The sequence below is a fragment of the Dasypus novemcinctus genome, chromosome 18 (assembly GCF_030445035.2).
Source record: "Dasypus novemcinctus isolate mDasNov1 chromosome 18, mDasNov1.1.hap2, whole genome shotgun sequence".
NCBI lineage: Eukaryota > Metazoa > Chordata > Mammalia > Cingulata > Dasypodidae > Dasypus > Dasypus novemcinctus.
Window position 1 is genome coordinate 4,459,910 of NC_080690.1, and position 130,182 is coordinate 4,590,091.

At 43.4% G+C, this 130,182-nt stretch overlaps 1 protein-coding gene across 2 annotated transcripts; it reads right to left on the reverse strand.

The window, feature by feature from the left end:
* Window positions 1-14,566: 14,566 nt before the first annotated feature.
* USP10 (ubiquitin specific peptidase 10) lies at window positions 14,567-106,665 on the reverse strand. 2 transcript variants are annotated; one of them, XM_004466986.5, is made up of 14 exons: window positions 106,513-106,665; window positions 69,215-69,283; window positions 57,433-57,493; window positions 51,013-52,056; window positions 34,896-34,987; window positions 34,280-34,389; window positions 33,796-33,851; window positions 33,468-33,571; window positions 30,753-30,852; window positions 29,187-29,361; window positions 26,341-26,506; window positions 23,206-23,350; window positions 22,316-22,381; window positions 14,567-15,613 (listed from the first exon to the last, which is right to left on the reverse strand). In XM_004466986.5, exons 1-14 carry the CDS (start codon window positions 106,627-106,629, stop codon window positions 15,426-15,428), a joined length of 2,493 nt encoding a protein of 830 aa, XP_004467043.1. In that variant the 5' UTR covers window positions 106,630-106,665; the 3' UTR covers window positions 14,567-15,425. The 2 variants fall into 2 exon arrangements, with proteins under 2 accessions (XP_004467043.1, XP_058135621.1); XM_058279638.1 differs by lacking the exon at window positions 69,215-69,283 and having other exon boundaries at window positions 106,513-106,648.
* Between the last annotated feature and the right edge of the window lie 23,517 nt (window positions 106,666-130,182).

Below are 130,182 nucleotides of genomic sequence, written 5' to 3' on the forward strand. Positions count from 1 at the left end.
GGGCTGCGTCTTCCTTGTGCCCAGGAGCCCGGGGGGCCGGCTGCTTCCCCGTCCCTGCAGCAGGAATTGAGGTGTTAGTTACCTAAATCTACACTATATGTCGAAACTCACACACACGTCAATTTTATTGTAGGTAAATTTTTAAAATAATTTTAAAATAGCAAGAAATTAAAAACCAAATTTAAATCTGAATTGGGAAGAGCTTACATGTTCACCACTAGGGGAATAGCCAAATAAACGCTAACAGATCTAAAAGTAAACAGAGTACCGTTAGCAGTTGAAAAGAATAAGGATTATTATGGAAATCTGAGCCATCACATGTTCTGAGTCGTCACACAGTAGGTGCTTAATAAGTGTCACCCATGAGAAAAGAGAACAGGGCAAACACCCTGTGCTGACGTGCCCGCACACTGGGCACAATGCTAGGTCTTGGGAGGCAGTCACTGTCAGGGCAGGGTCTTGCCCTCGGGGGTGACAGTGTGGTGAATCGGGGGGAAAGAAGAGACCCCGAACGTCCGAGGGGGAGGCCAGGAGGGGCAGCAGGTGGGCCACGAGGCTGGGGGTGCCTCGGGAGCCCCCACCGAGGCATCTGCAATGCAGCAGGGTGTGCTGGGAGGATTTAAGGGCTCGTCGGGGATCGCTCCGGCTCCTGCAGGGCAGGGAGACCCGGGGGGGCTGTGGCCAGCCCAGGGGGTGGCCAGGCAGGTGGAGGGAAGGGGACGGATCTGAGAGACGTCCAAGAGGCAAAGTCGGAAAGCAGATGTGGCTCAACAGATAGGGCATCCGCCTACCGCGCGGGAGGTCCAGGGTTCACACCCAGGGCCCCCTGACCTGTGTAGAGCTGGCCCATGCGCAGGGCTGCACCCATGCCACGCAGGGGTGTTCCCCATGTAGGGGGTGCGCCCCGCAAGGAGAGCCGCCCTGCATGAAAAAAAGCGCAGCCTTCCCAGGAGTGGCGCCGCACACACGGAGAGCTGACGCAGCAAGATGATGTAACAAAAAGAGACACGGATTCCCGGTGCTGCTGTCAAGAATAAAAGCAGACACAGAAGAACGCACGGTGAGTGGACACAGAGAGCAGACAATGGGGAAGGCGGGAAAGGGAGAGAAACAAATAAAATAAATCTTAAAAAAAAAAAAAAGAGGCCAAGTCGACAGAACTGGGCAATGGTTGGGTTGAAGCAGGTGAGGGAGAGGCGGGCGGGAGACGCTGTGTGACACCGTGTGTCAGTCCCTGAGGCGGGGGTGGGAGAGAAGGACGGGGCGCGGGGGCCAGGAGCTGCCCTCATTTCCCTGGACCAGCGCCCGCTCGTCCGTTCTCTCGTGCCCGGCGCCGGGAACACCGCCCAGGAAGCACGAGGTCCCAGCCCCATGGGCCCCGTTCTCACGGGAAGACCCAGGAGACCACAAAACGCACGCGGGCGCCAGGACGCGAGCTGTGCTGGGAGGAAGGGGTGGCCGCCCGGGCTGGGGAAGGGCGTGTGGCGAGGCCTTCCGGGGACCCTGCAGCAGAGGCGGGAGCCAGCGAGGCCGCAGGAGGCAGGGGGAAGCGTCTCCGCCAAGGGCAGGCAGCCGTGCAAGCGCCCCGCGTGGGCCGTGCCTGGGCACGTCCAGGTGCCTGGGGAGGCCAGGGCGGTGGGGTGAGGCCCGGGAGGCAGCGGGGGCCTTGGTGGGGCTGGGGTGGGGGCTTTGGTTTTCATTAGAGGTTGAGCTCTTGAGGGGGTGGAAGCATCACTCTGGCCGTGGGGGGAGGCATGGCCTGCAGTGGGGGGAGTGTCGGGACGGGAGGGTGCTCCGGAGGGAGGGGGGGGGCACCGCGGAGGTTTGGATGTTCTTGGGGTTTTTTTTAGGATTATTTTTTATTTATTTCTCTCCCCTTCCCCCCACCCCCCAGTTGTCTGCTCTCTGTGTCCCTTCTTGTATGTTCTCCTGTGTCTGCTTGCATTCTCAGCGGCACAGGAATCTGTGTTTCTTTTTGTTGCGTCATCTTGCTGCGTCAGCTCTCCGTGTGTGCAGCGCCATTCCTGGGCAGGCTGCACTTTCCTTCGCACTGGGCAGCTCTCCTTATGGGGCGCACTCCTTGCCCATGGGGCTCCCCTACGCGGGGGACACCCCTGCAAGGCAGGGCACTCCTTGCGCGCATCAGCACTGCACGTGGGCCAGCTCCATGCAGGTCAAGGAGGCCCGGGGTTTGAAGGCGGACCCCCGTGTGGTAGGCGGACGCCCTATCAGGTGAGCCACATCCGCTTCCCCCTCCGGGGCTTTTGCCCGCGCCTCTCTGGCCTCACCTGAGCGCCCTCAGGCCTGGCAGCATCCAGCCCCTGGCAGCGTCTTCCTGCCCAGTTAGGGCCCACCAGGGTGGGAGGACATTCGCCGCTGGCTGAATTTCCGCTGAAAGCAGCGTGACCGTCCGGGCACCCGCGGCCCTGCCCGCTCCCGCCTGCGCGGCGCCTCCTGCGGGCGCTCCTCACGGGGCCTCTCGGCCTCGCGGCTGCCGTCCACACCGCGGGCGCGCAGGCTCTAGCCGCCGTCCACGCCGCGGGCGCGCAGGCCCTAGCTGCGCAGGCGCGCCTTGCGTTCTTTCCGATTCTACTTCTTTACGGCTACGATGGGATTTTTAAAAAAACTTTAGAGAGTCGCTAGAGCACAGGAAAAGTGAGCCGGTCAAGGCTGTATCCAAGTCCAGAGCCACCTAAGACTTATTTTCAAAGAAGAAGCGGGGGTTCAGCGCTCCCCCAGCCGAGGAGGCCGGCGCCGCCTCGCGACAGAGCAGCCCGCTCCCACCTGTGTCACCTCCACGCGGGCGGGCCCGGCTAGGGGAGAGGACAGGCCGCGGCTCTGGGGAGGTAAAAGATGGAGAAGGTCAGAAGAAAGTGGGAGAGAGGCGGCTGGCGGGGCAAAAAAGATGGCAAACGGTGTCCCTGGGGCGCTCCCCCTGCTCATCCGTGGGGACGGCAGGACAGTGGCCGTGCTAGGCCGCTCTTGGTCGTCACCGACCCCTGAAGTCGGATTTGGTTCCAGGAACTGGGGGGCCTTAAGCTTTCTCCACCGGGAAACAGCTCATCACCATTTCTCTTCCGGAAGTTTCTGTGTGAACCAAAGTTAACCTGGAAGGCCGAAATTCTCTACTGTGCAGGGTGTGGTTTGTGCTTTAGAATCTCATCTTGGGGACTTGGAGGTGTCGGCCTAGTGGACCTGCAATCCCACTGGATGGCCGTGAGCTGTAGGGGTCCCTCGTTTCTCTTCCTGGGGGACTGTGGTAGGTTGAGTTCTGGACCCCCCCAAAACTCATGTTCTTGGTCTTGATCCGCAGGCTTGTGGTGAGAGCCCGCTGTCAAGGGGACCCCCTGAAGGTGCTTTAGGGGGTGACCCGCTGCAGGGGGGGGCTTGGTCAGATCCCTGGAGGCCTCTCAGCAGAGGACGAGGGCCCGGGGAGAAGCCAGAGGCGGGAAGTCTGCGGACCCGGTGGAGAAGAGCTGGCCTGCGGCCCCGGGAAGGGAGGCCAGGGCTGCGGGGAGCCTGCCCGCGCCCAGCTCCAGCGCCGGGAGCCAGCGTGCCCGCTGTCGGCACCAGCCTGCCGCTGGCATCCTGCCCGCAGCCCCGCGGCGGGGGAGTTAAATCCCGGGCCCTGAGGAGGCCGCTGTAGCACCCATGTTTATTTTGATTTCTGCGTCTTTTTCTCCCGAAACCACTTTTCTTTTGGCATTTTGGTCTTTTTAGTCCTAAGGGCGACAGACTAGAGCAGGACCAAAGGGAAAATAAAATTCACTGGAGAAAAACGGAAAATGAACGGACGGTTCTGAAGGAGGCAGACGCCGGAGTCTCTGCTCTTTATGGAGGAGGAACCACGGCGCAGAGTCCTCCACCGTGTCCGCCAGAGCATTGCTCTAATTCACTTTCGCCCCGGACTAGATTAAGTTGTGGCGTAGAATTTTGAACGCACACCAGAAACCCCAGCTCTCCAGAGCTGACCTACTGGCCCACTGAGCCGACGCCCCGGGGGGCCTTTGACCGCTGGCCAGCACCCCTGAGACAGTTTGTGTCTGACTGGGCAAGCGGGGACAGCCAGGCTCATCACCTTTTCATGGAAACGATGATCGCTCCGAGGCCGTCAGCCGTGCCAGAGCCGCCCAGGCTCAGGGAGCCCGTAAAGCCTGGGTGCCTGTGTGTTCTCGCTCGCTGCGATGGTGGCGGTTTGGAAAATATTGTGAAAGAGGACGGGGAGGCTACCGTGAGTCTGCGAGTTCATATGGTTTGTGTTTGACTTGGAATCCCCCGAAACCAAACCGTTTAATTGCATGTTCGTAAAAGTGATGCATTTACTGAAACGTTCTGTCCTACTTAGCGTGGCGGCGAGGACGAGGAGGTAACACAAACCCGTGAGCCGCTGCTCTGCTGCAGTGGGGGGGGGGGTGCTGCATAATTTACAAACGGTAAAGTGGACAGACGGTAAATGTGCGTGTCAGGGGTTTCGCCTCAGCCCACACCCACAGAAATGTGTAGAGCATTTCCAACCAGCCCTGAGGGGCACTGTTACCCTGATGTCCATCATCTTCAGAGTTGGGGCCAAATAATGCTTTGGGGTTGGGGGTCTGTGCACTGCAGGATGTTGAGCAGGGTCCCTGGCTTCTGCCCGCTAAGTGTCAGTAGACCCTCCCCAGTTGGACCAACCAACAATGTCTCCAGGCATTGCCAGCTGTCCCCCTACTGGACAAAATCGCCCTGGCTGAGAGCCATGGACCACAACGAGAACTTCTGCCGTCGGTCAGTTCTGCCCATTTGAACTCTGTGGACATGGCATCTCGCGCTCTGTACTCTTCACACACCATTATTTTGGTGAAAGTCACCCAGGTCATGGAATGTACCAGTAGGTGGTCCTTTATCATTGCCAAGTAATATTCCACTTTATGAGCATACCACAGTGTATTTATCCCTTCTGCTGTTGATGGACCTTTGGGGCTCTTTCAGTTTGGGCATGGTGACTAAAGCAGCCATGAGTGTCCTTACATCTTTTTTTTTTTTTTAAGATTTTTTTATTTTTTTTTTTAAGATTTATTTTTAAGATTTATTTCCCCCCTCCCCCCCACCCCCCCCAGTATCTACTCTCTGTACCCATTCGCTCACTGTGTGTTCTCCTGTGTCCATTTGTATTCTCGGGGGCACTGGGAATCTGTGTCTCTTTTGGGTTGCATCATCTTGCTGCATCAGCTCTGTGTGTGTGCTGCGCCACTCCTGGGCACGCTGCGCTTCTCTCGTGCGGGGCGGCTCGGTGCAGGGTGCACTCCTTGTGCGTGGGGCTCCCTTACTCAGGGGACCCCTGCGTGGCACAGCACTCCTTGCGCACGGCAGCACTGCGCTTGGGCCAGCTCCACACGGGTCAGGAGGCCCTGGGGTTGAACCCTGGACCTTCCACGTGGTAGGCAGACGCTTTATCCACTGAGCCACGTCTGCCTCCCCTTGCACCTGTCTTGGTGGGCGTGTGCCCTGCATTCTCTTGGGGCCTCCTCAAGTGGGCTTGCAGGCCCGGGAGGGGGGGCACAAGCGTGATCTCCGCTCACAGCAGCCATGTCAGGGGATGTCCGCCCCAGCGCACTGAACGCGATTAAAACACTGCGGCGCTCGTGCCCTCCTTTCGATGTGCTAAAAGTTGCTTTATGCTGAAAGTCATGATGGGGAATTTAAGCCACTACCTGCTCCCAGAAACGTCTAGAGTTTGCCTATAACAGCATGGCACTGATACATTGCTCTCAAAATTATAAGCCCTCATCGTTCTGAACTCAGACACTCACTGAGTTACCTGTCAAGGGCCAGGCTGACCAGAGCATGTTACGTCTTAGCTCGGTACCTTCCTAAGCCTCAGAAAAACCTGACCCATGGCCCGAAATTAGGCCCGCTCTATCCCCAAGCACACTGAAGCTTGGGTAGCGGTTGTTTCCACATTCCCGTGCTTTACTCCTGGCACACCTCCTCGCCCCCTAACTGCCCCACTCGGTGTCCACGGCCTCCTGGGTGGGGGGCAGGCACCAGTGTCTGGACTTTGTAGACGGTCATGGCAGGGGCGGCTGGGTGGCCTGGTCCCGGGGCCCTGCCCCCTGCCCCCCCTTGCCCTCTCTCCTGACCCCGGGAGAGTGGCCCACCACGCCCGCTGAGGGTGCCTTCTGCCTTGCCAGCTCAAACACGGCTGATTCTTCACGCAATTCCCCCCCTCGTTTCCGCCACGAGTCGGCCACCTTGAAGCCGGTTCCCAGCGGCCAGGGGAGAAGGGCCCGAGCTGCCCTGGTCCCAAACGTTGCGGGCAGTGGTCTCTGTAGGCTCTTTTTTCTTTTCAGTCTTTTTACTCATCTGCATATTCCAAATTTTCTACACGTATGTTAATTTAAATTTAAATTTTTGGTTCTCTCCGTCTCTGTCTCCGTTCCTGAAGTCCGCAAAGGCCCGGGCGACGGTGGTGGCTCTGAATGCCGCGGTCCCCGTGTCCCCCAGGCCCGCGCTGCAGCCTGGTTACAACCAGCCTCACTTATCTTGATTCCAGTCAGCAGGGAACACATTTCCCAAATTTATACCCTCTTGAAATTCAAGAACTGGTTTGAGTATAATGCTGGACTCAGTTGCACGCACCCCAAGTCCAAGTATCAAATTCCCAATTTACTGCAGGGAGGAGCACAAGCCTCTCGGGCACCCCTGCCCTTGTGCCACTCCATCTGCGCGAGGGAAGCACAAATCCTAAACCTAAGGATTAAAGTCTCCTTTAAATACTTACGGGTTTCCAACTTTGGGAGAAAATATGCCTGGGAAAAATGTCTTTGAGGTTTCATCAAACATTTGGAAAACAATCTGAAACCATTTTTCCAAACCCTCAGCTCCTTGGGATGAGTCCACCCCGAATCCTAATTGACACTTAATAACTATGTCTGTAGGTGGGGATGGAGACATCTGTCCTGAGAACTTCCAGTGGTGCCCCTCGGTGCCAGCTGGGCGTGGGAGCCAGGGACACCGGCCGGGCCCAGCTCTGCCCCCATCACAACACGGGACTTCTTTTCCAGAAATACTTGCCCTCCGTCCACTGTCGACCACTACCAGCTCGAAACTTTCAGCCCGTTTGGCGATGGACCCCGTCATTCATTCAACACTTAGAGAGCACCACCCCTGTGCCAGAGAGAAACAAAAACGCAAGGAGACCGGAATTTTGACAACTCCCGACTGGCGTGAGATGACAGGACAGGGCGGGTGAGGGGTGGGGGAGGAAGGCGTGCAGTGCTCAGGCTCACGGGAGACGGGGGGCTGGGAGGAACGGGGGGCTTACCACACACAGGACACCTCCTGGCTCCCCGGGCCAGCGTGCTGAGTGTCGAGTCCATGTACTGGCGGATGTTAAGGGCTTCAGAAACTAGCCAAGCATGAGGCAGAAAGGCCCGAGAGCAATGCTGGAGGCCACTGCCATATGAGCTAAATCCTTACTCTTTAGGTTAAAAGTCTGGCCCATGAACAATATTTGTAAAAGGCAGAAATTCTTTTAAAATCATTAAAACAATGGTAGGTGGAAGGGATGTTGCTGGTGAGCATTTCTCTCTGGATTCTGCTTTGATGGGCTCAACTGATTTTTAAAGGAAAAAATGTGTTAATCGAGGTCTTCCCTTTACCATAGATTTATGGTTGATGTCTGATGAGGCTTGGTTTAGTCTTAGAATGATAGTCAAGTGAAGTTAGTAGCTTTACAGTATTGATCTTTTGAGACACTCCAAATGCCAAAAAATATCCTTTATAGATATTCCACTTCTAATTTTCAGCTCTCACAAAAATAGTGGAGATTCAGCTTCTCTACATTACCAACCATCAGCCTGTTTTGATCTGGATGGAAAGTTCACTGAGTGAACTTACAGTTCATACTAAGAGTTGACTGGAGTTATGCATGAAAAACACATCACTGCACAAAATCCAAATTTTCCAAATAAAATATTCAGACTTGAAAGTGACAGGCTTGAAAGTGGATAGTGCTGTATAGTTTGGGAAATTTTACTTTGCCGGTAAAATTGGAGTGGCATATCTTGAATAAATTTTTGTCCTCAAACAGAAGGTTCAGAGCAAACCTTTTTTTGCCAAGTTGGAGCAACAACAATTTGTAAACTAAAAAGAACTGCCTTTCAACCCAGTGATTTGTCACCGTTTTGATCATTGCCATTTGATCAAAACAGACCACTCCTTAGATATAAACACCGGAGGAGAGTAAACTAGGGAGTATAAACTATGTGCACGAGGGGAATATCACTGTTTTGTTAATTGTATTACTTACTAGTTTAACTAAACTTGGCTTGGTAAAAGAAATGGGAGCACATTGCTGCCAATGGAAGACATTAGCTTTCCATCCTAAGATCTAAAGAGGTAGATTTTCCTTGTATTTTTTCTTTGAATGCAAAATTCATCCATTTAGTAAATACTTATTATGTACCAGCTCTGTTCCAGTCATTGAGCTCTTGGGAGACAACAGTAAACAGGATACTATCTCTATCCTGTCTGAGATGAAGAAATTGCACAGCTGTCAAAGCACAATTATGGTTTTTTTTTTTAAAGATTTATTTCTCTCCCCTTCCCCCCCCCAACTTTTGTCTGTTCTCTGTGTCTATTTGCTGTGTCTTCTTTGTCCGCTTCTGTTGTTGTCAGCGGCATGGGAATCTGTGTTTCTTGTTGTTGCATCATCTTGCTGTGTCAGCTCTCCGTGTGTGCGGCGCCATTCCTGGGCAGGCTGCACTTTCTTTCGCGCTGGGCGCCTCTCCTTATGGGACACACTCCTGGCGCATGGGGTTCCCCTACGCGGGGGACACCCCCACGTGGCAGGGCACTCCTTGCGCGCGTCAGCACTGTGCGTGAGCCAGCTCCACACGGATCAAGGAGGCCCGGGGTTTGAACCGCGGATCTCCCATGTGGTAGACAGACGCCCTAACCACTGGGCCAAGTCCACCGCCACAATTATGTTTAAATGTGCCTTGTCCCCTTTGCCTCACTGGCTAAATCTCCCTCACCTATAAAATGAGATAGTGTCACCCACCTCAGTTACTGTGAAAATTAAATACCATTCTTAAAGCACCTGGCACACTGCCTGACCCACTGATGTTAAAAAAATATTGGTGCCAATCATTTACAAGCTACACATAAAATAAGCTCTAAGGACATTTTTCTTCATGTCTGCTGCTTTAGAAGGTTATCATCACGTAAACATGACTTTTTTCTGGTATAAAGGAGTTTAAAATGACATCTACAGAACTTTCACTAGACAGCAACAATTAGATATATTATGGTGAGATTAGAGGGTGGTGATTATGTGCTAGATATTGTTTGAATAACAAGATGTTACTGGTACACAATTTTGTTTTCTTGTTAAAACTAAAGTTTTTGGGGGGCATTGGTGTTGCATGTTATCAGAAGTATGGAAATTTACTGGCTAGAGGAAATTACGCACCCGAAGTTCAGTAACACACTATTTTCTTTTCCTAATTTAAAAAAAAAAAAAAGGCATTGAGAACCCATCTGGGTTTTTTTCCTTTTTTCCGCTGCAACATCCAGTGGCCTACACCTGCCAGCAGGTTTAGATTCACATCTACGTGTCAGTGCCTGGGAGTTCAAGAAGCAGGCAGGCCCTGGGCACCTCGACCCGACTACACGAGCGGTCACCAGGGTGAAACACCCACAGGGTCGGGGACGAGCTCCACGCGCAGAAAGCACTTTCTCACCTAATATTTACATCTGAAGAACAAAACAGGCCCAATTTTGAGCCAGAGAAGCAATGCCCTGGAAGGTGCCGGCAAGGTGGGCTCACAGGGTGGTGCAGATGGGGCGTGCCCCAAGCCCACAGCATCCAGGCCTTGGTCCCGGCGGAGGGCCCACTAGCCCGTGCTCCTCGCACTGGGAGCCTCAGGAGAAGGGGGTATGCCTTTGGAGAAAATGTTTCATTCAATGCAGGTCATTTCCACCTTTCTTAAAATATGCAGTTTCATGTCACTGCATAACCACCTGCAGGGCCCGCTAGCTTGTCTCGGATGCTCGGGGTGGGAGGCACCGCCTGGCTCTCTGCACGTGGGGGCAAGGCTTGAAGATACATGCGATACCACGCAGGCGCCTGGAATGTCCAAGCCTCTCAGGCAGAAAAGCCAATCCAGCCATCCGAGCATCAGAACCTTTTTTTTTTTTTAAAGTCTGAGTATCTATACTTATATCAGATGAAATACTCTATTTTTCCTTAAAGATTTTTTAAAAATTTATCTCTCCCCTTCCCCGCCCCCCCCCCCATTGTCTGCTGTGTTCATTTGCTGTGAGTTCTTCTGTGTCCACTTGTATTCTTGTCAGCCGCATGGGAAATCTGTGTCTCTTTTTGTTGCATCATCTTACTGTTCGCCACTCCTTACAAGGCGCACTCCTTGCGCGTGGGGCTCCCCTATGCAGGGGACACCCCTGCGTGGCACGGCACTCCTTGCGCGCATCAGCACTGCGCATGGGCCAGCTCCACACGGGTCAAGGTGGCCCGGGGTTTGAACCCTGGACTTCCCATGTGGTAGGCGGACACATTATCCATTGAGCCAAATCCGCTTCCCAGAACCTACTTTAAAGCAGCAATAAATGGTTTCCTGTGCAAAAAAGACAGCTAGATCACAGTGTGGGGATGAGAGTCCAGAGAGGGCCCCCCACGATGGAAACAAGGGGTGCATGAGGAGCTCGGGCTCAGATCAAGGAGGAAACGCACGTCCTACACAAGGTTGTTCTTTTAAAGGAGAGGAATCATTTTTTCTTAAATTGTATTGGGAATCCTAACACAGAAAATCTGAAAACCAACTTTGCTCTCTAAAGGAGGGTCCAAGGTTCAGGGTGAGAAAACCCAGGGCTACACCGACCCCCCAAAACCCCAGAGCCATGGTCCTACACCATCACCCCAGGTGCTTGGCTAAAGAAAACCTTACAACCATTGAAAGCAAACAGAAAAAAACTTAAAGAGTACATCAGTGCAGGATTAAGATTAATGCAGTTCCCAGAAACGCCGACAGTAACAGAAGCCTTCTGTACCTGGGAACTCTGCAATGAACACACTCGTTAGCACTGTGTGGGCTTAATGGTCAGGGAGACTACATGAATCTACACCAATATTTTACTTGCTAGGAAACCAAATGAAAACTACTTTCCCCCAAAATAAAAAGACAAAGAATGGCACTTAAGTGGGGGTCTGAAAGTTTTTAAGTTTTCAAATGAAAATATCTTAAATCATATCAGTGTGAAATCCTAATGTTTTGTGGCTTAAAGTCAAAACAAAATATTTCATAAATTAAATACCACAGCAGCCAGGTTTGGGGAAATTTCCTTTAATGCAAATACAATGATTTAAACGGCTCCTTGCCAATTGTTTCAAAGGAAAGACCACTTGACAAAATATTATTGTGCCCAGCAAGTTACCCCCAATTATCATCAAAGTGTACAATGGGAGACAGGACCAAGTCTGTGAAACAAAATGCATGTACTACAACCAAAAAATAAATTTACAATTTAAATCCCATTTAAAAAAAGCACTCACTAACTACAAAGCCACCTTTCTTGGTAAGGAGAGAGAGTAAGATGAGAAGGGGACGAGGCACGAGGCCAGCTTGTTCTTAAAAGAACAGCGCCACGTGGTGAAGCTAGCACAGGCTAGGGAGTCAATTTTCTTTGTCAAGGAAATTAATTTCTCCCCAAAAGGTATTAACACAATGGGAAATGGAAATGGTCCGCCTAAAAGATGAATAACAATGCTAAAAATAAAGCAAAAAAACTAGGAAGCAAGAGAAAATGATGAAGAAAGAAGCATGTTTGGCATTTTGCTGGCATTGATTTTAACGGAAAAATATCGTTAGATGTAGAATTGGCTATTTTATTTGCCCAACTAGACATGGATTATTTTATTTTAGAAAACACTAACATTGTTTAATGTTTCCTAGGGCCACCGACTCCCAGGACATGAATGCACTGGATCGGGTCTTGGCTTGGGACAAGTTACCAAGGTATTTATTTCTCTTCCTTGATTCAGAGACGTGACAGAAGTGTTAGCTTTTCTCCTTTCTCTACTGTTTTTAGTTCTGTGGATGGACTAAACTCTTTCAAAGAGATGCTACCTAGGCCATTCGACTGACAGATCAAAGCAAGCACAAAGTACTCTCATGGGCTCATGCGAGATGGCTGACAGCAGTACAGTACTCAACAGGCTGGTTTATTTAGTTACTTCAATGCTCAAACCACAGAACTGTGACTACACTTATCTTTCAGCCAACTGGCCTGGTCCAGTACAATCAGCCTAGGAGAGCTGGGACCAGAAATCCCCCTAGGAAATGACACGAAGGGTGCCTTTGCTGACTGGAGTCCTGCTCACACAGCCACCACATTAGAGCACAGCGTGTGACTAATTACACAGAGGAAGGAGGGGCGAACGCTGTTATGGGCCCCTCGGGTGGCTAAGCCACAGACAAACATGACAATTCAATGATGGCCAGTTGTGGTTTTTTTTTTTTCTGAATTGATCCTACAGTGAGTGGCTCATGAACTTTCGTGGCTTTTGGGCAAACAATTTACCAATCAGGTAAACTTCAGTCATCTCCTTCCCTGCAAGAGAATTTCCAAATCTTGTTAGTAAAAGTTTGCACATTAAAGGAAAATCTCCCTGTAAGAAACCTCTAATAATTCCTAAGCATTCACGTTGAACCTATAAACATGTCAAGTTCTAATGAAGGAAAACCCCTCATTCTGGAGCTGCCAGCCCCAAGAGGACAAAGATTTGAGTGGTACTGACCTATAGCCAGGAAATGGTCCTATGAAACTTACCAGAACACTAGCAACACAAAAGACTAGATACTGAGTGCAAAAATCACAAGCCCAGATAACACGGATAAGTCCACGATTTACCTGGGACCCTAGGAAATGTTTGGATTTGCTACAATAACCTGAGTCTCCATCCACGACCAATTAGTTACTTCAGGGACCAAATGCTGATGAGTCTTCATTCCAGGCTGGCAAGTCCTTGCTACACAGTCCGCCCCTTTCTGAGTTTTGGTCTACTGTCTGCAACTGGTGTGTGCCGATCCTGCTTAAGCAAAACTTTTCTGTTATAAACACAAACCCACGAGCTGGTCTGGTGTGGGATTACCCACACCTTCTATATAGTGCTGGCTTTTATCTTTCAAACAAAAAACAGGCCCATAGGAGCGGTAAAGAGACCGGAATCCTTTGCTGGCAACCATCTGGCTGAATTTCGAAAGTCCAGCACCACTCACAGGACGGTAACCCTCTTAAGAATAAATGCAGCATCGCCAGCACTTTGTAAATTGACCGAGACACCTAAATTTTCCATTGGGTATCTACTCTGCAGAGAGACTTGAGATCGAGAAGAGAGAGTTTCTTAGGTATATCTGAATCATTCCCAACATTTTTTGTGTGTGACCAAATATTTACCTTAGCAATTTAAAGATTATGTAGAAACCACTGAATGATACTTAAGGGAAATTTTCCTCATCAAAATACACATAACGTTTCTTAGAATTTGGAAGCAGGTTGATGTACCCAACAAGAGCACTCTTTGTCTGGCCTCTCATTCCAGATCACTGTGGAAGAGCAAGGGGCCTTCTGGATCTGACTCCCAGGTAACACTTTAATAACAAAAACACGTTACAGTGCTGAAGAACGACAGGCCTCAGTCACAGTAGCTGGGCAGGCGCTCAGCCAAGGTTCATCACACATACAAGGGACAGGATTTGGCTCGCAGCAGCATGACCCAGAACTCAACGCAGTGCTTAACATACGGTTTTGCTTCATTTTGGGCTGAGTTATTACTGGTCTCGGTTGCTTTCCCCAAAATCAATTTGGTTTCCAGACTCCACATGTTCCATAGGAATTGTAGATTACTTTAACAAGCCAAATGCAATATGATTCATAAATTAGCCAAGCAAATCAGAACAGGGTTACAACAGGTTAAGTGGGCTAAGCGGATGGTGTCAGAACCAAGTGTTAAAAAGCAAGCTCAGAACCCGAGAGCAGCACAAGGCTCCCACTCGTCAGGAACCCCAGATGGCGAGAGGCAGGACATGAGAAAAAGGCTGGACCATGTGGTTGCAGGAGAGGACCACCAACGGCCTGCAGCAGGCCAGATGCTGGGCTACCAGGGCCCACTGCTGCTCACCTCGTCCGCCAGCACTCCTCTGGCTCCCCCAAACCTCCATCACTGAGGAAGGCTTCCTTTCCACAACGTGAGAACCCAGCCACACTGAATTCAAAGAACATTCGGCTTCGCTCCAAACCAACCACTTTGGTGAAACTGGGGTATAGAAACAAGTGGGGGAGATCAGTTTTTCCTCCTCTTTCCTGCTAGTTCAAGATTTTAAAAATTCATTTACCCACATCACTACAGTAATTTTGGAAATAATACGTATAAGCCAAATCTTAGTTCAGCTTTCACAAACACATCAAGCTGACCAACGGCTGCTTATTCCAATTCTGGGGTGCATTCATGTCCAGATGAATTCCAGTTACTGCAAAAGGCATTCATATCCAAAGAAACACGCGCAGCTTTAAACCAACTTTGTGATTTTTATTGATGGGCGACAACTTGATACTCCTAGATATCACTGAACTGTGTACAATTAGAGATGCAGCATTAGAGAACAGCAGAGAGCAGAATCAAACAGAGTAGACTTAAGGAAATATCAGTCTTCATTATTTCACCCATTTTTCATTATGTGTACACAGAAGCATGAGGGCAATTTGATATCTTTGAATGGCAATAAAGTCACAATCACCCATCTATGGAGACTAACATCTTAACTCCAAGTATTTGATCTGCAATGTGTACAGAAGCAGTTTCTCATCGCACAATTATTAAAATGTATTTTTCTTGCTAGGAACCAGCAACTTATTTTTTGTGTTAATTAATTAATTTACTTTGAAGAACTATTTCTCCTCTGATAACTGGCTCATCTTAATCATTTATCAAAAACTAAAGGGTAGGGGAGGAGGAAAGTGTGATGGATTAAAAAATTTTATTTTTTAAGGAAAGATAAAATTCATTTTCACAAATTTACAAGTGTTGTTGCTGGTGCAGGGTTATACGCTACTAAGCAATTAGACTGGGAATCAAATGCAAATTCCCTTTCTCATCTTAGGAATTGGCATTATTTCAAATATGGGTTTTTGTGTATTTTCTTAAATCAAGCGACAGTCTGTTTCAACCAAACGATTCTGATTTGGACGTTAAAAGTCAACATAAACTACGTTGCACAGAAAGCCCAAGGAGCCTCTCCTTTCCAATCTAGCCCACTTTTCCAAAAGGGAGAAAAAGATTCTCTCTAAAGAGCCACTAAAGAGAGGAAGAAAGTTAGTGAGCGTCAGCATTGTACAAGCAGGCATCTGGCACACACGCCCAGGGCAGGCTACAGCAGGTCCACGCGGCGGTAGTACAGGAGGTAGGCTGTGCGCTCGGCGGCTGGCTTCACCACCTGGTACTGGCTGATCACCTTGACGGTCTGGTCATCGATGCGCAGCCAGCCGTTCAGGCCAATCTGGAAGACGTCTGTGGTGTAATGACCGCCCGTTGCACTGTTGCCGTGGTGATAGACCACTGCAAGAGAGGGCAAGGCAGGGGACCAAATGAGACCTGTGCTCACACAAGCATTTTAAAGGTGACTGCCTGACTTCCTCCAAAATCAGTCTTTCTTATGAGAACAGAGAGAAGACCTTACCAAAGTAGGTGGGATAGAAACACACAATGAAACAAAGCAATGTCAAATCCCGAAATCTTGGACAATATACCAAAAAAAAAAAAAAAGTGATTTTTAAATATCTTAACATATTTAAAATGTCCAACCTCACAAACAATAGAAGAAATGCCAATTAAATGGAGTTGTCCCATCATTTCAGCCCTTGAGCTGAGGATTCCGAACCACTGTAACACTTAATACTAAAGAGAATAGGAGAAAGATACTCACCTCCACAGTTGTAACACAAACTAATCAGCCTTTCTGGAAAATAATGCTCGTCCCTTTGATCTAGCCAATCCAGATTTAGAATCAGAGATATCCGAATAACGAGCAAAGATCTTGGTACCATTTATGACAGTGGAAAGAAGGGAAACACCCCAATGTCCACTAGAAGGAATGATGAGTGAAGTCTATTACAGTAAGATGGAATTACTCAGTGAATAGGTTATGAAGTTTGGACGATGCAGAAATTTGCTTATATGACATGAAAACCCAAGGACCCTGCGTTTTCTGGGCACTCGCCCACAACTGTGACACCACTTGCATGCAGGTGCACTCAGGATGGGGTGTCCCATGACTGGGAGCCTTGGCGGGAGGGTGGGGTGTGGGGTCCCTGCAGAGATGGAACCAGGATTACTTTTCTTTTAAAAAAAATTCCCAATTTTTCTACAATATTTTAATAGAAAACATATCACTTGTTACTTAATTAAAACAACAACAACAATCCCATAATTCAATCAAGGAACCTTAGCCAAAGGCCTAAAAATATATGTAACTGTTAAAAAGTGCAATGGAAGATTTTAGAAGATGGCCAAAAAATGCACCCTTACTCTCTAAAGAGGAAGGGGAAGGGGTGGGTATGGGCCTGGCTGGAAGCAGTAACCCTGGGGGAATGGCAATGCCACTTACAATGAGCTACACTGGACTCACAGTGGCACCAAGAGTCAGGCCCTTAGCACAATACTCAGCTGTGGGACATTTCAGCAAAAAATAAGTCCAATGCACCAGATTCTAGCAGCCGCTGGCACTCCTGGCAAGCAAAACAAGCACAGGAGTCCCCAACACTCCCTCCCCCCCGAGCCCGTGAGCTTGGCTGATGGGAGGATGGCAAGGTGAGGCCAAGGCTATGGCTCCAGCTGCTGTGCAAACTCACGAGCTTCACACGAAGAAACACTCGAGACGGGACCTCGGGAGATGGGCCCCAGTCCTGGCCACCCACTTGACAAACACAGGGAAAGCAATGCCACAAGGATGACCTTGCGGAAAAGCAGTGACAGGACCAGTACAAACTGCACAGCGACCACATGACTGCCCCAGGGCCTGAGAGCAGACTCAACCACACCTCTCTGATCCCACCTTCATTTGGGGAGTTCTTTCCTGGATTCTCACACTTGAAGGCCTATCTCATTTGGGTAAGAGTTTTGGTTTAAAATTACCAAGCTTATAGAATCTGAAGGACCTGAGTGGCTTTTCCAAGAAAGGAAGCACCTCCACTCTGAAAATTGAAAATAGACTCTAATTCTACATTCAAGTTTCTTAAGCAACAGTGCAGGTAACCATTTAATGAGGTAATATGTCACTTATGCCTGACCACCCCACCTGATAGGAACAGAACTGAGAGAGCATTTTTAAAAAAAAAAAAAAGGAAAGAAAAACTCATGTATTTTATTTAATAAGTCTTCTTTAAGTTCACAACCAGAGCGAATTTTAAAAAGTACTTCTTTGAAAGTGAACTGTGGGACGATGATGGAGTTAGAAGCTCCAGGAACAAACAAGTATTAATACAAAACAAGTATTAAACTGGTAACAACTGTTTGAATCAATCTGGAATCTAGTGGAACACTGGGCAACAAGCACCCAGGGAAGAGCTAGAGGAAGAAGCTGGGAAATTGCAGTCAAGATCGGTAAATTTCACCTTCCTTGCAGGGGTAACTATCCACCATCACCCAGCAGCAAGGCAGGCAGTGCTAGGGGACATTACTACCAACCTCACAGAAAACAAGTATATGCCAGTGAATTAGAGAACCTGGATGAAAAGGACAAATTCCTTGAAACATACAATTACCTAATCTGATGTAAGGAAGAAAAAAAAAAAAAGAAAATCTCAACAGGCCTCTATCTAACAGGTAAAGTGATTGAATCAGTAATCAAAAAAACTTCCCAACAAAGAAAAGTTCAAGAACTGATGGTTTCAATGCTGAATTCTACCAGTTAAAGAAGATATGACCAAGCCTTCTCAAGTTCTTCCCAAAAACAGAATGGATTACTTCCTAACTCATCCTTCCAGGCCTGCATTACCCTGATAACAAAGCCTGATAAAGACAGCACAAGAAAACTGTAGACCAATATCCAACATCCCTTACAAATATAGAGGCAAAAATGCTTAACAAAATAATGGCAAACCAAATCCAACAGTGTACTGAAAGGATTATACACCATGACCAAGTGGGATTTATTTCTGGAAACTAAAAAACATAAGAAAATCAATCAATGTAATAATAGCACATTAACAGAATAAGGGGCGGGGTGGGGGGAACATCTCAATTGACGCACAAAAGGTATTTCACAAAATCCAATGTCTTTGCATGATAAAAACTCATAAAATTAGGATTAGAAGGGAAATTTCTCAACACAATCAAGAACATTTCTGAAAATCCCACCACTCAAAGGTGAAAGACTAAAAGCTTTCCCCCTAAGATTGGGGAACAAGCTAAGGATGCCCGCTATTACCACTTATTCAACACTGTATTGGAAGTTCTAGGCAAGAGAAAGAAATAAAAAGTATCCTTGAAAAAGAGGTCAAATTATCCCTGTTTGTAGATTACATGATACTGCTACATACAGAAAATTCCAAAGAATTTACAAGAACTACTAGAACTAAGAAATGAATTCAGGTGGCGGACTTGGCCCAGTGGTTAGGGCGTCCGTCTACCACATGGGAAGTCCGCGGTTCAAACCCCGGGCCTCCTTGACCCGTGTGGAGCTGGCCCATGCGCAGCGCTGATGTGTGCAAGGAGTGCCATGCCACGCAGGGGTGTCCCCCACGTAGGGGAGCCCCAAGCGCAAGGAGCGCACCCCGTAAGGAGAGCCGCCCAGCGCGAAAGAAAATGCAGCTTGCCCAGGAATGGTGCTGCACACACGGAGAGCTGGCACAACAAGATGTGCCACTGACAACAACAGAAGCAGACAAAGAAAACGACGCAGCAAACAGACACAGAGAACAGACAACCAGGGTCGGGGGGGAAGGGAGAGAAATAAATAAAAATACATAAATCTTAAAAAAAAAAAAAAAAAGAAATGAATTCAGCAAAACCACAGGACACAAGATGACCATGCACAAGTCAGCTAGGTTTCTATACACATGTAATGAACAACCTGAAAAGGAAACCAAGAAAACAAGACCATTTACAACAGCATCTAAAAGAATAAAATGGCTATGAAGAAATTTAATCAAGGAGGTGAAAGACATACAGGGAAAACTACAAAACACTGCTGAAAGAAATTAAAGACCTTTATATACAACTGAGAAGACACCCTTTGTTCATGGGTTGGAAGACTTCATCAAGATGTCAACACTTACTACAGAGATCTACAAATAAAATGCAATCCCTATCAAAACTCCAACAGCCTTTTTTTTTTTTAATGGAAAAGCTGATCCTCAAACTCATTCTTGCACAGGGCCTCAAACAGCAAAAGAACAAAGTTGGAGGACTTCCTGATTTCAAAACTTACTACAAAGCTACAGTAATTAAAACAGTATGCTACTGGCGCAAGGATAGGCATAAACCAATGGAATACGAGTCCAGAGATAAATTCATACATCTATGGCCAGTTCGTTTTGGACATGTGTGCCCATAAGAAAAGAATACTCTCTTCAAATAGTTCCAGAACGATTGGAAATCTACATGCAAAAGAATGAATGTGGACCTCCACCTCTCACCAAATACAAAATTAATTCAAAATAGATCACACACCTAAATTTAAGAGTTAATACTATAAAACTCTCCTAAGAAAACAGAGAGGGAAGCAGATATGGCTCAAGCAATTGGGTTCCCGTCTACCACATGGGAGGTCCAGGATTTGATACCCAGGGCCTCCTGGTGAAGGAAGGCTGGCCCGTGTGGTGAGCTGGCCCATGTTCAGTGCTGCCCCACAGGAGTTTTGCCCGGTGCAGGAGTGCTGGCCCACGCGGAGAGCTGGCACAGCAAAGATGACACAAGATGACACAACAAAAAGACACACAGAGGAGAAACAATAAGAGATGAAGCAGAACAGGGAGCTGAGGTGATGCAAGAGAACGATCACCTTTCTCATGCTCTGGAAGGTCCCAGGATCGGCTTCCAGAGCCACCTAATGAGAATACAAGCAGACACAGAAGAGCAAACAGCGAATGGACACAGAGAGCAGACAATGGAGGGAGGGGGAATAAATTTAAAAAATAAAACAAAATAAAATCTTAAAAGAAAAAACAAACACACACACACCTGTAGGACCTTGCAGTAGACAATAGTAGACAACGGATTTTTAGATTTTACACCAAAAGTATGAGTGACAAAAGAAAAAAATAGATAAAATGGACTCCATCAAAATTTAAAAACTTGCATATCAAAGGATATTATCAGGAAAGTAAAAAGAAAAGCAAGAGAATGGGAGAAAATAATTGAAAGCCATATACCATAAGGGCTTAATATCCAGAATATGTAAAGAACTCCTTCAACTCAACAAAAACACAAATAACCTGATTTTTAAAAATGGGCCAAGGGGAAGAGGATGTGGCTCAAGCGACAGAGCTCCTACCTACCACACAGGAGGTCACAGGTTCAGTTCCCAGTGCCTCCTGGAGAAGACAAGCCAGACAGCAAGCTAGCGCAATGAGCACACGGTGAGCTAGTGCAACAAGATGATACAACAAGGAGACACAAAGAGGAAAGACAATGAGAGCCACAACAAAGGAGGGAGCTGTGGTGGCTCTAGCGATTGAGCACCTCTCTCCCACATGAGAGGTTCCAGGTGCGGTTCCTGGTGCCTCCTAAAGAGAAGACAAGCAGACAGAGAGAGCAGACAGCGAGCGCAATGAATAAATGAAAAGATGTTCAATGTCATTAGCCATGAAAGTAACACAAACGAAGACTACAATGAGACACCATTTCATACCCACTAAGACGGCTATTACTAAAATATCTGAAAATAATAAGTGTTGGCCAAGGATGTGGAGAAACAGGAACACTAGTCTGTTATTGGTAGGAATGTACAATGGTGCAGGCACTGTGGAAAAGTTTGGCAGTGCCTCAGAAAGTTAAACACAGAATAACCATATGACTCAGCAATTCCACACCTAGTATTATACCTAAAAGAACTGAAAGCAGGCACTCAGACAGATATTTGCATACCAGAGTTCACCCTACATCATTATTCACTATAGCCAAAAGGTGGGAGCAACAAGTATCCACCAATAGATGAATGAAAAAACAAATTGTATATCCATACAATGGAATATTATATAACCTATAAAAAGGAGTGAAGGGCTAGTATACCCTGAAGACATCGTGTTGAGTGAAATAAGCCAGGCACAAAAGGACAAATATTATATGATTTCTCTCATATGAAGTACTTAGAATAGGCAAATTCACAGAGAAAGAAAGCAGAACAGTGGCCACCAGGGGTTGAGGGAGGGGGCAATGGGGAGTTATTGCTAAATGGGTATGAGTTTTGATTTGGGATAATGAAAAAAGTCTAGAAATAGTGGTGAAAGTTATACAGTATTGTCAATGTACTTAATGTCAAAGAAATGTCCCCTCAAAACTGTTAAAATGATTTTTATGTCATGTATATTTTACAATTAAAAATAAATACAGTAAAACAAAACAAACCAAAAAAAGGACTTTACTCACATTTTACAGAAAATCCTAACCAATGCAGTGACTTTCTTTCCAAAGTTAGACTGGGCTAGAAGACGCGAGGAGTGAGATGTGGGTTCTAGAGTGCAGGTGTGTGTGACCAGGTACGAGTCCCGGGGCTGTGGGGGAGAGGAATCATGCCCTCCTGCTGGGGCTGAGCTGGCAGGACAATGGCACTTGACCAGGAGATGGATTTCCTAAAGCCTTCCCCTTCAGGGCCCCGGGGACAGAGATGCAGGGAGAAGGCCCGGAAACACTGCCCCTGCCACTGGGACCCCAGTGCCACGCTCCAAGGAGCCAGGTAGAGCCCTGGGCGTCCTCTGGCAACAGCAACTCCATGGCAACTGTCATCCCACAGGGGCCACAAGTGCAGGAGGGAAAGGTTATATTCTCAATTGTCCACCTGGCAAACATAAAACTCCGCCTATTAAGACTCAAAGACAGGAACCTTCATCTTGAGCTGGGTCTTATGGGCTCAGCTCAAGGCCAAGATGACATTCTGTCAAATTCCGAATACCAAATTTCAGGTAAAACATACATTCTCAAATGATTTCCTCAGCTACAAATTTCTGAACAGATAAAGACCATAGAAATACTGTAAAAATATCTATTCTCTATGTTAAGAAAATGTACCTGGACATAAATCATAAAGATTAAATTACTCACCTGCAAACAGCCTATAGGTTCTGTGGCATTTAAAATTCTTATTTTTAACCCCTGGAGAAAGCAGTTCTGAAAAACAAAATATCAACAGCTCCAATTTATAAAAGCACATGCAGAAAGGATCAGAGTCACAGAAGCAAAGGGGTACAACAGTCTCCATGCAAATAAACTGCCCAGCTGACCAGGGAAACAATATAAAGCTCCATCCTTGTATTTGCATAAAAACTGAGCCACGAGGGAAATCAGCTCTGCAATGGAGAATCCCACATAACCGGCAACCAACCTTTTACAGAAATAGGAGCAGTATACTGCAGGTGTTAAGGTCATGCTGGAAACCCCTTCAAGACAGAGGCTCTACAAAAAGGAAACAGTTGTCCACTTCAAAAAACAAAATAAACAAAACAAACAAAATCAGCCCAGGACACCCTCAGAACGACAATTTTACATGTAGAAGAGATCATAAAACTTCAGTAAGAGTGGGGTGAGGGGGGTGGGGGTGTACGTGGGAACCTCATATTTTTTTAATGTAACATTAAAAAATAAAGACAAAAAATTTTTTAAAAATACAACTTTAGTTAAGAGGAAGAGGATTTCTCCACAGACCACGCCTACGAGCTGTTACGGGCTGGGAGCCTCCTGCTCACACCTGGGCGCAGTTCCCTCCTCTGGAGGACTGCCATTTCAATGCCAGGGAGCTGCTCACCCAAGGACGTGCCGTCCTTGGCAGCCATTGTCGGACCCTTCTCCGCACCCCACCCCCATGACCAAGCTAGATCCTCTGGCTCCCGTTTATGTCATTTCTTTTCTATAAATTACAGAGTGAATACTAAAGTGTTACACTTACTGATCAGTGGCAATGCTATCCCCAAAATGGTTTTTGCCTTATATATTACCTTTACTAATTTCCAAGTCCACAGGATATTCAATATTTTTGATAAGCTTCTGACACCCACCAGTCTTCTCATAAACGAATCGTTTAAGGTGTAACACAAGAACAGGGGGTAGTTTTTCCAGAGTCACTCTTCGGCTTATCTCAACCTATGACACAAAAGCACACAAGGACACACCATCCCTGTCTTACTGAAAGCGGCAGGCACCAGCTCCATCTTCCACCCAAAGACTGCCCTTAGGGAGCTGACTCTAAACTCCCTGGCAGTGGTTCTTAACCTTTTCTGCAGCAGAAAATCTTTTCAGACTCTAAAAAAGCTACTGATACTCCTTAGAAAAATGCCCAAAGCCCATAAACGCAATTTCAGAGGAGCCCTTAGCTCCCTGAAGCCCATCCAGGAAATCCAAGCTAAGAGTCTTTATGCTGTGACGTAAATGACAAAGAGGCATTAAAATTTAAAAAAGCTAACTTAGTGGCATCTTGAACTAATGTATATATTAATCTGATTTTTTAATAACACAGAATTTATAAAATTGATGTCAAGGGTTTCTAAAATTAGATACTTCAAATAACCTTAAAACCATTTGTTCTAACCATTAGTTTAATAACTATTTCAGTTTTATCAATTTAACATGCCCCCAAAGTACTTTTATAGGTCTAAAGAAGAGGATTTTAAATAAAGCTAGGTTTTCTTTCCTCCACTATTATTACTAAAATACATCTTCACAAACATTTAATCCCTTCATTTATAGTTCTCTGTACTTAAAAACTGATGCTTCCTGCATTTATTTGGAGAATACATTTCCAGAAATATTTTTTAAAGCAACAATTCAAAAGACAGCTACATATATAAAGTAAAAAACTTCCGGAGGATGGCATTCGTATCTGATTGAAGGTATCTGAAGAGAATTAAGCTTTCTGAGAGCAAGCAGTGAGAAGTTCTCCCTGTTTGGACTTACTGGCATTAGAGAGGCAGGCCTTTCTCCCACCTCAGCTGAGACCCTTGGGGCTGCACCCTTAGGTTTCTTTACACTCCCCATCATGCTCTGCATTCTAGTGCATTCAACAGGGATTTGTGAACTAACCAGAAGAGTGAGCACAATTCAATCGTTAAAGCCAGCAATGGTGACTAGGTTTCTTGCTAACAAATCAAGAGCTGGATTAAATTACCTATCTGTAGGAGGCTTTTCCATGCAAATGATCTCTGATTCTGGACTTTAAAACTTTCTGTCAATTCATTAAGGGGCTAATCTGAAATTCTTAAATGTGTTTGGGGTTCCCACACTGAGGCACACTTTCTAATCAACCCAATAAAACCAAACTTTCCCTAGATAGCAAATATTTTGTATAATCATATTTTCCCAAGGACCTTCATGTTCCCACAAAGAAAAGACTTTTGACCTAAAAATATAATCATCGTTTCTCAAACATCTGTTTTTACAAGTGCTCTCACTCTTACCTAATAACACTCTCACCACAATCAAAGAGCTAAAACAGCATTGTTTTTCCTAGTTCAAGGCTCCACCAAAGCCTTTCCTGAAGCTTATTTGAATGCTGTTATTTAGAATAAATCACCCCTTCCTTACCACTCTCTAACCACAGGTAGTCCAACAACTAACTCCATCTCATCCCTCTTCCCCATTGCAAATTGAAATTTAATTGCAGGAGGAGCACAAGAGATACATCATAAAGGATCTTTCCTGTAGCAGCCCAGGGCAAGGCTGAAAAGGTGTGTGTCCCCCGCCCTCCTCCACAGCAGGCTGGGTGAAAGATCAAGAACAGGGGTAGCAGCTGCCAGGGACAGTAATCCCATCTCTGGAGAGTCACAGCTACCAGACACCAGCCAAGCTGATAGCAACCCACAGCCAAATACATAAGTAACCACAACAACAAGCTCTCCACATGAAGACACCCCGTCTACCTCTCCCATTGAGTTCTACCATCATACTCTTAAGCTTACTCACTTCAGCCAACTGCCAAGCTTTTCTCTCTGACTCTTACCACTTTTTTCTTTTCAAACAAGACTGCCATGACAAGCAAGTCTGAAAATATGGCAAAACTTGTGCTGACACCCCCACCCCCACCCCCAGGTGTCTCTGTCTTGACCAATTCAAAGCAGGAGACACCCAGGTGTAGAAAAGTTCTCCGTGTTCTGCTTGTACTCTCCTTCTGTAGAGCACCAGCCACAAGACAACGATAGGGCCATCTCAGTCAGGCAACGTGGCCATATGTTTTCTACACTGGGACAGCTTACATCACCTGAAAATAAGAGCTTGTAGGCATCATACACTGCCCTAGCATTTAAATAAACGTTCACAAGAATATTGTTGTTATATTATTGTTATATTATATGTTATATGTTATATTGTTGTTATATTATTGTTCAATAAATATGGTCCATAACCAGCCTACACTCATCTTCCCAACCCATTTTTATGAACTCGCTGTCATGATCTAAGATATCTAATAGAGAAGACATTTTGGGCTGTAGAGAAGATAACTGTTATAAACTGGCACATCTGATCGCCAAAACCACTCAGCTCTCACTGCAGTTGAAAACCACTGCCTATCCCTCCTGACTCGGGTGTCTGGGCCCAAAGTACACTACTAGAATATAATCTGTTACTCTCTGAACCATGAAGATGGAAAGATTTTTTTCTCATATGAAACCAAAGAGTAATAGGCATCAGAACAATTACTTTATGCTTCTATGTCCCTGAAGATCTACAATCAAATGTAAAGCAAATATATGGAAAATCTCTTTTATATCCTACTAACTAAACTAATAAAAATAGTGGTCTATGATACCACGAATGTAAACTGGCTATTCGGCTTCTGTTAGAGGTGGTATTAACTTTGTGTTATCGTGAATAAATTCCCAGAAAATTTTATGTAGCTCAGGATAAATAATCCAAAAGGAGATCATCACCTTACCTTACAAAGATTTAGAGCTAAAAGAAGCTGTTGGGATCATCTTTTTCAACCATTTCATTCTAAAAATGGGGAAACATTCAGTCCAAAAAAGTAACTGAGTTAAGAGGCAGAACTTAAATCCATTTTTCCTCATATGTGATTCTGTGTTCTTTCCACCTCACCAGATTGCCTCAGTATAAAGGTTCAAGATCAACTGTGAATATACCTCTTGTTTGGTTTTTGTGGTATAACCTTGGACAGATTCTCTTGCCACTAAGCTTTCCAGTGCATCCTGGACTGTACGTATCTTGTCGGACTGGATATCCAACTGCAATGTGAAAAATGGCTGCAAAGTGGCAGATTCTTTTGAACTCTGCTGGTAAACCACAGACCTAAGAATTGAAAACAAAAACAAAAAGTTTAAGAGACTGCTCCTACCCACTTTTTCTTAAGATTAAACAAAAGAGAAATAAACACTGAAAATAAGATTATTCATTATCACATTCAGAAGACCAGATAGAACAGAAAATCTAAATATATATATATATATATATTAGTATATATATACTAAATATAAAAATAATTCTGCTGAATACCACCTCCTACAGGTTTCTAGGAAATAAATCCAGCAGCTGATGAATTTTGCCAACTCAAGCGCTTTGGAAGAAAGCACATTTCATCTTCCAAATTATCTGCCTCTACTCTAGAGTATTACTCAACACCCCAGCTAATAAATATGACTATTTTGCCACAGTCTCAAAATGCTCAGACTTTTTGCATTTTTAAAATATCATAGCCTGTTCTCATAAAACAGGACAGACCAAGTTGAACAGAATATTTTTTAAGATATTTTCCCCTTACAAAAAAGAAAAAAAGGGGAAAAGGATAGGTATAATAAACAAAAAACAAGTTAATATTCCAGAGGAAAAGGCTATCACCCTTCCAAGAAGAAAGGTGCCAATTCGACCTTGTTTTCTTAGCTGGCTTTTCACTTCATTTTTCTTTCTCTAAGTTTTTCTGAGTGCTCGGACCATCTTCCATTTAGCTTGAGCAAGCAAACATTCCAGTAGTTCAACAAGGGATTCTATTTCTGCAGTCTGAGTGACCTAGTTTAAGCAGAATAAAGTGGGTGTGGCGAGGTATTCAGGCTTTATAGAACTGAGGCAGTGAAGAGCAAGTTAAAAGCTTTTCAGCCCAGTGTTTAATTTACATGTCTTATTTTCCCAGCACAAGCTACTGCAAATTATCTCCACGTTCCTTTTGAGTATAAATACTTAAGTGATGGTCATTCCCTTGGATCTAAAGAGAAATAGTGGGAAAAATCTGTAATTAAAGTTAATGAAGAAATCAAGAAGTGGCCCTCTTGACTCAAAGGACCTATATTTTAGCAAAAAGGGGGGAAGTTGCTGGTTTTCCAAGGGAAATGGGAAAAAAAACACTGGAAAAGAATGAAGTCTAGAAGAAAAATCTTCCAACTGATCTCAATAAAGAAGAATCAAGCTTAGTGATAAAGGCTATAAACAGATAAGAAGTTCCCAAATTAAACAGGGAATTCCTTATCTTTACTTTGCTGCTTTCTATAAAATTAAAACAAAAAAAATATATTTATATACATACACAACCAATTTCAATACAAAGATCCCCACAGAGGCCAAGGCTAACAGCTCTGACAGAACCATTAAGTAAAGCTAGCAAGTTCCCCAGCGTGGGTTCTGTTTATTTCCAGTGGTTATTCTTCGACGAATCTGGGATCTTTGGGTAATGTTGGCCATCTGTGGCCTTGCAATTTTGAAAATTCTACCTATACAGGCAAAAAACTGTGCTCTCATTATACACATCTGAGTTTCTCCTTTATTGCCTCTCTCCCACTTCTGCGGGAGTGCCCCTAAACTCCTGCCATCAAAGCTGCTGGTTTGGTGGACAGCTAAGGGCACTGCTGTTAGCCAGCCTGCGTCCCTGTTCTGCTTTCTTTGCTCTGCCAACAGGCCAGCCCAAGAAAGCCTAGCTGGCAAAAACAAGTTCTAGCAGGGGGCCGCAGCAGCAGTCAGTGTCTGCCTGCTCTCCAGACCATACCTAACCACAAAGCTGACAAGGGTACCTCCAGAACAGAAAGGTACCTGTGGAGTCTAGTTTACAGAAAGGTACAGAGAAATGACTTGTCCGAGGTCACATGACTATCTGATAGGCTCAATCCAGTCCTACAAAGGATTATTAGTAACTAGCTTCTAAGTGGTGAGTCAGCACAAATTTTCTGAGTTTTTATTAGCCTGTCAAAAGCTGCTCCAGTGAAGTTGTTTTAGAGCAGAGATGGAGACTGGCATTACTCCTGATGCCTTCAAAAGGACATTAGTTATTTTGATTTCACAGCATCTGGAACAAACAATATGCTAAGAGTCTCACTAAAATACCACCCTGGTAGGATACGCTGAGAGGCCTTCAGAGAGAGGAAATCACGTTATAATGAGAAACTTTCAGAATTTTGATAAGTAAACCTTAGAGATAGTACAAGTTTTACTGAATTCCACATCACAGTGGTACTGAAAAGCTCTTATGTAAATAAATTTAAAATTTTAGAAGTTCATGACTCAGCAAAAGGCAGCTGTTTAAGGGAATGGCCCTAAGTGTGGTCCCCAAGTACAAGGCCTTGTAATGTTTTCTCCTTTATTTAAAAGTGTCTCCCTCCATGCTCATTTTTAGCTTCATGTGTTATGGTGTCTGAAATCCCTCTGAGACCCACCTGGGTTCATGAATTTCTTCCCTTATCATCAATTTCAATGAGTCTGCATTTCTCTTACCACCCAGCTGTGATCAGCTGGACAGAGGGAATGTAAGTGTTGGTGGGGTAAGGTGCAAGGAGCTCGCTGTGGCATGCAGGCCTGCAGAAATGCGATCATGGGGAGGGTGAGAGCAGTGGGGGTAAGCAAGAGAAGCATTAGAAGTGCAAGAAAAGAACAGGCAGGGAAGTGCCAAGGCAAACCCCTACTCCAAATTTCTTAAAACAAGTCTTACACCTTCCTCCCTTAGCAAATTATGAAAGAGGCAAATGCTAAATTATTCCAGAAAATCATAAACCTGATGTGTCCACCAAAAATGCCAGTGATCGGGGTCTGAACAAAATCCGCCTGGCGAGTGACTGAAGTCTTGTTCCTGGGGCCTACTTGCTCCCATTCGTCCTCGCTTCCTTCGCCTTGTTCTTCTTGCTCTTCTTCGTCCAAGTGGCTTTTGGGTCCGTTGGAAACAGTAAGCTCTGAAAAGTAGAGGATCTGATTAGCCTACTACTAACATGAACAGGAAAAAAGAAAAGAGGGGAAAACTTCATTTGTCAATTTACAGTTTAAAAAAATGAAATCAACAAATGAGTGGATAAACAAAATGTGGTCTATTCATACAACCGAGTATTATTCAGCCACAAAAAGTTCTGATACAAGCTACTATATGGTTGAACCTTGAAGATGTCATGCTGAGTGAAATAAACCAGACACAAAAAAACAGATATTGTATGGTCTCACTTATATGAAATAACTAGAATATACAAATTCATAGAGAAAGAAAATAGATTGCAGGTTACCACAAGACAGGAGTAGGGGACAACAAGGAAGGGGGATGGGGAGTCAAGTACTTACTGGGTACAGAGTTTGTATACAGGGTGAAAGAAAAATTTTTGTGTGTTTGCTTTTGAGATACCAGGAGCCAGAAATCGAACCCAGGACCTGGTCTGTGGGAAGGAGGTGCTCAACCACTGAGCCATATCGGCTTCTCTGATTGGTTTTTTAATTTGTTTTGTTTGTTACTTTTGTTTTTTTCAGGAGGCACTGGGAACTGAACCCTGTGGAAGGTGGGTACTCAAATGCTTGAGTGACATCTGCTCCCTAGAAAAGTTCTGATAATGGATGGAGGTGATTGTAACAACATTATGAATGCGGTTAATGCCACTGAGTAGTATACTTGAAAGTTACTACAGACACACACAAAAATTAGTATCAGGATGCTGTCTAGAATAAAAGAGAGTAATCAAATACAGAACATACAACTTGATTCTTGTTTGAATAAACTGCTATAAGGCATTTTTGGGACAACTGGAGAAATGCAATAGATGGGCTGGAAAATAGATATTATTAAATTTAATTGCTGTGTAATTACAGTAAAATTTTCTTAGTTTGATGAGGGACTTGTGATTATGGAGGAGCGTATCCCTGTCCTTAGGAAACACATGCTTTCGCATTTAGGGATGAATTATGCTGCTTAGTTCAATTTAATTTCCCATCACTCAGGGAGCAAATGTTTACATACATTGTGTGTGAAGGAGATAAACCTAACAAGTTAACAGCTACAGAATCTCAAGTTATACATTAATTCATCCAACGATTCTATTGATTTTTCTGTATATGTTTGATCATTTTCCTAATTAAAAGTTGAAGAAAGAAAAGAGATTCTGGATAAGCTTCAATTTACCCAAATATAACATACTCAATGGCATATAAGCAGCAGTGTAAAAAGAACGAGTTATCTTAATGAATAAAGAAGGGATTTCTGAATGGCAAATGACTGTTGGGGAAACAATGCAACTTAATATATGAGCAAAGAACATTTGCTGGAAATTGTTCTCACACTATTTTGTAGCAAAGAGCCACAACCTACTTTCATTATTTGGTGAGAGAAGTTTCTTCAGGTTCAACATCTCTTCATGAAGTCCATTTAGAATAAAACCTAAGTATTCCTCAGCATCTTCTTGTCGGCCCTAATAAGGTCAAAATGAACACATTAACTTTAAGAGATTACTGCCTCTAAGTCTGCAGAGTATATAAGACCTACACATTTAAACTATGCCGCCTCTCAAATTTTCAAGAAATTGACTGTGAAGTGGTTCCCCCCAGAAATCATATCTTCTTCTTGATATAGTTGAAACTCCAGGAAAGAAATGAACAAACCCATTAAACAGTTTATCTTGAGGTGGTAGAACTAAAGAGAATTCTTAATTTTCTTATGTAGACTTTTTTGTATTTATAATTTTTTCAACAATAAAGAGACGTTACCTTTATAATTTTAAAAAATTATTCAAAAATTGCTTATTTTGCTTAAATGAAGTAACAGAGCTAGCTGTCCAGGGCGGCCTCGCTGCACAGCCCAGGCTGGGGTTATCATCACACTGCGAGCTGTGAAACCAGCAGCCCTTGGACTGGTGATGGCAGGCCTCCATAAGGGGAAAGAATTCTTACTTGAAAGCTACCAATTTACAGATTTAGCTGATGTTTTCATCAACACACACACACCGGCCAGATTCCTCCTAGGTAAGTCACAAAACATAGGTGCATATTCCATTTTATAATCCCACATTGGTCTTATTTGATTATGTAATTCATATTTCATTTTTTGGAGCATAATCACCTATCCCAAGAATCTACAAAATTTTCCGCTTGAAATACATGGGTAAGGGGGATTGTATGCAGGTTCTCTCTCAAAACAGAATTGTGGCTATGGACAGCAGTTGTTTGGGGTGAGATTACTCTACATTACCAATTTTAGATAGAGATGGGTGGAAAAGGGCAGAAACTGAGCAAACTGGGTAGGCCTGAGACTGCTCTCCTTCAGAAATCCTGCTTGTGAGGTTTCTCCTTGCTGGATTCTGGGAACTTGAATTTGGGAAATGTTTCCATCATTCCCTAACTGGTAAGTAGGTTCACTATGTCTAGACAATTTATGCATAAAATATGGCTTATGCTGAGCACTTCTTTTCCTTCCGGGAGACTAGAATTTGGGTACGTGTGAGACAGAGAGTGCCTAAGTGACTGGTACCTAGTAAAAACCCTGGGCACCGAGTCTCTAATAAGTAAGTGTCCTGGCTGGCAACATTTCACAAGTGTTCTCACAACTTGCTGCTGGAGGCAATAAGCAGGTTCCCTGTGAATGCACTGGGAGAAGACTCTTGCAAGCTTGCTCCTGTTTTCCCCCAGACTCTGTGCCTTGTCCCTTTTCAGTGTAATAAACCATAACTATGAGTATAAGAGCTTCTGTACCCTGAGTCCTTCAGATGAGACACTGAACCCAGCGGTGGTCTTGGGGACTCCTGACACATCCAAAAGGATTTTAACTTTGAAGTAATACTTTTGCCTTTCTGAGCAACCCTTCCACCTCTACATCTAAGCATCTGTGTATCTTAGCACTTCTCTAGGTGTCTGTTTACTTGGATCCCATACCTAATTTGCCCACTGGACAGTGAGCTCTTTGAGGGCAGTGAGACTTGACTCTGCATTCCTAACACTCTGTACATTTCCCTTTATCTGGGAAGTCAAAAGTCTGAGCTAACACCAAAAGGTGTGTTATAGCGCTTAAAAAGTTAAAATTCTATACTGTCCCTGGTGGTAACCTGCTCACCGCCCTGGACAACATTCACTCTTCCTCAAAGCAATGGAGCTTTAATATGCTTTACTCAGTTTTAGCGGAATTTCCTCAGCTATTTTCTTCTAAATAGTGTTCCTAAGCATCATTTCAAAAGCTTGTACTGGATCATCAAAGAGTCCATCAGAGAGGAAAGAAATGCCCCAGTCAGCCATGCTAAGGGTACCCCAGATTCACTCTCAACAGCAATCAGGTCTCGTACAAGTCCCCCTGGGCTCCTGGCCCCATGTCTTAAGTAGCCAAATATATGGTAAGATATCTAGTTCAAAGCAGGGAGGAGAAAGGGGGAGTTACTGCTTAATGGGTATATAATTTCTGCTTTGGGTGATGGAAAAGTTTTGGTAATGGTGTTGATGGTTTATAAACGTGATGCCACTGAACTGTGCACATAAAAGTGGTTAAAATGCAACTCATATATATATACAGGCTATAATTTTTTAAATCGCAGGGGGAAAAAAGTCTAGGCAAAATATTTGATGACATTGAGTAGCTAAGAAAGCCTATAAATATAACGAAGGCAGAATCTCTTCTGAATACCACCAAGATAGCAGACCCAATATGCTCCACTTCACTCTACCTGAAAGGCAGTGCCATGCAGTGGTTAAGAGAGCTGAGCTGACCCTAAAGCCGGGCTCTGCCATCTATTATCTATGTGGTCTTGGATGACTTCACTTTTCAACTGTAAAAGGAGACATTGATCGTATTTATTTATAGGGTTAAGTTAATATACGTAAAGGATCCAGAACAGTACTTGTTACACAGTATATGGTATAGGAGTTAGCTCAGATTATGATGATCAGCCTACACTCTTTACATTCATGCAAGCAGCTGACTCCGGAAGAAGCCTAGGTCTACCCTTGAAAACCCAACCAACTATCGCACTTAAATCAATAGCTAACTGGCAGACTGCAGCCAAAGGCACCACTTTACACAGCCTACATTAGAGTAGTCCCAAACCTTTTCAGACAGGCTCGACTTGATAACTGTCAGGAGTCTATAAATATATGTGGGTTCAAAGGCAGCTCCAGGGCGGATGTCCCTCATGATTTTATCCCCAAGAACTGCAATGGAAACAGGACACAGATTGTCATCAAAATGCATTCTTAAATGATGAAAACCAAGAATCATCAAAACTTTTGCCCTAGAATTGAGAACAGCATAGGTAGAGTAACCTGTACTTAAGAAGGCCTTTTTTCTTTCCAACAAGACTGAATTTAGCAAATTCAGTCATCTGACTCCATAACTCTTGATATGCAATGGCATCAGGAACCTCACCTTCACTCACCTTGTCTGGGTTTTGGAGGTACTGGCATATTAGTAAACTCATTCATTAGCCGAACACTAAATATGAAAAGGAAACAAAACAAAACAACAACTAAATAGCCCATTTTTTTAAAAGGTATATTTTTACTGAAGATGCTTGATGGTTAAACAGAATATTAATTAGTATTAATATAGCAGACTTTAAGTAATCCATACTATAATACTCGTGTGCTCTTAAATCTTTTCTATAAAAATAGTGGGTATATTTTAAGTAATATAACCTGGTAAACAACAAGACATTTTCTACCAGATACAAAAAATACAGATATGCCATGGTCCAATTCCATTTCTGGTTAACTACCATATAAAATCATGAATGATCTGGTTTTTTAAAAATAGAATTACAGGATCCATTTGTGAAAAACCAAGAATTTTTCTAAACTATTTAAATTCTAATTATCAGTGGGAAAAACCACCCTGAACAAATTTTTAAGCACCCTACTTACAAGCTATCTATCATGGGGGTTGACGTACAAGGCCGTTGCACTTTTGAATACAGAGGAATGAACTTCATCAGGTGATACATCGGCGGGCAAGCAACCAATGCCTGCAGAGTCTAAATATCAGCAGTAAGGAAGTGTAAAGGAAATGAAACTAACACACCAAACTTAATGGCACATTAAACACAAAAGCATATATAAAATGAAACAAACCAAGGAAAATGAACTACTTAGATAAGTAAAAACACAAAAAGGAATAAATCGAATAATCACACAAATAACCTTAGAAGCCACAGAAAGATTCACTGTGTAGTCATTAGTTTATATACAAAAACTTGGTTCAACCAACATAATCAAATAAATGAAAACAAAATCTCCAGTTATAATGGTCACCATTTTGCACTATTATTCAAGAACCTTCTAATGAGAATACAACTTGCCTGATTCTGTCATTTTTTTCTTTTTGGTCAGGACCCTCTTCTAAGATAGGCAGACCAGACAGTGAACCAAGTTTTTGGATTCAACATTCAGGTTGAATGCCCCACGGAAGCGAAACTGAGTCAAATGCCCCGAGGAAGAGAAGACCTCAAGCAAGTCAGCTCGGCGCATCCAAGAAGGATACGGCATTGATGTAGCACCAGTTGCCTTTATTGATCAGCCCACGGGGTTGTAATGACACTGGTTTATGTATAAGGGTCACGTTCTCCAGTAATTCTGAAAAATTGAAGAGGCAAAATTCAGAAATTAATGACATCTAGTGAATAGTAATTAAATCAATTCTTATTTTCTATTTTGGGGAGAGTGTTAAAAATCCCTTCAATAAAGCAAAAGTATACTGTTAAATCTTCATTTAGTTCAACATCACATGCATTACTGAATGATTAAAACCTTTCTTTCAAATTAGTATTTTTCTTCCAAAACCTGTGTTTTATCTTCCTGTGGGAATAGAACTAGGAAGCACAAGAATGATCTGTTTTAATGAGAAACAAAAATACCAAAAAAAAAAAAAATTACTTATCAGTGTTAGCAAACAGGTAGAACTGTGCTAGGAACTTTGTATTATTCATCATCGTCTTGACAAGCTACGAAACAGGTACTAGCATCCTCCCCATCTCACAGGTGAGCATGCTAACATTCTGATGAGCTAGGTAATAACTGGCATAAGGACAAGCAGCTGAGCTGAGGGGTGAACTGGCCTACCTGACTCCAGAGGTCGGGCTCTTCCCTCTCAATACCTAATGGGCTCCGTCTTAATCTCTTCTACAGCAAAGCTCCAGGCATTTACTCCTACCCCGTCACAGTCTTAATAATCTTCTACTGACAAAGGACTTTTACATTTATAAATGTAAACATTGGTCCTTGAACCATGCTATCATAGTCCATAATTTCCAGTGTCAGTATTATTAAACATAATTGCAAAAAAATCTACCTATCTTCAAATAAGCATCAATACACTGAGTCTGTGCCATACACATGCATACATACTCACACACACATATATACCCCTTTTTTTTTTTTTGAGGTACCGGGGTCCAGGGATTGAACCTGAGACGTGATATGTGGGAAGCCGGCATTCAACCACTGAGCCACATCGGCTCCCCCGAGTTATTTTTTTCTTTTGTTTTGCTTGTTGTTTGTCTTTTAGGAGGCCCCAAAACCAGACCCAGGACCTCCCATGTGGGAAGGAGGTGCTCAACCACTTGAGCTATATCTGCTCCCTGCCATGTGTGTATATTTTATTGGTACATATTAATAAAGCATACAATTCAAAGTGTACAATCAATGGTATGTGGTATAATCACACAGTTATGCATTTATCACTTCAATCATTATTAGAGCATTTTATTTCAGTAATAATAATAAAAAACAAGAAAATTCCTCACCTCTCAATCTCTGTATGCTCTCTCCACTGTACATAGCTGGTGTCTCTGGCTATTCGATCCCAAGTGTATAATCAATGGCTTTTAGTATAATCACAATGTTATACAGAACAATTACATTACTCCAAAAAGGACTCCAAACCCTTTAGCATTCCTTCCTCAGATCTACATTATCTACTAATCTTACTTCATCTTTATGAATTGATTTATATTTATATTTCATACAAATGAAATTATACAATACGTTGTACTGTGTCTGGTCTCCCTCAATTTTTCTTTTGTCTGATATTAACTTACATTTGTTCAGCTTCAAAGAAAAATGGTCTTATATATACTATTCTATCCATATTCATATTTCACACAATATATTTATATTTCAATTAATATATTTAGTTTATAATAGGGCAATCATACAGTATTTGTCCCTTTGCACCTGGCTTGCTTCATTCAACATAATATCCTCCAGATTTATCCATGATGTCATTATGTTTCACAACTTCATTTCTTCTTACCACTGCTTAATATTCCATTGTGTATATACTCCACAATTTGTTCATCCATTCATCGGTTCATGGACACCTGGATTGTTTCCAACTTTTGATTATTATAAATAACACTGCTATGAACATCAGATATCTATTTGTGTCACTGCTCTCAGTTCTCTAGGGTATATACCTAGCAACGGTATTGCCAGGTCCTACAGCAAGTCTGTATTCAACTTCCTTAGGAATTGCCAAACCATCCTCCATAGTGGCTGTACCACTCTACATTCCCACCAACAGTGAATAAGCATTCCTATCTCTCCACATCCTCTCCACATTTACAGTTTTCTGACTTTTTAATAACCTGCCATATATTTTTCAATCTAAAACCATGGGAAATGGATGTGGCTCAACCAATTAGGCTCCCACCTTCGATACAGGAGGTCCAGGGTTCGATGCCCAGGGCCTCCGGGTGAGGGCAAGCTGGCCCAAGCAGCAAGCTGGCCCACATGAAGTACCGGACCATGCTGAAATGCCACCCCATGTGGGAGTGCCCCCCTGCATGGGACAGCCCCCTGCGTGGGAATGACGCCTGGTGTGGGAATGCTGCCCAGCACGGGAAGGCTGCCCCACGCAGAAGTTCTGGCCAACGCTGAGAGCTGGCACAGCAAGATGATGCAACAAGAGATAAAGAGGAGAGAGAATAAGAAGACGTAGCAGAACAGACAGATGAGGTGGTGTAAGAGAGTAATTGCCTCTTTTCCACTCTGGAAGATCCCAGGATCGGTTCCCAGAGCCACCTAGTGAGAATTCAAGCTGACACAGAAGAACACACAGTGAATGGACATAGAGAGCAGACAACAGGAGGAGCAATAAAAATAAATCTTTAAAAAAATAAAAATAAATAAGAACATTAAAAAAAAACTAAATTTTTTTCATAAATGTGAGATTAAAAATCAACTGTCTTTGGGACACAGATGTGGCTCAAGGGATTGGGCTCCCACATACCACATGGAAGGTCCCTTGTTCAGTTCCTGGTGCTTCCTAAAGAAGACAGGTGCTTCCTAAAGAAGAACACACAGGCGGATACAAGAGACACAAGAAGAAAAACATAATGAGACACACAACAAAGCAGGGAACGGAGGTGGCTCAAGCAATTAGGTGCCTCCCTCCCACATCAGAGGTCCTGGGTTGGGTTCCTAGTGCCTCTAAAGAAACAAGGAAGGGAAACGGACTTTGGCCCAGTGGTTAGGGCGTCCGTCTACCATATGGGAGGTCCGCGGTTCAAACCCCGGGCCTCCTTGATCCGTGTGGAGCTGGCCACGCGCAGCGCTCATGCGCGCAAGGAGTGCTGTGCCACGCAAGGGTGTCCCCCGCGTGGGGAAGCCCCATGCGCAAGGAGTGCGCCCGTGAGGAAAGCCGCCCAGCGTGAAAAGAAAGAGCAGCCTGCCCAGGAATGGCGCCGCCCACACTTCCCGTGCCGCTGACGACAACAGAAGCGGACAAAGAAACAAGACACAGCAAACAGACACCAAGAACAGACAACCAGGGGAGGGGGGGAAATTAAATAAATAAATAATAAATCTTTTTTAAAAAATAAATAAATAAATAAATAAATAAACAAGGAAGATGAACAGACACAGCAAGTGCAAACAAGGAGAAAGTGCGGGGAAAAAACCCCCAGCATGGTATTGGGAGTGGATGTGGCTCAAGTGCTTGAGCTACCAGCTTCCCTTTAAAAAAAAAAAAAAGCAAGAAGCAAAACAAATGGGAAAAAAAAAACACCTCAGGGAGAAATGTTGCTCAGTGGTTGAGCGCTGGCTTCCCACATACAAGGTCCTGGATTCAATCCCCTGTCCCCGGTACTTCCTCAAAAACAAACAAACAAAAAATGAACTGTCTTCCAGGAAGCAGATGTGGCTCAAGTGACTGAGCTCCCACCTACCACATGGGATGAGCAAGACAGAGAGCTGATGTGATGAGCTGATGCAATGAATTGGCACAGCAAGCTGAAGCAACAAGATAATGCAATAAGAGATACAAGGAGGAAACATAATAGGAGACACAAAAAAGCAGAGAGCAGAGGTGACTCAAGTCATTAGGTACCTCCCTCCCACACGGGCGGTCCCAGGTTTGGTTTCCGGTGCCTCCTAAAAAGAAGACCAGAACATAACAAACACAGCAAATCCAAACAAGCAGGGGATGTGGAGAAATAAATAAAATAAATCTTAAAAAAAAAAAATCCATTATATTCAAGCCTTTGCCAAGTAGCATGATGCCATCTGCTGCCACCTGAACAATCACTTGCTAAGCCACCTAGGCACCAGGCACTGGAGGCACAAAGACACCTAAGGACAGCCCTTGCCCTTGGAGAGCTCGTGGACCAATGAAGGAAAGGGACACTGCCATCGCTGACTGCAAACACGCCATGCAGGTTAAGCTGAAGGGGGTACTAGGAAGGATGCACAGCCCAATCCAAGGCCTGAAGACATGCTGAGGAGGCTAGGGGCTGATTAGAGCAAACGGAAGCTGAGGAAGAATAATTGAGACAATGGAAGAACATTCTCTGGCTTCAGTGAGATCCTTCCACGAGAAACACAGCAAGATGAGCAGGTTATTTTTTGTGTGGTGTAATGAGATAATGAGCTCAGTTCTAGACATGCTGCTACTGGGTACCCAGACACCTCCAATAAAGGGCATATCTATACTCAAGGCCAGCAAGTAACACGGATACTCACACAAACACAAGCCCCTGCAGTTCAGGGCTGGACCCGTACAATCCGACAGGGCACACAGCAAAAGGAACAATGGGTAAGAAGTGGAGCCCTCAGAGCACCACCCACATTCATGTGTAAGTGGCAGGCAGAGATGAGCCCAGCAGGGAGCTCCAGAAGGAGGAAGGACACTGCAGCTTCCCTTCCTCAGGGCGGGGGGAGGAGCCTGGTTTTAGCGCACCACGGAAGGAATGTGCGAGAGCAGAGGTAGCAAGCACCGAATGTTCCTGCCAGAAGGCTGGCTGAGGAGAGAGACGCAGGTGTGGGCTCACAGTGGGGTCCAGGACTACAGGGAGGGGAAGGGGGAGACAGGGGGAAAGGGCAGGCACATCGAACTTTACAGGGAAAAGAAATGAAACAGCAGCCTCAACTTTCTTGATGCTCTGGGAGGCAAACTTTTACAGGGTGTGGGAAGAAGTGAAAGTAGATGGAGAAGGGAAGAGGGAACCAAAGGGATTAATTTTCAAGTTCAGCACAGATGCTTATGGAAAACAAAAAGAAACTAACCAGAGGAAAGCATATAAGATCTATCTGAAACTTTGCTTCTACGTCAATTATTTTAAATGGCTCAAAAACATGTCTGTTCAGAGGCGGTCCAAAAATGGAGAAGATGGCAATCAAGATGACAGAGTAAGAAGCTCCAGAGCTCTGTCTCCACAAAGAAGCTCTGAACAACTGGCAAGAGCTGGCAGAAATTTTTTCTCAAAGCTCCTTTTCTCAAAGGACTGCAGTAATAGGTCAAGTGCTGAATCAAGAAAAAGGCTACTTGAAAGAAGTAGGATCTTGCAGAGCAGGTATAGCTCAGTGGCTGAGCACCTGCTTTGCACGTACAAGTTCTCGGTTCAATCCCCCATACCTCCTAAAAAAAAAAAAAAGTAGGAACTCAGGGCATCCTGGCTGACCCCCCACTGTTTCAACACCAACAAGCCTGTGCCTGTGCTCTCAGTGCAGATCCCTGGTCTTGGTTTCAGAGGGAGCAGAGTAACCCTTGTGCAAATACTGACACCTATGTCAGGCCCAATCACTCTGGTGGTGGCCTGAGGGACTGAACCAAGGCACTTGCAGGCCCGCCATCCCAGAACTTGTCATGCACGTAAAAGCAGCTCACTAGGCACTCCTAGAGAACACAGTGGGCTAGCAGTCAAGTCACACTGCCCGGGGCGAGGGAGGGCTAGTACGACGTACAGTACAGTAACTGGGACCATGAAAAATTGTTTCTTGGGGAAAGGGGACATTCGCAACTGTCTAAACAGGGGAATTCCTAGAGTCACACACACATGCCCAAGACAACAAGAATGCAGGGATGGGAGAGTCCTACGCTTTGGCCTGGAGCTATCCTCTAAACTCAATGTGTGAGATAAGCCCTGAAGCACAGCATTTCCAACAGATCAACCTGCAAAGACTGGGGAAAGTGTCTTCTTTTTTTACATTTGTGTGTGTGTGTGTGTGTTAGCTCCTGGCATTCAAGGAAAGTTCTGTCAAAACACTAGCGAGATACGAGCTTAAGGAACCTCAGAGTTTAAGTTCCAACAATAATGCAGAAAAATAACAAAATGTCCAGGTTTCAATAAAATATTGCAAAACATACAAAAAGGAAACAGGAAGTGATGGCCCAGACAAAGGAAAAGATTAAAGCATCAGAAAACATTAACAAGGAGGACCGGAACTGGCACATATCAGATAGACTTTTTTAAATGGCCCTAAGTATGCTCTTAGAGCTCAAGGAAAACAGGAACAAAGAACTAGAAGAAATCAGGAAAACAAGAGATGAACATAAAGACAATATTAATACAAAGATGGAAGTTATGAAAAGGAACCAAACACAGCTGAAGACCACAGTAAGAAAAATTTAAAATTCCCTGGGGGAGGGGGGGGTTCAATAGCAGACTGGAGCTGGCAGAAGAAAGAATCAATGACCCTGAAGACAGGACCATTGAAATCATCCAATCTGAGGATCAGAAAAAGTAAACAGAGCCTGAGAAACCTGTGGGACACCATCAATTGTACCAATATATACAACGTGAGAGCCCAAGGAGAAGAGAGTAAGGAGAAGAGAGAATATATTCAAAGAAATAAAGGGTGAAAGCTTCCCAAATTTAAGCAAAGACATGGGCATACACATCTGTGGCAGTCTGAAGTTCTTTTAAGAATCCCAAAAGGGAAAGGATTATGTTTTTTGAATTAATCCATTCCTGTGCATGTGGGAACCTTTTGACTGAATGACATCAGTGATCTGTGACTGAGGCTGAGTCTCCATCCTCTTGTTGGGTCTGATATAAAGGGAGACACAGAGGAAAAGGAAACCACCGTGTTTGATCCTGCCATGTGAGACAAAGGACTCCAGGTCTGCGTACAGCTGAGCTCAAGGAAAGAAACTCCAAGAGGCTCAAAGAGCTGAGGCCAAGGGAAGGATGAGCTCACAGCTGAACTGAGGAGGTAAGTGCAGCAGCCAAGACTGAGAGAGAAGGTAACAGAGGAGACCGGGTAAGAGACAAGCCCTATGTCTGGTGGCCCATAACTGAACTCCAGGAGACAGTAGATTCTGGAAGGAAGGCAGAGACCTCAACAGAGATGGGTGGCCACACTGCTTCACCATGTGGCCAGACAGAAGGATCAACAGTAGCTGACTTATGGAGAAAGCACCTCTGATGGTGCCTTGATTTGGACATTTCACGGCCTCGAAACTGTTAGCTTTTACCCCAAATAAATCTCCTTTATATAAAAGCCAACACATTTCTGGTACTTTGCATCAGCAACCCTCTGGCAAACTGAAACAACCACTAAGACGTTCAACGAACTCCAACCAGAATAAACCCGAACAGACCCGCTCTCTAACACAGTATGGCAAAACTATCAAGTATGAAAGTTAAAAAAAGGACCCTGAAAGCTGCAAGAAAGAAGCAACGTGGCACATACAAGGAAGTTTCAATAAGATTAAGGGCAAATTTCCCATCAGAAACCATGGAGGCAAGAAAGGCAGTGGGATGACATATTTAAAGGGATGAAAGCAAAAAAGCTGCCAATCAAGAATTCTACTGCCAGCAAAACTGTCTTTCATAAATGAGGGAGAGATTAAGACATTCAAAGATAAACAGAAGCTGAAGTGCATCAGCCCTATAAGAGATTCTAAAGAGTTGTACAGGTTGAAAAGAAAGATAATAGGCAATAGATTGTAGCCACATGAAGAAACAAAAGATCACCGATGAGGACGATAAGGGTAAATATAAATGCCAGTACTACTGCACTTCCGATTTTTAACTCCACTTTTTACTTCCTATAATATCTAAAAAGCAAATGCATAAAATGTCATGAAAAGTCCATTGGTTTTGGTTTCAACATGTACAAACATGTAATTTGTGACAAGAACTACATAAAGGTGGGGAGACAAAAGGAGTAGTCTGTGTATACTACTTAAGTTACACTGGCATCAAAGCAAACAAGACTGTTAACAGATGTAGGATGTTAAATTTAAGCCCCATAGTAACTATCTACAGAACAGTATCAGACAACATGTAAACTCAGAGACAGAAAGTAGAGTATAGGTTGCCAGAGGCTGGGGACAGGGGAAATGCAGAGTTAATGTGTAAAGGGTGTCTGTTTGGGGAGATGGAAAGTTTTAGTAAATGGAAGGTGGTGAGGGCACCGCAACATTGTCAATGTGGTGAATCCCACTGAATGGCCTATTTGGGAGCGGCTGAGAAGGGAAAGTTTATGCTGTATATATGTTCCCACAATTAAAAAAGAAAGAGGGCAACTAACTAGACAATGACAATTAAATGTAACATATGATCCTGAAAGGGATTTACCAGAGGAGAGAAGGCTCAAAAGGACATTATTGGGACATATGAAAAAACTGGAATATAGAATGTAAGCTTTCTACATAACATAAAATTCCTTCACCTTGCTAACTGAATTTATGGTGGTAACTATCCTTGTTCACATGAAATGTACATGGCAATATTAAGTGTACGATGCACACAACCTACACTCAGAAAATAGACTGATTTAAATTGAGAGATAGGGAAGCGGACATGGCTCAACTGATAAGAGTGTCTGCATACCATATGGAAGGTCCAGGTTTCAATCCCCAGGGCCTCCTGACCCATGTGGTGAACTGGCCCATGCGCAGTGCTGCTGTGTGCAACGAGTGCTGTGCTATGCAGAGGCGCCCCGCAGAGTGCGCCCCACAAGGAGAGCTGCCCCACAGGAAAAAAGCGCAGCCCACCCAGAAGTGGCGCCACACACATGGAGAGCTGACACAGCAAGATGACGCAACAAAAAAGAGATGCAGTTTCCCAGTGCAGCCAGATAATGCAAGCAGATGCAGAACACACAGCGAATGGACACAGAGAACAGAAAACAGGGGGAAAGGGGAGAGAGATAAATAAAATAAACCTTTTAAAAATAAATAGAGACAGATGGACAGATAGAATGATAAGGGCAAATGTGGCAAAATATTAAAATTGGTGGATTTGAAGATCTGGGAGGATGAAGGTATGTTGTAGTTCTCTTATTATTTTTGTACGGATTTCTCTATTATTTTTGTAGCTGTCCAATAAGTTAGAAATAATTTCAAAATAAAAAGTTTTTAAAAATTGAGAATGCATGACCTGGATGTTTAAGCACTCAAGCCTTATGGAATCAGGGCATAGAGCTAAATAAAACTAACATAAGCTGACTTCTTTCAAACACTTATTTGAGAAGTAGTGGGTATCAGTGGAACAGAAACTCTTAATTCTACATCAACCCTTCCCTCAAATCAATGCCACGTTCTGACCATTACTGGTGGTTTGCTTATTTTGAGGAGCAGGAAGGTAAAAAAAAGTTTCACTGGTCAGTTTCCACAATATTACGTTCGAGTCTTTTAGCATCACCTAGTGGTGAGTTTAATAGCTGCAAGAAACAGGATATCCCAGGTAGACATGTACTTTTGTACAAAAGCAAACCAAAAAGGCAAAAACTCTGAAACATTATCTAAAACATAAAGAAGACATTTGGTATATTTATTAGAGAATATACTGAACTTCTTTTCAAGCATTTAAAGAAAGAGCTCACTGGTACAACAGTTTTAAATGTAGACTTCACAGACAAATATGGACGGGAGACATTGAACAAATTAGATTTTTCTAAATGAGTATTTATTCCAGACAAGTTTTCTCTACAGGAGCATATCTGCCAGAAAGGAATATATATTGTCATTCTATTGTTAGGATCTTCCAAAACCCCTAAATCCTACTCTGAAAAGACTGACTGAAGTCTCTGCCCTGAAGGCACCTAAGAGTCTCAACAGTGGGTCTCCATGGCAGCAGGCACCACCTGTTTCCCTTGTACTAGGGGTGTTTGTCTTCCTCCCTAGACAGGAAGCTCCTTAGAGACTATACTCTTTTGCTGCCAACTACTCAAGGGAGTCCTCTTGTCCAGGAACAGTATTTAATCGCCTTGTCACCAGCCTGATACTGGCACCCCTACTACCTGTGTCAGGTCTCCTCCTAGCCTCCTTTCCCCACATCCTTCTGCAAATGATTATTTATTTCTGCTAATATGAGTCGCCTGTTCCTTTCTTATTCCTTAGCCTAGGAGGGAATGTATGTGGCACTCATTCACCTAGACAGTGTGTGGCATACAGTAAGTCCTCATTCTACACAAATGTGGGATGGATCAGACACGCAGTCATTCAAGTTGCTGGCAATGGCAAATGACTGCATCCAAGTTTTTTAGATATGACTCGGTGGGCTTAAAGGTCTTAAAGGTTCAGTTTTATAGCCCCAGTTCAGAAAGCCTACTGGAGAGGACCTATGGAGAAGCACAGTAAGGACAAGAGCCGAGACGCACAAACCAGAGGGACCTGGGTTCAAATCCAGACTCTGCACCTTAGTTCATTTTGCAACTTGGAGCAGAGCCCACTGAGGCCTCACCTGCAACACAGAGCACTGGGCAGTGGGTGGGAAACACCTGGCATGATGGGTGGCTCGTCACAGACACCATAACCTTTATTACACAAGAGTTTAAGAGAGCCAACAACGTTCACAATACCAAGAAGAAATAAGTTAGCTTAAATTTCTTAAAGTTTTGAACATTTTGTAAATACATATGAATAAAGTTCCATTTCAAAAGAAATAAGACTGGAAAGGAAATTTTTAAAATTAAGATTCGATACCTAATTAAGATTTCTCCTTAAAACCCAAACTTCCAAAACATTTAAAGGTGCAATTGTGTAACATGTACTGTGAGACTTTTTTTCTTAAATTTCAATAACCATAAACTGAAGCATACAGTGACACCGTTAAGTTCATCAGTAAGTTCCTCCTCTTCTACTTCTAGGAATAAAAGAGCACTGTGCAAGGATGTCTGATTCCTTGTAAAAAGTCAACACTCACTGTTACTCAATTGAACTTGGGTAAAAGGAATGAATCCTGTGCCTACAATTCAAAGTCAATTCTTCATGATTTATAGACAAACAGTATTAATGCTGCATTCAATTTTCTAGTATGACTCCTTCCTCTATTTAGGTTCCTTTTATAACCTTATCATCATTCCCATTTACTATTTTATTTCTAACCGAAAGTACAATAAGCATTAAAATTACGATGGTCAAAAACAAAAGCAAAAAAAACCAACAGAGAATGGGGGGCTATTAAGGAACAGAAGGCAAAAAAGGCAGAGTATTTCTGAGTTTGAAACTTTAGATCTGACCTGAATCCAAAGTCATCATTGTTGGTTTATCTATTTCACCTTCTTCTAGGGCAAATAATCAGAAATTGACTGTCATAATTCCAACTTCTTCCCTTCTTTTGCTTTAATTGTTGGAGTGATTTTTCACTTAGATCCATTTAGAGAGCAACTTTAGGAAGATGGTCTAACCAATCAGAGGAGCTGGTGAGGCTGACCAGAATGATGCTTTTAGAAGGGGGTGAGAATACCAGAATTACTCAACACCACACAAAATATACAAAATTGAAACAATGTCTTCACTTTTGTAGTAGCTCAAATATTAAGTGGCTGAATTAAACTTTCTTTTGAAATCTGCTGATATACAAAGAAAAGCGAGCTGCTTAATACCTTTTAATATCAAGACACAAAGCTAGCTGACATATGTTGCCATAAACCATTCAAATGAAACAGTACTTACAAACTCAATGGCCAACAGTAGCATTATAAATATCAAGGTCAATGTAAGCTAATTACTCTTATATACATATTTTATGCATCAAATTTTGTTTTCCTAAAATTACAAAAATTAGGATTTTGAAGTCATATTACTATTTAAAATCCACGAAAATGCATGGTACGGAAATTTCAATGATTTTTGAGGCTCAATAATTGGTCCGTAATTGACATTCTGATCCTGTTGACCTGCTTTTCTGTCACCTTTCTAACTTCCACAACATTCTCCATGTGTTCCAACACTGTGGAAGAACACACACTACCTTGGTTACCTAAACAAGTGAAGGACAGCAAAGCAACCAAAATGTACCACTACCATTGACTAAAGACCAAATTAAGTTTCCTAAAAGTCTCAAATTTTAATTCCTATTGATGGTCGCATCACACAGATCAACAAAGGAATATACATATCAAATCATACTGGACGGAACTCTCAATCCACAAGTGCAGATTCCCGGAAATGGGTGCTGTACCTTTTTAACATTTTCACTGTCTTTGCTCTTTTGAGTGTTTGAAAATAAAATATTTGAGAAGTTGTTTCCCAAGGTGGGAAGTATACATATGATTTATAAACCACCAAAACAAGATCAGTATTATGACACATTTACATTTACACTTAAAATGGATATGGGAATTCATTTTTCTAGATACACCTAGGTTGCAATGACTATGTTGCTCTCTCCATCAACAATTTTAAGGCATAACACCACTGTGCAGACCATCTACTAAACAGGTATGAGCTAACAATTTTTTTTTCCAACCACTGAGCCATATCAGCTTCCCTGAGTTGGTCTTTTTGACTGTTTTGTTTTGCTTATTGTTTTCGTTTTTTCAGGATGCACCAGGAACCAAACCCAGGACCTCCCATGTGGGAGATGGGCACTCAACAGGTTGAGCCACATCCGCACCCAGCAATTTTTAATAAATGACATTACTAGAAAGATACTTCAATTTCCTCATAGAACAGAATTTTTTTTAGAATGCTAAAGGCTTCAGCTTATCAAATTTCCTTTCATTGGAATTTTTATTTGGATATTTGGTGTAGTCCCTCTCCTTACCCAGGGCCATTTACTCCCTTTTAAATCAAAATACATGGACACACATTTTTAAGGGCAAACCATAAATTAAAAATAGCTCTATTTGTGATCTGAAAGCATTTGATACCATTTAGGATTATAATATAACAAATGCCCCTTAGTAAAGACCCAGGGAAAGTTTAATGTTCCTTACAAGTATACATTTAATCTCTAACGTAACATGTACCATCCACTCTTGATCACCTATGAAGGGCAGAAACAGCAGAGATAACCCCTGCACTCCTTGTATCTGTCATCCTTTGCCTTGAATATGGGCTTGTCCGATGCTTTGCAACCATTTTCAAACACAAGCTATTAAGATTTTTCTAGTTTCCTTTTCTTGTCCCCTGGCTCAGGAGAAAAATGGCAAATATCCCCTCTTAACTAATGTGAACCATTCACTGGAAGACATATCCCTTTCCAACTCTCAAGGCCTTCTCTGCTTTAGTTCATGCTTCTTGAGGGTTCGGAAAAAACATTTAGTGTTTCAGGTCACGTCTTCCTATCAATCTCCTTCATAAATCAGAGTTTACACTTAGGAAGAAACAGGAAATCAAGTAAAATGTTGACCAATAATCGATAAAGAGAAGAGGGGAGGGTGACCATGCCACTGAGAAGGTGAAAGCAGAATCCACTAGAACAAACTGCCTACAAGTAATTAAGTGTTGGCTGCCTTTCACTTCAAAATGCTGTATGATTATCACTCTTCTTTTATAGTTGATTTACCCCCACTATTTGTATTTCATCTTTAGTTAGCATTTATTTAAGCACAGACTTAATGACAGGGGAAATGGTTTAGAAATGTGACATCAGAAATAAATAGTGCTGCAGGGACAGAAGCTGGACATTGTGTGCCCTGCCATGGCCCAATGGGTGGAATGGGGGAGAGCATAGACTACAATGTAGACCACTGTCCATGAGGTGCAGCAGTGCTCCAGAATGTAGTCACCAAGTGCAGTGAATGTGCCACAATGATGGAAGAGGTTGTTGATGTGGGAGGGGTGGGGTAGAGGGGATGCAGGGTATATGGGGACCTCATATTTTTTTAATGTAACATTTAAAAGAAAATAAAGAAGAAAAAAATTAATTAATTAAAAATTTTTAAAAACAAATAAATGGATTTCAGGTCCAGCTGGGGATCTTATTCGAAGAATTCAGGAAAGAACAGAGTTTGATGCAGCAGTTCCTCCCTTCTCCCTTTTTCCCAAAGTTAATAAATACACCTTTAAACATAGCAATCACTCTCTCAGTAAAACCAGCTAGCTGGCTAATGCAAGTCTAAGTGTACTACCACAGCAACAGATCTTTTAACAGATCAGCCCGTTAAATGATACAAGAAAGCACATTCATTAAAAGGTTTTTATGTGTATGTGTGGTAGTGGATTTAATGTATAACAAACTGAATATATTTTATCTTTATAAAGTAGATCTCTAAATAGGAGAAAATGACAAAAGGGGAAAATTCTAAACAATACTTTAAGCTCTAATGATCCCAGGAGTTATTTAGGGTGACAGGTAGAGTCACATTATTTCTATCTATGGTTCAACGAACAGGCTTAAAAGAATAAAATATTTTAAAAGGATTAAACTTTTACTCAGATAATTAAAACATCTGATAACTGGCCTAATCAAAACAGGATTAAGAAATAGGATTAAATCTGTTTAGGGGAAGTGGGGTACACCAACTCAAACACTGTTTCTTGGACTTTTATAGCAATGCTCTCCCCTCGGCTAACTCAAATGGCTAAGAGTCTTCTACTTTCACAGTATTTTATATCACAGATTAAAAATTAAACTTCAGCATATGTAGAATATCACAAATTATGTATCAAACCACATTTAAAGTATCATATAACTATGGCTAGAATGTTTTCAAAACACTCAAAATAAGCTTTTCTTTCTTATTTTAAGGAGGGACTGCAAAATTCCCCAGAATGAGAGATTTTCCTTTTTGACGTAATTTTTAGCAACAAAAGTATAATTACAATGCTTTCGTGACTCAGAAATACACATTTAATTTTGAATACACTTTTTAAAAGGCACTCTACCAGCATTTCTTACTGCAGGTTAAAAATAAACTGTTAACTTAATCTATACAAAGGTTAACATTCTCTTATTTTGACTTTTACATTGTTCCCTTGCAATGAATATATTCTGGAAGTTACAACACAGAAATCACATGGCTTTTAAAAAACTTAAGAAGCCCAAAGTGATACTGGTTGGCCTATCAAATATTTTCTCACTTAAAAAGAACTCCAGAACACCAAGATTATTCAAAGTAATATTTTTAGTGGAAGGAATAAACCGCTCCCTGTTTTTCTTAGCATTGCTTCCTTCCACCCAACTGCCATCAAAAGAATGTATCTAGTTTTTATGGAATTCTGAAGGTCACAAAAGAGTAGACATTGTGCTGTTTGCTGTCACATTCATCTTGAACCTGATATGAATGCTGTCAGGGTTTCTGAAATGTTAAATCAGTAACTATTACACAAAGCCCAAAGATTGAATGACACAATTTATTTTAACTCAGCTAATGGGGCAAGAATCTGAAGAGTCAGTCACTGACCTTCTCATTAGAATCAAACCTAGAAAAACAGCTTATATGTCTTACGTGTGTGTACATATATGCTCTCCTTTTTTTTACTTTCTCCTTTAAGCTCAACTTGAAAAAGAGCCCACAAGTTATGCAACATTACATTTTTATTGTTGAATTGGTCCTAGTTTAGAGCTTTAGCACTTTGAAATAAAATGTTAACTTTTTGCAAACTATTTGATAATCTTTCTTTTCCTGTCAAGAGCTGATCTTGGTGTGCTAAAACTGTAAATAAAGTCCATCTACTCAATCCAAAGCAGGCATTACAAAGTAAAAACCTGTGTTATTCATAAGATTCTTTTCTCTGTCTTAAAAAAAGAAAAAAAAAAAAAAAACAGTACAAAGTGAGTACAAATCTGTAGCACAGAGAGGACAGGTTCATTCATTACACATTTGCAGGATGGAGCAGATCTACTTGACCAAAAGCAAGAAAAGGAATTGCAAGCTGTCCATTGAAAAGGACTAGTGAGAGACATGGCCTTTTCACTTAATATCGAAGGGATACCCCCCAACACACACACATACTTTTTACTTATTTTTATTGTTCTATTATTATTATCTATCTATTATTATTTTTACTTATTTATATTGTTCTACTTTTAGGTAACATTTAAGACAAAGGCGTTCTTCAGAAATTCCTATTAAGAGGTGGCCTAGTAATATGGGTAACAATATATAAATATAATCAAAGACCATGGTGAAATTCCCATTCAGCAGCAGATGGCATTTGTGCCCATCTTCACTTTGGATTTGTATCTTTATAACTATACCTGCAATCTTTATGGCTACAGGATCCTCTGAAACCGGAACAAGCCCTTCTTTGACTTCAACCTGCTTTTCAGAGACCAGGGGAGATGTGGCAGGAGGGGAATACTTAGCTTCCACATAAGCCACAGGCGAGGAAGAAGAGGGCTTAGAATCATGAAAAAGACTAGCCCAGGACTTAGCAGGCTGGCTGAGAGGAAGGGAGCCTGCCGCTGAGGCCGTGGGGTCAGCAGGCAGCGAAGCGCTCTCGGGTTTAGCTGGGTCTGAGTCCATGCTCTCCAGCAGGTGCAACTCGACCCCGTTGGCAGCTGAGCCCTCACCCAAGGATTCAAGTATTTGTCCATTAGCAACGCCAAGGTTTTCAGTAGTATCAGTACCAACATAAGGCTGAGCCACAGCTGTCCTTACCAGGCTGTCTCTGCCAGCCTCTGCAGGGAGGCATGACTGTTCAAAGTCGGGCAGGTGGCAAGCCTCAGGCTGCCCCGCAGTCCTGGCATTACTGTCGAGTGCTCTGAGGAAAGAGCCATCAGGCACAGTGTCACCGATGAAGTCCATGGCACTCTGAGGGCTGTTACAAGTCCTGGGTGTGGCTGATAGCGGTATATCACCCATAAATTCGGCATCCTCTGGGCTCGCACTGTTCGGGACTGCTGAACCAGCATGCCCATTGACCAGGGTTTCCGTGAGGAGACTCCCATCATTGCCATCCTTCAAGTAACTGTAATAGCCAGGAGGCCGTTTTTTCTTCTTTTTACGCTCCCTTTGTCCAAGGCCACCTGAGACGCCATCGTTTTCCAAAACTTCAGCTTCCACATGAGAAGTGCCGTCCAAGTCAAGGGGAGAGTCTGGGTACTGGCATTCAACAGAGCTGCAATTTGCTTCTTTATCTAGGTCATCAGAGGTCTTCTGGGAAGGTGTGCAACCAAGAATAAATTCAGGGGCCTGAGGATTCAACGTGCTTGAAATACTGTAGTTGGGGGTTCTTGACAAAGTAGCATTGGGTTCTATTACTTCATTAACACCAAACTCAATTCTCTGATATTCTTGTCCTGTGTAGGAAGAAAACAGTCAGTCAATACACCACTGCAGAAGTCAACAGCTACACAAAATATAAAAGTATTAGTAAGTATTCATTTCCTTTCTGAAAACTGAGACCTTAAATCCTTTTCCTAATTAACAAAGCTAAGGTATATTTTCTTTCTGTGCTGAAGAAATGATTTGCTAAAAATATAAAATAACTGTAAAATTATATTTAATTTGGGGATATGAAAAACAGAAGCCTACGTTTATCTTCCACTTTCCAGGTAGCTTAGGGAAACTCACAAGATATAAATTTAAATGAATGTATAAGAAAAAGCAAATAATATTTTGCCTGTTTAAAAGCCTCCTATAACAGAATTTGACTTTATTAGCTTATTTGCTTACTTTGGGCCTAAAGAACTCCTTCCCCATATTTCATCTTAAAATATGTTAAATAGAAACAGTTTCATTACCATGTTCACCCTGTGTCTTGAATTTATGACAGAAGTGAATTCATACATTAACTGTGAAATCTAATATGTTTTCGAAGAAAGTTACACACATATGTTTTCCAACTAGCGTCAATAATTCTTTACCAAGTTTATAAAATTTAACTTCAAACCTGCATAACTAAGGAAACTTTTCAAGGTGCCAAATTTCACCTACTTAATAATGCTTTAAGCATGGTCCCAGAGATAACATAAAAATCATTTCTTTAAAGTATATATGTATATACATATCTTATCCCCGTGAATTCCTCCAAAGAGGGAAAAAGAGAGGTGAGGCCATAAGAAATTAATCCTCTACACATAACTTCTTTTGGCTGAGAACCTAAGCTACTTGTTTTATTGTTCATCTGTGAAAAAGGAAAGGGGTTAGGGGGCAGGAGATATAATAGTCAAATCTCTGGGATTATCTTCCTTGCAAACTGAGGACTGCTTTTAAATCTTTACTAATGGAATTAAACTTTAATCAACAGCTTCAAAGCTCAACACAATTCACAGTAGCCCGTGTCACTCAACTTTTCCACAAGCTTTAAAAAGGAACAGGAGAAGCAGATGTGACTCAAGCAGTTGAGCACCTGCTTCCCACATGGGAGGTCCCGGGTTCGGTTCCCGGTGCCTCCTAGAAAAAACAAAATCAAACAGTAAGCAAAACGAACAAAAAGAACCACAAAAAAACATGGGAGCTGATGTGGCTCAGTGGCTGAGAGCCAACTTCCCACACACAAGGTTCCTAGTTCATTCCCCAGCCCTGGGACCTCACAAAAAGGATTCCGTTGCCATAGCAGAGGAGACGAGTCCTATACACTCTCAGCACGCAGGAGGCAGGGCTGGGTAGCAGAGCCACTGAAGGGTGCCTCTAAAATCAGATCTTTACAATCCAGCTTCTTCAATTTTTACCTTAATTCAATTAATGACTGGGGGTGGGGTGGGGAGAGGAACTACCCAAAGAATTGATTCTCTCTTAAAGGGGTATGCCAGAGGCATTATCCACCTCTCAGTCTCCTCTACTAACAACCAAATGAAGTCTAAATTGCCCCACCCCCATGAATGCTAAATCAATTCATACTGGATTAACTAAATCAATTCATATTGGATTAACTCCATGAGTGGTAAAACATACTTCTACAAGAACAAAAGATAAGGTCAGGGCTGCAAACTTCTAAATATCTTTTTCTTTTTTAGGAGATTGAACCCAGGATCTCGTACATAGGAAGCAGGTACACAACCACTGAGCTACATCTGCTCCCCCTAAATATCTTTTTGATTTCCTCTTTCCCAGTTAAGCACAATCTATATATTATAACCATTCTAAGATACATGTTTTTTTACATATCTGAAGTTAGGTTGCATCTTAGAATCATTGGTGTCTTTCAACACTGAGCATCAATGTTATCGGATGTTTGATGAAATAGTTATAAAATTTTGATGATGATGAACAAAAGGATACATGCCTTTCAATTCATTTTAGTTTTGTTGCTTTGGGGTTTTTTTTTTGGGGGGAGGGGATAAGGTAGGACTGGGAATTGAACCCAGAACCTTTTACATGGGAAGCAAGTGCTCAATCACTGAGCTACACATCAACCCATCAATTCACTTTTAATGTCATTTTCTCAAAGTCTAGCCATAAGGTCAATTTTTTTCTTCGAGGTGCATAGTTAAAGAAGAAAAAAGATAATATCATAAGACCCAAAGAACTGTGTGTTCTACCACAAAGAATTAAATCTATTTTATTTGAAAGGACCCTAAGAAAGAAAAAGAACAGCTCCAGACAGGAGTCAGTCACATGCGAGTTGGAGGCCAGGCGGGCCTACACGCAGGCCTAATTCTTGCTTTCTGTTCAGTATCACACCTCCCCTCTGGGAGGGAGCATGCTCCTCCCCAACAACAACAAGTTCCTGAAAAAAAGAACGCTGCTGATTATACCTATGATGATAACATATTTTGATTCCTTTGTCCACAGAGCACTGATTTTGTATTTCCTTTTTTCTCCCTTTTTTTGGAAACTACCAAAGAAAAATGAATTTATTTTTATACCTAGAGGTTGACTGTCCATTATTTCATGTTTTGAGGTTGCAATGTTACATGCATTGAAATGGATGTATCTGACACAAGTGAAGAAGGCTGTATACCAGAAGGCTAAGCTTTGGAGAGTAAATGCAATGGTATAGGTTGTGAAATCACATGAAAAATGAGTAGGTATTATGGCATGCAACTTGTGCAAGATTCTGATTATTTCCAATAGACGCAGTGCCTTCTGCCCCTCAATTCTTAATCTTATCATATCATAAAACATTTTAGAATGTGATGTGACCTGAATGGAACCATTTCAATATCTTAAGGCTTTGTTAAAACATGTACCAAGTACAGCACTTGCTTACTTCAATGGAAAGCAGATTCCTGCCCAGAACAGTTCATTTTTTTTTTTAATCATATAACAATCAGTAGGAACACAAGTTTGCACTGCACTGCAAGTCTAGGAGGTCCTGAAAAAGCACAGTTTGTCAAGCTGTGGGGGTAAGGGAAGGCCTGTGAAACTTGTGTTTTAAATCCAATCAATATATCAGATCACTGATAACTCAACACTCAAGTCATGCAGGCAGTGGGTTTGCTGGGGGAAGGAGAATCAGCTCAAGCAAAACAAACACATCTTAAGGCAAGACTTCTCAAGGTCTCTCACTGCATTCATGTAATGCGATGACCAGGATGGGGAACCCGAGTCTGCAGGGCTCAGAGACATCCACGCGATTCCATACCCACTACCACAGACTGAAAATTATGGCTTTAGTGGCTTTACAATTTCTCCACTTAACTCTTAGCAAGTCAGTGCAATCATCACAGAGCACCTACTGTATGCACATGGACTGTATCAGTCACTAGAGGGTACAGAGCGAACGAGGCAAGGCCTCTACCCTCAGGTTTACATTTACAAGGAAGACAAACACACATTCAACTAAAGATGACAATTAAGAGCAAGAGGATGACAATTCAGAGCAAAGATGAGATAGGGACCTCATCAGTTTTACAAAGAGAATGTTGTGGGACACAGAAAAAAGTGATGATTTTAAATAGAAGCTACAAGAGAGGTCCACAGAACTTGAAGGATGACTGTAATTTTTATGGGGCAAGGGGAAATAGGATAGTTCAACCTTTAGGAACCGACTGAAAAAGGCACAGGTAGAAAAGTGCATGCTGTATTGTGGGAGGAGGTAGTAGGACAATTCATTCTAAATCTAAATCATTCATCCAACAAACATGCTGAGGGCTTAAAACATTCCAGCTACTCTACAGTATAACTCCTAGGAGTGAATATACTGGCATCAAGAGCTGAATTCAGTCTAAAAGGGAAGACAGATTCATGAATGTCCAGTGGCATATGAACTGTGAAAGAAATAAAAAGCAATGGAAATGCAAGAGTATAGAGAAAAGGCCTCAGAGAATGAGGAACCTTTAAACTGGCCTGTCACCGATAGTGCAAGCAGATGGCTGGATTCCAGTTGTATTTTCAGAAGAATAAAAGTTAGAGTTGAAGGAAGAAAGCAGAGATGGGGAAGCGCACCAAGAAGTAACGACCAAAAAGTTAAGATGGCCTGGAACTAGTTAAGTGGCCACGAGAAAGGAAGGGAGGAATGGATTGGAAAGATGGTAACAGAACGCTGAGGGCTTGGATGTTGGGGAGGAGGACTTGAGAGCCTCCTGGGTGGAGGGTAAGGCCATTAACTGAACTAGACAGAAAGGAGTAATTTGAAATTAAAAGTAATGAGCCATTTTTTAAACATTCAACAAACCTATGTGGCACACTTAACTGTGCACAAAGCCATGGCTAAGCAATATGGAGACAAGGAGATTCTCACTGACAAAGAGACATGGAGGCTAAGCAGGTGGCAGATAAAAAAGCCGCTCAGAAGGCTCGGGTTCCTCATGGCTTCACTTTCTTTATTTTATTACTCATGCTAATCCATTAAGACTGCACTTTCCCTATTTTACTGTTTCTTATAAAATTGCTAAAATAATTTTAGATATAATCATTTTCTGATTCTACTACAGAGAAAAAGTTTAGTTCGTATTTTCACAGTTTATATTTAAACCTAAATTATAATTAAAACCCTCTCCACAGGTCTGACCAGGCTCATTAACCAGGAAATCCACATCCTTGGCTCTGAAAGAGACATCTGGCTTTCACCTTCTCAAAGGCCTATAGGGCCTTTATAAAGGGCCTTTAAAATACAGTGATCCAGACTGAAAAATGGCTGATAGAATGAAATGGTATGTGAGCCTGCAATAATTAAATGATCTGGCTATTATTTAAACACTGGATTCTTAAACAATGCAATCCTCTCAGTAAACACAATCTCCAGTAATCAGCTCAGTGACTGTAATAGAGACCAAGAGGAACAAACCAGGAGGGGAGGAGGTTAGCTGCATTCCCAAGAGTTAGTGATACACCGAGACGTGATTGTGAACTTCAAGGACAGAGCCAAGCTGCCACTTAGCAGGACACAGAACACAAGCTCAGAGACTAGCATGCTTCGGGACCCAGCAGCCTCAGCAGTAAGACAAGGAAGCACACTTCAGAACATACACAAGCACGAGGCTATGAAGAATAACATACCTGTGGTACTGAGAACTGCTAAGGAAAAAAAAGAATTTAACAACTACTTCCTGAACTAAACCTTAAACGTTTGTCATGCTGAAGCACAGAATAAATGTTAAAACTAATTTATTAGCCAAAGTGACTAAATAATCAAATCTGCAATAGTTTACAGCAAGAACATCACTCTAAGTACATGATTATTCAAAAGGTATGAATGAACAGGAAAGCAATGTTTCCAGGGTAGCCTGCCCACCCAGCACACAGGGCCACATCACACTCAAGGGAGATAAAGTAGAGAACCAGCTTACCCTCAGGTAGTTCATCTGTAGCCTGTGCACCACACAACACTGTTCCACTGTATGGAGGAAGCTGCACATGGAAGTGGAAAACAAATTTTAATTCAACAAAATGTTAAAAATCAACATATCCTACTGCATTAACACAACACTTCATTAAACCTATTCATCCACGCAACTTTTCTCATTGCATTTACCAAAATAACACACATGGAGTAAATAAAACTGAAATCGGTTTCATTTGACTAGGAAAAAACACTATAGAGATACCTTCAAATATTTAATGTTATTACACAGAGGCGAAAACTGCGGTAAAAAAATTCTATTGAAATGGACTTCAGTGGACTTGTAAATAAGCAACAACGAAATGCTCATCACTGTCATTTAATTATTACAGCCTGCACTTCTTTGTCATGAACCCTAAGGTGCAGCACAGCTAACCATGGCTGGGACCTGGTCTATGGCCAGAGAGTGGAGAAAAGGCCACTGGGGAAAAAAGTCTGGGAAGGTAGCTTTCTTTCTAACAATGCCTTAAATAACTGATTTTACGGCTGGAAATCACATTCTTTGTTTGCGAGAGAGAAAAAAGCTAAATGGCAAGTTTCTGACTTCTTGCCTAAAGCATGAAACTATGAGTATTTCAAATTCTTCTTTTCCTACTTACACCATAATTTTTATTTATAAGTTGGGAATGTTCAGAATGGACATGCTTGGGGTGAGAAAGTTTAGGATGAAGGGGTAAGGATAAATGAAGAGATAATTGCTTCCGGAAGACAGAACAAAAGAAGCATTAAAAGCTTCTCTCTCCGAGTTCTCTCCCCAGAGATTTAATGACAAATGGGAAGCTAAGAATAAATAGGTGATTCAAAAAGAAATGAACACTTTCAGGACTTGAGAGGGCTAGACATACTTCTGCTGCCCAGGCACCTCTGTATTCACTGCGTTGGCATGAGAGGTGAAAGCAACCCCCGCAGCCCTCACAGCCCACACACACACACAGAAGCTGAGACGGTGTGTCTGTAAAGGGTGACAGTCTGTGGAAGCTGTGAATCAGATTGTGTCCCTCTACAGGCACAAGACAGTTCAGCTAACTCACACACAGAATGCGGTCTTTTTTGGTCAATGTAACATGAGGGTGCCCCCTAGGGACAGAAATCTATACAATTTTAAGGCACTACAAGTGTTTCGTTTTTAATCATTCTGAATTGTCACCAAAAAAACTGTGAATACTACATATCAGAACGTTTTGCAAAAAAAGCAATCCCCAATATCAAACTAAGGTTATGTCTTAAAGTTATATGTTAAAAAAAGGAAAATAAAACCAATCTCTTTACATTTATTCTTTTCTGTTCTGCTTGGGGAAGAGAACTTTGAAGAAAATCTTCAGATCTGAAAGAGTGGGGCATGCTGGGAAGACTCACAATTTGGAGGCAGGACCCCAGCACTCACCATTTCAAGCCCCAATCCAAAGCAGAAAGCTGTCGAATCACAAATAATCATCCTTCAGTCACCTTCCTCTGCAACCACCCCACCACAGGAACTAGAAAACCTCACCTAAACTCCCAAACCACCCGCCAAGCAACATGCACAAGGAAAGAACCCAAACTGGAGATGATCAACTAGAAATAACAAACATCAAGTGACTGGCTGTGGGATGCACTGAGTGAATGAATCGCTCGCTCCTCTCATTGCCTAGGGATATAGGAGGGCAGCTGACAGATGAAAAGGGTAAGGCTGGTTTGTTCTCGACACATGGCTAGTTAAGTGGTACAGGTAGGATCCAATAACACAAACTCCAAAGTGAGAGTGTCATTTCCTGTTACTGTGTTTAAAACACTTATTGTGATTTGCCAAACTGAAAAGGCAGCATAACTGCAGGAATTATTGAATGTTTGAACAAGTAAAAATCAGAATATGTGTGTGTGTTATGTGTTCACTGTCTAACTCAACAAACCACCACTCAAAATGTCCTTAGGAGTCTGTGGTAAATGGATAGAATAATATACAGCAGAACGAAATTCTAAGACTTGTCCAAAGTTCCTTCTTGAACTATACAGTTATAGTTAAAAGAACACATGAAAAAAAGAAAATCAACACAAAAACACACATCCCACAGATATGAAAACTGAGTAATATAAAAAATAGAAATCAAGTTATACAAAGAAATCAAAATCAACTTAGTCTGAAAATAGTGTTCCAGGCTTGTGAAGACACTCCTCAGGACCTCCCACAGGAGGATCATGCTTTAAAGTCTCTTGGCACTGCCACTGCTTGTTCCCCTCTATCTCTAAGAACACCCTGAATCCTGCCTTTGAGATCCCATTAAGACACCAGAACGCTGAGAACTGTCTGACCCGTGCATCACTGCACGCACACACACATACACACTTGCTTGCTCTCTCACACACACTGACCGCCTGGGTGCTCAACTGTGACTACACTATGGTGTAGGCTTGTTTTTATTTATTCAGTAACTGGCTGAGGTATGCATGTCTCCTCCAGTGTTAAGATTCTGGAAATTTTCAAGAACAATGAGCATTCTTACCCTGTTTTTGAACACCAGTACCATGATTATGATGGGAGGAAAAAAATGCTTTATCAAGTTCCTAATAGCCAAAGAAGTATATGAAGAAAAGAACTGAGATTCTAATTTATATCATGGCCACACAGTAGGAAAAGTATGTGTAGAGAGGAGCAGATGTAGCTCAGTGGTTGAGTACCTGCTTCCCATGTACAAGGTCCTGGGTTCAATCTCCAGCACCTCCTTTAAAAAAAATTGTGTGTATGAGGTGCAATTTTTTTTTTACCTGAAGGAGAAAAGGCCAAATAAATGATTACACAGTGGAAGCGGGGTATCACTTGCTCCACGTTCACTTTCTCAATCTCTTGCCCTTTCCCTCCCCCCGAAACTCTCTGCCTCTCTTTTTCTTTCTCATACTCTTACTCACCCACCAATCCAACCATATACCAGCTCACAAAACATTCAGAGTGTAATATATAATTAAATTATAATCATTGTAATACTGAGAAAGGTAACTCAGTCGAGTCATGTTAATTGACCTGTACTTCCCTTCTGCGGGAGCGTCGCTGGACTTCACGTGGTTTGGAAAGACAGCACTGGTCAGACCCACGGAACTAACTCCAATGCAGGCTCAAGACCCAGACATTATGATTTCTGAGGCTCATTTGGTGCAACAGAGTCACTATTTCTGAACGAAAAAGTCCAGTCTAACTTTACCATTCTATATCCTTCATATCTATTACCATTTACTAGACATTAGGTATCAGCCCACACATTAGCTTATTTCTCAATATTTCAGCAAGGTAAAGAGGCCCCAACATTTTTCAAATTAAAAGGAAAAACACACCCATAAAAACAAAGGCATGGGGAGATTAAAGACACTGCCCAGATGAGTTAAAATGACAACTGTTGGGAAGCGGGCTTGGCCCAGTGGATAGGGTATCCACCTACCACATGGGAGGTCCGCAGTTCAAACCCCAGGCCTCCTTGACCTGTGTGGAACTGGCCCATGCGCAGTGCTGATGCACACAAGGAGTGCCGTGCCACGCAGGGGTGTCCCCCATGTAGGGGAGCCCCACGTGCAAGGAGTGTGCCCCATAAGGAGAGCCGCCCAGTGCGAAAGAAAGTGCAGCCTGCCCAAGAATGGCACCGCACACGTGGAGAGCTGACACAACAAGATGACACAACAACAACAACAAAAAAGAAAACACAGATTCCCGGTGCCACTGATAAGGACAGAAGTGGTCACAGAAGAACACACAGCAAATGGACACAGAGAGGAGACAACTGGGGGGGGGGGGGAGAAGGGGTGAGGAAAAAAATAATAAAATTTTTTAAAATCTTAAAAAAAAAAACAAACCCCACAACTGTTACCATCAGTGGACATAAGACAATAGATGAAGACAAGACCAAATTGAATATTCGCTGTCCACAATGAAATCAGATATAAGCTTATTTTCTCTGATTTCCTTTTATCCCCTAAAGTGGAAGAGAAGAAATCAAATATAAATCTTTCTTACACCTGCATAGCCTAAATGCTTTCAATAGGTTCTCATCTAATCCAATCTTCACAACTCTGAAAAATGTTAGAACTCAAGAAGCTGAGGTGAAGGGGGGTAAAGGGCTTTCCAAAGCTACATCTAAGCGGCCAGGCAGAACTCAACTCTGGTCTCCTAACACCTACTCTGAGAAGTTGGCTCCCCTGCCCTATTTTACCAAATAAAAGAACCTATGTGTATGTATTATTTATACATGCTTATATACACTTGTGTGAATTTATCAAATACTGGATCTAATGGACTACTTAGCTTTTATTAAAAGTTTTTATAAAAAGTTAATCAAGATTTTATTTGCTATATAATTATTTCTCTTTTTTCCCTTATCAGGGCAATCTCAACAGTTTTTATATTTAAAAATTTCTCAGATAAGCTTTTCAAAACTAAAACAGAAACAATCACATAGAGTGGATAGAAAAGAAGCCTGAATAAATGGATAAATATACCACAATCATGTTTTGGAAAACTCACTATCATAAAGATGTTCATTTTCCTACAAATTGATCCAGATTTTTATGCAATTTCATCAAAATTTCAATAGTTTTTCATGGAACTTGACATGCTGATCATAAAATTCATAAGAATGAATTTAAAAAACAAGGATAACCCAAACAGTCAGAACTATGAAGAGGATGTGTGCCTGTGACAGTCTGAAGTCCTTTCATGAATCTCAAAAAAGAAAAGCATGTTTTCGAACAAATCCATTCCTGTGCATGTGAGACCCTTTCGAATGGACGTCAGTGACTCAGGGTGAGTCTCTGCCCTCTTGCTGGATCTGATATAAACAGAGACACAGAGAGAGACACACACACAGAAGAAAAGGAAGCTGTCATACCTGATCTGGCCATGTGAGAGAAAGGACTCCAGGTTTGCTCATAGTTGAACTGCAAGGACAGAAGTCCCCTAGAGACTCAAAGAGCTGAGGCCCAGGGAGAGATGAGCCATAGAAGTGTCCATCAACCAATGAATGGATAAACAAAATGTGGCTTATACATATAATGGAATACTATGTGGTTGTAAGAAGAAATGAAATTGGGAACATGATAACATGAATGAATCTTGAGGACATTACACTAAGTGAAATAAGCCAGACACAAAAGAACAAATACGGTCTCACTAAAATGAACTAAAAATGAAAAATCAACACATCAAGTTAAAACCTAAGCCATAGGTTACTAGGAGATAGAATGAGGGCTGAAAAGGGGTAATGATGCTTAATGTATGTCAAATTTTAAATCAGCTTGATTGTATAAGTATGGAAATGGATAGTTTATGGTAATACATTACAGTTAGTATAACTAATATGGCTGGTTTATAAATGGGAGTGTGGCTGAAAGGGGTAGCCTAGGGACGTTAATGTCAACTGAAAGAAAGCTAGAGGATAATCTAGGACTGAATGACACAGTGAACTCTGAAGTGGATGGGAACTGTGGTTAATAGTACAAATACAAGAATGTTCTTCTATGAACTAAAGCAAATGTACACCACTATTACGAGGTGGTAAGAATATAGTGATGCATGGGAAAAATACAATTAATGTAACGGATGGACTACAGTTAACAGCAATAGTCCAACATTTTTGTATCAATGTTAAAGAAGGCACTCTATCAATACTAAGGGACAATAATAGGAGAGTATGGGATTTTTTCTTTTGGACTAAGGAAAACGTTTAAAGGTTCACTGGGGTGATAGCTGCAGAACTCTATGATGAACATGAAAGCTACTGAGTATACACTTTGGATAGAATGTACAAGGCATGAGACTGTATAATACAGTGAACCATGTTGTGGAAGATGGACTGTGGTTAACAGTACAAATATGAGAGTATTATCTCATGAACTATAAGAAATATACAGTACTAATACATAGTGCTAGTAATAGGGGTGTATGGAAAAATACATGAAGTGTATGCTATTGACCACAATTAGTGGTCACAGTCTGATCATGTTCCTTCATAATTTGTAACAAATGTTCCACAACAGCGTAAGATTTTGGTGGTGGGGTGATGTATGGGAATTCTGTACATTATGTATGACTGTTTTGTAAGCTCACAACTTCTCTTTTAAAAAAGAAGAAAGAGAACTACAAGTGCTATAGAGGATGTGGAGAAATAGGAACACTCCTTCACTTCCGGTGGTTGAGTAAAATGGTGCAGCTTCAATGGAAGATGGTTTGGTGGTTACTCAGGAAGCTAGATATAGAATTGCTGTATGATCTGGCAATATTGCTACTAGGAATATTTTTCAGAATAACTGAAAGCAGGGACACGCAGATATTTGTATACTGATGTACATAGTGGTATTGTTCACAACTGCTAAGTGCCCATTCAGAAGACTGAATGTCGTTAAGATATCAATTCTAAGGAAGCGGACATGGTTCAACTGACAGAGCATCCGTCTACCATATGGAGGGTCCAGGGTTCGATCCCCAGGGCCTCCTGACACGTGTGGTGAGCTGGCCCGAACGCAAGGAGTACTGTGCCATGCAAGGGCACCCCCGCTCAAGGTGTGCGTCCCACAAAGGGAGCCACCTTGTGTGAAAAAAGCACAGCCTGCCCAGGAGTGGCATTGCACACACAGAGAGCTGATGCAGTAAGATGACTCAACAAAAGAGAGACACAGTTTCCCAGTGCTGCCAGATAATGCAAGCAGACGCAGAACACAAAGCAAATGGACAGAGACAGTAGACAACGGTGGAGGAAATAAATAAAATAAATCTTTAAAAAAAAAAAAAATGTCAATTCTACCCAAATTGATTTACAAATTCAACACAATCCCAATAAAATTTCCAACAGTTTTTTTTTTTTTTCAGAAATGGAAAAGCCAATTATCAAATTTATTTGGACGGGTAAGGGGTTCCAAATAGTCATCATTATCTTTAAAAAGAAAAACAAAATTGGACGAGTCACACTTGCTGTCTTTAAAGCAATTTACTTAGCTACAGTGGTTTTAAAAAACAAAACATTGAGTCTAGTAATATAAGAAACTGTATCATTGAACATGGAGAAAGTGGCCACAGTAGTTGCTTAGGGCAGGGAGAGAGGGAAGAAGAGATGTGATGAGGGGGCATTTTGGGACTTGGAGTTGTCCTAAACGATAGTGCGGGGTCAGATGCTGGACATTATATATCCTGCCATAATCCACTGAATGGACTGGGAGAGAGTGTGAACTACAAGGTAAAGTATTATCCACGTAGTGCAGCAGTGCTCCAAAATGTGTTTGCTGAGTGTGCTAAGTGTGCCACAACAATGGGGGAGGTTGTTGGTGTGGGAGGAGTAGGGGTGGGGATGGGGGGTATACGGGAACCTCCTATGTTTTTTATAATGTAACATTTTGTGATGTATGCATCTTCAAAAAAATACAATTTACAAAAATGATGGGGTGGGGAGGTAGGGAGTGGGTTATATGGGAACCTCTCATTTTTTTTTAATGTAACATTCTATGTGATCTATTGACTTTAATTTTTAAAATGTGTTAATAAAAAATAAAATAAAAAACAAAAACAAAAAAACCCAGCATGGTACATGTTTAATGATAGACATATTAACCAATGAGCTCAGAAACAGACCCTCATACTTATGGTCACGTAATGTAACAAGAGTGTCAAACCCACCCAGCTGGGTTAGAATAGTCTCTTCAATACATGTGTGCTGGGAGAACTGGATAACCACAGCAAAAGAAAGAGGGACAAAAAGGAAGCCACCATTTTGACCCCACCATGTGAGAAAAAGGACTCCAGAATCACCTGCAGTTGCAAAGACAGAGACGCCCCGAGAGGCTGAGAGAGAGAGGCTGGAGGCTGGAATCAGTGAAGAAACTGAAGAAATGTGGCAAGAGGCCCATGGAGGAGCTCAAAGCTGAAAGAGAACATGAACGTGGAGGAGAAGGCAGAAAGGAGACTGGCACACCTGCCATCCTGCCTTGCCACATGGCAGGAGTCCAGGATATGCCGGCAGCTGACCTTTGAATTTAGCCTCAAGACGGTGTCTCTTCTGGACCTCCTTCCTTTGCCAGCCAATTTGCAGATTTTGAAAAGTTTGCCACATATGTTCGTAAGGAATGGAAAGAAATTGCCTGGGTTCCCAATTATATATGATAGTTTTTATTTTTTAACTGGATAAAATGTGCTTAAGATTTACATGGATCAACAGATCCAGAAGAGAAAAAAATACATGAAAAAGAGTAACAGTGTGAGGGGAAGCGGATGTGACTCAAGTCGTTAGGTGCCTGCCTACCACACAGAAAGTACTGGGTTTGGTTCCCGGTGCCTCCTAAAGAAGATGAGCAAGACAGCGAGCTGGTGCAATGGGATGGCATGGCTGATACAACATGATGATGCAATGAAAGAGACACAACAAGGAAACAAAATGAGAAACACAACAAGCAGGGAACAGAGATGGCCCAAGCCAGTGGGCACCTCCCTCCCACATGGGAGGTCCTGGGTCTGGTTCCCAGCGCCTCCTAAAAAAGATGAGCAACAACAAACAGACACAGAGAGCAGACAGCGAGTGCAAACAATAGAAAACTACGGTGCTGGGAGACGAATGGAGAAATAGGAATTCACCTCCACTACGGATGGGAATGCAGAAAGCTACAGCCTCTGTGGAAGCAGTTTATTGGTTCCTCAGGAAGCTAAATATAGATCAGCAGTATGATTTGGCAATCCTGCTACTAGGAATATATTCAGAAAAACTGAAAGTGGGGACACGAACAGACATATGCACATCCATATTCATCATAGTGGCATTATTCACAATTGCTAAAAGTTGGAAATAACCTAAGTGTCCTCCAACCGATGAAAACAAAACATGGTATATACATACAATGGAATACTATTCAGCTGTAAGAATATAATAAAGTCAGGATGTGTATGACAACATGGAAGAACCTTAAGGACATTATGTGAAACACGTTGAGTGAAATAAGCCAGACACAAAAGGAAAGATACTATATGATCTTCTTAATATGAACTAAACACAATGAGTAAACTCATGGAGGTGAACTTTTAGAATATAGGTTACTAGGAGATAGAATGTGGGTAAAGGGGGAGCTGATGCTGAATATATGTATAATTCTTAATAAAGTTGACAGTAAATGTGTAGAACTGGATAAAGTTGATAATTACATTAGTATAACACTGTTGATTTATAAATGTGCTTGTGGCTGAAAGAGGTAGTCTAGGAATATAATGTCAATTAAAAGGAAGCTAGAGGATAATCTAAGGACTGTATAAATAGTGATTTCAGTGATGGACGAGGATTGTGGTTAATAGTATCAACACAAAAATGTTATTTTATTACAGTGTGTTAAGAATTTCGTGATACATGGAAAAGTACAATCAATGTAACTTATGAACTATAGTTAACAGTAATATTATAATATTTTTGCCACAAAGGCAAAGTACAGACTGTATTAATTCTAAGGGACAAGAAGAGGGAAGTATAAGGAGGTATGGGATTTTTCCTTTTGGAGAAATGAAAATGTTTTAAAATTTACTGAGGTGATGTCAGCACAACTTTGTGATGACATCGAGAGCACTGAGCATATACTTTGGATGGACTGTAAAAGGCATGGGACAGTGTAACACAGTAAACCTTGTGGTGGATGATGGACTGTGGTTAACAGTACAAATACGAGAACATTCTCTCAGGAAGCAGACTTGGCCCAGTGGATAGGGCGTCCGTCTACCCCATGGGAGGTCTGCGGTTCAAACCCCGGGCCTCCTTGACCCGTGTGGAGCTGGCCCATGCGCAGAGCTGATGTGCACGAGGAGTGCCCTGCCACGCAGGGGTGTCCCCCATGTAGGGGAGCCCCACACGCAAGAAGTGCACCCCGTAAGGAGAGCCGCCCAGCATGAAAGAAAGTGCAGCCTGCCCAGGAGTGGCGCCGCACACACAGAGAGCTGACACAGCAAGATGACACAACAAAAAGAGACACAGATTCCTGGTGCCGCTGACAACAAAAGAAGCAGACGAAGAACACGCAGCAAATGGACACAGAAAACAGACAAGGGGGGGGGGGAGAGAAATAAATTTTTTTTTTTTTTAAAGACAATGCTATTTTATTCAAAATGCATTTCTGAATACTTGGTATAAACATAGCTCTGTTTTGGGTGTTACCAGAGAATGTAAAAGTAGCAGACATTATCTTTCTCCACAGAGATAGAGAAATAAATTTTTTAAAAGAGAACATTCTCTCATGAACCATAAAAAATATACAATACTAATAACATGGTGTTAATAATAGGGTGGTTTGTGGGAAAAATACATAAAATGTAAGATATGGACTATAGTTAGCAGTAAATTTTGACGATGTTCTGTCATCATTTTTGACAAATGTTCCACAACAATGCAAAGTGTTGGTGCTGGGGCCATGTATAGGAATCCTGTATGCTATGCAAGATTGTTTCATAAATGCAAAACTTCTCTAATATGAATGAATGAGCGAGTGAACAAATGAATAAATGAGTAAGTAAATAAGTAAGTGAGAAAACCCATATACTGCTGGTGGGAACTCAGACCTACAAAACTACAAATTGAAGGGCTGAGTAAAGCTAAAGATACCATCTCTGCAGAATTCAGCTATTCCACTTTTGAATAACATATCCTGGAGAAATCCAGTGAAACTAAACATTTTTGTAGCAGTGAAACTGAAGACCTACATGGCCCTCAAGGCAGGTAACTAAATTGTGGTGTGTTTAAACAATGGTATTCAACAATGAAAATTAAAGAACAAGGTCAAAATTATCACTGCAGCCAAATCTAAAAAGCATAAGGCTAGCTTAAAATAAATTACAAATGATACTATTATATGACATTTTTAACAACACAAAACAATACAATGTACTATCTGTTGATACACGTTACACAGTAAAAGATTACAGTAAAACCAGTCAAGAAACAACACTTAACAACTTCAACAGAATTGTTATTTCTAAAGAAGATGGGGAATGAGATAAGGGAGAGGTACAATGGAGGATTCAACTATATCTAATGTTAAACCTTTATTTTTAAAAAATACAAGCAAAATATTAATATTGGTCACATCTGGAAAATGGGTTCACAGGTATTTATTCTTTTTATTCTATTAGTCTCTGTCCATTTCTTTACCTTGAAATTCTTTATTAAAAAATATAAATTGGGGAATGGATAGGGCATCCGTCTACCACGTGGGAGGTCCACAGTTCAAACCCCAGATCTCCTTGACCTGTGTGCAGCTGGCCCACACGCAGTGCTGATGTGCACAAGGAGTGCCACGCAGGGGTGTCCCCCGCACAGGGGAGCCCCACGTGCAAAGAAGTGCGCCCCGTAACGAGAGCCACCCAGCGCAAAAGAAAGTGCAGCCTGCCCAGGAATGGCGCCGCACGCATGGAGAGCTGACACAACAAGATGATGCAACAGAAAGAAACACAGATTGCCATGCCGCTGACGACAACAGAAGCGGACGAAGAAGACGACAACACAGCAAAATGGACAAGAGAACAGACAACTGGGGTCAGGGTGAGGAAGAGGAGAGAAATAAATAAAATAAATCTTTAAAATATATATATATAAATTGGGGGGGTGGAGCAGCTCAGTGGTTGAGTGCCTGCTTTCCATGTAAGAGGTCTTGGGTTCAATCCCCAGGACCTCATTTTAAAAAATAATAATTGATTTAAAAAATTAAAACAAACTTAACTATTAATAACACATGTACTCACTAAAGCAAAATTGTCTTACCTCAACTGAAGAGCGAGGAGTCACAAAGAACTGATTGAACTCATCAGGGCTAAAATCTCCAAAAATATACTGTGAAAAATAAGAGAGTACTGATCACATAAAACATACAAATTATATACTTTGAAAAAATGCTATTACAAAATGCTATATAACAATCTTATGAAATATTTGTGTCAGAATCTCCAAGACCCTTTCTGAATGAAACAAATCGAGGGTCTGCAAATTGAGATTTCCAAGTATATTATTTTCCAATTACAAAAGAGAAAACACTACTTAACCTTTTCTACAAATTGCCAAAGCACACTCTGAAATTGGGAATGCTTATCTGAAACAAGTCAATTTTGTTCACCAAACTGCAGGACAATTTTTTTGGTTCACAAAAATTTCCAGTTGCTCCGTTTACCTTTCTGCTAACTCATGCCACTACCTCTGTTTCTGTTTTCTCTGCCACACATACTCAAGAAAAGCAGAAAATGTGGTTCAAATAGGAAAACAGGGAAACTCAAAAAGGAAAAAGTTAATGATCTGATGATCATTAAATGCATATAATTCTTTTAATTTAAAATAGGATTTGAACATCATACACGGATACACATATTATTAAACACAGACCAACCTGTGGCCCTCATTCATAGAATTCTGGGTGTGACTTCCTGGAAAAACTGGTTAAACTGCATGCATGTAAGTGACTGTGGTAAGTGTCTACCAGTTCATATTCTCCCTGGAGCTTTGAGAAATAAGGAGTGACAAGAATTGATAAATCTAGATTTCTACAAAGAGATTCAGTCATTAATCATTCATCCATTTAATCAATAACTTCTTGAATCAATTTGACTGTCAAACACTTTGGCAGTGGGGATAAAAAGGAGCTGAGCTGGTTCCTTTGCTCCAAAGGAGCTTACTTTCTAGTAATTTACAGGGAAATTTTTCAGCATGTGAGTGAAAAATAACAAGCAGCCAAACATTATGTAAATGGATAACACCCATCAGTTTTTATTTTTTATTTTTTGTGGTACCGGGACTGGGGATTGGACCTGGGACCTCATATGTGGGAAGCCAGCACTCAACTAGTGAGCCACATCAGCTCCCAACATCCATTATTTTTGAAGCAACTAATTCTCACACCCTATTGGTGAGAATGCACAGAAGAAAGCATTTCTGGATGGCTTTTTGGCAATATCGATCAAAACAGTAAATATACATTATGGAAAACACTTTCATGTAGCATTTACATATACTTGCAAAAGTTCACAAAGAAACTGTGCACTGATGGACAGCATTAGTGAAAATAAGCAGATTTCCAAAATTACACTCTGAAATACTTTCACATAAGCTGAGACTTTCTTATATCTCCAATACTGACGAAAGGCTTATAATAATTTTACTCAGGCACAAGTAATGGAAGTAAAAGGTATCTTTAGGTGAAAAGAAAGCAGAAGAAAGGAGGGGTTGAAAAATGACACTGCTGATTGTATTCCTTTGAAGAGAGGCCTGTTAGTCTGGAATAACCACAAAGCTCACTTAGGAGGAAATGAAGACAAGCCATGGACTAGAAGGAAACACAGTATCTGTCCCCTTGTGTCCATTTACTCCACTAAGCATGATGTCTTCAGGGCTCATTCACATAGCAGCATGTATCAGAACTTCATTCCTTTTCAGGGCTGAATAATATACCTGCATGTATGTGTGCATATGTGTGTACATACCACATTTTGTTCATTCACCTTTTGATGGACATTTGGCTCTTGTGAATATGCTGCTGCTATGAACGCTACCAAAGTCCCTGCTTTTGTTATATTCCTAGAAGTGGATTATTTGGTAGTTCTACATTTAACTTTTTGAGGAATGACCCAACTGTTTTCCACAATCTCTAAACCAGTCTTTAAACCACACCAAGTGACAAAAGGAAAGTTACATACACTTGCCTAGTTCTAATTAAATTCTTGAACTCTAATACGTAGTAAAGAATTAACTTTTCCCAAAGAAAAGAGGTTTTGGACACCACACAGTCTAACTAGTCTAAATGTGAAAGGTGCTTTGGGCCACGTTATTGGTTTTGCCTCCAGAAAGGGACTAGAGACTAAAAGCATCAGCCCGATCTCCGAGAGGGGTTGGAGACTACAGTCCACCACACAGGCAGTGCGTGATTGAGCTCCAATAAAAACTCAGGACACCCAAAGCTCAGGTGAGATTTCCCGGTCGGCAATACTTCACACATATTATACTGTCACAGGACACTGGGAGAGGAACACACTATGACTCCACCGGGGAGAGTAGGTGCCTTCCCTGGACTCCACCCCATGCTGATTTTAATCTGCATCCCTTCTCTAAAATAAACCATAACTTTGAGTGTAAGAGATTTTAATGAGTTCTGTGGGTTCTTCTAGCACATTATCAAGCTTGAGGGTGGTTTTAGGAACCCCTCCAAACTTGCAGTTGGAGCTGGAAATGAGGGTGGTCTAGTGTAGACTGTGTTCTCTCTGGCTGATTTAAATTTTTGCATCCATGAATAAAGAGACAGTCCTATTAGCCTTTGCTAGGGTGGAAGGAAAAGACCATCCCCTTTGCAACATTAAAGCACTAAAGCAATAAAGCAATGTTTTAAAACTTCTAAGAAATACAAGTATTTTGTTCCTAGAAATCTAAAATAGTTTGCTGCCATAGAATTCTATTCTATAGTTAGATGATCACTCAAGTGCAAAAGAAAAATAACGTTCTCTGACACCCATATATTCTTTATTTTATTGGGGGGTGGGGGAAGGAATATTTAAGAATTCCATAAAATGAATTCAAGTAAAGGAAGAGTGAAAATGAAGTAAAATACAAGAAACTGTTGATATTGTAATTGTACATTTAATGCAAATATTAAAAGCAAACTGCTAAACTAGAATCATGTCGTTCTTATGAATGATAAAAAGGACCATTTTAATTCAAAATACAGAGAAGATATATAAAAATGAGAAATGAAACTGGAAAGTTCTACCAGATTGTTACATATATTCTTGAGGCAGAATTTCTTCCTGATGGGGAAGTGAAAATTAACCAAAAGAAATGTTCATTTAAATAACACTTCCAAGCATACTTTGAGTCCATATATAAGCCTAAAGCCTTTTAAAAAGACAGAGCTAGTTAATCCAGTAAGAGAAGTAAAGTTCAAAATGACTTAATAAAATCTTGGCAGTAATGAGGGAGGAGAAGGGAATATGATCCAAGCTATTAGCCCACACAGCCCTTTCTGTTTGAATCCAGATGCCAAACCACTTCGCCACCAGCCATCTGTGAACAACCTCATGCTCAGCCGCATGCTCAATAGCTGGAATGCCTAAATTCCAGTGAAATATTTTTTTTCCATTATTTAGGTTTTACTAATTTCACTTTATGATGATTGCCCAATCAGAGGATTATTCTTTTATTTTAAAAGTATTATTTGAAAAAGTTTGAGACAGTTGTAATAAATGTACATTTATTACAACTTTACGTCAATAATTTCTCCACAGACATGCATCTTCAATCTGATTACAAAATTCACAAGGAAAAAATAAGCAAGAGCTTTGTGTACAGATAGGAAGAGCGTTCCAAGATATACTATTAAATAAGAGTAAATGACAGGAGTGGAAGAAAGCTTTCTTAGTGTGAACTTTTTCAGAGTGTTTATTTCTGACCCATATAAATATCTACCCAAAATATTAACCCATAAAAATTCTTCAATATGCCCACTTTGCCAAGAAGTTATCATTTTGCACATGTTAGTTTCAAGATTTCTAACAGATGAGGAATTGATGAAAACATTTAATACAATTAAGATACCACAAGTAACTCTATCAACTGTGTAACACCAAAGTATCACTTAACACCTTACAAATGGCTAGACAGAGGTCTTTAACTCCAACCTAAATTCTTAAACAGTGGCTTACATGTATCAGTAAACAACTCCATCAAAGTACACATTAAATCACATCCTCATGCCATAATTAGACTTATTTTCAACCCTTAAAAATGCAAGAGTTTTTGAAAGTAAGCAGTCACACTTCACCAATACTAAAAAGCAGTCTTTAATTTTGTGAGTGCGTTATAACAAAGGGGTTCAGAAGAAGCTGGAACCACTGATTTGGAGCATCTCTGCAAGGTGCTCACAGTTCCAAGGAATAAGGGGGTTTCTATTTCCTACAAAGTGCTCCCAATGTATTCACGACAGATAAACTACATATACCTATTTTCTTTATCAGTGCATGTATTATTTATACTCAAACAGGAATTCAAATATGATGTAGGAAAGGCATATAAAAGGACACCTGGTATTTAGGGAGTTTACAACTCAAATGTCAGGAAAAATCAAGTCACTGAGATCTCAGATAAGAGAAATCCTAAAAATAAAGAAATTCCTACAAATGTAGTACACAAGTTATATAAAAATATGACAAATTCCCTCCAGGCAAAGTAACTAATGCCTCTCGGTAACCATGCAAACATTTGGAATGATACAATAGAACAGCCAACATAAACCTGGAGGTTATGACATCATCTCAATGTTAACATCACAGGAAGCATTCAAAAATGATTATAAGCAGCAGGACTAACGAAGAAGCATTCCTCATCAACACTGTTCTAAGAAGGCAAATGGGATGTTGCTTACAAAATAAAATAACGTGAGTAAGTTTATTGGGAAGAAAAAAGTAATTTTTTGATATCCTTATAAAACTACAAAGGCAAAGAAAAAGTCAAAGATTTACAAATAATCCAATAGCAAATCCTGGTAAGTGGACAGAAATTATACTCCCTGCCATTTTATTTATTTATTTTTAAAAAGAGTTATTTATTTATTTCTCTCCCTTCCCCCTGCCCCAAGTTGTCTGCTCTTTGTGTCCATCTGCTGTGTGTTCTTCTGCGACCGCTTCTATCCTTACAGTGGCACCGGGAACCTGTGTTTCTTTTTGTTGCATCATCTTGTTGTGTCAGCTCTCCGTGTGTGTGGCGTCACTCTTGGGCAGGCTGCACTTTCTTTTGCGCTGGGTGGCTCTCCTTATGGGGCGCACTCCTTGCCTGGGGGGTTCCCCTACACAGGGGACATCCCTGCGTGGCACGGCACTCCTTGCACGCATCAGCACTGCGCATGGGCCAGTTCCACACGGGTCAAGGAGGCCCAGGATTTGAACTATGGGCCTCCCATGTGGTAGACGGACGCCCTATCCACTAGGCCAAGTCTGCTTCCCTCCCTGCCATTTTAGTGAAAACTATTTAACCTAAATTATATCTGACTAAGGGCTGATGCAAGGCATGGTTAGTAACATTAAAGAGTTTATCACAGAAATTCAGTATAACCAATTGCTGATAAAATTTTCAGGTTTCACCATCTCATCTCCTTCTCCATAAAGCCTTCCCCAATCCCCAGTCAAAAATTTTAGGTGTTTGGCAAAATGGGGAATGTTCCCAAAATGTATGTTGGGAATGGGGGGGTGGGCAGAGGGATTCTCTGAAAAAAAGGTCAACGTTATAAAAGACAAAGACTGTGGAAAGGTTTCAGGTTACAGGAGGTGAAAGGGACATACACAACTAAGGCACAACAATACCTGATCTGGATTGGATCCTGGACTGGAAGAAAAAATGTTCTGAAGGACATTATAAGATCATCTGACAGAATTAAAATATGGATAATAGACTAGAAAAAAGTATTGTATCAGTGTAAATTTTTTTTTTTCAATTTATTCCCCTCCACTTCATTGTTTCTGCACACATTGTCTGCTTTCTGTGTCCATTTGCTGTGTGCTCTCTGTGCCTGCTCGTCTTCTCTTTAGGAGGCACGGGGGACTGAACCTGGGACCTCCCATGTGAGAGAGAGGTACTCAATCCCCTGAGCTACCTCAGTTCACTGCTTTGTTGTGTCTCTCATTGTCTTTCCTCTTCTGTGTCTCCTTGTTTGTGTCATCTTGTTACATCAGCTCACCACACACCCGTCACACCAGCTCACTGTCTTGCTCATCTTCTCCAGGAGGCACCAAGAACCAACAGACCTCCCGTGTGATAGGCAGGAGCTCAATCGCTTGAGCCACATCCACATCTCCTATCAATGTAAATACATGAAACTGATAACTGTATACTGTTGGTTATGTGAAAGAATATCCCTATTCTTAGGAAATGCACATTCAAGTGTGTCGGGTAAAGGGCCCTGGTGTACGTAATTTAGCCTCAAGTTTCAAGGGTTCAGAGAAAAGCACTATCTGTAGATCTACATGCATGCATGCACATGTGTCTGTGTGTCTCTGTTTTGTGGGTCTCTCCATGTGTCTGTACATTTGTGTTGTATAATCTATGTGTGTCTGCACAGAGAGCACTCAAGTACACACTAATGATAAAGTAAATGGAGTTAAATCTTATCAATAGATGAATGTAGATAAATGAGTACCTGGGCATTCTTTGTACTGTTTTTATTTTTACAACTTCTATAAGTTTGAAATTATTTCTAAATAAGAAAAGTTTAAAAACTGAAGCTGAAAACTCTCAATTGGGGAAGCAGATGTGGGTCAAGTGATAGAGCTTCCGCCTATCATATGGGAGGACTTGGGTTCGATCCCTGGGGTCTCCTGGCGAAAAAGAAGAAGAGAAAGCGTGCCCACGAGGCAAGCCAGTGCCCGCGCAGTGAGCCAGTGCCAGCACAAGTACCTGCATGGTTAGCCAGTGCCCCACGCAAGTGAGTTATGCAGCAAGATGATGACGTGTCAAAAGAAAGACAAGGGGAGAGTCAAGGTGAACCACAGCAGAAACCAAGAACTGAAGTGGTCCAATTGACAGGGAACCTCTCTCCCCATCAGAGTCGCCAGGATCGGATCCCAGTGAATCCTAGAGGAGAAAAAATAGAAGACAACACAGACAACAAAAGCAGCAGGGTGGGAGGAGGGGAAGGGGGTAAATAAATAAATCTTCTTTAAAAAAAGGAAAGAATACTCTCAATTGTGAGAAAAACCTTTACTCTCCTTATGAGAGTGTGAAATATTTTACTATCTTTGGATGATTAATAAATGTATTTTAAAGTTTGTTAAATTACATAAAAATATTTTAGGTATCTGGATAAAATAAAAATGAAAATGATTATTTTATGACTTCACAGGATTTAAAATCCAGTGGGAAAAATGCCCCTGGACACATGATTCAATCGGCAGAAGTGACTAAAAGGTGGGAACAAGTTCATTCTTCCTTGCATTTCCAAAGTCCAGTGAAGCTTAAGACATAAAGATGTTGAATAGGGGAAGCGGACTTGGCCCAGCGGTTAGGGCATCTGCCTACCACATGGGAGGTCCACAGTTCAAACCCCGGGCCTCCTTGACCCGTGTGGAGCTGGCCCACGTGCAGTGCTGATGCGCCCAAGGAGTGCCGTGCCACGCAGGGGTGTCCCCCGTGGGGGGGGGGGGCCACGCACAAGGAGTGCACCCCGGAGGGGGAGCCACCCAGTGCAAAAGAAAGGCTTTTCCCAGGCTTGCCCAGGAATGGCGCCGCACACACGGAGAGCTGACACAACAAGATGACGCAACAAGATGATGCCACAGACAACAACAGAAGCGGACGAAGAATACACAGCAAATAGACACAGAAAACAGACAACTGGGGTGGGGGGAGGGTGGGAAGGGGTGAGAAATAAATAAATAAATCTTAAAAAAAAAAGATGTTAAATAATGGTTGCAAGAGTAAAAGAGTTGCTTAACTAAAAGTGTACCTGGAAGGCCCTCTGTAAGCCACATTGCATTACAGAAATGTTTACATTGTTAATAACTTTATCCTTCAAGGAGGGCTGCAAATCAGGGCCATCTGTTATACCAAGAGCTATATCAAACATGATAAGGCAAATCCTGGAAATTCCTCTAAGTCAGGAGTTTTTTTTTTTTTCTTCCTACAAATCCTTTATTTTTTTTTTAAATCTTACATTTTAAAAACGTAAGAGGTTCCCATATGCCCGACACCTTCATCCCACTCCTCCCATATCAACAACACTGTGGCACATTCACTGCATTTGGTAACTACATTTTGGAGCACTGCTGCACCACACGGATAATAGCTTATGTTGTAGTTTACATGCTCCCAGTCCATTCGGTAGGTTATGGCAGGATATATAATGTTAGCATCGGTCCCTGCAATATCATTTAGGACAACTCCAAGTTCTGAAAATACCCCCACATCACATCTCTTCTTCCCTTTCCCTGCCCTCAGCAACTCCTGTGGCCACTTTCTCCACATCAATGCTACAATTCCTTCCATTACTAGTCACAATAGTTCCATAGTAGAATTATCAATAAGTCCACTCTAATCCATATTTTATTCCTCCATCCTGTGGCCCCTGGGATGGTGATGTCCACTCCACCTCTAGATCAAGAGGGGCTTAGATGCCTCTTGGATGATGGGTGGGATTCTCCTGCTTGCAGTTGTAGGCCCTCTTGGTTCCCTGGGTGGTGGTCGACAATCTTCACCTCCCTATTAGCTGGCCTGGGTAAGTCCAATGAACCAGAGGGTAGGTGTTGCAAGTCTGCTGAGACTCAGGGTCCAGCTGGCACATGGACAGTCCAGAGATTCAGGTCTCCTGAGTATACACCAACCCCAGCACCAACCACAGGTTCAGTAAAAGTGACAGAAGAGGCATGTGTAGAAAGGTCCAACTCCATCACACTTAGTCAGGGGTTCTTAACCTTTTTTTGTTCCAAGGAACCTTTTGCCACTCAGGTGAAAACCATAAACCCCTTACTAAGTCCACATTATATTGTATATTATTTAATAAATACATCACACCCGCACCACCATGTCTCAAAAATGTTGTTGTTGTTGTTGATTTAAATTCAAGATTTCTGGAAAGATGGCAGACTAGAAAGACACAGGACTCTCTTCTCCTCCAGAAAAATAGCTAAAGGACAGGCTGACACAGCCTGGAAAAAGATCTTCTAGACTTTAGGACACCATGTGAAGGCTGGATACCACCTAGAGGAGACAGAGACAAAGGAGGGGAATTGCGACAATTGAAATGTGAGTTAAATTCAAGCTCATGGACCCCTTGTTAAGAACCCCTGCTCTAGGTTTTAAGCGATTCCCCATCAGAGTGAAGTAAATAACAGGGTCAAGAAGAAGCACTTAAGAAACCACCCTCAAGTGCTCCTTTTCCACCTTCTACAATGCCTATGAGAAATGCCTGCTGTCGTGGGAACACGGTACATAAATGCCACTGTCAAAAGGAAAAGCAGACGTACAACCAGAGCTTCAGGCATTTGCAGTCCCCTCTCAGGGGAAGCTGGGCTGTGAGCTGGAGCAGCTGTTCTCTACTACAAAGCTGAGCTCCCCCTCATTTCCTACTCTTTCCCAATCCCAGGCTTTTAAAACTCCCACTGCTTACATGCTTGGCTATTCTCTGTCCTTTCCAGAATAAAAGCCCACCACAACTTAGATGAAAACAGAAGACCCTTTACTGAAGCCCAGTTCCTTAGCTTGGCAGCTACTGGCTTCATACTGGGAGCAGATTGGAGGGCTACTGCAGCCACTAGGGCTTTACTGCTCAAGCACAGAACCTGAGGCGAACCAGGACCTTCAGCAACATGCAGAGAAGAGGCTGGGGGTGGTGCATGGGGAGATACAGCCTAGCCAAGAATGGAAACGAACAGGAGGGGAAAAATTGGAAGGGGGCACAGGGGTGGTCACCATGACATCAAAAGACATCATCAATCACACCATCTGGAGTAAGGAAGGAACGAGAGAAAGAATGGGCGCAGCAGTGCTTTCCCAAGCCCCGAGCACCCACGTGGAGGCACGAGTTTGTAAAGAGATCGGGAGAAGGGAAGGATGAGGAGACAGCTGCCAGGGAGGGGGTCTTCCTCCACCCCGGCCTCACGTCAGACCCCATCCCTTCCACTCACCTCCTTCTACCACTTGAAAAATGGACCTAGCAAACAGAGGACACAAAGATAACATGGGAAATGGACTTGGCCCAACAGATAGGGCATCTGTCTACCACATGGGAGGTCCAGGGTTCAAACCCCAGGCCTCTTTGACCGTGTGGAGCTGGCCCATGCACAGTGCTAATGCGTGCAAGGAGTGCCCTGTGTTCCTGCATAGGGGGGCCCCACGCGCAAGGATTGCACCCCGTAAGGAGAGCCGCCCAGCGCAAAACAAAGTGCAGCCTGCCCAGGAATGGTGCCACACACACAGAGAGCTGATGCAGCAAGATGACGCAACAAAAAGAAACACAGATTCCTGGTGCCGCTGACAACAATACAACAATAGAAGTGGACACAGAAGAACACACAGCGAATGCACACAGAGAACAGATGGGGGCAGGGGGCGGAATAAATAAAATAAATCTTAAAAAAAAGATAAGTTAACATTCTGGTGAGAACGTGTGGGTGGACATATGTGTATATGTAATGGGGGAAGGAAGGTGTGAAGGGGGGTACACCACCTGAAAATTATGCCCCACTCCCATCTCCCCAGCCTACTCCTTTCTTCCTTCCCCCCAGAGCCATCATCTAACCAGACAGAAAAATAAAGATCCAATTTACTAAAAACTCTTCAGTTTTTATAAAACTAACAGGGTGGAAGAGGGCAGGGTACTGGGAAAGCAGCTAGATGTACAAACGCTGGGGAAGGATATGGGCAAAACTGGAAAGATCTGTGGTTACACTAAGGTAAAAGCAAAAAGGCTGACCTCCAAAGTAAAGATAAATTCTTCAATCTCAAAAGAATGATTCTACAGTTCCTCCTAACACAGCTAACGAAGCCACAGGAAATGCCACTTTCGGCAAGAGGTAGAGAAATCAAGGCCTGTGCTACAGCATGGCACTAGAGGGCACTGGAACTTCAGACTTCCACATCCTCCCACTCTCCAGAAATGCAAAGAAGCAAGCAGACTGCCACCAAATTAATGTTTCCTGCCTTCAAAAAGACTGATGGAAAAAAGAGTGGCTCATTCTCTGAGTTAAATGATTAAGACAGGAAGGCAATGATCAATAAATACTGTGCTGTATTTGCATCACTTTGAAAGGCAGCTGGGCAACTATCAGCCCAGCTCTCAGTACAATCTCCCACTTACAGATACAAAGCTAAGCTTCAAAGCTTCACGGAGATAAGGGACGTAATGACAGTTACAATTAATAAAGAAGAAAGAAAGAAGTACAAAGTCTTCTCCCTCATTTCCTGGCCCAAATAAGGTGAGTTTGACAGATGTGAGGAAACATTAAGGAGTAATGTTCTCACTGTTTGGAGTGAGAAGCCTTAGTTTCTTCATCGATAAAATCGGTGTATGCCAGTCCAGACCACTGGTCCAAGACCCACCTCCTGGACCTAACAAGGACCAAGAAACACGGGTTTAAAAACAAGACTAACATATGAGGTGCAGAGGTGCCCAAAGATGTACTTACCAAATCCGATGGATATGTCATGACGATGGGAACGAGTGTTGTTGGGAGGGGAGAGGGGGGTGGGGGGGTGGGGTTGAATGGGACCTCACATATATATTTTTAATGTAATATTATTACAAAGTCAATAAAAAAATATAAAAAATAAAAAAAATAAAAAAATAAAAAAATAAAAAGACTAACAAATGCTACAACATAGAAGATCCTTGAAAATATTAAAGTTAGGCACAAAAGACTACAAATTGTATGATTCCATTCATATGAAATGTCTAGAACAGGCAAACCTAGGAAAGGAAGAAGTAGATTTGTGGTTGCCAAGGGCTGAGTAAAGAAGAGAAAGGGAGTGACTCCTAATGGGTAGAGGGTTTTCTTTTGGGATAAGTGAAAATGTCCTAAAACTTATTGTGATGTTTGCACTATTCTGTGAATATATTAAAAACACTTTAAGTTGATAAACTGTACGGTATGTGAAGTATATCTCAAGGTTAAAAAAAAAAATCAGGTCAGTACTTGCATCAAATAAAAAACTTTAATTTCTTTTCTGAACTGTATTTGGTCATGGCCCAGTACTTGATGGGTGTTAACGAACATTTCCTGAAGAGACAAACTATGCTTCAACTTTGGAAAGTGTGTGTTGGGGGGAGGGGGGAGAGGGTGGCAGGAGGGCATCTGAAATTGACACTGTCCAATTAGTCAAAGCATAGCAAGAATTTCACTGATGTAACAAATTTACTGAGCACCAACTATCCACACTGAACTCCCTCGGATTCTGAGAATTTTAAACTTTGAATAAGACAGTCATGAGGTTCAGGACATCATGACATTCAGTTTTGTCACAGGGCAAGTTATCTAGAAGTGGCAATGACGTTATAAATGGCTAAAGCAGGCATAAGGAGACAGAAAAGTCTTGATCCTCAACTGCAATGGGCTGTAGCAAAATTTTGCTTTTCTTGGGGAAGAGCGTTCCTGAGACAAAACTATGTTCCAAAGTCCCACTTCACCTCCACCACACAGGTGGCTGGATGAGACTCAAATGTCCCAAGTATTGCAATTTAGTGTCTAGTTTCGTGTGTTGTTTGTGTATTCTGACTGTTAAAGTCCTGTCAAAAAGTAATACTATCCCATTTAAAAGTGTGGTTTTAATAGATTGTGTAGGGAAGCGGCTGTGGCTCAATTGATTGGGCTCCCATTTACCACACGGGAGGTCCTGGGTTCGTGTCCCGGGTTCGTGTCCCAGGGCCTCCTTGTGAAGGCAAGCTGGCCCGCACCCCGCAGAGAGCTGATGGCCCATGCCCTGAAGAGAGTTAGTGCAGCACGATGACACAACAAAGGGAGACAAGCAGACGCAAAAGAACACGTAGCGAATGGACACAGAGAGCAGACAGGAAACAAGCCACAAGGGGGGGGGGGGAATAAACAAAAATAAAATAAAAATAAAATAAATCTTAAAGAAAAAAAAATAGATTATGTGTTCTTCAGGTGCTTACATGTAGACCCTGAGCTATAATTTTTCCCACAGACTGTACCTCTGAGTTAGAAAACATGATTCACTACAAAGAAACCCACTTCTGATTTGTTCAAACAAGTTCTAAAGACAGCAAGATAAGAGAGAATGCTCACTGTTCAATAACTTGCCACATAGAATTTTTATCACCTGGAAGAGAACTGAGAAACTAGGAAGTGGATTCAGTCAGCCCTAGTATAATTTCAAGATTCTACCTATTTTCATATCTATTACAATTATCTTGGTGCTAGTTTTATGACCCCAAAATATGAAGAAAAAATGGAAAGCCAATAAAAACAAAACTACCAAGAGCAGTTCTGAGGTTGCCAGGGCCAGGGGTACACGAGAGGGGGAACTGCAACCGAGCAAGGGAACTTCGGGGCACAACATGAATGTTCTGCATCTTGGTTATGGAGGAAATTACATGAACACTCACATTTGTCAAAATCCAGCAAACTATAAACATACATTATACCTGAATAAAGTTGGTTAAAAACAAAACAAAACAAGACAAGGACCAAGTTAAATGCATCTCTGGATCACTGTGTAGCCAGCACACAGTAAGTGCTCTGCATATCTTTGCAGAATAAATGAATTCGGGAAGAAAAGAAAAGCCACATAACAAATGAAAAGTTCCAGGGATAAGGAATGATGACCTCTCCACATTCCAACAATAGTTCTAACGTCACAGATGGCAGTAGACCGCCACATTTTAAGTCGACCGTTCTGATTGGCTTTTATTCTCCCATTTTCACTACCAACCAGAGATGTTTCAACCAGGAACACATTTTTCATTTAGAATAATTTTTAAATATAATCAAGATATAATATCAAATTTTCAAATGAAGTATTTAAATATAACCCAACATCTTAATTAAGTTCTATAGAAACCTTTAAGAAAATACCTATTTTGACCTTAAGGAAAACCATTCACAATCACCACTTGGTGTCCCAAGCCAAAGAAATCTAAACTTTGAAAATCTTAACTTTAAAAGGAAAAAAGGGCAAAATCAGCTATAGATGTTATCAGAAAGTATCAGGAAAGCCAAATCCTTTAAAAATTCATTTTTAAGGAAGCAGCTGTGGCTCAATCAGTTGGGCTCCCGTCTTCCATACGGGAGGCCCTGAGTTCGCGACACGGGGCCTCCTTGTGAAGGCAGGCTCGCCCTCACGCGGAGCGCCGCCCAGCCGTAAGCACCATGGAGAGCCGACTCAGCAAGGTGACTCAACAACAAAAAAAAGGGAGACAAGCAAAAACACAGAAGAGCACACAGCAAATGGACACAGAGAGCAGACAGCAAGCAAGCCGCGGGGGGGGGGAGGGGAAATTAAATAAATACAGACACAGAAGAACGCACAGTGAATGGATACAGAGAGCAGACGGTATGCAAAAAAGCCACAAGGGGGGATATTTTTTAAAAATTCATTTTATACTCCAAATAAAGTGGCAAGAATATAAGGTTTCCTGTGTCCAGCATAAAGAGGAGGACACTTGCCTATTCTTTCTTGCCTCTCACTTTTTCTCTCCTTTGTTTAAACTGCCTTTTGGGACTTATTTCACTAAGAACACACCTATTTGCAGTTAGATTCACTTTCTTGTCATGGACAGGGATTCACAACACTGGGCAAAAAAATCCTTTCTTTTTAAACTGAAACACAAGAGGAGCTGAAGTTACTCAGGTGATTAAGTGCCTCTCACCCACATGGGATGTCCCAGACCTCCTAGAGAAGACAAGCAGACAGTGAATGCAGACAGGGGTTGTAAATAAATAAAATAAAATGAAATGAATTGACACACAGGGAGCAGGTGTAGCTCAAGCGGTTGAGTTCCTGTTTCCCATATAAAAGGTCTAGGGTTTGATCCCTGGTACCTCCTAAAAACAAACAAATGAAAACATCAACTCTCACTGAGGAGCAGATGTAGCTCAGTGGCTGAGCGCTTGCTTCCCATGGACAAGGTCCTGGGACAGGGCGGGGACACACAATAAAACTAAAAAGACTGACAATACCAACCACTGGTGAGGATGCAGAACAAGTGGAATTCTCATACACTGTCAAAATATGAATGGAAAATGGAACAACCATTTAGAAAAGCACAGCAGTTTCTTTTAAAATAAAGCATACACTTACCATACAACCCAGCAATTCCACTTGTAGGTATTTTACTCAAGAGAAATGAAAACATGTCTACACAAAAACCCGTATCTGAATGTAACCAGCAGCTTTATTCATAATAGTCAACCACTGGAAACAACACAAATGTCCATCAAGAGGTGAAGGGATCACCAGATTGTGGTAAATCCATACAATGGGATACTACTACTCAGCACTAAAAATAAGGAACACTCTGACAGACAACATGGAAGAATCTCAAAAATGATGTGCCAAGTGAAAGAAGCCAGATGGAAGAGTACACTATAAATAATTCCATGTAAATGAAATTTGAGGAAAGGTACACTTACTCTACAGTGACAGAGAGCAGATCAGTCTCTAGGCTGAGGCAAACGGGTAAGAGGGCACTTTTGGGGCAGTGAAATAGACTTTATCTTGTCTGAGCAGGTGGTTACCTGCTGTATACATTTGCTAAAATATATGAGAGCAGATATGGCTCAAGCAGCTGAGTGCCTGCCTCCCACATGGGAGGTTCCAGGTTCAGTTCCCAGTGCCTTCTGAAAATAAGCAAACAAATTATAAAACCAAAGCAGGGAAACCGATGTGGCTCAGTGGCTGAGTGCTGGCTTCTCACATACAAGGTCCTGGGTTCAACCTCCTGCTCCCAGTACCTCGGAAAAAAAAAAAGGCAAACCATATACACTTACGATAGGTATGTTATTCTTCAATAAAGTTGATTTTTTTTTTAAAATTGATGCACTATCTATAAAAGGTGGATAAGGAAGCTGTTGGTCTTACAAAAACAGCTCTGAAAGACCAAGGACCACAGTATTAGCATTACAATTGCATAGGTGGAATTCTTAAGTATTATTTTTATAAACATCTACACATTGGGGTTCCTAAAAAGGTGTTAAAAAGATGTCATGTTCCTTGGCCAAACACTCTTATTAGGGGTACACAATGACCGCTAAGAGCAATGCCCTGCATTTTAATTTGCTGTCTGCTGTCACTGCAGCTGTGCCCATCCTTCCTTAAGCCTTGCCCCGCCACAGCTCACGCGCCATCTCCCCATTACCTGGGCCTGGCTCAGCCTTTCTCACTGCCTGGATCCCCTGACCATCTACTCAAACTCCACACTACACAAAGACAATCACCACCCCAAAATAAGAAATCCCACCTACAGTGTTTCGCCAAACAGAGTACCACAAGGCAGAAACTTGTAAGTGCATCTGTTCTATAGGCTTTTTCACTTAATGGAACATGCTGGAATCAAACCAACTAAATTTTGCACGGCTACTAAAGGCCAACTGCCGGAAAGAAAGGGTGTCACAAAAGCAGAGCTTCATTTTAAAATGACATTCAAGAAAAAATATATCAGACTACCAAAATGATTTTCTTCTAATTTGCTAGCCATTATCAACAGTCTCTTCAAATATCTTGGAAAATCAAATTGCCTAAATGAAGCAGTATTTATATTAGCTAGGACATACACTTTCTCTTCCAATTTTAAGAAGGAATACAAAGTTTTCCCGTTAATGAATTGCTCTGGTTATTAATAGAAATCAGCATTACTCAGAAAGACTCAAGTTAAAAACTGTAAAATTACTATCTACTGAAAAAAAAAAGAATGCAAACAGAGTAATAATATGTAAGAATTCTGACCACATGCACTAACAAGTCCAGCTTTCTTTAACCTTCACCAGAGATGACCAGATATCTTCTAAAATTTAATTATGCTATAGTTTATCTCACCAGCCCAAATTATAACAGACTGCAGTCTGATTTTAAAGTATTTAATAAGTTCGCTGTTGTTGTTGTTTTTAACTTTTTTTAATCCCCACCCCCACCCCCATCGCTGTTTTGTACTCGGTGCCTGCATTTGCTGTATGTGCTTCTGTGTCTGCTGGTCTTCTCCTCAGGTGGCACGAGGAACCAATCCTAGGACCTTCTGGAGTGGGAGAGAGGCACTCAGTGTCTTCTGCTATCTCAGCTCCCTGGTCTGCTGCTTCTCTTTTTGTCTCTCCTCTGTGTCTCTTTTTGTTGCATCATCTTACCACATCAGAGCTCTCCTCCAGCCAGTTCTCCCCCGCGGACCAGCTTGCCTTCACCAGGAGACCCCGGGAATCGAACCCTGGACCTCCAAGATGGCAGACAGGAGCCCAATTGCTTGAGCTACATCCGCTTCCCAATAAATTCACTGTTACAATTAAAATACTTTATTAGAAAAATGCAACTCAAGACTTTAGTAAGTCCCTGTTATAGTTAACATGTGACTCTCAGGACTTGAGCATCCTGGAAGAGATGTTTTCACTCCATCAGCTCACAATCAGCTGTTTCCCTACATAAGGGGAAAACCTAAGGGGTGGGCAGCTGGGCAGGACAAGGGCTAAGGCAGGGTTCTGGGCCCTGGCTCCACCTTAGAACCTGACTTGCTTTTTACAACTCGGGCTGCAAGCCACATCTGCAGTGGTCTAGGGATAGGGCCCAGGCTTCATTCAGCGTTTTTACATGCTTCCTGCGTGACTCTAATGTGCAGTCAGGGTTTAGAATCACTCTGTAGGGGTGTTCCCACTGCCCAAGAAAAAGCCCTATCATGAGACAATTAAGGGAATGAAAAACTGAAAAATTGAACTCCGAACTTTCCAGAAATGTCTTTTACACAAAAAACAACTGCTTTTGTAACTGAACTCATTTTTTCATTTGCTTTTAACTCACTGAAACATTTTACCTCCAATCCTCTGCTTTCTCAAAAATAACCTTAACCAATCCAAGATCATTTTCATTTCTCAAGCTGGTCAATCTCCAAAGCATTTGGTTAACAAGAGCACATCTGCACACACACCTCCTGTTTTCTCCTGTGGCTTCCTACAAGACCTGACTCCACCTCTTTGGGGCTGGCACCCGGCAATTCATCTGCTCAGCAACTCATCTGTCCTCACAGCTTCAACTTCATTAATGAACTCCAAATTCATGTCTTAAATTTTGCTCCATTATACTCCATCCATTTTTTCAGGCCACCAACCCCATGGCACTGCCAATTTTTATGTTCTAGTTTAACCTTAAATTACAAACACAAACCCTAAAACCAGCCCCTGCACTTTTGCCAATGGCACACTTTATTGTTCTTCTAATCTCGTGAGAAACTTTGAAGATATCTTGAATTGTAGCCTTTCCATCTCAAATACTCTAAGATTACAAATTCCAATTTTCTCAATCTCAAAACATCAAAATGCCCAGAAAATTGGGAAGCAGATGTGGCTCAAGCAATCAGGCTCCCGTCTACCATACAGGAGGTCCAGGGTTCAATACCCAGGGCCTCCTGGTGAAGGCAAGTTGGCACGTGTAGTGAGCTGGCCCACACAAAGTGCTATCCTGTGCAGGAGTGCTGGGTGCAGCAAGATGAGGTGACGAAAAGAGACACAGAGGAGAGATAACAAAAGACAAAGCAGATCAGGGAGCTGAGATGGTGCGAGAGAATGATCACTTCTCTCCCAGTCCGGAAGGTTCCAGGATCAGGTCCCAGAGTCCCCCAATGAGAATACAAGCCCCCCAATGAGAAGAAAAGCAGACAAAGAACACACAGTGAATGGACACAGAGAGCAGACAATGGAGAGGGGAATAAATAAATAAATCTTAAGAAAGAAAAGAAAATGTCGTCAGAAGGCCTGTACGCTATCAAGAGATCAGGAATCCAGTCCAGCGTTCCTTCAAAAAATCTGATTCATTAGAAAGACTCCAGCAATAGATGTCCAACAACAGTAGAAGAAATAAACTGTGGTATACTCACTACTGGAAAACAGTAATGAGAATAATTAAGCCAAACCTACACAACATTATGAATGCATCTCACAAATAATGCTAAGCAAAAACAAGCCAGACATAAGGGCACACCCCCATGTGACTCTAGCTACAGAAAGTTAAAAAACAAGCAAAATAACATGATATTAGAGTTCAGGAAAGTAGTGTGACCTTGGGGGGATGGGTAGTGACTAAAGGGAACAGGAGGGGATTTCTGGATTCTAGTAATGGTCTTGTTTCTTGATCTAGGTGCTGGATGCACATGTGTTCATTTTAAGAGAAAACCTATTAAGCTGTGAACTTATGATAGGTGTACCTTTCTGAACATAAACCTTAAGAAGAGTATCCAAAAAAAGTTGCTTCATCTCCTCCTCAATCCTACTGTACTATCTTATCCAAGTCCAAGCTGTCCCACCACACAAGGATGTCTGCAACAACCAAGATCAGACTAAACCTGAGCACATAAGAAACCTCAAACAGGGAAACGGACTTTGGCCCAGTGGTTAGGGCGTCCGTCTACCACATGGGAGGTCCGCGGTTCAAACCCTGGGCCGCCTCGACCCGTGTGGAGCTGGCCATGCGCAGTGCTGATGCGCGCAAGGAGTGCCGCGCCACGCAGGGGTGTCCCCCGCGTGGGGGAGCCCCCACGTGCAAGGAGTGCGCCCGTGAGGAAAGCCGCCCAGCGTGAAAAGAAAGTGCAGCCTGCCCAGGAATGGCGCCACCCACACTTCCTGTGCCGCTGACGACAACAGAAGCGGACAAAGAAACAAAAGCAGACAAAGAAACAAGACGCAACAAATAGACACCAAGAACAGACAACCGGGGGGGGGGGGGAATTAAATAAATAAATACATCTTTTTAAAAAATAAAATAAATTAAAAAAAAGAAACCTCAAACAGTCCTATAACAGTTTATCACCAAACTAAACATATTTAAGTACTAATGGTACACTCAGTATTACATATTTATTAGGGGAAAAAAATGTTTAAGCAATGTTTCCTGTCTCTAAAGAACTTGGAGGCAGGAGGAAGAGAACAGATATCTAGCATATACTGAATATCTAGTAGAGGCCAGACTCTGAGCTAAAAACATTTAATATACTATACCTCATTTAACTGACACATCATTTCTAAAAAGCAGTGATTCCTAACCTTTGTTTGGATGGTCACAAACCTGAAAATGAGATATAAGCAAATTAGGCCCGCTACCCCCAAGGAATAAGCATACATATAATTTTTTTGCACATGATTTCAGGGACTTTACAGATCCCCCAATGCTCCAGGTCCAACACTGCTAAACAAAGTGTGATCTCCAAGCCAGCAGCATCGGCATCTTATACAGACTCTCAGACCCCATCCCAGACCTACTGAATCCAAATCTGCATATTAAAAAGACATCAGGTGATTCTTAATGTACTCTATGTCAACATTTCGTGTAATATCAGAGTCCCAATATAAGGCATGCATCCTCTACACTGCCAGAGATATTTGTCCCAACGTTTCTGAAGTTCTATTATAAGTTGGGTAACCGTTTATTATCCCGATTGAAGGTACATTTAAGAGTGAAAGGACCACTCTTATCAATTACGCTGGAACAAGAGGTATAAACCAGGACAGCTGGTCACTAACTTTAAGTACTCTTCTGTGGTATAAGGGGCCATCCCACCTACCCTGCTTCCACCTACCCTGCTCCCACCCATCTTTCTTCATCTCCCATGGTACACCTTACACTTCAGTTCTCCAAATTTACTCTGCCTGAAATGCCCTACCCCCCTCCTCTGATTGACTCCTACTTACCCTTCAAGATTCACCACAGGCATCGCCTCCTCAGGGCAGTGTCCCTGAGCCCTATCTCCATGAAAACACTGTTCACATCTCATGATGGTTTTTGTTTGCATATATTTCTGCAATTAAATGTGAACACCTTGTTTCTTTCCATTCTGGATCACCTCACTTAAGCATAATTCTTAGCATCTAATACATATCTGTTGATTGAACAATGAAGATGAATAAAACAAACTGAGGTTCAGAGAAATCAACTTTGCCTGAGGTCCCACAGACAGGAAATGGGAAGGCAAGGACTGGAAGGTGGGGCTGACTCTAAGACACAGGTACTGGAACAGTTAAGCAACACTAATATTTAAGTAAGACTACAAGATACAAAAGATGCCGTCAGACAGCACAAGATGAGCTGCCAAAGGAGGATAGTCTTCAAATGAGAAGTCCAGAAGAAGAAACCAACAAAACTAGGAAAGGAGAGGAGGGAAGGAAGAGGAGGTACTTGGAGGTGGACTTGTAATAGACTCTGCAGCATCCTCAACATTCATTCTATTGTTCCTCACACCCCCACCCCACCCCACACTAGTTCAGAAGCTTGGCAGCAAGCACTCCCTAGCTCCAGAGTAAGCCCCCCTGACCTGCCACCTCCACAGCACTTGGCTCAGGGCTGGCCCAAACAGTAGGATGCTCAGAACACTGTTGAGAATTCTGAGATGTACACACAACTCACATCTTGCTCTGGATGGTGTGGTATAGGCTGTGCACAACGTGAACCCTGCAATGGCTATGGCCACTGTGCCACCCCGGGGGAGACTAGCCTTAGGATAACACCGCCACAAAAAAGGGCAGAGTGAGAAGATGAAAAGAAACCAGGACCTCAAAGACATCATTGAACTGCTGAATCAAACCAACCGTGCAGCCTGTCATATCTCTGGAATTTCTAGCTACATAAGCCAGTACATCTCCAGTCTATGGAACCAGCCAGTTAGAACTGGGCTTTCCTTTTACTTGTTATTAAAAGCATCCTAATACAGGCAGGGATTGAACAAAAAAGGAGATAAAAGCCTTGTTTCAAGTTCAGTGGAAGTGACCAGAGGATTCGTATAAAATAAGATCACCCAAAAAGCAAAAAACCAGGCTAATCTAAAATGTAAGCCCTATCCATTCTGTGTGCCTACCAAAGTGCCCTCCTTCCTCCTCTCATTTGCCCAAATCCTAGTCATTCTCAAGGCTAGCTCATTACCCATCTCCTTCATTTTCTAAATTACAGCTGTAGAATTTACCTGTGCACTACACAATTCAGCACTTAATCACACAGTCCAACTGTTTCTTGTATCTTGATACCTAAGTGTAATCTGCCCAAGAGTAAGAATGTTTTGTTATCTTTCTGAGTATCTACAGCAGTAGCTAAAACTGTTGGCCTTCACCAAACATGAGCCAGCTTCCTGACAAATATTTAATAAAAAAGATCGTTCTCAATCTTTTTCAAACATTTCATATATGTAAATAAAACAGCTCGGTTTTTTTTATTAAATTAGTATAGTTTTAAAATTCAAAAATAAGCAAAAGGGGAGTGGATGTGGCTCAAGCAGCTGGGGACTGGCTTCCCATGTATGAGGTCCCAAGCTCATTCCCCAGGCCGGGTACCATTGGGGAAAAAAAAAAAAAGCAAAAACTTCGTATTTTAAATATATCCACTAGCTGTTTTCTAAATATTACTTAGAAAATATATCTCCCCTCACTACATGCCCCAAAATCAACGAATTAAGGACATTCACCCTTCAGTTTACAATGGTGTGCTCTAATCAGCTCTGGGAAATATGGCAATCAATTCACAGAGACAACTAAAACATGAATACCAAAAAAAAAGCCAAATAGCACTGCTTTTTAGCAGGCATAACATATACCTTGTAACTATTATGCAATTCATAAAAACACTAAACAACATATACAGTATCACCTCATTTTATTACAACAGAAAAGGCCTTGGGAAGCAGATGTGGCTCAAGGGATTGCACTCTCTGGCCTATCACGAGAGGTCTTGGGTTTAGTTCCTGGAGAAGGCAAGCTGGTGCCATGGGCAGGCGCAGCGAGCTGATGCAACGAGATGACACAATAAATAGACATAAAGAGGAAAGACAATGAAAGACACAACAAACCAGGGAGCTGAGTTGGCTCAAGCCATTGAATGCCTCTCTCCCACATGGGAGGTCCTAGGTTCGATTCCTGGTGCCTCAAGAAGAAAAGCAGACACAGAGAACAGACAGCAAGTGCAAACAACAGGGGGGCAGGGGGAAGAATTAAATAATTTTTTTTTAAAAAAGGCCTTATTACAAACACATCACAGGAAAGCTGATGTGGCTCCCATCTACCATATGAGAGGCCCCGGGTTCCATTCCCAGGGCCTCCAGGTGAAGGCAAGCTGACCCACGCCACAGAGAGCTGAGCTAGCACAGCAAGATGATGCAGCAAAGGAGAGAAAGCAGCGAACAGGGAGATGAGGTGGCTCAAGCAACTGAGTGCCTCTCTCACACACCAGAGGTCCCAGGATTGGTTCCCAGTGCCTCCTAAAGAGAAAGATGATAAGACAAGACAAGCAGACACGGAAAAAACACACAGCAAATGGACAAAGAGAGCAGACAGCAAGTGCAAACAACAATGGTGGGGGGGAGCAGGATTAAAATAAAAATATAAAAAGCAACCACGCACATCACAATGAAGCTGGCCACTGCCCTCTGCATCCTGTTCCAGGGGTCATCCCAGAGGCCATCCCGATGCCTCTACCCCATCAACCCCCTCACCACCACCACCTTAGCCCAGGCCTTCCACACTTCTCAACGGGGCCACTGTAAGTACCTGGCTGTTGTTCCTGCCTCCAGTCTCACCCCCTCCAACCCCCAAACTGCATATTGCCACCTGAGTGCTTTCACTACAGTGGAAATCAGATTATTGTAGTCCCTAGCAAAAGCCCTTCAAGGCTCCCCAAGACCTCAGCAGACCGTACCGGAGGCCTCAAGATTTGTGCCCATCTGCATTTCCAGACCCATCTGCCATGCTGTCATCCATTACCATCCATGTCCTTCACCTGCACTGACCTGCGCTGCACCTCTCCAAACGCCCTGGAACCCCCGCCACTGTACTTGCTGGTCCTCTCTGCTTCAAGTGCCCTCCGGTCTGGCCCCCCGGCCTGGCTAACCTCTCCACACTGCACTAAGCAGCTCCACAGTCTCATCTCTGTGAACCATTTTCCTAACAAACCTGGCAAGTTAGTGTCCCCCCTCAGTATTTTCCTGTGTAAGCATTTCTCTATTTTTTATTTTTAAATTAGAAAAGTTGTAGGGTTATAGAAAAATCACAAAGAAAATTGTTCCAACATATCCCTTATAATTAACACTTTGCATTAGTGTGGTACATCTGTTACAACTGATGAAAGAGCATTACTGAAATTGTACTATTAACTATCTCACTGGGTATTTTAACAGTTGATTACCCAGCCTCTTTCCCACACTCAACAGTGGACTTCCTAACTATATACAGACTGTTATGCCATTCATTAATTTATTCATTCAGTAAATATGTATTGAGCACCTACTGTGTTGTAGGCTCAGGAAATGTAGGAGTGAATAAAACAAACAAAACCCATGCCCTCAGTGAATTTATACTCAGGGAGGGTGAGGCAGAAAATAATACCATATCATTTAGGCTATCAGGAGAGGGACTGTAGTTAATAGTACAAATATGAGTATTCTCTCACAAACTATAACAAATGTGCAATACTAATACATGTTAATAATAAGGGGGGTATGGAAAAAAATATACCAAATGTAAGCTACAGACCACAGTTAGCGGTGATAGTCCGATGATGTTCTTTCATAACCTGTAACAAATGTTCCACAGCAGCACAAGGTGTTGTTGGAGAGGTGATATATGGGAATTTTGCACATTATGCATGACTGTTTTGTAAGCTCATAACCTCTCTAACAAAATATATATATAAAAAAAAAAATTCACCATGTCATATAGGCTATTAGAAGATGGTAAATGCTTTGGAGGGGAAGCAGGGAGAGAGGGTACCAAGTGTGAAGGAGTGCGCAATATGAGAGAGAGTGGTAAAGCTGGGCTAAGACAGCATCTGAGCAAAGACTTGCTGAAACCAAGGGAGCAAGCCACTGGATACAGGGAGGGACACAGCCAGAAGCAGAGTATCTCAAGTACAGACAACTTGTTCTTGCTCCTTTTTGTATCTACAGTGTCTGGCAAATGGCTAGAGTTCAATAAATAGTGGAAAAACAATGACATTGGCTGGTATATATAAGGTAGCAAAGATGGGAAAAAAATTAAAAATAATTGCTGCAAGTCAATAGAAAACTTCTTTTTCCATGCTACTGACACACAATCAAATTCCCTAATTTGAAAGGATGGCTGCCCTGTGTGTCTGTAATCTGGAGGATAAGTGTGTTTGCCCTAAACCAGCCAACAAAGTCTTACTGCCATGGCGTGCCTACTGACCATGGACAGGTTCAGCCTACAGAGCTCTTACACTGGCCACGAGATGGGAACTACCATGACGGCATTTTATCTGCATCAGTAACTGTCATCTGAGCTCAGGACTACATCTGCTGAGAAACAGCCCAAGGAATGAAACAAACTAGCTTATACATGTGTACACTTCAGTCACCTAGACTCAAGAAACTACAAGGGGAGGTAAAGAAGGCACCACAAAACCTTACGGAAGCCTAGAGATGACTTACACATTCTTAATGCAGAAATTGCAATCAATGTGAATACTTCATGAAGCAGCCATCTCTTTTTAATCAGCTCTCATTATTAAAAAGGTATTTCTGATTGCCAGTGCCTCAAGAAGACAAGCAGACAGAGCAGAGAACGAGCACAAACAATGGGCGGTTTGCATAAATTTAAATTAAAAAAACATTATATCTGGGAAGCAGGTGTGGCTCGGGCAGTTGGGCACCTGCCTACTACATGGGAGGTCCCGAGTTTGGTTCCAGTACCTCCTGGAGACGTCAAACAAGACAGTATGCAGTCACAACTGGCCAGTTGGCCAGAGCGGCAAGCTGATGCAACAAGATAACATGGGATGGGGAGGAAACAGGACAAAGAAACACAATGACAGACATAAAAAGCGGAGAACAGATGTGGATCAAGCAGTTGGGTACCTCCTTCCCATGTGGAAGGACCCGGGTTCGATTTCCAGTGACTCCTACAAAAAAGATGATGAGGTGCAGACAGCGCATGCAAACAGTAAGGAGGGTGGGGAATAAATATATAAAATCTTAAAAAAAAAAAAAAACTAACCAGTTTGTTTGGAGCTAGAACTTATTAAAAAAAAAAAAAAGGTATTTCTATGAAGGGCAAATCTGCCCCTTGTGTTTTTGAATGCTGTGGCCCTTATCTTCACTCCTAGAATCAGAAATACCAAAACAAATCCATATGCAATCTTAAAATACTCAATGACAACCAGGTATTCTCTGTCATTTTACTCAACCATTTCCTATATGAATTAACTTATCCAGTCAACAAATAGTTGAGTGCCTACTAAAGGCAAAACACTCTGCAAGGCACAGTAGGGGCAATGGTGGAGAACCAGACCACACCTGGCCTCAAAAAAGCCTTCCTGACCCCCATACGGACCAGTCAGGCCCATGAGCACTCTATGGTTCCTGGCCTCCTACCTCATAGCACCTGTCAAGGCTTATTTTAAAAATCTCTCTGTAGCATTCACCTCTGCACACAACACACCTGCCCCAGCCCAGTGCCGCAGCTTCCTTCCACTGCTCTCTGCAGAGGTCAGCACACTGCAGGCCTCCACAAATAGCTCAATGACTCTCAGAAGAAAGAGAGGACTTCTACAGAATCATAATTCCAAGGGGCCCTTAAAGCTTGCTATTCACACTAAATATATGGGATTTCTTTTCTTTTTTCCACAGAGAAGTGATTAGTTGGATTAATTAGCTAATGCAAATCTATGTTTCAATCCAAAAAGAACTCAATGGCAAAGAAAGGTCAACAAAATAGCAATGTATTTTACTTTATGTCCATGTTAAAAAGAAAAGAAAAAAAGTGTGTGTTCAATATGTGCCATGGGAGAGACACTGCACACCAGTTCTGGTAACTCTGTGTCTAAAACTAGCCATTGCTGGAAGATTGCTACAGTATCATTGTATGTGACGCTTGAATTATAATATTGTTAAACTTCCAGACCAAAACTGAAGAGGACCCTTTTAAAGACTGTGAGTGTTTGAAGCTCTATGGACCCCAGATACATTCTTAAACCTAACCAACTGCTGTTCTAGTAAGTAGGGTCTTTTAATTAGGTTACTTCAGTTAAGGCAAGGCCCAGTTGGGTCTTTTTTTTTAAAGATTTATTTTTATTTATTTCTCTCCCCTTTCCTGCACGCCCCCCCAATTATCTGCTCTCTGTGTCCATTTGCTGTATGTTCTTCTGTGTCCACCTGCATTCTTGTCAGGTGGCACCGGCAATCTGTGTCTCTTTTCGTTGTGTCATCTCGCTGCATCAGCTCTCCATGTGTGCACCACTCCGGGGCAGGCTGTGCATTTTTTGTGCGGGGCAGCTCTCCTTGTGGGGCGCACTCCTTGCACAGGGGGCTCCCCTACACGGGGACACCCCTGAGTGACAGGGCACTCCTTGCACGCGGCAGCACTGTGCATGAGCCAGCTCAGCACACGGGCCAGGAGACCCTGGGTTTGAACCCTGGACCTCCTATATGGTAGGCGGACGCTCTATCAACTGAGCCACATCCACTTCCTCCAGGTTGGGTCTTAATCCTCTTACTGGAGTCCTTCATAAACAGGATGAATACCGAGAGAAATATGACGAGAGAAAGCAAGCCATGGAAGCAAGAAGCTGAAAGAAATGAAACCCGGAAGAAAAGTGAGAGACCAGCAGAAGATGCCAAGCGCCTTGCCATATGAAAGAGGAGTCCAGGATTGCCAGTCTTCCGTGAAAAAACACTGTCTGGTGACGCCTTGATTTGGACATTTTCACTGCCTCAAAACTGTAAGCTTGTAAGCTAACAAATCCCCATTGTAAAAGCCAACCCATTTCTGGTATACTGCTTTCGGCAGCTTCAGCAAACTAAAACAAAGATTTTTAAAAAGTTCTCTCTCACTGAATACATCTAGTCACAGATAAAAATCAAAGTTTATGCTCTTGGCACTTAACTCATACTAGGTTCAAAGTAGCAGCAAGATGGAAACACTAAGGAAGTAGATGTGGCTTAAGCAGTTGGGTGCCCGCCTACCACACGGGAGGTCCCAACTTCAGTTCCCAGTTCCTCCTAAAGAAGATGAGCAAGACAGTGAGCTGGTGCGACAGCACAGCGAGCTGACACAATGAGATAATGCAACGAAGAGATACAACAAGGAAACACAATGAGAGACACAACAAGCTGGGAGTGGAAGTGGCTCAAGCCACTGAGTGCTCCCTCCCACGTGGGTGGTCCTAAGTTTAGTACCTGGTGCCTCCTAAAAAAGAAGACAAGCACACACTCTCAAACTGGCTGACAAAACCCAGAAGTGACTTAAAATATGGATTGCGGGCCTGTTCCCAGGGTTCTTACTTGACATGTCTGCATGTCTGCATGGCACTCAGGAATCTAATTTTTAGCAAAGGTGCAAGGTAATTCTGCTGGGAGAAGGCAGTATGTCCAAGAATCACAATTTTAAAACATTGTTATATAAAATGATTCCAAACTTCTAAAATTTACTACAAAATAAACATGCCAACGTCAACAAACATCATCTCAGAGTAGAGGGGTATTACGTGTGATACATTTTTTTTTACTATTTTATTTGCTCTGCACATAATTGGGGGCAAACACTTCCTTTTAAAGGTGTCCCCCTAAACATAAAGGAGATAATGCCCCCAAATGACATTTCCTAATTATTCTACCTAGTTACCAGTGAGGACATTCAAGGGCTATTTGGCTTGCATAAATTGACATGAGATAGCCCCCAAAAGAAATGCCCTGCTTTCCCCCGTCAAAGCTGATGTGAGCAGAGCACATTCCCAGAGCTGTAGGAAGGCTATAGAATCAAATTCTGAACAAGACAATTCTCCCTCCCCTAACCATTCCACTGTACACTAATCTAGCAGTAGTGCTACAGCGTGCTGCTATAAAGAGGCTTACCGAAACCTAAGGCTTCCCAGATATCCACCTGCTTACAAGGGAAGAAGATTCACAGTCTTTGGCTTGGAATACTGAGGTCTTTTCCCCCGCCCTCCCAGACTCCTGTCTAACCACTTCACTCTACACATCCAATTCTGCCACCAATTGATCCTGGCTCCCCAAATATGCCATAGTCTTTTGAAATTTTGTTCCTCTGTATATTCTTACACCCTTGTCCTCCTGATTCTCTGCCTGGAAAACTCCAGATCAAATGTCACTTTGCTAAAAGAGACATCTTCCCAGCCTCCCTAGCACTCAGCCACACTCTCTTCCTCTTTCAATCCATCTTACACATAAGAGTTCTAGAATCAAGCTGCCTCTCTCCATCTCCACTGCGCATTCTAGTCAAAAGTACAAGAACCCTCTTTATGGCCCCTGGGGCCCCCCTGGGAATCTACTTTCCATAGGGCAGCCAGGTGTGATCCCAAAATGCAACCTGATGCTGAGGTTCCAGGGTCCAACGTATCATCCCCTCTGCGTACACCTAACACCCCTGAGCAGGTTCCCATTTTTCTTAGGATAAATAACCCCTGGCAAAGGCTGCAAGGTCAGGCAGGCTCCTTTATGTCTCTCCCCTCCAGCCCTGAGCTCAAGAGACACAGGCTTTCTCTGAGGTCTCCTAACTGCTCCCAACTCTCTGCAGCCCCAGGGCCACTGCACATGATGTTCCCACTGTCCCATGCTATAAATATCAGCTAATACATCACCTCCATGGAACCTTCCTTCACCTCCCTGGGCCACGCTAACAGAGCCATGTTCCATTTCTTGAGGACATATTTCCCAGATGGAATGACATGCATTCCTGTGACTGTTTAATTAGCAATCAACTCCCTCAGCAGACAGTGAGCTCCCTAACAAGAGGCACAATGCCTGTCTCTGCTCATCATACCATCACTCCATCCTCAGTGCCTGGGGTACAGAAGTTACTCAATATGATTTTGTGACTGAACAAGTGAATGAATGAATGAGTGAATGAATGATTGAAAGTTCTTGACTATGTTGTTCACATTTCTGTTACAGTTATCACCATGCTAAAATGGAATTTACCGTCTGTTTCTCTCCCTTACTACTCTGTGAACTTCTCAGGCACAAGAACTATCTTTTAGCTCCATACTCCTAATGCCCAACAACTAAAAATCTTTGTCCTTAATGAGTGAACAGTCACAAGATATATTCTGAATAGTGTCTGACATCCTATAAATTAATCCCAAACAAAATAGCGCTACCCTGGGAAGACCTGATTTTGCATTTCATGAGAGACAGAAGTGGCTAAGTATGGCTGTCTCTGGGGAGAAGGACCTGGAATGAGATGGGGGAGTCAGGGGACTATTACTTTTCATCATTAGGTCCTTCTGCACAATTTTATTTTTATTATATTTTGCCATTACAGTAGTTTGATAAAAACAAAAGGGGAGGAAAAGAAAACCTGACTTGGGAGGAGATGGGTCAACCCCACTATCTCAGGCTGCGCACGAGTGGGGGGGGGGATCTATCAATCTCTCTGACTCACGAAAGGTTTGTTCTCTCTATACTCTCTAATACAGAATGGAGAGACAAGTGTTTGAATTTGAAGCAGACCTCTTTTTACAATGTAAAAACTGGACAGCAGAGAAGCTATGACTATGGGGTTGAATGTCTTTTTTTTTTTTTTTTAACTTGTTTGGGCAACATTCTATCACTCAGAATTTTTCTCCAGCACCCCTTGGTATACTACTGCATCCCAATGAGCCACTTTAACCTTCAGAACATGTGTTCCATTCCCTGGCAAAATCAAGTAATAATAAGAAACCATATTATATTTGAGTAGATAATTTCATTGATTTTGAAAACAAGATTAGTGTCAAAAAGTTCAGTTCAGTGACTATTTGGTTAGTATAGACTGTACTGGGAAGCGGACTTGGCCCAGTGGTTAGGGCGTCCATCCACCACATGGGAGGTCCACGGTTCAAACCCCGGGCCTCCTTGGCCCGTGTGCAGCTGGCCCATGCACAGTGCTGATGTGTGCAAGGAGTGCTGTGCCATGCAGGGGTATCCCCCGTGTAGGGGAGCCCCACGCACAAGGAGTGCGCCCCGTAAGGAGAACCATCCAGCGCAAAAGAAAGTGCAGCCTGCCCAGGAATGGCGCCACACACACGGAGAAATGACACAACAAGATGAGCAACAAAAAGAAACACAGATTCCCGTGCTGCTGACAACAACAGAAGCAGACAAAGAAAACACAGCAAATAGACACAGAGAACAGACAACCGGGCTGGGGCAGGGGGAGGGGAGATAAATAAATAAATAAATCTTTAAATAAAAAAAGTATAGACTGTACTGTGAAACAATGGAACACAAAAATGCCTTTATAGGAGAGTGCATGCAGCTCAGTGGATGAGCACCTGCCTCCTATGTACGAGGCCCTGGGCTCAATCCCTAGTAGTTACTTTCAAAAAAAAAAAGCCCTCATAGAAAAAACATAGAAGATATACATCAAAGTGTAGGTTAAGGATGGCAGAGAAAGAGAATGACTTGCACTTTTTACTGTAAATACTTCTGAATTGTGTGCATGTTTTAAAAATATAATGTATTTGTTTTGTGAATAAAATCAATGACTTTTACTGAAATGCAACCCCACAAAATTTAGTAATACAAACACATTAAAGTCTTTATTTCATTCATTCGTTCATAAATTTTCACTGACTACCAGGGGGAAGTCACAATGTGAAGGACTACACTTTTTTCAGTCTCTTCTGGAAAAAGTTTGGTAAACCAGAAAAAGAAAAGGATTTAGAAGCCCAAAGACCTGCTTTTAACTCCCTGATCATTCCCTTATTAGCCATGCAACCTCAGACAACCCACAAACTCTCTAGGACTCACCTCAATCATCTATAAAATGATGATAACAATATACTACAGAGTTGCTGTAAAGCTCAAACAAGCTATCACATAAGAGCATTTTACATGCCATGAAATTTACACATTATACAACAATCTCCAAATGTTGATTGCTGCAATGCTTAGTATTTTATAATTATGTTTTTACTTGCCCAACTGTCAGATCTACCCAGGCCTACTTCAGGTCTCAAAGAAATGTGGTCTTGTAAGCCATCTAAGGAAAATTATTATTTAATATATCAAGACAAGTCTGTTTTTTGTTTTTTACAATATTGGGCAGGAATTTAAGAAGGAACATTGAGGAGATTTATCTGGGCCAGAATTAAATTTCCTTTTCAAATTCACTTCCATTTCTTCCCAAAGCTTCAACATGGCCTATCAAAAAGTAAAAAATACTGGTACTTTCAGAAAGACTAGGTAAAGTACATATCTAAATGACATTAGGAGTGAAGTTCTAAAGAGAAACATTGCTCTGCTCCTCCTCTGACTTATAACAAAATAGGAGAAATGAAAAAAAAAAAAAGGAAAGCTAGAAAGTCTCTTGGTAGTTATCTGAATACCAAATAAATTCACAAGTTAATTGATCCTGACGAAACTTACATAAATGTACTAAAGAAAAAAAATATACTACTATGCCCACAGTGAAGGACAATATCATGTTTATGCAAGAACAATTAAACAATGCAGACTGTAACTCAAAAGACCGAAAAGCAAATCAAAATTTGCTCAATAGACTCTAACTATATATCAAATGTTCTAGGGAATTCTAGTTCACTGGGTCCACAGATAGAAAATGTCATTTATACAGAAATCTAGCTTTATTGGATGTATTTTATAACATAAGAAAGAATATTTCTGACATGTACTCACAATAATGGTAAACTTCTTTTGAGAGGAGAATGAGTGGAGAAAATGATCTGCAAAGCCACTCCCACCCCTTCCAGCCCAGTCTGCGGACTCCCAGGCCCGCGGCTCCTGGGGACGACTGCTCAGCGGCCCGTCCCTGTCCTCTGCAGCCAGCACAGCCACCAGACCTTCAGAACTGTAAGGTGAGCGCCTCTATTCTGTGTGATTTCAATGCTTGTTTTTTTTCTACATTCAGTTTCTTAAACCAGGCCATACCTGAAACCTCTAATAATAGCCCATTAAGATTTAGGCATATAGTTTCACAATCGCCCTGATGAAAATATAAATTTGGACCTGCTATAGTGAATCTTTTGATACTTTTAAGATTACTTTGCCAGAAGAGATAAGAGCAAGGGCATACCAATTTGTCTGTACCCAACAAACACAGATAAAGAGGAGTATTTTTTCATAAAACAAGGACAAATGGAGAAACAAAAACCAACCACCAATAGATATATTTAAATAAAAAAAGAACAAAAGGAGACAGCTAAATATAAAACTCAGGTACCGAAGGCTCAAGGGTGGGGACACCAACCTTTTTATTAGGAGGTACTTGCATTTCTAATGCACTAGATGTGAGACTCTTGAATCAGAAAATGGAAGATTAGGAAATGGTCCTCAAGCTGATACCAGAAAAATAGACTGAAAATTGATCTGAAGAATGGTGACCAATAAAGTTGCAGACACAAGTCCAAAAGGGGGAGAGCAGCCATCATTGCCGTTCACACGCGGTGACGGGCTCTGGGCTGACGCTCCACATGCATAGCGCCAGCCAACGATTCTCACGTCTGCCAGAAAGGGAGAGTCAGGATGAGAGGCTTTGATCCTCTCTGACCTTACCTTGCTCTCCCAGCCCCAAAAGACATATGCAGCTCTACCCGCCCCCCCCCGTCCCCACCATTCCCAGGAGAGGTGAAAGGGCCGAAAGAAGGGAGGGAAGGAAAGGTATGAAGCCGCTGTATCTCAAGACCGGGGAGGCAGGACGGGGTTACTGGCTGATAGACGGTCTTCTCCTGAACATGGGGTCATGGCTGGGGAACTTTCAAATAGTCAGAAAATAGCCAGCTCATGAGAAGTCCATCTTCTGAAGCTTCTACATCTAGGTTTATGATAAGTCCTACAATTTCTCATCCTTTAAGCAAATACTATAAATACACCCCCAGGGTCTACCAATATTTTACCTATATTAGTTGTAAATCTAGTCCTGTATTGACAGAAATGACTACAGAAAGTCCTTTTGAGAGACTATTTTCATAAACAGGAAAATTGTAGTACAAAACATATTTAGGTCTTTGGAAAGGAACACCTCCACTGCTGTAGTAGCACTGAAGTGACAAATGACAGTAATCCAATGGCCCAAGGCCAGCACATTTCATTGCAAACATATTTATCTGTTTTTCTCAACAGTGGTCTTATCATATGTGGCAGCAAATAGAAAATATTACTGCCTAATTACAAATTTTAAAGCTGGGGAACAAGTGTAGTTCAGTGGTTGAGCATCTGCTTCTCCTGTACGAGGTACTGGGTTCAATTCTGGATACCTCCTTAAAAAAGCAAGTTCTTCCCACTATTTTTCTTATTTCAGTATGTGCCACTTTAAAATCAGATCGGTTAATAGAACTACTTGTGTGTCGAAATTTGAAAAACAAAAACCCTCCCTGTAACTAATTTAAGTGCCAATGATACAACTTTCCTAAGTTACTTCAGTCAATTATATTCTGAGCCTAGCATAAATTAAATGTACCACTAGGCTTGGCATCAAATATAAACTATTACACTTTGTAATCTTTCCTTGCTTTAAGGTTTCCTATGTGACCCGCTGTTTAAATCCCATCAATTCCACATAAAGGAACATTGGAATATTTGCCCATAACTATGGCTATACAGTGGAAGTCAGAATGAAGTGCGTCCACATTTGTACAGTGATCCCAACAAGAGGGTCTCAAGAAAATGAGGGTACAGCCCCGGATACGGTTCATCTGCACTGTCAGTTTGAAGGCACCACAGAGGTAATGCTCAAATTGCAAACTTTTAGTATCACAGGACACGTTTAAATACTTCATCACTATTCAAAAGGAAAACTGGTATCTCCACATACCCTGTCAGCATTTCAAATAATCGTATTTACTTCTGCTGCTCACTATGTGAAAGAATCCAATAAAAATGTATCTCTTTCGAGAATAACACTAATACAGCAGTCAGTTACAAAGAGCTATTCAATGATACAGTAACGTTCTGCCATATGCTGTAAATTAGATCCAAGAAATCCCATCATGCAAACAGTGCGCCTGGAGTTATTGTAAGGAAATGAAAAGACCAGGATAGCGTGCCCCAGAGGATGGAGGGCAGGCACCAAAGGCAGGACACCTAACATTTGCAACAGCGCAGGAAGCCTAACTGTGGTCACTATAAATGACTTCAGTGATCACAAAAGTGTCTCCAAGTATAACTGGTTGGTTCAGATGATCCCAAATCACTTAATCAGGTCCCTCATGACAACAAATATTGAAAGATATCTACTTAGACTTCAACGTCAAAGTTCATCATCTGTATTTTTTAAAATGTTGAAAGTTATTGGCACTAGAAATGGTGCCGAGTTTTGCACTATTGCAATTCATCCAGGGAAAACGGTTCAATCAACACTTTCCAATAATATCAAAAGAGGTTATAAGGTATACGAGTTGTGTTTTTTAATGCTAACCATAACCATGCAATTTCAAAATGAGACTTTTACATGGTAACTTGTTATTTCCAACAGCAAACAAGTAATATGCATATCAAGGTGCTTGCCACATGGTAACCGCTCAATCAGCATTTGTTAAATTAATTAATGGATGGCCATTAAGGTCTTAGGACAGCAAATTTACTAAATACAAATTTACTAAAATGCTCAGGCTGATTCAAAGCAGGATCTAATAACTAAAACCTGTCATATGATTTCATCACTACTTTTCATTACTATTCTTTTAAAAAGAAAATTATGACAAATCAAGTGATTTCTTTTGTTACTTTCTTCATACTAGAACTAAAAGGCATTTAAATCATACTTTAAAAGAATAAGCCCTATCAATGTGCTGCCAACATTTATATTCAATTAACCTCTGCCACCCCCATTTTCTAAAGATGGGTATAGGCAGTATCGATGTATAAAACATAAAAATTGGGATAATGAATGAAAAGGAAATTACAATTAGGTTTCTAAATTATCTCCACTAATGAACAACTCAATCAATTTTTCATTGTGATAGCTGGTTATTAAATAATGGAAGTGAATTATGCCTAAACATGCTTTCCTCATTTCAAAAATCACTACAAATATCATATTACACATTAGCTCACAATGAACCTTGAACGCGTTCATACTAATTTTAACAAAACAAACTATTCATATTAAGTTGAGGAAAAGGCAAATACCAAAGCTACTAAGAAAAAAAATCCTTGCATTACACATCTGTAAACATTATTCAACGACTAAGTCCCTTTTGTGTGCAAAGAACTATACTAAATACTTGCAAAAGTAAATATATACGTGCACACAAAGTTAAAGGAACGAAAATTCTAATGCAAACTAAAATAGGCACCAAAAATTTAACTAATTTTTAAAAAAAGAATGCGGTCTCGTTTAAAATTCCCCAAAACGCATTAATTACAATAGTTACTTAAAATCAGCTTTTTAAAAGATGTCCAATTTTTCTAGATCAACCTAATTTCCAAAAGGGCAACAAAAACCAACTGCTTATAAAAAAAGGTTAGAATTTACTTGCCACTCGTTTCCCGAACAGCTACTTTGTTTCATCTTTCCATATTTACCACAAAAAGCATACTGAGAAGGTAAACCACTGTGCAATAATTCCTAGGGGTTAGAAGTCAGCAAATCAGTGGTCTAAAGCACGCTTGACAAAGAACGCTGGACTTTTATCCAGAATAACTGTAACGGGGGGAATAAGAGCTCAACTCCTCACATACATGTCCCCCAAAGCGGAAAGTTCATTTTACTCTTTCCACTAAGAGGTTACTTTAAAACGATTCTCAACTTTAGATACTGCTCTGACAGGGTGACTTAGTGACGGCTCGGCTGGGATGGAGTCGTGCAAAAGATGTCACTCAAGTGCAACTTAAAAAGTACGTTCCTTGCGACTTATATCGAGTTTTCTTTGCAACAGTAACCTAAGGCAGGTCCTCGGTAACTCAGTCTGAAAACTCGAAAACCAGCCGCCGCCACCCCTCCCCGTCATCGACCGCGCTGAAAAAGCAACCCTGCGGGGCAAGGGGAAACCGAGGCACCCCCGAATCTCTGTGGCTCGTTTCGCGCAAAGGAAGGAACCTCGAGCTGCTCTGACGGATGCGACGTCCCGGGGGGCTCTCGAAGCCCGCCGGCCGCCTCGGCGAGCAGGGTCCCCGTTTCCACAGCCCAGGGCCGCCCCTCCCCGCCCCGCGGCCCGGCCCCGGGAGGTTAACCCCTTCGGCGCCCCCCCACGCCCTCTCCGAGACAGGGCCCAGCCACCCCCTGTCCTCTCGCCGCCGCCGGAGACCGGGGGGCGCGGGCCGGCTGCGGGCGGGCGGGAGCGCGCAGGCGGCGGGAGGCTCCGGGGCCTAGTCCCGGGCAGCAGGTCCCGGCGCCTCCCCCACTCCCACACGCTCGCTCCCGGGGCAGGCTGCGCGCGCCCGCCGGCCGGCCCCGCCCCGCCCAGGGCCCACGGTCCCCTCCCGCCGCGAGCCCGGGGCCGGCGGCTACCTGCGGGCTGCGGAGGGCCATGGCGGCCCGTTTCAATGGGACTCGACGCTCCTCCGGACTCCTCACGCTGCCTCCCCCGCCGCCGCCATCTTCTCGCCCGCACAGACACACTCGCATCGGCCGCCGCGCCTGCGCACTGGGCGCCGCGCCGCGGGGAGCAGGGCGGCGCGGCGCGCCGGGGCGCTTCTGCGCCTGCGCGGCCGACAGGTGGGCGTGCGCCGCGGGGACCTGCCGACCTTCTCGCCCGCGGCTGCAGCCGCCCGAGGGTGGACTCTGAGCCCCGCGCCCCTCCGGCGGCGGCGGGCCGGGCCGGGGCCGGGGGAGGAGCCCGCGGGGGCCGGGCTGCGGTGCCAGAAGGACGGAGGGCAGGGAGATGACGGTGATTATTCCGAAGCGCCCTGCAAGCTCCGGGCTTCTCAACGGCTGCGAAGCCGCCTGGGAACCTGGAGGCGGGACTCGGGACGTCCCGAGGCAGATCTGGGCCCAGGAGGCCCCCAGGGTCTCCCCAGGCCCGAGTCTCTGAAGTGATAGCTGAAGATGCCCAGAGGGGATTTACGGAGATCACTTTTCTTTCCATCCACCTATTCATTCATGCCAAAAATATTGGTTGAGTGCCTACTCCGCGCCAGGATTTTTGCGAGGTTTTGTAAAATAAAAGAATAATGTTGTGCACGTAAAGCACTTAGCATGGCCCTGGCAACTAATACGTGTTACCTATCACCCGGATGCATACAGACAGACAGACAGACTGGCCTTGGGGTCGTTGGTTCATTCATTTTTTTCCAGAAACGGTGACCTCCCATATCTGCCCACACAGTTTAGCAGCCGGAGGGTCTACTGTCTGATTTGGCCCCCTTTCTAATCCTTGATTTCCTCACTGGTGAATAAAATGAGTAACTTAAAAGACTTCTGTAAAAAAACAGAACTGATGAGTGTGAGAGCGCTGGGCATGAGAGTCCTGGATAGACATTGCCTGCTGTGATGATTGTTCAAAACCCTCATCGTTGATTTCCCTCCTTTAACAAACTCCACAGAGAGCGTACTATTGGACAGCTTCCCAATTCTTTTCTGATGATATGGTGGCAATATTAACAAATACAGGGATTTTTTAAAATAATGAGTAATGACATGTTTCAACATTTGGAAGATCTGCATAACTCAATGAAACAATATTTTCCAAATGATTGATGCAGTATGTTTTAAAAGTATGCATGAGTATGAGATCCATTTGAAGTCCAAGACAGACCAATAGATGTTAATGTAACAGAGTACAAAAAGTTCATTTATATGACTTCAGATACCACTTTGCTATTTTCCTTCAAAGAATTTGTCTAGTTGGGGCACAGCAACTTAGAAAGATATCCACAATTATCTAAAAAGACTATTAAAATACTCCTCCCTTCTTCAACTTCATTACCTGTAAGAGGCTGATTTTCCTCATATATTTTAACTAAAACCACATTTCATAACGGGCTGAAGGCAGAAGCAGATATGAAATTCCAGAACTAAATCCTCAATTCTAATTAAGCCAGACATTAAAGAATTTTATGAAAATATAAAATAATGTCACCCTTCTCACCAAATTTTGGTTTGGAAAATAGTCATTTTTCATTTAAAAATGTTATTTGTTCATCTGTAGTGTATTCATTTGGTAATGAATACTGAATAAATATTTTTTGATATCTTAGTTTTCATTTATGGTTTATATAAACTGGAAGAAAAAAAAACAACTTCGGGAGTCACCAATAATTTTTAAGAATGTGAAAGACCCAGGACTGAGAAGTTTGAGAGCCGCAGCTCTGAGGTAATCACGTAAAAAGAAGTTCCCTGGCTGCTCTGTCCAAAACAGCCTCCTCACCAAGTCCCCTCCTGATCCTCTGCTTTGGTTTTCTCCGCAGCACTTGTTACTAGCTGAAGCGTGCTTACTCTCTGCATTTATTGTCTGTCTCCTCCACTAGGAAGTGCTGAAACCAGGCACTTGATTTTGTTCTCTGATATTTTTCCAGCACCTAAAACAGTTCCAGGACTTTGGCAGATGCTCAAAAATATTTGCTGAATGAATGAATGACCTCATTTAATTCTCACAAACCCCAACAATTAGACACTAATTGTATCTCCATTTTGGGGTTGAGGAAACTGAAAAAAAAGTCAGTCAGTTTGTAAAGGGGGCAGATTGGGATTAAGCAATAAATTTGTCAAATGCAGAGTTGGGATCCTACCAAACCAGTGTATCGTAAAAATACATTTTGGGACAATCTAGGAAATGTTAGTGAGGACTGGAAGATACAAACGAATTTTTTTTTTTTAAGTATGATGTTTGGTTCTTTTTTTTTAAATTTCTCTCCCCTTCCCCCCAGTTGTCTGCTTTCTGTGTCTCATTTGCTGTGTGTTCTTCTGTATCCGTTTGTGTCAGTGGCACCCGGAATCTGTGTCTCATTTCGTTGTGTCATCTTGCTGCGTCAGCTCTCCATGTGTGCGGCGCCATTCCTGGGCAGGCTGCACTATTTTCATGCTGGGCAGTTCTTCTTAAGGGGCACACTCCTTGCATGTGGGGCTCCCCTATGCAGGGGACACCCCTGCATGGCACCACACTCCTTGCACACAACAGCACTGCGTGTGGGCCAGCTCATCACATGGGTCAGGAGGCCCGAGGTTTGAACCCTGGACTTCCCATGTGGTAGGCAGACGCCCTATCCATTGGGCCAAACCCGCTTCCCCCAACGAATTCTTAAGAGCAAATGTGCCCTGTGTGATGACAGTTACGTAAGAAAATACTTTTTGCAAAACAAGTATATACTGAAACATATAAGTATGAAATGATATCATCTATGGGATTTGCTTTAAAATATTTGAAGGAAACAGAGGAAAAGGAGCAGATGAAGCGAGCAGGGCGACATCTTGGTAAGTATTGAATCTGAGATATGGGTACATTAGTTCAGGTCCTCTAAGAAGCAGGAGCCCAAACGGCTGGGTATGCAAGAGGGAGGCCTGTGAGGGAAAATGGGGAGGGAGCTGGAGGGGCTGGCGAGGGCCCGGCTGGGGCCCCTGTGAGAAATGCGAAGGAAGGAAGACTGGGTGGGAAGAGTCTTAGACCTCGGAGCAGCTTTAAGAAAGTTTCAGCAAGGCCCTCAGGGATCCTTGTGCCAAAACAGTCCCTCCGAGGCGTCCAGCGTCTCTCAGGAAAGGCCCCACCTCAGTAGACCTCTTGTGTTCAGTCCCAGCTGAAAGCAGCCGGTGGAAGTGGGGCCCCAGCCCTGAGTCAGACTGCAGCAGCCCAGCCCCGTGGGTCCAGCGGGCTCCCTGCCATAGTCCCGGAGAGGCAGAGCCTCATGGCTGCAATGGTGCCTAGATTGGGGTGCATTATACTACCTGCATTATTGTTGTGTCCATTTGAAAACTTAAAACATTTCTTAAAATTTACATAACTAGGTTTGTCTAACTCCAGAGCCAACATACTGAACCACTCTGTGCCGCCTGCCCTAGGGATGTGACAACCCCTACTGCTCAGACTCTCAGGACTTAAAGAAGATCTATAAACTCTGCCCACCTGACGTACAGACAGTGAGAGTTCATTGATGGAAACCCCAGATATGGGGGAGGGTAAAGAATAATGATAGTATTTGTATTCGGTAGAGAGACATATTACTTTGTACCAGAATATAACTTTGTCCCATCAAAGGGCATCACTCACGAATTTATTCTTTTTTTTTTTTCACATTTTTAAACTTTATTTTTTTTATTAATTTATTTTTAAAAATTTTTATTTTTTTAAATTCATTTTTTTAAATATTACATTCAAAAGATATGAGGTCCCCATGTACCCCCCACTCCCTTTACCCCACTACTCCCCCCATAGCAACATTTTCCTCCATCATCATGACATATTCATTGCATTTGGTGAATACATCTCTGAGCATCGCTGTACCTCATGGTCAATGGTCCACATCATAGCCCACACTCTCCCACGTTTCATCCAGTGGGCCATGGGAAGATCTACAATGTCTGGTAATTGTCCTTGCAGCACCACCCAGGACAACTCCAAGTCCTGAAAATGCCTCCACATCTCATCTCTTCCTCCCATTCCCCACACCCAGCAGCCACCATGGCCACTTTTTCCATACCAATGCCACATTTTCTTCAATTACTAACCACAATAGTTTATGAATAGAATATCAGTAAGTCCACTCTAATCCATACTCTATTCCTCCATTCTGTGGACCTTGGATTGGTTGTGTCCATTCCACATCTATGTCAAGAGGGGGCTTAGATTCCACAAGCAATGACTTTGGGTGACGTGGCTCTCATTGTCAAAGACAACGTTGATGGCAGATCTGGGGACACAGCTGTCCACATACGGCATCCAAGGTGTACTAGAGTATGACAGTAGATGTTCTTTAAAATACCAACTATTTTACATATCTTTATTGCCCTACAATGGACTCCTTGCAGATTCTTCAGCTCTCCAGAAAGAACAGATACTTTGCGTTAAAGACACAGAGAGGCAAAGACTTGAAAATATCCTAAAGAAGTCATTTCCAGATTTTTTTATTTTTCAAATCAATGAAATTTAAAAGAGGAAGACGAATTTATGGGTGTCAATTTAAAAAGGGCTGTCAAATGAGAAGAGAAAAAATCAGATATCTACTTTCATTATCAACATAAGAGAAAAGGGATTTTAACATTAAAAAGAAAAGCTGGAAGGACATGACCTCAGAATAAAGAGCAGTCCTTCCCAAGCAGAGGCCAGCCTTACTCCGCCATATTGTAGGCACCGCAGAGGGGTCAGGTTTTGAGTTATACACACAGACAAAACTGACCTGGAGGACCCTAAATTGTCTATGGAGTAAGTAAGTCATTTAAAAAGACCAACATGAACAATTTCCCATCCAAACTGAACTGGACATCTGGTTCCCCAGTTGAGCCCCAAATCATGGCTTGCCCTAAGATGCTATGTAATCTGAAATATGTTCAGTGTATTATTATTATCAGCAGCCCACACTGGGAGAGACAGACAGACAGAACACAGATTCTTGTCATCCATCTCATGCTCGCTGGAATACATTCATTTGCAGAATGGCATGTTGAGCGGAATTGCTCACTCTTGCATTTTTTCCCCTTCTCTTGCACTCCCTTTCGTTTTCCCCGGGCAGAGCTCACACAATTGAATTCTCTGCTTTTCCATATAGTGCTATTCCACACTTATGCATTATACTTCTTGCCCTTGTTTCTGCCCCTCCTCAGGGTCTGGTGTTGTCCCCAGACAATAAAGTAATATTTAGATACTACCATCTTAGAGGGTATTGGGCCAAGGGGAAAACTGCTAAGGAAAGGTAGCAAAGAAAAACGTAAGGAGCTCCATCGATCTATATTCTGTTCTTAAATTTGCCTCCAATTCATTCTAAGACCTTAGAGAAGTTGTTAAGTTTCTGTAATTCAGTTCTAATGAAGGTTCTTAAAAAATGAGAAAAGTCCAGTTTGTCCTTCCCTCCTCATAGGGTAGATATGGGAAGCAAATGAGAAGATGAAAGTGGAGACCATTTAAAGCATGCAAAGTGATACATTAACTGTAATGGATTCATGACAGGAGGTGAAGTGGTGACATTGCAATTTAATGCTCGTTCATTTCTTCTTAATCCAATCACCCCTATAAGCCCTCTGTAGTAGTTGGGAGCTATGTGCCGCAGAAAAACACGTGCTTAAACGTAAACAATTCCTATGGTCTTTTCTGCCAGAAGATAAGTAGGGGGAAAAAGCATTCTTTCCATCTTCTTTCCCGTGCAAAAGTATCTTTTTCTACTCTAAAGGCAAGATTGATTATTAAAATAAAATTATGAAATTTAGAAGAAAAAGAATAATCCACATCCCCCGGCACCCTAACCCAAGCACCATTACTGTTGGTGTTCTCCCCCTAAGACTATATTTAATGTGAGCGTGGTCATACTCTCCAAAGTGGACACTGGAGTCTGAGCTCAGTTCCCAGCACCCCCCACCCCACCCCCTCCTTAGCAGCAGGGAAGCCTCGGGCAAGTCCACTCCTCGAAGCACTGGTTTCTTCATCTGTCAGGTGGGGTAAAATGTCTTCTGCACAGGGTCGTTCTCAGGATTAACAGAGATGGTGTATATCAGCCATGGTATAAAATGAGAAGGGCAGAGAACGGGTGGCAGAGGCACCCCAAGAAGCCAAGGCCAGTTCATCCTACAAGGTGGACGTGGGGAGGCAGAGAACCGAGAGAGTAGTCCAGGAGAAACCAGAGCAGTTCCCTCGGGATCGCTAAGGCCCTGGGCTGGACCCGCCCGGTGAGCTGGGGGTGAGGGAGGCAGGGCCTGGTGGCAGGAAATGGCCTTAGAGAAATGGGCAGGGGCAGGCCATAGCCTAATGTCCACCACTGACTGAGAGCTGTGTGCTGGCCACTTTGCTTAAACAGGCATTCATTTACTCATTTACTTATTCATTCAACCAAAGCTTGTTGAATTCCTACTGTATGCAAGTTTTAATCTAGAGGGTGGAGATGTGAGGGTAAGTTTGACAGAATATAGATACATCAAGTACATACAATGTATACGTAAGTATATATGTACATGTGTATATACACACACGAATGCATACACAGACACACCCAGGTGCTCTTAACTTTTAGTTTATATTGCCAGAATTGTAGATTCACCATCATTGAGTATACCACCATGAAGAGCTTATTTCTAAACATCTACCCTGACTTTCTAATTTATTATTATTAAGAAATTAAATAAGCAATGATTTGGTGGACTGTGAGTACATTTTAGCTGACAGATCATCCAAGGATTTCTCAGCAACTGTGACTTCTCATAAAAGAGGTCATTTAATGCTTATGAAATTGAGCGAGAGACTAAATGATTATTTTGCCCAAGCATGTGCTGTTGAGTCAAAGCCACAAGGTTCTCCAATGATGCTCCATCAATCATGACTTTGCTCCAGGGAGGTGGGGATCACATACATCTTGCTTTCCATTGTATCCTCAACACACGTAATCCCTGACACACGATGAGGGCTTAATTAATATTTGATGAACTAATGAAGAGCTGAGGCCTCAAAGAACATTTGAATGGTAGCTAGTTTCTGGACAAGGAGGCAAACAGCTTCAAGTCTTTAAAGCTCACCTTCACATTTTTTCCTTCTCTTTCTCCCAACCCATAACAAACTTGGTGTTCCAAACCTGTCAAGATTACCCAGCTAGTTAGAGACACAAAAAAATCAGCACCCCGCATCGTGCCAAGATTATTGCAATATCCTACTAAGTTGTCTCTCTGTTGCCCCGCTTTTCTCTTTCATTCTTTTCTCAAAGCAGCAGCCAGGGAGATCCTGTTACAACTTAAGCCTGACCCTGCCCCTCCTCTGCTCAGAAGCTCCCCCGGGCTCCCATCACTATGAGGAGAAGCCAAGATCCTTACAGTGAGCTACGAGAAACTCCATGATCAGATACAGACATACTCCTGGGGCTCATAAATGTTCCAGCTTGCTGGGCTGCAGAAAGCACTGTACCAGAAATGCGTTGGCTTTTACAATGGGAATTTATTAGCTTACAAGCGTACAGTTCGGAGGCCGTGAAAATGTCCAGATCAAGGCGTTGTTAAGATGATACCTTCTCCCTGGAGCCTGGCTGCCGGCGATCCTGGACTCCTCTGTCACATGCCGAGCACATGGCGGCACCTGCTGGTCTCTCCCTTCTCTTCTGGGTTTCGTTGCTTCCAGCTTCTTGTTGCTGTGGCTTTCTCTCTCTTTGTCTGAATTTCGTTCTCTTATAAAGGACTCCAGGAAGAGGACTCCGCCTTGCCCTGAATGAGGAGGGGCACACCTTAACTTAAGATCCTACCCAACAAAAGAGCCTCCTTACCCAGGTCTACACCCACAGGAATGGGTTAACTTAAGAGCGTAGTTTTCTGGGCTCCATGCAACTTCAGACCGCCACAAGAAACATGAAGTAACTAAACGCATCTGGGGGCAACTCTTCCTTTACCTGAATTTTTAATGATTCCTTTTTTTCAAAGGAGCTAGTGGAAATAAAAGAGCAGCCTCTTTCCTTGAAGATGACTTGATAAAGACAGAGAGCAAACTGCCTTGGGAGTCACACGGAGGTCGCCCTGGGCCTCCTGGTCCTGGGGTGGAACTTAGGCCACCCTAACAGGGACACGATACTGCTGGTTACAGCCCAAATGGCCGTCAGGTCCAGCCAGTCCTCGGTGTTCACGTCCACTGGGTGCTGTGAAGTTGCTGTGACCCCCGAACAAGCGCGTGCTGATTCAGGGCTGCCAGGGGACACGCGGGGAGGCTCCCGGAGCCTTCGGGAACCAAGCACGACAGGACCTTGTTTCGTGTCTTCCCATTTAAATCTCCTTATTTACCACCTACCGTTGAGTCGCGAGCTCAGGGATAGCAGCCCCAGAAACCAGCGGCTGAGCAAAGCTCATCTGACACGGATGTCGCTCCGTCCGGCACAGCGCGGCCTTGCTCGCTTAGCAACACACTAGACCGCACCTCAGCACTAGGCCCGGGGGGCGTTTTAAACAAAAACCCAAAAATGTGGAAGTCCTGGCATTCAGTCCCCCGTGGGAAGGCAGGGCGGCGTCTCCTTGGAACCCAGCTGGGAAGATGCCCATCAGTGACTCAGATTTTTCACCACTATGTACATGTCCACAAATGACTGCAGAAGCTCTGTGACTATTGGTTTGGGGTTACAAATAAATCTTAGCAAGGAGGAGAATTCACAAACACAGAACCTGCAGCTAATGAAGACGGCCTGCTCCTGAGGGCGGGCAGGCGCTGGGCTAACGTCTTGTCTATCATCCTGTGTATCCTCATCACAAGCCTGGGAAGCAGGATCGACCAGTATTAGTCCCATTTTCCAGATAAGGACACTCTAAAGTCACTCACCCAAGGTCACACCCAGGAGGTGTCAAGCCGGCAAGTGCATCCCGCTCTGTCTGGTGCACCCTGGACGTGGGCCCCGCCCTCAGGCCCCCAGGTCGATTGCACTTCACTGCACTCTCTGAAAAGTCCCCCCTGAAATACTCCCTCGAGTCTCCAGGGTGTTTCCTGCGAGCCCCCAAGCCAGGGGTCCCGCCGTCTCCACAGTGTCCGCCTGGGCCCTGGGGTTCCCCTCACCCTCCACGGTGACGGGCCCCGGGGGACCTGACACCCAAGCGGCCAGGCAGGTGGCACAGCGTGGGAGGTGGCCCCTTCCCTTTAACAGCAAACAACAAGGACAGCCATGGGCCCCTCCGACTCTAAAACCTGCCCCCTCCCATGACGTCAGTGGAAAAGTTTTCAATCTGGCTGCACATGAAAACGACCTGGGAAGTTTCTGTTTGTATTTATATCTTTAAAATACTGGTGCCTGGGCCCACTTTGAGACTATTCAGCCACATCTCTGGGATCGGGGCCTGGGTGTGAACCCCCACACACTGGGCTCCCCGGCCTCACCCAGGCCTGACCGACTCGCAGTCCCTGAAATCACAGCGTGATCTCTTGTGGTTCATAACTTAGCTGTGCCCCTTCCTTTCTCTAAAACACCCTTTTGGGAAGTGGATGTGGCTCAACAGATAGAGCGTCCGCCTACCATATAGGAGGTCCAGGGTCCAAACCCAGGGCCCCCTGGCTCATGTGGCGAGCTGGCCATGCACAGTGCTGATGCACGCAAGGAGTGTCGGCCCGCGCAGGGATGCCCCTGCCTAAGGGTGCCCCCAGCGCAAGGAGTGGCCCCTGCACAAGGAGAGCTGCCCTGCACGAAACTGCAGCCTGCCCAGTAGTGGCGCCGCACACACACAGAGCCGATGCAGCAAGAGGACACAACAGAAAGGGACACAGATCCCCAGTGCCACCTGATGAGTATACAGGTGGACACAGAAGAACACACCGCAGCAAATGGACACAGAGAGCAGACAACGGGGAGGGGGGAGAGAAATAAATAAATAAAAATCTATAAAAGATAAATAAAACACCCTTCTCTAACCCCTCAGGACAGCCTGGCAAACTCCTTCTAATTTGTGCTGCAAGTCCCACACAGGAACTATTGGAAAGAGCACCAGCTTTCGATTCAGACGGACTGGGCACACGGCCCCAGCTCTGTCACTTACATGCAGCACAAACTGGGCCAGGTCACAAGATTCTCTGAGCCTCAGTGTCCTCCTCTGTGGAATGGAGCTAACGCTGGCCCATGTTACATGGAGCACTTGTGATGGGAAGCAGATCATGCCTGACAAGTGTTTAGGCACAGCACTGGGTCCTTAGCATGAGCAATAAAAACAAGACATTATTGTTATCGTCATTACTATTATCAGTTGCTTTTGTTGTTGCTGTAGAAATCATAGCAGTGGGAAGCGGATGTTGCTCGAGCAATTGGGCTCCCATCTACCAATGGGAGGCCAGTGGTTCAGCCCCCAGTGGCTCCTAAAGAAGACAGTGAGCTGGCATGATGGGCAGGCATGGCAAGCTGACACAACAAGCTGACACAACAAGAGACACAAGAAGAAAAAACATAATGAGAGACACAACAAAGCAGGGAGCAGAGGTTCCCAGTGCCTCCTAAAGAGGACAAGCAGGATGGTGAATTGGCACAATAGGCAGGCACGGCAAGCTAACACAACAAAATGATGCAACAAGAGACACCGGAAAAACAGAGCAAGAGACACAACAAAGCAGGGAACTGAGGTGCTTAAGCCATTAGGCACCTCCCTCCCACATCAGAGGTCCCAGGTTCGGTTCCCAGTGCCTCCTAAAGAAACAAAGAAGATGAACAGACATAGCAAGTGCAAACAACAAGGGGGTGGAGAGAGATAAATAATAAATCTTTTTTAAAAAAAAAGAAACCATAGTACTGACAATCCATAGAAGCAGAAGAAATACGCTGGTTTGCCCTGCACTTCACTCTTATTCCAGAATAATCTTGATCCTTTCAGTGAGGCTGTCCCCATTCTCTTCCCCCCCCAGACCTGGCTAATCAGAGGCTGAGCCTGGTCAACTGGTCTTGAGGATTGCTTCGTGGAGAGCACATGAATCGGGTTAGATCATCGGATCCTCTGCAGGGTATCCCTGGACCACGGAGAAAGGGCCACTTAAAATGGACACCACACCGGGATGCTGAGGCTTCTAGTGGCATCTCCTTGCCAAGGGAGAGTCTGTTTTAGAATGAAGCCAGGCAGACGTCAGCAGAGGCAAAAGATGGGGGCGGTGTGTGTGTGTGGGACTCCTGATGACATCACCTAAGTCCCTGGACACCGCCCACCTGAAACCAGAGACAAGTCGGACTTCCACGTGGACTGGCACAATTACCACCATCTCCCTTTTAAGCTTTTACTACTTTGGGGTTTTGTCACTTGCAACCAAATGAATGCCCTAGGCACATTCTCGGTGTTGTTGTTGTGCAAGTATACTTTTCAAAAAGTGAAGAACAGGGAAGCGGACTTGGTCCAGTGGTTAGGGTGTCCGCCTACCACATGGGAGGTCCGTGGTTCAAACCCCGGGCCTCCTTGACCCATATGCAGCTGGCCCATGCGCAGTGCTGATGCACACAAAGAGTGCCTTGCCACGCAGGGGTGTCCCCTGTGTAGGGGAGCCCCATGCACAAGGAGTGCGCCCCGTAAGGAGAGCTGCCCAGCGCAAAAGAAAGTGCAGCCTGCCCAAGAATGGTGCTGCACACATGGAGAGCTGACGCAGCAAGATGATGCAACAAAAAGAAACACAGATTCCTGTGCCTCTGACAACAACAGAAGCGGACAAAGAAGAAGATGCAGCAAATAGACACAGAGAACAGACAACCCGGGCGGGGAAGGGGAGATAAATAAATAAATAAATCTTTAAAAAATAATTTAAAAAGAAAGTGAAAACACATCCTGACCCAAGTATAGAGTGAAGTGAGCACATGTCAAAGATTGTCTTAACTCGCTAATGAGAGAACCAGGAGGGAGGTGGAGTCAGTTCAAAGGACGACGCCAGAGACTGAAGTACACGCAGTTAATGAAAGAGAGAATGCTGGATTAAATTTGTGAAGCTTAAGACCAAAAGGTGAATGCCCCACAAGGCAATAAAGTTGCAACATTTGGGGTTATCTTTCCTTCTAGGCATAAATCATTTTCATCTCCATGGGCCAAAAGTCATTTGTAAAGTCCCAATGCTCTACAAGTAACTACCTAACTTTCCAGAGTCTAGACCCTACCAAATAGTAAGTCAAACAGAACCGTAGTTCCCTGGAGCAGCAAGCTGGCTCCTTCCAGTGGGGGGCCTGCCTGCCTGAATTTATAAATAAAGTTTTATTAGCATAGAGCCGGGCCCCTTTTTTACATAGTGTTGACCGCTGCTTTCATGCTTCAATGGCAGAGTTGAGTCTGGCCCACAGAGGAGAAAATCTTTACTATCTGGCCCTTCCCAGGAAAAGCTTCCTGACCCTGGCCCTAGAGCAGCGGTTCAGAAAGTGTGGTCCTTGGACCGCGGGCTTCGGCCCTGGGCTCTGCCAGACCTGTGAGTGCAGGGACTTCACCCAAGGCCTGCGGGACCAGAAACCCCAGCCCTGCGGGACCCTGGCGCACGCCCAAGTTTGAGAGCCCCCGCCTGTGAGCGGCAGAAGACCCTCGGATGGGCTTGGGGACAAGCGCCGGGGGTCCAGTGTGACCTCTTTGTGCCTTAGTTCCGTGCCTGAGCTCAGTTTACTCTCTCCGCAGGTAAGGAGCTTGGAGGGAGGGGAGATTGGAGAAGGAAGCGGAGGCCAGGTCTCGGTGGGAAGGGACGCTCTCTTCCTGCCACTGGAGGATTTGGGAGTGGGAGGGGCGATGGACGTCAGTCAATAGGGCTGGGTGAGAAGGGGCCGAGATTAGAGGAGGAGGGGAGGCAGGACCTGCACCCAAGCAGTTCCGGAAGACGCAGCCACGCCTGCAGGCAGAACCAACTCAGGGACTTTCCAGGGAAGACTTCATGAATCAGCGTGCTGCAGAGCAGGGAAAGAGGGGAGAGAGCGGGGAGACGCCTGTGTGCTGGCCTCTGTCCACCGATGTGAAGGATAAGCGACAGCAAAACTGGTATCCCAACCCCACGTTTCTGACCTGTGGAACTGGGAAGGCAGGACAGTGCAGGAGGAGGCGCTCGATGGGTGGAGCCCCTCAGGCGCACGGGAGAGAAACGCAGGTAGGCCAGGGTACTCAGGCCAGGGGCGCCCGGGCGCTGGCCTGCAGGTGCAGCCTGCTCGCCTCGCCTTTCTCTTGGGGTCCCATCAGCACAGGCCCACCCCTCTGCCTGCAGCACAACGTGGCGGTGCAGACCTTGGGCTTTTGAGTTGGATGCCCCTCGACAGGTGGTGTGATTTCATTTTTCCGAGTCTCTGTTTCTTCATCTGGGGGCTGTGAAAACAAGACGCCCTTCCAGCACCTAGTGAGCTGGTAAATGCAAAGTGCTTGGCCCAGGGCCTGGGATATGGTAAGTTTTTAATAAGTGCTGGATGCTGGGATGATCGTTCAGGGACCTCCAAACAGATGAACATTTATGGACTAACTGGCTTGTGACACGGGCTGTTTCCTTCCAATTTAGGATGTTTTCTTTTAACGGAAATTTAAAAAAATAATAAAAGCGTAATTACTGTTTGATAGGTAATTACTATGCTGTGCTTCTTCTATGATTAAATAAAACCGATTTGCATATAAGATAACGTCGCTGCTGTTAGCACGACGGATGCCTTAGTTACACAATAATTTTGAGTTTAACGTCATGGCAGATTCTGGGGATGACGACCTCCCAGGAGAGGGAGACGGACCCCCACCACCCATTGTCAGCCACCTCTGTCAGAACCACGATCTCGAACCAATGGGCTAAAGCAGGGGCTCTTAACCAGGCGTCTGTGAGCTTGAATTGAAAAAACTCATTACCTTTTGTTTCTTCTGCCTCCAATGTTGAGTGCCCTACAACTAGCCACCGCTACATCCTGAGAAGGGGTCCGTGGTCTTCACCTGAGACCGGCAAAGAAAGGCGTCTGTGGAAGAGAAAAGGTTAAGAACTCCTGGGCTAAAGGGTCAGAGAGAGGGAGGGGACTGAGTCCCCCTTCCACTTTCAAAGGTCCAGTTTGTTTCTAACTCTCCAAAATGATAAAAGCAATGCAAGCTCTAGGAGTACGGTAAAGAAGGTAAAGCAAAGTAGGAAGAAGGGGGAAAAATCATCTCTTTCCCACGGCAACCACAGTTGGCTTCTCAGGGTATAAAAGTCTTTCTTCTTGGCATTTGCAGCATAGTGGTAAGAATTTCATCATGTTCAAGGATGCCTATAAAGCTCCTAAGACAGTGCCTGGCATTTAGTCACTGCTCAGTAAATGAGAGTGTTATAATAATGTTTAGTGGATATGTGATATTACATTCCAGCTTTCCCCATAACATCAGTGCAAGTATTTTTCCATTTTACTAAAAAGAAAAGCCGCTCAGAATCATTATTTTAAGTGATTGTACAGTATTTTGTCCTGTGCATTTTTATGTACATGTACACACATTGTTTCTAGTTTTCACTCTTATGAATATTAATGAACACCTTTATGCATCAGGTCTTCTCCACATTTCAGGTTAACACATGATTTCTTGCATTCGCATCTGATTCTAAGACTGAAGATTCTAAGATTGAGGGTCCTTTGTGGAAATCTGGTTGATACCTATGTTAGGGACACAGGACTCAACATGTGCCTCAGCTGTGGGGAAACAGGTGCTTTGGTGAAAATAGGGACACTATGTTTCAAAAAGGATGTAAATGGAATAGACTGGACTGGACTGTTTCAGTTGCAAGTGACAGAAACTCATCTCCAATTAGTTTAAGAAAAAAATATATAGTTTTGTGGAGCTGAAAAGTCTAGGGTTTCAGGCATGGCTGTATCTAGGGGTTCAGACAATGCCTTTAGGACTCCATGTTCCTTTCGCCATCTCCTATCCTTGCTGTCTTCTGTGTTGGCTCCACTCTTAGGCTGGTCTTCTCTCATGGTGATGAGATAGATGCCAGAACTTCCCAGTTTGCATCCTTTTCTTAGCATCCCAAGAAGAAATGACATTTCTGTTCATCAACTGCACCTACAAAATACTCAGAACAAAGGCTCTTTTGGACTGACCTGGGTTCATATCTCCATTCCCATAGCAATCACTCCTGCAGGGAGGACTAGATGCTTTGATTGGCTAGCCTTGGGTCCATGCAGGTGAACAGGGAGCTCACCTGAGCCACGTGGACTTGAGTGGGGGAAGAGCTATTCTACCAGCAAACATGCGGATTCTGCCTCCAGGAGAGAGGCAGGTGGGCCTGGATGAGCAAAATCCACCTACCCTCCTCACCCTGCAACCTTGTCATTCGACTTCCAGAAATTTAAAAAATCAATGTGCATGCACAGTAATCATTTAAGTCCCAAATAGGGGAAATCATTGTATAAATTGTTATATGTCCATATAATGGGAACCTGTAAAACCACTGAAAATTATATGGTAGAAAAATATTTATTGAGATGGGTGAAAGGTCACCAAATTGAGGCACTGGCTTTGGAATTAAACAAAGTTAGGTTTAGATCCTGGCTAGCTGAGTGGCCTTGGGCCAGGAGTTCAACTCCACAGTGCCTCGGGTAATTCACCTGTAATAAGGGTCATCGTACCTGACTCAGAGGGTCATCGTGAGAGGTAGCTGAATGGAAACTATTTAGCACCCTGCTTGTTGGTGTGTAAGAACCAAATAAATTAACATTACTATTATTACAAAATTAAGGGGCAAAAAGTACCATACATAACATTGGACAGGCATATAAAAGAATGTATTTATCTTTGCTTAATGGGATTTGGCATGGTTGATAATTTTCTATTTTGTCCTTTTCTGGATTTTCTGAATTTTCTATATTGAATGTATGTCAGGAAGCGGATGTGGCTCAAGCAATTGGGCTCCTGTCTACCATATAGGAGGTCCAGAGTTCGATTTCTGGTGCAGGCGAGCTGGCCTGTGCGGCAAGGTGGCCCAAGTGGACAGCTGGCCCATGCGGAGTGCTGGCCCACGTGGAGTGCTGGCACGTACAGAGTGCTGGCCGCGCAGAGACAGAGTGGAGAGACAGCAAGAGACGAAGCTGACCGGGGAGTGAGGTGGCACACGTGCGAGCAACTCTCTCCTACTCTGGAAGGTCCCAGGATCAGTTCCCAGTGCCTCCAAAAGAGAACACTAGCAGACACAGAAGAACACACAGCAAATGGACACAGAAAGCAGAAAGCAAGCACAAAACAATGGGAGTGGCGGGGGGGGATAAATAAATAAATCTTTTTTAAAAGTGTGTTAATAAAAAATAAATAATCATATCCAAAAACCCACCAATAAATACTCCTTCTCAAAAGCCACTTAAGATTTATTGGTGGTGGCAAAGCAAATCAGAGAGTTAAGGGAGCTTTCTGCCGGGGAGATGGCAATGTTGCAGGCTTGATCACAGTGAAACAAAGTGCTGTTCACACAAAACACAGTAAAACAAAGTGCTGTTCACACAAAACCTCGGCCACCAGTAGACTCGGATTATCTTTTTAAAAAATAATTTTTTATTCACACACCATTCAATCCTTCCAATGTGTACAATCAATGGCTCTCAGTATAATCACAGAGTCGTGCACTCACTACCCCATCAATTTTAGAACATTTGGATTATCTTTTATATTATGAGAAAAAGGAAAAGGATTGGCCTACATGCTGGTAGCCAAAATTATTTATTTTTTTTAATAGCTTTACTGAGATATAACTCACATGTCATAATAGTCACCCTTTTAAAGTCAGTGGTTTTCTTTTCCCAGTGGTTTTTAGTGTGTCCACAGATGGTGAGCAACCGTCACCATGACTGATTCCAGAATATTCTCATCACTCTAAAAAGAAACCCCATCTCCATACGCAGTTCCCCTACATGCACACACCCTGCCCCTGGCAACAACTGATCTACTTTCTGTCTATTGATTTGCCTGTTCTGGACATTTCATATAATTGGAATCCTACTTTATGTGGCCGTTCACATCTGGCATAATGTTTTCAGGTCTATCCACGTTGTAGCAGGTATCAGCACTTCATTTCCTTTGATTGCTGCTTTGGACAAGTTTTTGTGTTGACATATGTTTTCATTTCTCTTGGGTACCTGCCTAAGAATAGGATTGCTGGGTGTTTCAGTCAGGATTCTCCAGAGAAAGAAAACCAATAGGATATGTGAGTGTGGTGTGTATGGGGGGGGAGATTTTAGGGGCTGAAGTATGAATTTCAGAGGGCAGGCCAAGGGCTGGACATTCTAGTAAGTGTGAGGTTAAAGTCTTTTTTTTTTTAAGATTTATTTAGGCCCTTCCCCTCCCCTTCCCCCCACCTTGTCTGCTCTCTGTGTTCATTCGCTGTGTGTTCTTCTGTGTCTGCTTGTATTCTTTCTTCTTCAGTGACACCGGGAATCTGTGTCTCTTTCTGTTGCGTCATCTTGCTGTATCAGCTCTCCGTGTGTGCGGCACCACTCCTGGGCAGGTTGTGCTTTTTTCGCATGGAGCAGCTCTCCTCGAGGGGTGCACTCCTTGCACGTGGGGCTCCCCTATGCGGGGGACACCCCTGCATGGCATGGCACTCTTTGCACGCATCAGCACTGTGCGCGGGCCAAGACTGAATACTTTAGGCTGAAAAGGAGAGGGGGATGGAGGGTATAACGTTGAGGCAGAATTCCTTCTTGCCAGAACCCTCAATTCTTTGCAATTAAGGTCTCCAGCTGACGCATGGAAGAGGGAAAGGTTGGGAAACCCCACTTTAAGCAAAGTTACATAGGTATCCTCTATGAGACTTTGCAGGGGATTTAAGATATGACCGTGTACCATGAATCTTCAAGAGGCGGGTATTGCTTCCAGGGTCCCCCAAGCCATTTCCAACACAAATTCCTTCTCGAGGCAGCCACTTCGTGGACAAGGGTGCTGCAGATCACACTTTGCAAAGAATGCTATTCTTTTCCAACCCTCTCAGTCCCCAGAGTTAGGGAATGGAAGTTAGGGAAAAGGGCCTTGCCAGGTGCTGTGTAACAGAGCGCCAAGTAAATGCCACGTTCCTGCTCCCTCCCCAGCCAAGAGGTGTGATTCTAGTCCTTATTCCAAAACAGGGGTACCCCAGGGGGTCCTTCCTGGAGGCCAGTGAGTGAGGAGCACTGGGTGGGAATGGAGGGCTCTAGAACTCCACCTGGAACACAGAAGGCCCACGACGCTGGCGCCTTGGGAAGTACCAGCTGCACGGAGAGGAGTTGTAGATTTTTAGCACCTTTAGATGCCTGAGCAGGCCGCGCCCCTGCGGGAGATTAATCCTGCCAAGGATCCCATTGGCAGACCTGGCCGGACCGGTGGCCAATTCACAGGGAGGAGCCGCGCCCCAGGGCTTCCTCTTGACTGTCAACAGGAAGCGCAGGCTGGATTTCTCGGGGTGCAGCCTCGCAGAGGTTGACGCTGAGGCCTTTTCTAGGCTTCCCGGGCTGGGAGCTCCAGCTCCCCTTAGACCAGGCCGTGCTTCCCTTAGAGAGCAGCCCCGTGCCGCAGGGTGTGGCGCACGGGGTCGGCTGTCGGCTTCGGGGCAGGGCCTCAGCCCGGGGAGGTCGTGGATGGCGGGACGACGCAGCCGGCCCCAGAGCAGTAGTTCTCAAACCTGCGTGCTCCCGGGTGATGGGCTGGGGCCCTAGAGCTGGCATTTCTGACAAGATGCCCAGACCAGACCGGGGCTCTCTGCAATTTGCCTCCAACTCTCACTTCTCGCCACCTTCTCTCCCCTCGTGACTTCCGTTCCTCCAACCTGTCACCCATGCTACCCACGCAGACCATTTTTTTATGTATACAGTATAAGCTTTATTGATATATAATTCACTTACCATTAAACCACCCATTTAACTTGTACAAGTCAGTGGTTTTTAGACTATGCAGAGTCATGCAACCCTCACCACGTGCAGTTTCAGAACATTTTCATCATTCCCAGAAGAAACCTTTTACCCATTAGCAATCACCGCCGACCCCTCCACAGGCGCCCACTCCCAGCACGAGGTGACCAATGAGCTCTGCCCGGTCCCCAGGGGTTTGCCTGTTCCGTACACTTCATAAGAATGGACTCATACAGTATGTGGCCTTTGCGCCTGGCCTCTTTCACCGAGCATGATGTTTTCAGGGTCCATCCGTGTGGTAGCGTGTATCAGGACTTCATTCCTTAATATGCACAAATATTTCCTTGTATGGATTTGCCACACTGTTTTTTCAACCCTCAGCTCATGTATACTGGGGTTGTTTCTGCATTTTGGCTATTTTTAACAATGCTTCTTTGGACATGCACCTACAGGTCTCTTTGTGGATAAACGTTTTCATTTCTCTTGGCTATATATCCAACAGGAGAGATGCTGAGTCGTATGGTAATTTTACGTTTAACCTTTTGAGGAACCAGCAGATTGCTTTCCAAAGTGACTGTACCATTTTATATTCCCACCAGGAATGGCTGAGTTCCAGCTTTTCTACCTTCTCATCAACCCTTGTTTTTATCTGTCATTTCAATTATAGCCATTTCCCTGGGTGTGAAGTGATATCTTTTGATGGTTTTGATTTGTGTTTCCCTGATGACTAATGATGATCAGCACATTTGCATGTGCTTATCTGTCATTTGTGTATCTTCTTTGGAAAAAGAGTTATTTTTATCCTTTGCTCATTTTTAAATAGAGCTATTTGTCTTTTTATTATTGCATTGTAAGGGTTCTTTATATATTCTAGACATAAGTCCCTTGTCAGAGATGTATTTGCGAATGTTTTCTACCATCTTTGTGGATTGTCTTTTTACACTCTTGATGGTATTCTTTGAAACATGAAAGTTTAATTTTGGTAACATCCAATTAATCTACATTTTCTTTTGTCACTCATGTTTTTGGTTTCATACCTAAGAAACAATCACCTAGTCCAAGGTGATGCAGATCTACTCCTATATTTTTTTGTAAGTTTTTATCATTTTAGCTTTCACATTTAGGTCTATGATCCATACAGATTTAATTTTTATATGTAGAGCAGGGAGTTTAATTTTATCCTCTGGCTTATTGCTAGTCAGGTGTCCTATCACCATTGCTGAAAACACGATTCTTTCCCCATTGAATTGTCTTGGCACCCTTGTTGAAAATCATTTGACCATAAATGTGAGGTTTTGTTTCTGAACTCTCAATTCTTTTCTATTCATCAGTATGCATTTCCTTGTACCAATACCTCACAGACTACCGTAGCTTTGTGGTAAGTTTTGAAATTGAAAAGTGTGGGTTGTCTAGCTTTCTTCTTTTCTTTTGAGATTATTTTGGCTATTCTGGGATCCTTGAACTTCCACATGAATTTCAAGATTAACTCATCAATTTCTGCAATGAAGCCAGCTGGGATTTTGATAGAAATTACATTGAATCTGCAGATCAACTGGGGAGTTTTGCCATTCTGACAATATTAAGTTTTCATACTCATGGATGTGGGGTTCCTTTCCATTTATTTAGGTTCCCTTTAGTTTCTTTTAACAATGTTTTGTAGTTTCAGAGTACAGATTTTGCACTTGTTTTGTTAAATTTATTCTTAGGTATTTCATTATTTTTGATATTATAAATGGAATTGCTTCCTTAATTTCTTTTTTGGATTGTTTTTTGTACATGCATGAGAATACTGTTGAATTTTGTACACTAATCTTTTATCCTGAAACCCTGATGAACTCATTTATTCTAATAATTTCTTAGCAGATTCCTAAGATTTTTTTCTATATATAAGATTGTGTCATCTGCACACATAGTTTTATTTTCCCCTTCCAATCTGAATGTCTTTTATGTCATTTTCTTGCCTAAGGGCCCTGGCTGGGCCCTCCAATACAATATTGACTACAAGTGGTGAGAGTGGACATCCTTGTTTTTTCCCTGATCTTAGGGGAAAAGCATTCCAGTCTTTCACCATTAGGTATAAGGTTTTGTGTGTTTTTATTGTAGATGCTCTTTATCAGATTGAGGACATTTGCTTCTGTTTCAGTTTGTTAACGGCTGCTGGGAGCAATATATTAGAAATGAGATGGCTTTTTTAATGGGAATTTATTTGGTTAAAAGCTTACAGTTCCAAGGCTGTGAAAATGTCCAAGTCAAGGTATCGTCAGAGATGCTGCCCCCCCGGAGGTCAGCTGCTGGGATCCTGGACCCCCGCCACGTGGCAAGGCCACGGAGGCACCTGCTTCTCTCCTGGGTCTGCTGCTTTGGCCTCCGGCTGCTCCGCCTGTGGCCTCCTCCCCGTGGGTTCCTCTCGGAGCCCCGGGCCCTTCTCTCCCTCCCTGCAGCCTTTTCTCTGTGTGTCTCTGTGTCCAGCCCTCCGTGCATAAAGGGCTTCAGCAAAGGACCAAGACCCACCCTGGGTCACGCCTCACGGAAGCCAACCCAGCAAAGCCCCCTGAGCTGGATTCAATCCAGAGGGCCCCCTCCACGGGAATGGGTTAGCTGCACCAACACAGCCCTGTTTGGGATCCACCGAAAGCCTCACACTGTCCCAGTTTCTATTCCTAGCTTGTTAGTGTTTTTAAAATAAAGCAGTGTAGAGTTTTGTCACATTTCTTCCTCTATTGAGATGTTCTTGGGTTTTTTACCTTTTTTATACTAATATGGCATATTACATTGATTGCTTTTCAGATGCTAAACCAACCTTGCATTCCTGGGATAAATCCCACTTTGTCCTGGTACATGTAATCTTTGCATATGTTGCTGGATTCAGTTTGCTAGTGTTTTGGGTTTTGTTTTGAGGATTTTTGCTTTTATATTTCTAAGAGCTATTCCTCTGTAGTTTCTCCAGATGTCTTCCTTTTGCTGAGCCTTTTACACTTACTCTTCCCTCTGCCTCTATCCCATGGGTCACCCGGAAATACACCTGTCCCCCTCCCCCGCCCCCTCTGCCCACGTGTCCTCCCCTCAGGGAAACCTCCCAGGCACACACCCCCCACATCAGACCCCTCCCATGCACCCCTTCAATTCCTCGTCTCCCTTTACTCCAGCCACTGCTGGGGGACCACTTCTGCTCAGACACCCCCACAGCACCTTCCCAGGCCATCCTGCTTCCCACCACAGGCTTCCAGGCATCTGCAGGAACCCACCTGGCTCGCACTCACGCGAAACCTGGAGGCTCGAGGACGTGAACGCCACCCTCAGCACGTGTGGGTGCCAGGAGCCGAGAAAGGTGTCCCCCCTTCCCCTGCACGACTGGCTTGGAGATGCAGGCCTGAGTCTTCTCGGAAGGTCCCTGCGAACTGTGCAGCCCAGCACCCAGGGCAGCGGTCAAGCTGGTAGCACGTTCTCGCAGGAGCTTGCCGTCCTCCCCTCTCTCACCGCTCCTGCCACCTCAGGTCTCCTTCCCAAATGAACTGCTTATACACGAGCCTTGGTGTCAGGCTCTGCTTGGGGGGGGACGCTGGCCGCCTCCCCCGCCTGCACTCCCTGCCCCCTCACCTTCCTTTGGCTTCTCATTGCTTATTCTTACCTGACCTTCCATCTGTGCCGGTCCGCTTCTCCCCCGCTAGAATATAAGCTCCCCGAGGGCAGGCATCTTGCCGCCTTGCTCGCCACTGTATCCTCTGCATCTAGAACAGAACAGTGCCTGCCTGGCCGATAGTGAATGCTTAATACATACGCGTCCCACGAACGTACACATTCACAGTCGTCAGGTCCACAGAGGAAGGAGGCACGAGGTGGTCTTTCGAGGGTGTGGGCCAGTGACAGACAATGGACTTGGCCTCAGCCAAGGCGTGGCGATGACTCTGAGCACGGGGGACCCTGTCGAGAAGGGCCTGAGCCCCCAGCCTGCCCTCCCCCCAGCCCCATGTCCAGCATCCCCCCCGCCTCTCTGCTTCCCAGGAGCTAGGCAGGAGCAGCCTGTGCTGAGGGTGGAGGGAGAGCTCCCGTCTCACCTCCTGCTGGGGCCGCAGCGCTTGAACCCCATGCAGTGACTTTGAACATGGCCCTTTAGGGTGACCGAGGGCGCGAGGGCTGAGCTGGCAGGCCTGCATTAAGATCCAGCTCCACCCGAGGGGTCAAATTGGTCCTCACCTCCGGTTCCTGCCAAGGGGGCCTGATTTGCAAATAGGGTCTTTGCAGGTATAACCGAGTTAACGGGGGCCATACTGGACTAAGGGGGGGCCCCAATCGGTGCCGCCAGCCTTGCAAGAAGAGGAGGCACACCGCGGAGAAGTCCACGGTTAGATGGGGACCAGGACGAGAGTGGTGCAGCTACAAGCCCAGGACGGCCACGCTGGAAGCTGGCTCCCCCAGGGCCTTCGGGGACTGTGGCCCGGCCGGCACCGGGACCTCGGGCCTCCAGCCTGCAGGACCGGAAGGGAATAAGCGTCTGTGTGTGGTTACTTGTCTCGGCAGCCCCAGGAAACTTGGACCCCCGCAGAGCAGCGGCCCCCTGGTACGGCTGGCCCTCAGCCACCCCCGAGTCCAGCCCCAGTGGCAGTGCAGGCTCACTGAGAGCGGCCACTGTCCCCCGTGGCCACTGTCCCCCGCGGCCACTCGCCTCGACGCTTTCTCCGAGCCGGCGTTGGGCGCTGCAGGAGTGGAGCTGGGGCAAGGCCTCTGGGAGCTGGCCTCCACTGAAGGGGCAGGCATGTGCCACACACCGAACCCAGCCCCTGCCGCCGGCAGCAGCCACCCCAGT

Coding starts and splice junctions, on each gene's coding strand:
- USP10 (XM_004466986.5), bottom strand. CDS start 106,629: ATGCGAGTGTGTCTGTGCGGGCGAGAAGATGGCGGCGGCGGGGGAGGC. Junction 33,852..34,279: donor ACCCCCATGATAGATAGCTT/GTAAGTAGGGTG, acceptor TTTCATATTTAG/TGTTCGGCTAATGAATGAGT. Junction 26,507..29,186: donor ATTTTTGGTGGACACATCAG/GTTTATGATTTT, acceptor TTCAATTCTTAG/GTCTGTGGTTTACCAGCAGA.